The 114,809-nt window shown below is 40.1% G+C and overlaps 3 protein-coding genes and 1 long non-coding RNA gene across 6 annotated transcripts; 3 read left to right on the top strand and 1 right to left on the bottom strand.

The window, feature by feature from the left end:
* Positions 1–23,747: 23,747 nt before the first annotated feature.
* Positions 23,748–34,515, bottom strand: LOC139827848 (uncharacterized). The gene is made up of 3 exons (XR_011738916.1): positions 34,386–34,515; positions 27,547–27,682; positions 23,748–23,897 (listed from the first exon to the last, which is right to left on the bottom strand). It is a non-coding gene; the product is annotated as an uncharacterized lncRNA (long non-coding RNA).
* Positions 34,516–34,538: 23 nt separating this feature from the next.
* On the top strand, positions 34,539–71,608 carry SGMS2 (sphingomyelin synthase 2). Of its 3 annotated transcripts, none has more exons than XM_071808205.1 (6): positions 34,539–34,651; positions 57,642–58,300; positions 59,087–59,204; positions 59,962–60,115; positions 62,817–62,983; positions 63,774–71,608. In XM_071808205.1, exons 2-6 carry the CDS (start codon positions 57,846–57,848, stop codon positions 63,975–63,977), a joined length of 1,098 nt encoding a protein of 365 aa, XP_071664306.1. In that variant the 5' UTR covers positions 34,539–34,651; positions 57,642–57,845; the 3' UTR covers positions 63,978–71,608. The 3 variants fall into 3 exon arrangements, with proteins under 3 accessions (XP_071664306.1, XP_071664308.1, XP_065693998.1); XM_071808207.1 differs by lacking the exon at positions 34,539–34,651 and adding an exon at positions 38,159–38,243; XM_065837926.2 differs by lacking the exon at positions 34,539–34,651 and adding an exon at positions 38,251–38,759.
* A 3,887-nt stretch (positions 71,609–75,495) lies between these two features.
* On the top strand, positions 75,496–90,503 carry CYP2U1 (cytochrome P450 family 2 subfamily U member 1). The gene is made up of 5 exons (XM_065837794.2): positions 75,496–75,980; positions 78,889–79,521; positions 84,366–84,527; positions 85,077–85,244; positions 86,291–90,503. Exons 1-5 carry the CDS (start codon positions 75,557–75,559, stop codon positions 86,467–86,469), a joined length of 1,566 nt encoding a protein of 521 aa, XP_065693866.1. The 5' UTR covers positions 75,496–75,556; the 3' UTR covers positions 86,470–90,503.
* Positions 90,504–90,621: 118 nt separating this feature from the next.
* Positions 90,622–103,786, top strand: HADH (hydroxyacyl-CoA dehydrogenase). Its single transcript, XM_065837512.2, has 8 exons — positions 90,622–90,792; positions 93,513–93,641; positions 94,936–95,093; positions 97,330–97,456; positions 98,080–98,169; positions 99,546–99,618; positions 102,160–102,276; positions 103,304–103,786. Exons 1-8 carry the CDS (start codon positions 90,664–90,666, stop codon positions 103,420–103,422), a joined length of 942 nt encoding a protein of 313 aa, XP_065693584.1. The 5' UTR covers positions 90,622–90,663; the 3' UTR covers positions 103,423–103,786.
* The last annotated feature ends 11,023 nt before the right edge of the window (positions 103,787–114,809 follow it).

Here is a 114,809-nt window from a genome sequence, read left to right as displayed (position 1 = left end):
TTACAGCTCCTATCAGGTGAGCAAAAGATGAAGAAGCAACAGTTCTTACCCGACAGCCCAAGAGGGACCAGCTCAGCTATGATCCTAGTAGGAGAGACAAGCTGAGAAAGTAAGTTAATCTGAGCCAACAGCTTGTTTTATGAGGGATGAGGACGTCCAGAGGACTTTCACACATCAACAATCCCAGGACATAACGTTCCTAGGACTGTTTTTGCCAAATCACAACTGTCCAAAGAGAAGTTCCTTCCAAGAGTAGATGGTTTTCAACTTAAGTAAATCTATTGTACATAAAGATTTATGTCACCATGCTATTGAATTGCTTTCTCACCAGCTATCAGTATTCTACCACTTTCTGTTTGCTACTCACTACATACATCATTTAGCTTAATAATAGCTTTTGTCATTAGAATACAAACAACTTTTCTTTCATGAGGAAAGCCCTTTCTCAGAAGTATTTGTAATACAATTTATTCTTCCGTCATTTGATTTGTTGCAAATGGAAAGCGAACCATTAGAGTGCTTTTCAATAATTCATTGCTCTCAATGTGCAAATCCACCTCCTAAGAATAACATGTTTAGGAGAAAAATATCTATCTTGTCTTGAAAAGACTGCTAAATAGAGGGCTGTATCACAAGCATACCCACCTGTTAGAAGCAACTGTAGCAGCCTGACTGTTTGCCAATGCAACCATGGCACATTTTGAGAATTTAGCCAATGTTTACCTCAGGAATTAGTTATTCTAAAGAAATTTTCAGATAACTTATTTTAGTTGGTTTTGGCAGTTTTGGCAAATACACATAATTCCAAGCTCCATTTTTTTCTAAATGGAACTAGCAAGTTCCAAGATAATTCATAAATAGAATGTTGCCCACGACCACTTTAAAACATGGAAAAAACACTATCTGAAAGTGTTACAAGTGTTGTGCACATGCATACTAAAAGATAGAATACGATTAATAATTTTTTTACTGTAGCTACTTAAATTGAGGAAATTGCTTTGAAACCAAAGACTTTTTATATACCCTAAATATCACTATGTCATATACATGGCAGATACATTAAGTTATTCTACCATGGTGGCATTTACTAATATGGAATTATAAAATGTATTTTGGTGGCCAAAGCTAACAGAGACTCAAAACACATTTCTAGTTCAGTTCATAAGGTGCTTAAATTCAGTGACTCAAAAACAGGGAAAACTCTAACCTAAAATATTTAATCAAAATACAGACATCTTCCTAAAGGTTAAAGATATGGAATTATTTGCCAAGTCTGATGCAGCTTTAACTGAAATATTTTCTTCAAGACATCTCTAAGGAACTAGAATTCATATTTTCGTAGAGTAAATGCTTCGGTCCCCTGTGGGATACATGAACAAGCAGAGTAATGAGCAGAGCTGTGGCAAGCTGTCTTGCTTATACTTCACTCCCTGTGTCCCCTCTTGTGGTTAAAGGTGGCAGCAGCAGAAGTCGGTTGGTGGGTTAGTTAATTAACAGCTAACTTGGTTCCTAAGAAGCAATTTCTCACCTCAGTGTCGTCTCAGCCGGACTTTACTGTGGCTTTGGCCAGAGTGATACAGAAAACAGTCTGCAAAGTGTTTGTAACCGCGTGTATTGCTGAGCTAAGTTAGAACAGATGATTAGTGCACTTAATCAAATCAAAAGGAGCTGAAGGTTTCAGCCCTTTTAAGAGGCTTTCAGCCCAGCAGCTAACAGGATCAACCTCTAAATGCCAGTCATAATTTTTTTCCTTTTATTCCTTTGGATGTCTGAGAACAATACTCTTCACTATGCTGACAAACACAGCAGCTAAATTAAAATAGGGAAAAAAAACAACAACAACAACAAAAATGCAGGCAGTTTAACTGTTCTTTCCTGCGGGCACAGTCAGTTTTGGTCAGATCCATTTATCTAGTCACCTCAACTCCTCTCTGTGTCCTCAAAAATTCTCTCTTTTGACTACAAACAATGTAAAAAATGGGAGAGAGAGTTTTATAAAGTGTCTGAAACACAGACCTTTCAAGCTTTTTCATGTTTGCAATCTCATTGGAGTAATCTTTTGAGTCACTAGAGGTCCCTGAACAAAGAGCTAAACAAGATCACCAGGGTGAAAGATCACCGGGAAAAAGGTCTGGAATTATTGTTACTGTCTGACAAAGACCACGCGATCACTTGGGCAAACTCTTCAGTGAGCAATCCTGTATGGATACATACAGGATTACATCCAGAATCCGACATTCCATTCAGTGACAGCAGATGATGTTTCCAGGCTGGTACCTGTCTGTTCACCAAAGCTTCAATTTTGAACTGGGGGAAGAAATCTTGAAAAACATAGCCCCAAGAATGGTGCTTTGGAGGCCTTCAGAACAGGACATGTTGAGGCAGGAGAAGAATAAAAAGAGCTCCTTTAATCATCATGTGAAGAACAGAGAGAGAAAGGGAAACGAGGAAGCTGGGAGAGGAGCTATACATCTGCTGGGAAAGTTTTGCTGAAATGTCAGCCTATAAAATATCTCAGCATGAGTCATGACTTCATGAGCACTGTATGCACGTGTCCTTATCATGAATCTCTGTTGTAATATCTTTTCTGCCATAAACTCTTCTAATCAGATCAGGTGTTCTCCTCAATATCAAATGGTTCATTTAATATACAATCCAATCAGATAAATCAGATGACTGTTAAACATTGTTATGAATATACTGCGTCCATGTGGAACACATTTGTACTCATGTAACTGTCATAAGGATCTGAGTAATCTGATTACGAACTCTGTTTATCTCAGACCTAAAACATTGATTGTAAACCCACTTGTCATATTTTTACCTGCATTTTGAAACAGAATTCCGATGGAAATTGCCATAAGGTCATAACACATTGGCTGTTATCTTTTGGACAAGGAGATGCTTGTATTACAAAACATGCTTTCTGGTCTGCAGCAGGAGGAAACGATGGGGCATTTAAGCTACAGATCACCTGGTTGCATAAAGTGATGACAACAATAAAGAAGTCTTATGGAAAAGGGGCTGAGATCTTAAAAAATAAGAAGAACAAACCTACGTAGGGATTTTCACCCAAAGCAAGTAGAGCAATTGCAGGAAGGAGTCCTGTCACCTTGAACAAACACACTTCCAGTGACTTGAAAGAAAAAAAAGCACAATGCATTTAGATACCATTTTCCAACCAATAAATCTGCTACCTTGTAAGCAAAGATAGACCTTATTTTCTTTTTTTTGCTGCTCACTAAGTCTTTGCTTTCACATCTATGTATGCCCAAAGAACTAAAACATAGCCCAAAATGTCCATGCACTTCAAATTCTTCTTGAAAGTGTGCTTAAGCAACAAAGAGGCTAAAGATCCAACAACAGGCACAGGAGGCAGTTTGCTGAACTGTATGTTCAGTTTCAGAGGAAGCATTAAAGTTTGCACCTCACAATACAAACACAAATGAAGCACCTGGAGTCTCTTCAGACTCCAGAAGTTTTACACAGACCAGGCCCAAGGGGCTGGGAGCAACCAGCACAATCTGGGAAGTGTCCAAGGGGCAGACTGACCTAGTTCGTGGCAGCATTAACTCACATCGTGTTTCATTTGGTCATGACAGATGTGGCTGCAGTTTGTTTGGTATTTCTAAATCTTTATAAAAGTGGTGTCTGTGTATGGCCTTTAAAATCCATGGTTTAATCTGTATTCACTTACATGTTAATTCACACAAAGGACTCAAGTAATGTTCAGCAGTATGCCTACTAGTAATTAGAGAAATCTTAGGTGATTTATTATTGGGATGAATAATTTTTCATATTAACATTGTTACTCAGAGTTGGAATGTAATGATATAAAATACAGCCACTCAGGAAGGGGAATGTCTCAACAACGTGCTTTTGTTCTCTAGAAAACTGTGCCATGGAATCATCTTCCAAATGTTACAAGGGAACGAAAAATAAAGCTCACAGTAATTTGAAAAAAAAAAAAAAAAAGGAAAAAAAAAAAGGAACATTTGAATAGGAAGGACAAAGAAGCAGAACGGAAGAAATTAAATAAGGTAGAAAACAAAGAAAGCTTTGAGTTTGTAAAGCAAGGTGTACCTCTGCCAGAATTGTCACTGTATTCATATCCAAATTTTCCTTTATACAAAGCCTCCTATTTCAGTCTTCTGTTAGTCTGGAAATTAAAGCAGATGATCAAGATAAAATTACTTGAAATGCAGGCATTCATATACAAGAGTGATCCTTTCAAGGAAATTGTTCTTCCCAAGTAGATTAATTTAGAGACAGACCTCAGTGCTCCATAAACATCATTGCAACACTTCCAGTGTTTACATATTCACTGATGATTTGGGGTAATAAACACCACGGTTGTTTTGGCTAGAAGAATGGTTACATCTAAGTTTAACTTACCACATGTAAACCAAATCAATATACCTCAACTGGCAGCCAATCAATGGAGTGCTACCTAATGTCAATCTATGGTATAGAGGGAAAGAAGCATGAGGATAAGTTGGTTAGGTTCTAGACCAAAATGCTTCTACATAGAGATCTGACTTCAGTAACTTACCTAAATAATTACACTGACTTGCTTCAGGTAAGGCAGCCTTAAACTCCCTCTTGTTGTGGAGCAGAGTGATGAGCATGGTCTTCTTAGTAAAAAAAGGTGGAATATTGCCAAAGGACTATTTTAAACAACTCTTTTTTATTTTTTAATGGGTGGGGAGAAGGTTGTCAAATAGAATTTTGTCATAGAAAGGTAACCTGCAATGATCAGAGAAAGGGTCATGACAGGAAATACAGTTATTTCTTGTCTATGTTACTATTTATGACATTAAAATCTCCAAATTAACCAAAAATACATCTCAGACAGAGATGGAACTTAAATTCCTTCTAAGTGAATAATTTAAATTTTGCTTATTAAGTTCTTCTTTATCCTATAGACCACCTTCTTTGATTTGGGGATAGTATTTTCATAGCAAACTCATTAGACTTTGCTTCAATTCACATTGATTTTAGTCCCTTAGCTCGGTAAAGTTGTTACTTGACTTCATCCAGAACATGGTTTCAAAGCTACGCATGTACAACTGGTTACCTGCTGTGGACGTAGCTCCATGTGATCCTGAGCCTTTGTGCTGAATCCCTTTGATCTGGTTAAACTGACCTGTACCATAAAATTACCTCATTTCTTGCTGCCACTCACACTCACCCTGCCTCACGTGCCTGGAACCATCTCCATTTACTTGCATCCTAAATATTTGTCTATACATACAGTTTTTCAGCAGAGTCATAGTGACCAGTTCCGAATGTGTGGAGACAGGATTTACCAGCAGAAGTTCTTGTTTCTGAGGCTGATTTTAGCTACTGGCTGTTCTCTCCTGATTTTTCCTGTTTTGGTTTGGTAGAGCTAAAAATGAATGCGGGGGGCTTTGTGGAACCTGTCATTATGACACTCAGTGAAAATTGCACCAGATGAAAGCCTAGAGCAACTATTGTGGGAAACCACATCAAGAACCGCTCTGTGTATATTTACACAGCAGCCCATAAAATTTTATTCTGATCTGACATATGATTATGTCCTTCATAATCTTCCCGTGTAATTTGGAATTGTAGAAGTACAGTTTAAAGTTTCTTTTTTAGCTCAGAGAACACATTTTTCTCAGAGAATTTTGTACATTTCTTGGGAAATTTCCCAGAGATGTAACTAAGGAGGGGTGGGATAATTTGTCAAAAACAGAAGAAGAGAAAGCCAAGAAAACAACTCACAAATTTGTCTTTTAAACAATCTCTATGTCTGTGTATATCAGGGAAGTGTAGAACCTGAACCTTTATATTACACCCACAGAACCACAGAATCACAGAATGTCAGGGATTGGAGGGGACCTCAAAAGCTCATCCAGTGCAATCCCCCCGCCGGAGCAGGAACACCCAGATGAGGTTACACAGGAAGGTGTCCAGGCGGGTTTGAATGTCTGCAGAGAAGGAGACTCCACAACCCCCCTGGGCAGCCTGGTCCAGGCTCTGCCACCCTCACTGGGAAGAAGTTTCTTCTCATATTTAAGTGGAACCTCTTGTGTTCCAGTTTGAACCCATTACCCCTTGTCCTATCATTGGTTGTCACCAAGAAGAGCCTGGCTCCATCCTCATGACACTCATCCTTTATATATCTGTAAACATTAATGAGGTCACCCCTCAGTCTCCTCTCCTCCAAGCTAAAGTCTCCTCTCCTCCCAGCTCCCTCAGCCTTTCCTCACAAGGGAGATGCTCCACTCCCTTCAGCATCCTTGTTGCCTGTCCTAACTATAAAACTGTCCCAACAGTTCCCTGTCCCAACTATAAAACTAGTTGTTTCTTCTCTACAGATACTATGTCACAAGAAGGTTCAAGGTACAATGTTTGCTGCCAAATCTTTCATGCAGAAGAACAATTTGTTTGACATGTAGAACACAAACTTCTCACAGACTTTCCCCTTTCCTTCAAACAATGCAAGCTTCTTGTGTTATTTACTCAGAAAAGAAAATGTAATTGAGAGCCAACAGGTGGGTTCTCATTGCTTCATACTGCATAAGATTTGCAGCTTAAAGAAAACAAAAAGAGCAACCATCTTATTCTGAGATGACACAGTGATGCCTTTTCTGACTCAAGGATCGACAGTCCCCATACACAGTAATTCAGGCACACTCCTCCCGACTCATGGTTGTCAGAATCTATATAATTTGGCAGGTTTGGGTAATTTCCTTTGCTCTCCACTTCAGCCTCACCCTTTCCATCTAAGATGGCAATTTTTTGGCCACAGGCTTGAAAGGCTATGTTGTAAACCTAACATTTAGCAACCCTTGTGACATATCTAGACAACACAGGCCTCTCTTCAGCATCTGTAATCTCTCACTGCAGAGCTCATATTTGAAGCCCTTAGTTCACTGCGGATTAAAAAAACCCCTTTGAAACAAAATGCACTCTTTGGCAATAATGAAACCCACAGGCTTCTGGCCCTTTTGATCAGTCTCTCCGATGCGTAGGAAAGCAGAGGCATTCCTCCATCTTAATTGGCATATCCCTGAAATGGTACACGTTGGCTGCCCATTTACATTTCAGGAGGACTTTAACCAAAAAAACCCAGCAACAAGGAGACATTGTTTTCAAAGATGTCAAATAAGCTACCACATCTCCTCGATTACCACTGATGAAAAAGGAAAGGCATCAGACCAGGAGAGCTTTCTTTTCAGATGCTCTGGTTTCAGGAGAAACATCTCTGAAGTATTTGTGACCAATAAGGCTTTGTACTATGAGTGTTAAGAGAGTAAGACAGACAAGAATGGGAGAATCAGAACTTAGTGGGAAATATTAAGGCCTTCCATATTTCCAGATACATGGTCAAACTTTAAGCCCATGCTGTACAGAAATTGTAATTTCAAGTGTTTCTTTACTAAGCAAAAATCAGATTTCTCTGGAGTCATTACTGGGGATGCTAAATGGCTTCATTTACAGCAGATATTGCAAAGAAAATTCCAGTTCCCTATGCAAGGAGCAGGAGTTCAGCTCCTTCCTTGAAATTTTGGCAATTCTCCTTCATGATCCCTTTCTACAGCAGAGGGCAAACAATTAAATTACTTTTTCATCCTGGAATGGTATTTTTAAGTATGTTTGAGAAGGATGTTGTAAGGATCTAAACATCAAGTTTTATTTTTCACGTTAAGATAAAGGATATAAGGATGACGGTTTCAGATGCCATAGAGATTTCAGCTCTGCAGTGCTCTGCCAACAGGGAAAAGTTCAATTTCAAATACCTGTTACACAGTAGGATTTGTACCATTCCTTATGAGAATGATCCTGATCTTTGTTTTGTGCCCTTTGCAAATTCAGACAACATTCTCCAGAATGCCGGTCAGTCAAAATATTATGCAGTCGATGCATCTTTCCTGTTTGGTGTAAACACAGGAAAAAACAGAATGTGTTAATTAGGAAATATATCTGAAAAGGTCAAGATAATATAAACAACTGGAAAAAAGCATCACTTTTTAAGAACATAGCATATGACAGAGAAGAATGATTCAGATCAAACCGATTAGTGATTGTTATGGTAAATCTCAGTGACTTCTAATAACAAAGGGTAGGAAAAACTGGCATTTTGGCAACTAACTTAAATGAGAGATAGTTACAGTGAGGCTCCTCCTTTTACTGCCCAGTTTAGATACAACCCTGTGGATTTTCTGACCATTAGGCAGACAGTCAAATGAGACTTGTATAACTGTTGTGTTAGGCACCTCAGTTCTGCTCCTGATAGCACAGTACTCCTTACCAAGCCTATTTTTGAAATCACAAAAATAACTTTTTTTAAAAAGTTACTTTGCCTTGAATGGCGAACTGGAAAGGAGAGGGTTAGTTAATTAAGTGAATGAGGCAAGTATTGTATCGTATTACTGAAGATTAGCAAATGGAGTATGCGGAGAGAAGAAGTAACCAAGTAAACTACAACCCTATTAAACTGACTTAAACAGTATGTGAAGTTTTAAAACACGCAGCATAGGAAAGAGCAATTAACATATCCGGGTAAATGGAATTTGAAAAACAGTGAAGAGTAAAAAATTATTTTAGGCAAAGCAAAGTATATGAGATCTACCTAGCTGCTTTTTTTCAGATAAAACCAAAACAACTCCTTTTTCGAGTTACAACAAGCCTCATTTTGACGTACCTTATTAAACCATTTATACATTACCCCATCAAAAATTAGCCCACAATGGGAAAAAGCCTTCACTGTGAGAGAAAATAAGAAGAGGTAGGAAATGAACTAGAATCAGATCAAAATAGCAGAGAAATACACAAATTCCTTGGTGCTGGACGGATTGTATTATCTTCACTACCAAGGCAAAACCACAAAGATTCAACCTGTTGCATTAAAAGGGGAAGTGTATGTTTGGAGGAAAGTTACCAGCAGAATTCTCTAGGATTAGCTAGGGGACTAAAAATAGTGGATAGTATCATAGCTAATTTTGGCACAGCGTGTGTGCTTATGACATTTTCTGATGACAAAGTCTGGAGGCAGCGTCGAACTGGAAAAGCCTTGGAATATCATAAAGGTCATTGAACTTGAGTTACTGAAAGGGGATGAGGTTAAAATGTACAAAGTGCAAGGCTGTACACTTTGTAATTAATTATGGGTATTTTCTATTACCAGTTCATAGTTTAGAAAAGACACTTAGGTAAAAAAGCAAGTTTATTCATCTGTTGCAGCAGGACTATGTACTACTGGGGAGATGAAGTTATAAAAACCTCTCCACGCTTTTTCTACAGACAGGCAAGTGTACAACTTATTATATAAGAATTTGTTATGACCTTTTCTGAAATAATGTAAAATGGGTGACAATCCTGATAGAGGAGATGAAAAGGATTTAGCTTATATAGTTTATTACCTTATTTCCTTATTTAAAGAAAATCTGATAAAAGGTTTATTATTGGTCTCCAAACATACTGCGGATAAAAGAGGGTAAGAGAAACACTAAAAGGAAAGATCCTTAAAGCAGAACTCAGTATCAGCATAAGATCACCTGAGGAAATTGCCGTGAAAATTCATCACAGAGATTAGAAAACTTTCCAGCTGTCAGGGCCATAAAGTACTGTAACAGCTTCCCAATAGGAGTAGGAAGGCAAAAAACCCAAACCTGTTTTGAGATGAAAGCTCGATAACTTTACAAATGGGATTATATGATCTGTTTAACTGCTGCAGGAAGGAAATAGACTCCATGGTCCATGAAATATTTTCTGATGCTGTGTTCTATTTAGGAAAAAAAAAAAATGAGAAGGCTTAAGCAATGAAGGAAGCAAAAGGCGACAAGATTTCAGTCCAAATATAAAGAAACACAATTTAAATGAAATGCAGCTGTGATCTGATCACCTGGACCTAGGTTTGCTAGAAATAAGACAAACTCTCTTACTTGAAATTTTGGAAAACATCATTACTATTCTGTTTGTTTTACAGTATACCCAGCTGCTCGTCCAACTATGGTTCTGGGACGTTTCCAAAGCTGCTACAGAAGATAGATTTGTATCTTCTCTGAGCAGTTCTACTTTTGTTTCAGTTGTAGCAAATGAGGGCCTGTTTTCACTATACTGATAATTCAGAGCCAGAACCTCTTTTGGTCATGCTCCTGTATACCCTACAAAAACACCCTTTCTCTCCAGAGATAATCCCTGTGTAGCAACAGCTTTCTAGTCTTGGTCCGAGAGTGTTGGCAGAACAAAAATGAGTTCCTGTAATTTCTGGACCTTTCTACAGCTGCACAGATCTGAAGGTTTTGTTCACCCTAAAGCTTAACTATTTTTGCCAAAAAGAGCAGTTGGTCCAATAAAAAGCAATTCTCTTCATAAACCTTACCTTGAGCATCTTGTAAACAACAAAGGAAACCCCAAACCCAAAAGCAGTTCTTGGACCACCTTATTTACAATGGTAATGATTTTCAAAAGTCTAAGTGTGCTGCTTTGACTGAAAATGAGTTCATTTTCTTTGTGCAGTTAGAAACCTTTCTTTTTCATAGCTAGCACGGTCATTATTTGGACTTAGTTTGAGAACAAGAGATAACACCCCAGCACAGAGTTAATGTTTTTAATCGCTCTGGTCTGAGAGCCAAGGACACTCTGAGGGCTGAGGAAAGGGGGCATGGATGGGGCAGAGCTTGACTGACACCCAGACTGATCAATACAAGTATTCCAGCCGATTAGCGTCATGCTTCGTATCTGCCCTTTTGCCATTTTGCAGAGGCCTCTGGGCCTTTCTGCCTTTTTCCTGGTTTCTGTCTTTGGGTTCAGCTGTTGGGACCGGGTACTGCTTTCTGGGACTGGCTGCTCAGCGTGGATGGAGCTTGTGAGGAATTGCCTTGAGTATCTTTTATTTCTATTTTATATATATTTACTAGTAGTGTATTAGTGTTTTGTTATTTTATTAAACTGTGTTTATCCCAATCCAAGTTTCTCCTTTCCCTTTCGATTCTCTCCCCTGTTGCGGGGGGAGAGGGGAGGGGTGAGTGAGCAGCTATCGTGGTTGTATTGCTAGCTCGGGTTAAACCACAACACTGAGTAAAATGACTCATGGCCAGTTGGGTTCCACATTTTGCTGCCCTTGTGTGCCCGGACACTTGTCTCTGGCTATAACCAACAGCAAGGCCAAAGCGGCTCTGAGGGGGCAGCGCTCACCTCCGGTGACAGATAAAAAAATAATAAAATCAAAACTAACTATAATCCTCTTTGCCAAAGATGCACAATTCTTGCATTTTGTCTGGTTGAGTTTGAAATACCTTCAGATTTGAAATTTAGCCACTGTCAAGTAAATGTTTGTCCCCATTAAATGGTTTGCATCATGATCTGTGTTCTTGTATCCACCAGTCAGAACCATAATATAGGACTGAGTCCTGCTTTGGTTTACAAATATTCCTGACAGTTTGGAAGGGACCTCAAAAGCTCATCTAGCCCAATCCCCCACCAGGGGGTGGGAGGAGATTGGACTATAAACATGACACAAATGCCCAAAACTTCCCTCTTGTTTTCAAGCTCTGCCTGCCGTCTAACAGAGTATCCCCTCTCCCTACAAGCCCTGGGGCAGGCAGGAATCGTGAGAACCCACAAGTGTGGGCCCCGGCGGCCTGTGGGTTAGACCTGGACAGACTGGAGAGCTGGGCAGTGAAAAATGCAATGAAATATAACAAGAGCAAGTGTAGAGTCTTGCATCTGGGCAGCAACAACCCCAGGTTCCAGTATAGGTTGGGGAACAACCTGTTAGAGAGCAGTGTAGGGGAAAGGGACCTGGGGGTCCTGGTGGACGGCAGGATGACCCAGGACGACCATGAGCCAGCTCTGTGCCCTTGTGGCCAGGAAGGCCAATGGTACCTGGGGTGTATTAGAAGGGGGGTGGTCAGTAGGTCAGAGAGGTTCTCCTGCCCCTCTGCTCTGCCCTGGTGAGACCACACCTGGAATATTGTGTCCAGTTCTGGGCCCCTCAGCTCCAGAAGGACAGGGAACTGCTGGAGAGAGTCCAGCGCAGGGCAACAAAGATGCTGAAGGGAGTGGAGCATCTCCTGTGTGAGGAAAGGCTGAGGGAGCTGGGGCTCTGGAGCTTGGAGAAGAGGAGACTGAGGGACGACCTCATTAATGTTTATAAATACATAAAGGGTGAGTGTCACGAGGATGGAGCCAGGCTCTTCTCAGTGACAACCAATGGTAGGACAAGTGGCAATGGATACAAACTGGAACACAGGAGGTTCCACTTGGATTTGAGAAGAAACAACTTCTCAGTGAGGGTGACAGAGCCTGGCCCAGGCTGCCCAGGGGGGTTGTGGAGTCTCCTTCTCTGCAGACATTCAAACCCGCCTGGACACCTTCCTGTGGAACCTCAGCTGGGTGTTCCTGCTCCGGCGGGGGGATTGCACTGGATGAACTTTTGAGGTCCCCTCCAACCCCTGACATTCTGTGACTCTGCGGGCGCCAGCAGGGGGCGCCATGCGCCCCGGCGCGAGCGGCGGCCGTTGGCCGAGGCCGTTGGGGCGGCAGCCGAGGGGCGGCGGCCGGAGCCGCGGAGACCCCGGGCAGCTCACCCCGGGAGGACGGACCTGCGGGCGTCGGGGTCCTGACAGCCCCCGGGGTCCTGACAGCCCCCGGACCGCCTCGGTGCACCGGGGAGCCTGAGTGAGCGGCAATCCCAGCGCCTCGGAAACCACTCTCATCACTCCCACCGTGCTCCCCAGGCAAGAAAATCTCACCCTTTCCCTCTTATTTCTAGTTAAACCCTCCAGTTCAAAACAAAGTAGCCCCTTCTCCCCACACGAATCAGCCAGTTTATCCACGACTCCTCTCTGGATGTTCCCGCAACTTTTCCACAAAGATCTTTTGCTTTTCATAGAATCATAGAAGAGAATCATAGAATCATTTCAGTTGGAAGAGACCCTCAGGATCATTGAGTCCAACCGTAACTGAACTCCAGCACTAACCCATGTTCCTGAGAATCGTCTAAATGCCCTTTAAACCCCTCCAGGGATGGTGACTCCACCACTGCCCTGGGCAGCCTGTCCCAATGCCCAATAACCCTTTCCATGAATAATTTTTCCTTAACATTCAATCTAAACATGCCCTGGTGCAACTTGAGGCCATTTCCTCTTGTCCCATCACTTGTTATTTGGGAGAAAAGACCAACCCCCTCCATGCTCCAACCTCCTTTCTACAAATATATTTTGCTGTAAGGTCGTGACTCGTAAACTCTTGGGGTGGTCTCTTCAGGCAGTGCTTTTATTTTAAGGAGAGATGGGAAGAGCACTTGATTACAAAGGATGCTCAAACAGGCCTCTTTAATTTTGATTTCTTACTGCTCCAAGCTATAAATATAGCTGAAGATTACAAAGGGTTGTTAAGTAAATAGCAAAAAACAACATTTACAATTTTCCACACAGCTACGCCCTAAACCAATAACATAGGGAAATCTGTCCAAAACTTTGAAGTGCTATTATAGTTTGTTATAGGACAAAACACTGGGGTTTCTATGTATTTATTTAGCCACCTACCACTCCCTTACCAAGTTTTTAAATCCATTTGTTTGCTGTACAGAAAAACATAATTTTAAGGGGAGGTGTATTTTGAAGATTTGTATTACAAAAACATCAAATGAAAGCAAATTCATGCTAACAATGTATCTTTGACTAGTACGTGCGTGATAAATCCAAGATCTGCTTTTAATCTGGTGGGGGGGGAGGAAGCCTTTGATCTCATATACCTATTTTCTCCTTAATTATTTTCCTTCCACTGAATGTTTTTCCTATGATTCTTGCAAGAAACTTTTTTTAAAGTAATTTTGACCTTGGGTCCCATTAAATAAACAAAACAAAAAACAAAAAGACAGATTAGTAGTAGTATTTGTGCTCATTTAGGAGTGCACTGAAGGCAGCAGTTGGTACAGATGATCTAATTTAACCAAATGATGTAATAAAGCAATAATGAGGATTAGGAAGATTTCCTTTCCTTATTTAAATTCTCTGACATTTGGATTATAGTGCCTCATGCCTTCCAGAACTAGGTTCTATTATTGCAGCTGATAGAATTATATCTGAAGACCAGATTTTTTTATTTTTGCATTAGGAATCTATCAGGTTGCACTGCTTACTTTGTGTTTTAATATGATTTTTCCAAACCATATCTTGTTTGCAGTTTTCTGTGATGTTCCCAACCTAAGCAAAATTGGACTCTTGCTTCAAATATACATCCTACATTGCGATTTCACTTCAGAGCATTATCAGCATGTTTAGTATGAGTTAGATCTCAGATCTTGTATAGTTTGGTCTGCTGAAGTTTATAGAAATACCTTAAAGGATCTGAATTATCTCAGCAAAGTGCTGGCCAAAGGATCAGGATACTTATTTCTCAGGAAGAAATAGTAAACTTTTCCAGTAGAAATGGCCTTGATAATTATCAACTGTATAATGCAGCTTCTCTTCTTTGCCACATTTATAAGAAAGTGATTTGGTTTATATGGGAAAGCTTGAGTAGAATGCATTGAAGTCATGTGTAGTTTGGCTGCTAAGGATTTGGGGAAAGCTAAAAGAAAACATTTTTAAACACTGGATTGCAGTGGTGTGTTCTTGGAACGAGAACAAAAATATTTTGCCATTAAATGAAAATATTTTTAATTACAGGAGAAACCACACTGAGTCTGTGATGCCTGTTCGAACACTTGTGACTACAGAAATGCATTCAGAGTAAATTTCCAGTGTTTCTGTCAGGTGGTTACCACACATTAGATGGGATTCGTAGTGCAAATAGTTCTACAGTACTATATAATAGGTTCTTCCTAATATTAATAAAAGCTATGTTGCCTCATTTTAAACAGTTCTGACAATTATTCAATTGTCTATGCATGTAAAATTTGTACTATGCATCTAAAAATTAATAAAATCTTAGTGCTATGTGCATAGGTGTGTAGCAGCTTTGATAGATATGTCCTCCAGGCATCCCTGTGAGCCATGAGATAACTGAAGTTGTAAAGTGTAAAGTTTGTGAACATGCTACAACCTTCTTTTAAAGAAGAGTTATATATAGGCAAGCTGTCCTGAAATTTAGTGTTCTGCAATGGAAAGCTGCAGCTAGTAAAGAGCATGCAATTTGTCTCTTCTGTGATTTTAGACAATCATAGAATCATTTTGGTTGGAAGAGACCCTCAATATCATCGAGTCCAACCATTAACCTAACACTGTCACTAAACCATGTCCCTAAGAACCTCATCTAGCATCTTTTAAACCCCTCCAGGGATGGTGACTCCACCACTGCCCTGGGCAGCCTGTTCCAATGCCTGACAACCCTTTCTGTGAAGAAATTTTTCCAGATATCCAATCTGAACCTCCCCTGGTGCAACTTAAGGTCATTTCCTCTTGTCCCATCACTTGTTACTTGGGAGAAGAGTCCAACACCCCCCATGCTACAACCTCGTTTCAGGCAGTTGCTCCAGGCCGAGTGAACAAGGTGTGTACATAGGATTCATTGTGCTGACATGAGTGTGTATCATTTTTCTCCCTACTTGGAATTTCTTTGGTTTGTAACAGTTGGCCTTCCTGGCTAAAATGCTCCAGAAGATTCTTGCCTTTGTTGAAGATATAACAAGGGCCAATCTTATCTGTACTGGCTCTTGACACTTGGTCTCAGATTTATCTAAATCTTTTCAAGAAACACGAAGAAAGATCTCCTGCTTGCCAAGATGTCTGCTTCAAGAGCAAAAGCTGAAGTGAATAAAGAAAGCACTAAAGGGGTTAAGAATTAAGCTAAGTGGTTTAAAAGTTTCAATGGACATTTGAGTATTTCTGTGTGTAAAAAAAAAAAAAATCCCGAAACAACAACAAAGAAACACTCGACTTGTGCATATAAGTGGTATTTAAAATGTCTGTCATGAAATAGCATGTTCCCAGGCCTGGCTTCATGTGAACAAAGCGTGTCTTTTATACAAGTCACGATCACTAGCTGCATTGAAAAATAATCTAAACACTCCTTTTCAGTGTCTATTATATGTGTGTTTATGTTTCCGGCACGGATAACTGCTATAAAGCTCATCACTGTCATCACATAAACTACCAAACGGGAAGCTGATCACTTTAGGCAAGTCCTCGTGCTTATGCATAGCAGTGTACTGTTTTCAGTATGGCATCCTTCCAGCCAACAAGGGTAGTTTAATATGCTTTCTTCAGTTCTGGGGGGAAAAAAAAAGTATGTGCAAAATTCATATTGGTGTCAACGTTAGACCCTTCTCTGCTTACTGATGGGTGGCTGGAGAAGATGCAGGATTCATATGGGCCAGGGACAACCAGATTAGAAGAGGAGATTGGAGACTTGCCTGGGGCCAAAGTGCAGGGTGCATAATGATCTGTGCTGGTGGCGGGACAAGACATACTTGGGTATGGATGTTGGCATGGCTGATAGCTCAAAATAACCTTGAAAAACTTCAGGACTCCAAATCACGAAACTAAATTACTGTATGATATGGGTGAATTTCATGAAGAAAATAATGATGCCACCGAAACGGTAGTCATTCTTCACAGTGTGCCATCTGAACTGCAAAAAAGAGATCTTAAAAGGGGCGGAGGGAAGGGTCTATGTAATACACTCTAGTGCACATTTCATTAAGGATGAGCCATAAGAGAACAGCAGGACATCCTGTAACACTGATCCCCTTTCAGAATGGCAGCAAGGGTGCTAAGAGCTGTTATTTCCATCTCTTACCAGTAGAAGCACTCCTATTCCACAAGTAAGACAATAAACAGGATGACCATCAGCTTCTTGTCTTTTCACCCTAACCAGACTTCTGAAACAACCAAGAAAAATCCTGTCTCTATATGACCAGCCCAGATTTTGCATCACATCCAAATGAATGCAGAGGAGGAAGACTCTGAAGGGATCCTTTGACCAAATTGAGTTATCTCCCAAGTACGAGGGAAAGAGATGCTGTAGGGCACAAGTTCTTCTCTTCTAAAGATGATGCCAAACTGACAGGCCATGCCTATCTCATTCCAATATCTGGAGGGAGACTACAGTGAGTTGCTTATGATAGATGTTTATGCCTTAAATGTCTACAACTGGGTGAGGCAAGCCTTCCTGGGGAATACATGATACACACATAATCGGTGAAGCCTCCTCTCTAATAACAGGATGAAGAGCCCACTAAATATGATTTGGTATATTTACACATGAACACAAAGGTTGGATGGATGCTTCTGTGCACCAAAATGGGTGGAAATAATCCTAATGAGTTCCTAAGAACTTATCGTGTACTTTTTGATTTTAGGCTTCAATGCCTTAATTTTTCAGCTATTTGAGATAAACAATAATTCACACTCCTAAAAATTCAGTGAAAAAATGATGCAGTCATAATGTTCTTCAATCAGGGGGAATGAAAGTAAATGAATTTGTGTTTGTTTGAATGTCCACAATAAATGTTCTAATATCCTATACATAAAGATTTAGTTTAAACTTCATTTTCAGTGCAACAGGGCTTTATCAGCCCCACTCATGCTTCTGACTTAATTTGTGATGATATCTTCCTAGGCACCATAATCTGGATAAATTGACAGAATTTCCCTACCTACCTCAAACCCAAATATTTTTACCTTTTCATTGCAAATTCAGTGCTCTGGAGCATTGCATCCAGATCAAATTAAGGTCCTGGGTTGTAAATCTGACTACCATCTGGTTTGTGCAGCCCATCAATGGGTAGAATCTGGCTGCTAGTACAGAAAATGGGCCTGCAGACTGGCACATCAGATGAAAGCACAGGATTCAAAGCTAATTTGGGATCCAAACATATTAATGAGAAGTAATAGATCGAAACATACGGAGTACATTTCTCTAAGGCTAACATGTGCTCTGATTTGTATCTCGTGCTTATCATTGATCTTAGTGAAGCTTCACAAGCAAGGTATGTGCAAGTACAGAATTCATTGCTTTGTATTTGAAGCTGTACTTTAAATATAGTCGATGAGAAAGTGAGAAAACAAATAAGGAAGCAGTTGTTTGGGCTGGTGAAGAAGAATGAATAAAATTGTGGTGACAAACTAAATGCTTATATATGAGCAAGGACAGATAGTCTCACCTGAATTTTCTTAAAGAGCAGACAGAGATAATTGCAGAGGCATTATCCATCACTTCTGACACCTCGTTAAGAGCAGATGAATTTCCAGTGGACTGAAGGACAGGAAAGCCAAGGCACAACCAATAGTTAAGGTGTTAATAAACAGGAGAGAATGACGTGGATCTTTGAGGCAAGCTTCAATACCCAAAGAAATAATAAAAGGGCTTATCCCCAGACATTATTGCTTCCAAATGCGCAAGTTTTGGGGTCTGTGGAAGGGAATGCTCTCAGGCCCAAGAAAAGACAATCACATGGGCAGGAACATATTGAGCTAGTAGTTTCTGGTTGAGAAGTATGGAGAAGTATGGCAACCCCTACTCTCCACCCCTGATTCCACAGCTGTCCATGCCAAACACAGCATTTTATGTTTAGAATGTATTTTGAGAGAATACTGAAAAAATAACTAGTTCTGATCAATAGAAGAACCCAAGTAAAGGATTAGACAAGTGCTTACTCAGTGATAGTTAATCTAATTTAAGCACTCCCATGGTCCTCTCTTATTAGGGAGTGATTTTTGAATACTACTACTGGATTTTGTTTAGTACATAAAGGCACGTAGAAGGTAGAAGTGCAAGAATGGGCAGGTGTGTCTTGGCAGAGATAAAATAAACCGTGACCCTGAATCATCATTTTTCTTGCAAACAAATCCCAGGCTGAGTTACCAAAGTTGTTTCTGCAGCCCTTGAATACCATTCTGATATTTCTTCCCACTATGAGGTGGGTTGGTTTTGCCCATTGGTTTAAGACGTCTCTTTTGGGGATTTCTTTGTTAGAGTATATATGTGATGTGTGCCCATTAAAAACAAACAAACAAACAAAACAGAACCATTAACATATTGTGGCACCTGCTTCATTAATATAAAGGTAATGATGCTATGCTGATGTATGCAAGCTAAAGCCCTGTCCTTTTGAATATCTAGAGAAGTCACTTGCTGGCCATATTATCTATGCTTCATTGCTTTGTTTTCTGTATGCTGAAAGACATTCAAGGAAAATGAGTTATTTCTAATACCATAGCATCATAGAATGGCCTGAGCTGGAAGGGATTCACAAGGATTATGAAGCAGCATATGGTTTTAGCTGCTGACTGGGGGCCAGGAGCTGGAGCTAAACTACAAGTACAAAAGCAGCAGTGTCAGCCCAGTAAAGTTCTTCCAGTGCTTCACCTACCTCTGGCAATCACGCACCTATCAATGGAGTCCAGCAATAAGGAGTAATCTCATCCTGATGCCTTTCCAAGCCTGGGACTTGAGGCAAGGCTGCAGAAGGGCTCCACCAGAGGCAGCAATGGCTACTTTGACCTCCTTGTGCATGAGGAGTGAGCAAGCAAGTGATGCAGCAGTCTTGCCAGTGAGATTTCAGCTGTTTCTTGTTCAGCTTTGGGATAGAACACTGTTGGCAATTGCAGGTGCAAGTACTTGAATGTACTTGAGAATTGTGGAGGCCTTTCTGAGCGGCATGGACACACCTGCCCTGGCCGAAGTGCTTACGGGTGCAAGAGTGGGTACCAAAGTCAACTGGACAAGTGTTGGACAAGACTCTTGGACAGGCAGGCAAGAATCCTGGGAGCAGGAGCTCACACACCAAAAAACAAACCAGTGGTTGTTAGTTTCTCACAGACTTCACGGAGCATTTAGGCTAAAGAGCCCTGAAAAGTCAGGGGAATAATCCTAGATGTTGTGAAAATGGGTATGATTCCACACACAGAATACTGAACATTTCATTTTACGGGTTTTGCCTGCATCACTCACTGCAAGAGCCAAACAGCCCTTTTCTAGATCAGACTTGCCTGTCAGTCAAGGAGCAAACCTCCCATCATGGCTTCCAGTTTGGTGAGCACAAAAGCACAAGTAAGTGTGCCCAGTGTGCCATAAAACCAGTAACTGATACACGAACCGGGTACCCCTGCAACCTCGTGGAGAGAAAGGGTTATATAATGTTCAACAACTAAAACCAGTCACACATGTAATGGCATTTCAAACTCGTGCTTGTTCTCCTTATAATTTAAAATTTCTATAACTTCCCTCATTACATGCACTGTCACACTACTTTCTCAGACCTGCACAAGCCTTCTCTGTCCTTCCCAACTGGTGATTCTGGACATGATCGTGCTTCACCAGGGCCTCTCAGACTCAACTAGGATCCGTCTTGAGCATCTCCACCTATGTGCTCTGAATCAAGAGCCAGAGAGCAGACAAGGTTGAAATTCAGCAAACTGGTGGGAAATTGTGCAGAGGCAGAGGTTTTTGTTCTTTGACAACATAATTTTGAACAGGGAAGTGCAAGGCTTCCAGGAGGGAATTGGTGGTGGATTATAACATCTAACAGCAAGAGATAAATCTTGACCTTATTGAGAGACATACAGGGTAGGTGCAACAAACACAGGAAAATGAACCCTTGTGATCAGAATCTGCAAAATAGTCTGATGCGCAATTAGAAGGACAAATAAAAGCTTAGGGATCTTATTTCTCATGAGCGTGTTTTTCCCATTCTGCAGCTGAACCTGTTGCAGCTGCTCTCCCAGACATTTCGTAGATTTGTAAAACCCTTGGGCCACCAGGGCCGAACACCCAAATAAATAACTCATTCAATTATATTTCAAAACCAACACCATATATTCTGTGATCTATACTACTCAATGAAATAAAACACACGTAAAAAAGACAAGCTGGTGACACTGTGACTTGGGTGCTCCATTTTTAAACAAGGTTGTTGTGCAGTTTAATACTATGATTGAGGACAAGAGCCCTTTATTGCGTACTGGTTTGTTGAGATAAATCTGAACTTTTCTTCTCTGAAGGAGGAAAAATTGGAAAGAATCAGTCACAGAAAAGAGTATGTTAACCTTGTCAACATACTGCCAGCCCAGGAATGTATTTTGTTTTAATCAAAGAAACACAAATATTGACAGTTGTAGGAACAGACCGAGAGTTCATCAAGTCCTCTTCTTAACTGGGAACATGAAGAGACATTTAGATCTGATTCTCATTTGCTTATACTAGTAATGAAATATTTTGGGGAAATATATTGTCATGGACAGAGTGAGGTGAGAAAGTCTGCTCAAATGAAAAAGCCTTTTTATATTATAAGAGCTCGTGGGTCTATTCCATACAATCTCGTGCATGTGGAAGGTCATTCTAGCTCAGAGAGATATTGCTCCCACCACACTATTTCTACTCAGATGCTGCTGATTTCTGGGTTACAGCCGTGTGCAGTGCAACCGCTGGAAAGAAACATCTGTCCCAAACACGTGTTTGGAATTCACGAGACAGATGATAAACATTGGGAGACTGTGACCCTCACATTACAGCTGCTGGCCCAGAGAATCATAGAATCAAGAAGGGAGTAATACTAAAGCAGTTAAAATCACTCAGACAACTGCAATTACTCAAGTAGTTTACTGAGATTACTCAAGAGCATAAATGTGGGTACTTGTGAATGTGCAATAGGATTTATCATAGCCACAGTTCTCAGCTCGCAGTTTCCAAGGAACGAAGTAGAATTTTCCAATAGTTTTGCTTTCCCTACACCGTTTATATATTAGGTTCAACACTGACTTAATGGAATTATGGCATGCTACTAATAGTGCATACCAGTTCACTACCTAAAATTATTGAGGAATATTTGAACTTTTATAACTGTAGCAATGAAGACAAAAGGAAGAAGATGCTCCATGAAGCAGAAAGAAAGGCTTCAGGAACAATAATGCCCTTATGTCTTTCAATGTTCCTCATTAGAAACCCAAAGAAGATTTTTTTTTGAGATTTCTTAGTTCATGTAACACTCCTCCAAATACTGATCCTGCCTAAAAGCTTCTTGACTCAATCATCCATGCAACCAAAACACGACGTGGTGTGTATGTACAGGCTGCACCAGTTTAAGAGCAGTCAAGAGAAATGCTTTGTGTTGGCTCTTTGAAAGCAATCTAGGTCAAAAGAGTGTCCTCCCAACACCAAAAATTTAGTAGGTGCTACAGACTGTGAGGAAAAAAATGAGACTAAATGTGAAACAAGAGATTGTTTGTTACTGTTCACGAATTTCAGTGTCAGATTATTTTAATTAGCAGTTGTACCTCATGGCCTCTTTCAGGATACAGAAAATAAACTACCTTTAACATGCTCTTCAGAGAGCCCAGATCTGTCTGATAGAGTAAGATCCACCTCATTTAACTTCATCGGGCTATGCATCAGAACTAAGCTAGTCGCCTGCTCTTCTTCTATAGTTATAAGAAAGAGAAGATAAATGATTTATCCAAACTGCTTTTGAATGGGGTGTGTTAATTTGTGTCTTTTTAGGATGGCTAAAAAAAACCTACAGGACTTACAGTAAATACCAAAGTTTTAGGAAGCCAAACCAGACAAGATGAATTTCATAGTCTGCAACTTGACTGTATCTCTTTCGTGTAAAGATTAACAATTTTGGAGCACAGCTTCAATCCTTCAAGAGTTAGCTGCATGAATATGTGTATATGTATATAAATATTTAATAATAAATAATAAATATTTAATGTGTAAATATTTAGGGATTTGTAGTGAAGAACATGTGGAGTCAGACAATCCAGGGAAGGTTACAATAGGACATTTAAGTCAAATGATAAACCACAACTATTTGAGTAAGGCTGATTTATTTTTATCTTTATAAATGTGATCTATCTAAAGCCAAGTTACACAGAGTTTATGGGGCAACTGAAAAATAGCGGGCTTTGTATTGTAATTATTAACATAAATTTTATTGGTCTCCTTTTTTACAGGTGTTTCTTTTTGGACACGCTTCACAAAATGGGCGGTGAGTAAATATATCAAAGAATCTAAGCTGAGCTCCATTTTCCAGCATGTAAACCATTTACCAATTCAACAGTACAGCTTTAATTATAGTAACATGATTTGTAATGCGTTAGAGCAGTTGGAAAGGCCTTGCTAGATCTGGAACAATATATAACAAATTAAAAAAAAAAAAAAAAAGAAAGAACAATGCAGGTTTTACTTGCAGACTCTCACATCCAAAGGACTCTCCGTAGCACAATTTAAAATGCTGGGATGCCTTGAGTGTTTTCTGAGAAGTTCACAGTGTTAAGGCACCTTGAGAAACACCTTTCAATCCAGCTGGTTTTACATACTCTAGAATGTAATCCCTTTAGAGTTGTCACGGAATAATTTTGCTTTATATGTAAGATGTTTTTCTCATTGATATAACTTAACCTAATCCTCCCATGTCTTGTGTGCTATAGAAAGTGAATAGAAAAATTTGTATATTGGTAACTGAAGTAATATACGTTGTAGAGCTGTGGAATTATGTCTGCAGCGTTTTGAAGAGAAACTTGAGCTTGATTCAAATGAACCAGCTCAGCTACTGGGAGCAGTGCAGCCATGGCAGCAAGCAGTTCAGTGTCAGCTGTAAAATCTGCCTGTAAAGGTAAGTAAATATTTGGACAACTTGCTGGCACAAAGTACTTGCTCTCCAACAGTTACACTATTCAGCTATTTTCCATGCCGCTCCGGATGACCTCAGCCTCAGAAGACAGCAGAGCTGTACCTGTTGGCTGCTCAATGCCTTACACAACGGACTTGAAAACGCTCATGAAATGAAAAAGAAATTAAGAACTGTACCTGTTCTTTATGTTTTTGTTTACTTCTGAACTGCTAAACTGAGGAGTCCCAGAAGACTTGTGACTTTGGCCGGTACGGTTTCAGGGTGCTCACTGAAGGCCTGATTCCATTCCTCTTGAAAACTGCAAACCTGGATCATTTCACAAAGTTGCTTTATAGTGCAGCTCCTATTCAGGGGAATATATACATGGTAAACCACTATCCAATGTGTTGAACAGCGTTAGTCTCAAGCCTCTAGGACTGATCATTTAATATCCACGTAGTTTTGTTTCCTAACCCGAAACAATATAAGCAGGCTAGCACTTCTGGGGCAAAGCGATATCCTATTAAGTTGCCTTCTGAGGCCTGTTGTCTAAACTTACTTTGCACTACTCCTTTTATATTCAGTGTGTGAGGGTGGTTTTTACATGGTGATTGACGTATTATTAGCAATCAAATGATTGTTAGAAATCACTACAGCTAAGCCAGCTGACTTTACAGTTCTGCTCCCCCTAAAATGGATTTCAGTAAAGGTTTTTTTTTTCTAGAATCTAATTTGGTTTAGACATGAATAATTTACAGGTTTCTTTTACAAGACACCACACAGGATCAATACAGATATAAAACATACTCACTACCTTATATGCCAGCTATTGCAAAATGTCACACTGTTCTTTTCACAGAACAAACTGCAAACATATGCACCAATTCAATAGAGATTTTTTTTTAATGTCAAACAACCTATCCATTAATTCAGTAACTAATAGTGATTTTTAGTCCTTTTATCTTTCTTCTAATTACAAAGTCAGATACCAAGAACAAAAAAAGTTGCTTTTCAGTGCTCAGATTAGGCAACAATAATGACTATCTGTTTCTTGGGGTTTATTTCTATTTTAGATTTGTGTATATATGCTAATAGTTATAAACCTGTGTTTCCAGAATGGAGGTAGCAAGGTGTTTGATACTATTTTCTCATCTTTATGTTTTTACGTACTTATGCACTAAAGAAAATCAACACCAGGAGTTGCAGTTATTTAGATGGCTCATACGTACTTGGCTCTACAGTTACAAATAGGCAGAAAAAGGCATAGAAATGCCTTTGTCTGTGAACATCGAAGTTCTGCAAAGCACATCGTTCAGTCTTTATGCTGTTATAATTAGGCTTCAAAAATTAATATTGGTGTGAATTATGATAGCTGTCTCTGCCTAGAATGATTTGGATCTGATTTGAAAGTTCTACATTTGAGACATAGGTTTTGAAGCTATTTACATGAACAGAATTCCGGAGAATCTAGAATATAGTGATGCCCTAGTATATCACCTGAAAATTTAATTCACATTAACATCTAACTGGAATCTAGTTGGTTAATCCCAAAATAGTGGACAGAAACCAGTGTAAGTGGTTAGTTGTGGTAAACAGCAACATCTTCCAAAGATAGATGACATTTACCACACACTCAATATTCATGGGTTTTACTGTGAAACCTCAAAGGTTTTTTTTTTCTAGAATGTGTATATGCAGAGCTTACCACCCACCAATACACGACAACATCATGGCCAAGATTTGCCTAGTTCCAAAAATAGCATAAAATATTTATTTTTTACCTTCTTTAAGTTTGGAGAAAATAAATATTTAGAAGTTACGCTTAGTTTATAATCAAAATATAATTTTTGCCAAACCTCCAAGTCTGACAGGTTTTACTAGTTCTTTGTTTGCAAACTTGTTTTTAGTGATGAATCAACACAGGATTTACCCTTGTGGTAAACGGTTTGTATAATGTCCAATATGTGACTACGTGGAATATAATACAAACCCACAGGTCTGGCCATTGTTATGCACCTACACTTTCATTTGACCTTGGCTGCTGTCAGTGTTTTAAACCACATTCCTCTATCTCCTTTGCTCCTGAGAGATTCTCTAGTACATTTTATATTCTGGATTAAAAGTCATGTTAACCAGCTTCCCTTATGGGGGGGGTAGGTATTCTGTGTAATATTGGAATGGCCCAGCACCCCTGGTCAGGGTCTTAAAATGTACGGAGCTACCATCAGGATCTAGTGATGTGTCTAATGTTTACTTTTTCCTTTAAAACTCAAAAATATCCTTCAGAATCATTTGTCATTTTTACCTCTCCCCATCCCCATTATCTATAGCAGAGGGAAAAATTTTAAAAGCCTAACTTCACTTCTTTTCACTTGGAATAGTGTAGTTTCATATGCAATGTTAGCAGAGAAGTGCATGACTTTGGAAGGTATTAATATTAGTCAACTTCCTTTTCAATGTTAGCGGTTCAGAGACACCAGCAGCTGCAGCACCAGCTGCAGTGATAGCAGGGCCACCGCTGGCAGGGACAGCTCTTGTCCCTATGTTAGGTTCCGCAGCATTTTGAAATCACTCGCTGACCAGAGGCAGTGCACAGACCACAAAAATTCCCATTGGAAACTCCTAAGGATGGGCCTTTTGATGTGCCACACCAAAATAAAAAAAATCTTATGTCTTTTTTTCCACTAAAAAGACTATAAATATTTTTTAGTACTAGATATTATAAAACTAGAGAAGTCTTCAATTTACACTACCATAGTCTGGTAGACCTTCGAGAAGTTCCTTACATTTCACTTGAGCTATGATAAAATGTAATAAATATCTCTGCTGCTGCAATGTGCTAAACCACCTTCTACTAGGATAGTTAAATACAATGCATATGAGCTTGTTGAGTATTGTTTCTTGAATAACAGGGGTAAATAATTTCCTACATTTACTAATTTCAGTGGTACATGAAAGAAATACAGGGAAATGTTTTAATCATCATTAGGCAAATAGACAATTCTCCCACAGGCTACCAATACATCTTTTAGTTGTCTTGGATTCTGCTGTGTCTGTTCTGTTCCGAGATTTTAATCTTTGATTTCCTTTCCATGCTTGTACTTAATTATAAATCATTGCCTCATTTTGTTCTAAAATAGTATGCTTTCTGTTTCTATATCAATATAAGCACTGTGGCACAAGTCTCTAATACTTAGCTAACTCCCTCATACTTCAAAGTGCAGAGATAGTGGTAGCTCAGCACAACAGGTGGGCTACAGCATCCTAAACCCTCCTGGGCATACATTTATGGCAGTGTTTCTGTCAGCACAAAAGCATCTGATCACCACTTGGGAGGGTCAGGTGGACAGAAGAGGTCAACACGTCATTTGCCATATACTGGCCAAAAGCAATGGGTGGAAGGAGGTTGATTTGATCACTCATGCTCTTACATTAAAGACTGATGAAGCTGTTAATTTAGAAAGGAAATATGGAAACAGGCATCAGTTCTGCTAATGTTGCTTGTTCTCTACAAATGTGTATCTTCTTTCTATTTACTCAGCTTGAATAGCACAAGAGGTAGTCTCAATTTATTAAAGAAAGGAGCTTCATTCTTGCCTCAATTTACCCATTTTCATCAATCACTCTCACACAAAGAGAACACAACATGAATATAGTATTCTTCTTACACCCAACTCTTAGGGTTTTTCCTAAGAATTTAATCAGTTTAAAAGGGTTTAATCCAGTTTAAAAGGGTTTTTTTAACTTGGATCATTTCAAAGAGCAGACAGAAATAGTTGTGGCTTTTGGGGGAGGTTGTTTGTTTGTTTGTTTTCTCATAGCAAAGGAAGCATTAAATTGTAGCTTATAGATAGGAATGACCATCAGGGGAGGAAAGGTTTGGAGACAGAGGGCAGCAGGAACCTCTTTAGATGGTTTTGCTATTCAAGGAAACTAATGTCATGTTTAGTTGATAGTATAAACCAATTAGTGTTAAAACTGAACAATTTTAAGTGTTAATCACCTTTCCTTACCTGTCCTATCTGTTATCTGCACTTGATGTGTTATACAAAATATACACAAAGTGCACACAGGTGTGCTTTCTGTTTCTTTTTTCCCATGTGTTAACATTTTCTCCTGGTGTTTGGTGTTCACCCACTTCAGGAAAACCTAGAATTCAAACAAATAATTTTAATAAGAAAGCACATCAATTATTAAATGTCAAAATTGTCTACCAGAGCTCTTTTCTCAGCTTTAACTACCTGACAATATTTTTATATCGTCTAACACAAATAATTTTATGATCAAAAGTGATTAACGTTTTGATCAGAAGGTTACCAGAGATTTGACATTGGTTAATGTGGCCTGAGGGGTTATTGCTTGCTCAGCAAGCATCATTCTTGGCGTGCTGTGATGTTTGGTAAAATGTGTTTGCATAAAATACTATGGAAGGTGTTGTAAAAGAATTTTTCCTTCACGCTGTAATTGTCTGGCAATGATTACAAATGGGGATTGTTAGAAGTAGAATAGGGAAATGCCAATAGACAGAAGGAGAAAAATATCTGCTGAAGAGGTTAAGCACTGAAATGTCTTGACCAAAACCCTATGGAATCTACATTCTTGGGGTATCCAGAACGGGACTGGACAGTTGGAAGCAACCAGAGAGATCTTTAAAGGGTTGAACTGCTGACCTCCAGAGGTGCCTTCTAACCTACCCTCTGCTATGATTTACAGCCTGTGCCCTAGCTTACCTTACGTTTCAATCACAGGAAAAGATGGAAATACTGTAGGCCAGGCAATTTATAATAGAAAATGGATACTCAGTATAAATTTATGTTTTTGTTTCCATTTGTACTATTTTAAAACATAGTTTCCAGCCTGACTTGTTTGAAATATATTTTTTAATGTGTTTATAGGCTGAGCTGCTCTGTATTACCTCTAAAAAAAGGCATTTATCATGGAAAGCTTGACCCAGAGTTAATTTTAGAGGTGCTAGCAAATGCTGCTGTTATAAAGCTTCTTTTCCTGTTTATGGTAAGAACAGATCTTCTCTTTTCCTCCTACTTATTATCTTGCCAAAACCAGAGGTCATTAGCAAGGTGAATCTCTGTTTTTCCAGTGCTTCTGTCAATATAATTTCAGGAAATACACACAACTGCTGTACAACACAAGTTTTCAGATGGAAACCTATGAAATTTTCAAACAGTTGAAGAAACAGTGTTTTAGTCCACATTTTACCTATTTCTATTATCAATGTTATTTATATTTGGTATGAGGGATATCAGGACTTTTTTTAGAAACTGTATGGGGTGTTTTGTTGAAACACAAAGAGGTCCCTGCAGTTTCTCTTACACAGTTCATTTCTGTGGACTGAGAAGGGGTTTTCTAAAAGCTGAAACGGTTGCAACTAATACAAGTGTACATCCATTAGGGCTTAGGATGCTATGGCCTGTATCTTAGCTGAGCTAACATTAGCAGTACTTCAACAATACAAGCTATATACCTGTACAAAAGAAACCCAAACCACACTCACACACAAACAAACAAAACAAAAAACCCATGAACAAACAACTCACAACCTATTTAGTATTTAATCATGCAAACCTCTGGGAAGTCAATAAATATGTAATAGAGACAAACTTAACTTTTCACCTATACTTGATAATACAAATGCAGACATACAGTTTTTCAGGTTTTCACTTTAAGTGAGGATCTCAAAAGTATTTTAAAAAATGGACAGATAAAAGGGGAGGAAAAATAGATATTTTTTTGCCAAAAAAGAATATGTATAAACTTATTTGAAAGTTTCAAGATAAAGTCTCAACCCATCAAAATCTTTGACAGAGGAGAGTGGTCACAGCTCCCTGATAACTGGGCTGTCAAAAAACAGTGAACACTCATAACATATAATAAGAAGCAACTTGACGAATATAACCATGCAAAGCTGGAAATCAAATTCCAGTCTTCTCTTTAAAAATCGTAAGATAAGCACCAGATGTACAGTGTTCCCTATCTTCTATACAGTCTGTTGTGGGGTTTTTTTATGTTCGTTATGCTAACGAAGTTTAGCATAACGCTGTGGGCTTATGTCGCCTTCTTCTCCTCTGTAGCCCTCTTGGAACAATGTTATAATATTGTCATGGTAAACTTTTTTTCCCCAGCACTTTCTGATTCTGAAGTTCTTTCTCATATTTTGTGTACCAGAAGCCTGTCTTGCATGTGTGCAAGCACACACACAGCTAATCCCCCTGCCCCCTGTTATTACTATGTTTGAATTGCAGGCTTATTTCAAATTTCCAAGGTGTATTTATTCTAGCCACATTAGATTTCTTATTCAGAAAAAATGGTGTGACGTTGGCTTACAGTATATAGATCAGTGAGCTGCAGTTAGGAATCCTCATCCTGTTTCTGATGTGCAGCTGAACCTTGGAGAAGCCAGTACTGTACATTTTTTTTCGCTAGCTGATAACTGAGCAAATCATACATACATTCCTTTCTAAAAAGCCTGGAGTCATATGGATTAAAAAAACCCTGAATATCATATGAATAATAATAAATACTTAGAAAAATCAACCTAATATCCATTACATATTAATATTTCAAATAGGATTGAAACATTAAAATTATGTAAAACTTACATTAACACTTAAATAAAACACCCTTAAAGTATGTAAAAAATAACCAGATCATTATTTTCTTTCTGTCTTAAGTGTTTAAGTTCTTCAACAGAGTCCTAACTTTTTGTCATCTTCAGAATTATATAAAGAAAAGAAGGCAGGTCATACAAACCTTCAGCGAAAGAGAAAACATAAAGAAAGCACTGCAGCCACCAGAAAATTTGCAGAGCACAGGGAAGGAGTAGCAGAGAAGGATGATAAAAATAATAATGGACAGAGGAAGTTATAGTAAATTTAGGCAGAAGAGAAGCAGTCATAGTGTATATGCCTCAAGACTTTGCGTTTGGTTATTCACGACTGGCTTGGATTCTACCATCAGTAAGAATTAAAGCTTTTTACAACTGAATAGTCAGTGTGAAAATGAAATATTTATAACTCTACCTAACCTTGACAGAGATATTATTCTCATACTACCGCTTCTGTTCTTCCACTGTATTGTGCATTGTGCCATCCCCAGGCTGCACTCGTCCCAGGCCTCAGCAGAAAGGCATAGAAAAAAGAAATCCTAATTAACTAACTCCCACTTGCCACAATATCCAGTTTAGCCACAACTGCCTACTATAGCATAGTTCCCTGTTACTGCAATATTTTCCTGTTATTCTCATGAGCTTTTTCCTCAACATTTTTGTGAAGAAATTAACAAAGTTATAATGTAATGTTTAGAAAATACAAGTGTTGAGCAGAGTAGGAGTAAGACATTTGAGTGAGAGCACATGCTGGATTTTTACAGTGTTTTTTTTTTAATTTGCCTTAGAAAAGACCACAAGTACTGCGGGTTTTCCAGCTGGACTAGAAAAATGCTTGCCTGGAGTTCTTTCTACGAGGTGATGAACAAAGGCTGGTTTTGGTTCAGGGAAGCATGTTAAAAAGCTGCTTCTTTTCATTAATTGTATTTGATTGGTAACTCACTGGGGATATTATTGTCAGGGCTGTGGATACCAGCACTTTCTCCTAGCAGTTACATGATCAGCAGTGTTTCCATGAGCCACTCATTTATTTCTGAGTCAGAAAGGAGCACTACGCTCCAGGCTAAGCATAATATGCTTTGCCTTTCTTCATGAAAGGCAGCTAAAGATCCTCATAGTTCTGCTTCCTGTATTGTTCCTTCTTCAAAGCTTATCACTCTGTAGATCTTTCACGCTTTCATACATTTTAGTCTATCCCTGAACTGGCACAATCCCAGTTCAGCCTAGCGCATAATTAATCAGTATTGATTATATTCGTACTAAATACAAGATTTCCATCAGCTTCAGATTGCAGAATACTCTGCCATTGCCATCTTACTTCTTATTGCCTTCTGTAGTATTTGCAACCTTGGAGACATTTGTCTTTACAAGTCCTTGTGATTTATTTATAAGAGCGGAACAAGAATCTCCACTCTTAAGAATGAAGACAATGCCTACATATAAATATGTAGTACCTAAAGTCAGAATTATGCTATGGTGTTTTCCATTGAGACATTTCATGGAAAACACTCAGCCTCCTCATCTCTTCTGAGATCTGCCCCTCTTCTCAAGCTAGAAGACTCTATCTTTTTTTCTCATCAGATTATAGGAAGAACCATTCTCCCTGTATTATGACTCACCCTTTCTCCATCCTCTTCCAAATCAATTAAAAAATATGAATCAAAGGAAAAGACAGTGTAGAACAGGTTTTTACAACAATACATGTACATTTGGCAGGGCATAATACTAGCCAGATCCCTTTACTTTGGCTTCGTGCCATCAGAAGTCATCTAGTCACATCTGTGTGATGATACATACAAACTGGCATAAAAGACTCATCAGGAAGTGCTTTTTGGTCTAAAAAATCACCCATTAATCAACATTTTCTCAACTAGGGCCTTTGCACCAAACCTCTTGGACATGACTTTCCGTAAGTGGAATCAGGGCATTTTGCTCCCACATAAGAACAAGCCCAAACTTACTTCTGGATACATTTCAAGTACAGTGGAACAAAGGCCTACATGCATCTTTTCACCAAAGTCATTTATCTTTTGAGTCCTCTGAAAAAGAAGACATGTTAAAGCCCTGCTAATACACAGAATATCCAAAGAAGCATGTCATATTTGAAATTCAGAACTTATATGAGTCAGCTCTGTCTTTTTGCTTCTTCATATCTCTGAGATTCATGACTCATTCACTTACTTGAAAGATATCTGTCAGAATCTTTAGCCGTTATTTCACAGTCAGACTTTATTCTATAGTCTTGCACAAAATAATAGTGAGGTTTCATTTAAGACTATCTTGTATACCTTCCAATATTTTTCCACAAACCTTCTTAAACTTTTGGAGAAATAGGCATGGGATTGTATTAAGATCACAGAATCACAGTATCACAGAATGTTAGGGATTGGAAGGGACCTCAAAAGATCATCTAGTCCCAGATCTTACATATTTTAGGAGCATCACACCCTAAGACACACACACAAAGCTCTAAAAGCAGCAGTCTTTCGGTGTTCAGCACATAATTTCATTAAGCCCTACTTGTTGGTTGTCGGTCCTTTTATTTAAACAGAGAAAAAGCATCTCCTGTTATGCTGGCCAGAAAGAAAACAAAAAGTGAGTGCTTTGGAAGGATAAGTAAATAAGCAGCTAGAAGAGAAGGATCCTTTACTCCTTTCTGTCCTTTCCCTCTTTTATTGATATTGTCATTGTGCTGCTTTTGAAGCTTCTTGCACTGCCTGTTGCCAGAGCCAGGACAGCAGATTAGATAGGAGGTTACCCTAGTATGATAGTTCTCTCCATATGTTTCATACTGAATTTACATTCAGATGGTAACAGCAGTCACTTTTTTAAGTAGGCCACCTGTCCTTCATGCAATTGTGTCAGCTGCTTAGGTTAAAAAGCACACACAGAGAGACAAAAAAGAGAGCATCCAGCAACTCCTGTTCAGCTACTGTTAGTTTGTATTACAACTTAGGGGCTTTTTGTTTTGTGTTTGTGGGGAAAAACCCTATAAACTTTTTATTGAAGAGGATGGTTGCTAACAGTCAGAGCTTTAGCACAACTATTTTGCTTCAGATGAGCCTGCTGCAAAAAATCCTAAGGCTGAGAAATGAAAAGGAAGCTGTATGGAAAAGATGAGATCAGAGGAGAAAACTGTTCAGGAGCATGAAAAGATAATAAAGTAGATAAGTCTGAGTAGCAAAGAAAATGGGCTAATTCAGCTGTCAGTTGACTTTGTGATAATTGTTACGGCTAAGCAGTCTTCTCTTAATTTTCACACATTTAATGTCATACCCAGAAATTCTTCTGGTGTTACAGAAAAGCTGTAATAAGCCTTTTCAACTGCCTGCCATCATTCTTGAGATCTACTACTTGTTTCCAAAAATGTTACCTCTTTCCCTAAAGAGGTTGAGAATATTTCCCATACTTCTGCTTGATGCGGTTTCCTAGAATGACCTTGATTTTCAACCTCGCAGATAGAGACAATAAACTGGAATTTATTTTTATTGTTCCCAATCTCCTCTTTCCCCCTACACCCTCTGTCTAGTAGGTATCTGCACTCTTTTCTTCCAAAGCCTTGTTTCATACAAGAAAAGCATCTCTTAAAATGCTTCTGTTGTGTATAGAAAGAACACTGAAGCTGGAGTCAGTGATTTTTGATGTGTATATTTTTAGATAGAAAATCAATTTTTTGCTTCAGTCATAAGGGAAACCGGTTTAAAGAAACTGAACCAGTGATCTTATTTCACAGCTTCTGAAGCATGTCTGATTTCAGATAGGGCATTACCAAAACCAACCAAGCAGCCACCCCCACAGTAGCATCGAAAGCAAAAAAAAAAAGGATAACTTGGTGATACAGCTTTTTCTCCCTATGGAACTAAAACATTGAGCAGAAAGTGCAAAGTTTAAGTTATTGTCTTGTTAAAACAAACAACAACAAAACCAACAACAACACTGTAGCCTAAATGAGTTTTCCTCTTTCCCATGAGCATTAGCAGGGAGTATAAATTCCACAAAACTTCAGCATTTTCTTCTGTAGTTGTCCAAGGACGTTCTCAATTACATGTAAGCCTATGGACAAATAGTTTGGAAAACTTACTATCTCTGCTCAGCTCTTGGTTATGAAAACAGATAATTTTGCATTTTTTGAGGAATGTAAACTGTATAGTGTACTAAGATTAGACAAATGGGAAACAACATTCGCAGGTTTTTAAGTCTCTGAAATGAGTAGCCGGAGGAAGCTCCTACCCCTCAGAGATGCTCGGGCGGTCCCAGCCCAGTCAGGCCCTTCGCCAGCTCGGGGCAGCGGCGGGCGGCTCGTCCCTCCGGCAGCAGGCGGCGTGTCCCCGCCAGAGCCACCGCCGGGCCGGGCTCCTCGGGCCCTGCCACCCACCGGCCGCCATTGGGCTGCCGCCGCTTCCCGCCTCCTTTGAAAGCCCCAGAAGGGCGGGCGGCCGCGGCGCCTCGGCAGTCGGGTCAGGACGGCAGCGGCGGGCCGGAGCGGGAGGCCGCAGGTACCAATTTGCCTCACTCGGTTTTCCCTCATGAGGGCTGAGGGCGGGTTCAGTTGACTGTAGTGAGCGTCACCGAGGTTTCTTTGCTCACGGGTCTTCCTACAGAATGGTAGCATTAATCATAGTCTTCTAAGTTGGCATGCTTAGTGTGGCAGTGCTTGTCTTGACAGCTTAATGGTTTGTAGTAGGTAACTTTTGGGTTTTTTTGCATATTTACTCGGGTTCAGCTTCTTCTGAAGTATCTATTGAAGCAGCTGAAGTTCTGGTTGTGTGAGCTGTGATGATTTACAAAGGTGTTTTGTGAGGTCCTAACTCCTACAACGGTACTTCTGAACTGTGATACTTATGAAGTAGTGATGGAAAAACTTACCTTACAATATCTTTTGTGGATTATCTTTTCACCTACTTGTTCAGTTGCCAAAAAATAGTGATACTACTGGTGAACCTGTAAGGTCAGCTTTTTTTCCTTGTTCTAAAGCTGAACGTCTAAAGATGATGAGAAAGAACTAGTTAATCGATTAAAATAATTAGATGGATATATAGAATTCATATAATCACTGAAATGCCTCTAATTTCAAAATTGCGAAACTTACTTTGGTTCAGTATTTAGGGTGTATACGCTGATAAAGAATCTCTTGATAGTCTATATACATTTGGCTTTAGTGTAGTTTATTCTTTCATAATTGGATGGGAATAATAAATCAATCTGTAGTTACTTCACCTGTTTCAAGGCAGGATTATCAATTAGCACCTTCGTAGATATATGCTGTGAGAAGCAGGGTATAGAATATAATGTTAAGCCTGTATAGAAGTAGCTTGCAGGATTATGCTGATTTATAGGCTACTTGAAGAAAAAGCAAGGAAGAATTATGAGGGACTATATTTATGGGGGATTATGAGACACTTAAGTGTAAAATACCTGTGTGTTTTCATCTGCCCTTAAGGCAGCTGTAATAAAGGCTACAAATATGTGTGAACTCATTAGAACATGTGCTTGTTAGTTTCATATTTCTGCATAGATGTCTGTTATGGCTTGGCTACCCAAGTAGTCTTATTTTTTGTCCTACTGTTTACTCTTGTCTATAAACTGTAAAGTCAGCTTGAACTAGAAATTCCTATATGGTTCTTGCTTCCCCCCCCCACAAACCCCATCTTGCAGCTTTAATTCTGTCCCATGGCAGAAGTGAGCAGGATTCTGGTGGTAGCTGCCTTTGAAAACTGCCTGGGTGTCTCTGTGGAAATAGTCAGAATTTTAATGCACAGGCTGGCTGTGTTCATTTATAGAATTACCGCTTCCAATAATATCCCTGCTGATATCATGAAAGGGGAAAAAAAATAAACAGTAATGAAAAAGATGCTGGGTTTGTTCCAGCTGAAAGGAACAGTATTTTTTTTCCCCTCAAAACTCTTACTTTGTCCTTCCTCTCTCCCATCTGCCTCCCTGGGAGGTGGGAGGGAATGTGACTTGTATGTTGGTCTCCCCATGGAATTCTGTATGTGTGGGAGAAGTTTCTTTTCCTCGTAAGTTCGGCAAGTCTTAAGTTCTCTCTTTCATAATTCCTGCTTGGTAAGCACCTTGTGAAGGTAATCTAGTTTAAAGTAACGATCAAGAGATGTGCTAATTCCTCTGCTAAGTTCTGTGACTTAATAAATATGCCATTTGCTCTCAAAAGTTTGTTGCTGTGCAAGACTTGCAAACAGTAATTACCAATGTAGTTACAGACCATCTCCTGCAAGCTGCTCTTCATAGTTGCACCCCTGAGCTCCATGGGAGCTCTTGTGACCAAGGTCTACGCTTCTTCAGCAGGGCACACCTGTCAGGATGGGCTTGTGGGGTGGATGTGAAGTGTAGCCTTGAACAGAGTGAGCTAATGTACTGTTAATTTTTGCTCTCAAATGCAGTGCTTCAAAGAAAAATTTTTAAAACTAAAGAAAGGACAGTGTTTCAGATGTTATATCTAAATAACTTAGAAAAATGCCATTAACTTTTCCCTTCTTTCCTTTTAACCTTCCTTCCTTAAACAGAGGGGAGCCTCTGTCTTGCATTTGGTATATCTATATGTATGTTTGCCTATAGAAACATTTTTTAAAAATTGTCATTAGTGTTTCTGCTCTTGAATTGTTACTATCAGTCATTATCCTCTTGGTACAACATTCTCAAGCAAAAAATTCTGTGAAGACTTGCATGTAATTGTGTGCAATTAAGCATACGTATATCTTTGTAACCAGCAAACACCCTGCCCATGGTACTTCTATCGTTTACTTCAGATTTGTTTTAAAGGATGCATTACCCAGTTATAGGAATTTGGGGAAATCAGAGCAGGCAGTGGAGAATGCTGTGAGGTTCCAACAGGTTTCCTTTGATTCAGGACTCCGGGTTGTGTATGTGCGTTCACTTCACAACAGGTGTCTAGCTGAGTTGTTTATCTGGTTATAATACAGTATTCGTGTTCAACCTGCAGGGGAGAAGCTTAAAATCCTGGCCTCCTGTCTATACCAGTACTCTGCCTGTCACTATTAGATCAGGGTAGAGTTTCCCTGTCCCACAGAACTCAGTGCACAAAACGTTTCCACCCCGTGCTGGAATAAAGCAGAATTCCCCCTTCCCTCCCCCAGGCTTTTGTGGAAAACAACAACGTGTGAGCAAGCCAAGCAGAATGGCCAGTAGCTGGGTGAAGGGGCTTTCCAGGGTGTGGGGTACAGGCTCAGGTGCTTTCCTTGACCCGGGGCTGTGGTGCTCCCTGCTCCCCAGCGAGCCGTTTGACTTTAAGGCAGGACAGGTGCCTCAGCCAAAGCCAGTTTCGGTGTGGATGAGTTGACACCCCCTCGCTCCCCCCGCCAATCACATGTTTGTTACCCTGGAGGACTCCCAACTAAATCTCGTTGCTACATAATGATGGGGAACTCCTAGAAACAGAAGAGGGAGGTAAAAAAAACCCTACCCCTTCACCCCCTAAGCCAAGTCCGAATACTGGGTTGAAACACATGAGAAGCAGGGTGTTTCAGTGACAGCCATCCTACATTTGAGAACAGAGTTTTGGAAATTAAATCCGCCGGCAAACCCGGGAAGCGTTTCCCTGCCGAGGGCCGCGGCGCTCGGGTCCGGCCTGGCTGGGGGGTGCGCAACAGCTCCCCCGGTGGGGCCCGGGGCGGCCGCACCACCTGCGCCGCTGCCACCGAGCTGGCTCCCGGGGAGGGCAATGTTGATCTCCTAACAAATGTTTTATGGGTGCAGTATAGATGTCGGTGTCCCGCTTTACAAGCTAACTTAACCTTTCCCCCGCTGAGGCGTATGCGGTTCGGAGAAGGCGGGTACGGGCATGGCAGATGGGATCCAGGGAGGGGGAGCACCGGCATCTCCGCATCCGCCAAGAGCTCGGTACCGCGGAGGAGCCGCCGTTCCCCGCGCGGTTCGGTCGTTCGGCCCCGCCGGGCCGGGCCGCGCGGGGCGGCGGGCAGCGTGCGCGCGCGCAGAGCGCGGGTTGGGGGGGTGAGCGGGCGGGGCCGCGCCGCCACCGTTAGCGGCGGGCGGGGGCTTCGAGAGGTCCTGCCGGTTTTTCTAGCCCTGCCTCTGAATAGCAGCAGCGCCGGGGTGAGTCACTGTTTGGAAATGGAGTGGGCGGGTGTGTGCGTGTAACAGAATGAATGATGTCAGGGCGGACGGTGGCTCTCGCGGCGAGCATGAGACTGGCGGTAAACACGGCGGCAGCCCTGGGCGAGCGCTGCCCCCGGCGCCCCCCGCCGCGGAGCCGCCCTCCAGCGGGGGAGCGCGTCCAGCTGCGGCACTGCTGAGGTAGCGCTGCGGGCTGGGAACCTCGCCGGGAAGTGTCGCCTCCGCTGACGCCCTTAAAGCCAGTCCCTTTGGCCAGGAAGGAGAAGAGTCAGAGGCTGCGAGAGGAGCGAATTGCAGGGGAAGGGAGAGATTGTGGCAAACTTTCTAGCTGCTTCTGCGTCCTGCTACCTCAGCGGTGGGAGTGTCTGGCCATAAGGAACTGCAAAGCCCAGACCTAAGAGCCCTGAGGCTCCAAAAAAAAAAAAAAAAAGACTTCCAGGTGCCTTTAGAGGAGGAACTGCCAGCAGTGCCAGCTTTGCATATACGGCTGAGTAGGTAAGTTGGCAGCGGCACAGGTGGATTAAAAGCATGGCATATGAGAGATAGGCACAGATAGAGAACCTCTTTCACAGGAGACCCCTACGTGTGAACTGAACAGACACTGGGAAGAGTAATCTCGCATTTGTGGTCTCTTCCATTTCTAGAGTATGTATGTTTTACCTGTAAAATAGTCTTAATTTTACTCTTAAAAGGGTCCCTCTAATTAGGGAGGGCACCTGCTCTCTTGATTTATCTTGCAAGTATGTAATGCATGGATTATACTTATTTTGCCAGTAAAATTGTGTGTTCTTGATGTGGGCAATGTGTGTACCACATACCCAACTGAACAGGAGGGGTCTTCAAAATGCCCCGTTTCAGCTCAGGAAGATAAGGGCTTACTGTAAGGATCATAATGGGGTTCTAAAGGTGCGTTGCTGTAGGATTGGTTGGATTGTTATTTTTTTGTCGCTGTTTGTCTGCTCTATTGAATCCACTCTTAAACTTCCTGACGTGCAGCTGAACTAAACTTCTTGACTTGGTGGCAGAGTACATTTCTATTAACGTTGTGTGTTGTCTGGCTTGCATGTAGCTTGAAATCCGTGTGAAAAGTAGTTAATGCATAATCTTTTGGCAAGATAATAAAGCTACAATACAGTGCAGACTAGCTCTTTTTCAGTTTAATCCATTTATAATATTTTTATTTGATTTTTTTAAGACCTTAGAAAATCGAATATCTTTCCTCCAACCACTTAACAGCTATTAATTTATACACAGTTAATTATATAGGTGGGTGGTTACATAGAGATATTAGCATAAGCTGAGCAGGTGCATAACATTTTCTGAGTCGGTGAGCTTTAAGGAAGTTTTGGCAAGCTTCACTTTAAGTTGCATTTATTAAATGGTTTGCCTGAAAACAAACTACTTTTGTATTATATTCAATTTAGTTGCTTATGTGTATTATTATTTGACAGGGCAGGCTTTTGGAGACTATATAGCCTTAGATACTTTTTCTCTCTATGAAACCACTAACTTATTATTTATTTTGGCTTAATTTACTAGAAGGGTCAATGTGCTTGCTTCCTTTTTTTGGGGGGAGGTAGGGTTTACTTTGCTTTTCAATAAAAATTTATAATCCATGTCTGATTTGAGAGAAATGTATACATATTTTTCTGTCCTTCAGAAAACGTGCTTCAAATGTACCCTGTGTAGTATGTGCAGTCAGATGAGGTATTTGGACAATCAAAGTGATGTCGGGGGGGAAATTTGAGGTGAAATTATAAGGTGACGACAATAGTATGTAGATAAAGGCTTTAATGAGATTGATTTCTGTTCTGTCCTTGAAGTGAACTTATAAAATGGAAGAACGAGAACTTGAAGAGAGCAAAGATTAATTTTTCTACTCTTAAGTATGCAATCTGAATCTAGAATGACTTCATGTACCCCTAAGTTTGAAGTACTGAACCATGGTGGGCATGTTGATGAGCATCTCTTTTTCTGGATCATTGAAGTGTCTTGTGATTTTAATATTGTAAGATGAAAAAATGATAGGGCTTAACAGTCCTGTTTTTATAAACTAGTCTTCTTTTGAATTCAAAACTTAATGTTCTAGGTAGACATCAGAATTCCTATGTCATGGATGTAGTATTGTGAAAAACTTTTATTTCCTTATCAATTGAAAAAAAAAAAAAAAAACCACAAAAAACCCCTCCACACATACCTTCCTGTTTTGGGGAGACCTGAATAAGAGACTTAATCTCAAATATTTTTCTTTCTAAAAACCAGAATTCTTTATTTACAATGTAGTATACTAGATAAAAGTATGAGGACTGGAAAGTAGCATACTGATTTTTAAGGATTAACACAAATGATGAATTCTAAAAATGAGTAGTTTTTCTTAAGGACTAGGGAATGTAAAGTAAGGTTTTTGAACAAATGACTTATTACAGTTAAGTCTACTGGGGTATAGAATGGACTTTGGAGATGCAGATATTTGTAACAAAATTGCATGCATCTTCTGTTTGGATTTTTCTTCTAATTTTGATGGGCTGTTGGCCTACAGTGTTCTTTGACGCTATTTGTAGGGAGTGGACAATACAGATGCTGTGACATTTTATTTAGTATGGATATGGTATTGCACTAGTCTGAACAGATGCTGGCAAGATTAATATAACACTAGATCCACTGTCTTCAGAGATGTCTGCTGGGAGAATTGTTTGTACCATGGACACCACTGTCCCCAGAGATGCTGCAGATACTAAGAATGTCACCGCTGTCCCAGCAGATGCTGAGGACCTTAAGAGCTGCTGATGGGGAAGTTTTATGTAGCACAGATAATTGTCTTGTCCATTCGCCACCTGTTTGAAAGCCATTTCTTAACTATACTGAACCCAACTGTTCTAGTGAGACTCCAGGACTTTAATAACCACGAGTGTCTCTTATATTAGGACACTTGTTTATATTATCACTGTTTTGCTTCCCCAGAATAGCTCTTGTGTGGACATATGTGTAATACAAAGAATAAAGTGCTTCTTACCAATATGGTTGGTTTTGGAAGCCTACTTCATAGCTGTTGATATGAACTTTCATAGGACTAAACTAGATGCTAAAATAGGCTTCAGGAAAACATGTGGCTTACCCTCTAGCTAACAGATGTTGTATCTGTAGTAAAGGGGACTGCTGTGCCTCGAGGTTGTGCTTGTGGTTGCCGAGTAAAACTTCCTGCCTTATTGTGTGTTAAGTCCCTTTCAAAATATGCAGCATCAAGTGTGGGTCCTCTTTTTATTTGCAGTCTGATGGCGTTAAAAATACTGAGGTCCAGTCTGTTGTGCGGATGAAGAAATTAAAATAGTTCGTCAGCATTTGTGGAGCTGTTGAGTTAATCACTACAAGTAGAATGGTTCTTAATAAAACAGTGTTCAAGTCTAAATCCTCAAATAAAATAATTATTGAGCATGATTACTCAGAAAAACTTCATTGCATTCACTCTGACAAGACAGTTTTATAGTGAAAAAAAAAAAAAACAACCAATATTCAATATTTAACTATTTAATTTTCTGGATAAAATACCTTTTATCAGACCTGTCACCCCAGAAAGGAGAACATCCTGTTTGCTTGAAGGTACCTGACCAAAAAAGCAGGTGTCTTGTTCTCATGTACCTTCCTTGTTAACTTGCAGTTTCCGTGTTTAAGTTTCAAGGATGTCACACTTATGCTTTATAAACTTCACAAACAAAACCAAAGTTGCTGCTGTCGGTGAAATTGTGAGACTTTCAGAGGGCGAGCTTTGCTGCTGCACAGAACAATGTCTTACTATTTCTGGCTTTCAGAGTTCTTGCAGCTCCCTTCTGTAGTCTGTTTTGTTTTCTCTATATATTCAGAATTCTTTAGGCTGAATTTTACTAGAATCCTGTGCAATGCAGTAAGCTTCATGCTAAGCTTCGCAGTGTTTTCATATGTCTCTGGTTACTGATGCAGAGTGGACCAGGATTGTGCACTTGTTCTTCCTTGAGAAAAGATGCTGAGCCTCTTGGGTGCAGCACTGAATGTTGAGGAAAGTTGCATCAGCTTAATACGGCTGATTTAAGCTAAACTGATGCAGAGCACTTGCGGACACTTTCGCTTAACAATGGCTATGTTTAAAAAAAATTAATTCAGGATCATTTTTGATTTTGCGGTAACCTGTAATTGTAAATGGAGTGCATGGAGTTTGGAGTTTAATTCAGTTTTTTAGATAAGATATGAGCGTATCATGGCTGAAACTGAATAGAAAAGGTTGGGGTACAAATAATGATTAACTGTTCCTTTGGTGAAAGCGATGGACATCATGAAAGAAACCAAAGCAAGCAAAACGAAACCAGGCAGCTAAATACATTATAGCTGTTCATTCTAATCCCCCATCTGAGAATTTACAAACCGCCTGCAGCAGTTTGTAATCACTGGTTTTCAGAAACTCCCCAGGCAGTTGGTAATTATTTTAGTGAAATATAATGTTTGAGGCAGGTCGTAAACCAGTACATCCCATGTAAAGTTAATGTAACTTTCATTCATTGGGGACAGAAGCTTTTTTTTCCTAGTGTCTCTGTTCCTATCTTGGGCCCAGATCAGTCTTGCTACTGTTGTAAACTCAAATGTTCGAAGAATGAAGTTTTAAGTACTAATATAGTGGTTAAATCATACTGGTACGGTTATTCAGTTTTCACGTTTATCAAAGTTCTGATGGCAAATGACAGCATGAACTAGCAAAACTTTCTGGAGTTCCCATTTGTAGGGTGTAACTTACAGGAATTTTGTTTAATCACAGATTTCTGGGTTTTGTGCCTCTAATACTAGAACTTAAATTTGATTGTTAGGTTTTTCTTTTTAAATTTTGGTTAACTGTAAAATAAGTGAGAGCTTGTAACCCTATCAGAGTGCAGCAATCTGTCGAGCCTCAAAGAACAAACTTCTCGTAGAGCTTGTCTAGAACCTGGGTCTTGTAAGACTCAGTTTACAGCCTTAAGTAAAAGATGATACCTTTTCTTTATTGAAGTATTATTACAGGTTTTTTTAGTATATGTTACCTCCCCTTTATATATTTAGGAGAACTCTTGCATCTGTGAAAGTCCTTTATTAAGAAGCCACCTGCTCTCACTGTTTTGTTTTGTTTTGTTTTTTTTTTTCTACCTCCTGATGAAATATGTTTGCATTTCTTAGTTTTTCTCTTTTTAAAGCTTTTATTCTGCGCAGCCTCCTAAGATCTGAAACTGCTGTGTGATGAGTGCTGAATGACTTCTCACAATTAGTTTCAGTTATGGGAAATGTACAACAGTGACAAAATATTTACTTATGCACACACCCAAGTTCCTGCTTATGTTGACTCTAGTGCTGGACAGTTGGTTAGTGGAGCAGACCTAAAGGAGACTCTTTATTTAGGCGACATAATTTGCTAAACAGCAATGGAGAAGGTCATGCCTCCTAGTGCTTAATTCTGTCTTTCATATAGAGAATGTGATATAATCCTGTAGCTCATTCATAGTTCTGGTCAATATCTGCAATTATTACAGGTAATCTGATTATTTTTTTGCGCTTCTCCTACATCAGCTTTGTAAATGGGAAACAGCAGTTGCTGTTTGTAGATGCTTTATAAGGGAGGCAAATACCACTGCCCTTGTCTTGTTTGAGACTCAACACAGACTGTATTGAAGCAAATTGTTCCCATCACTGCTGCTGCCTCAAAAGGACATTTTAAAACCTGGAGTGATGTGTTACTGTCTTAACAGTGCTGAAAACATGTTTAATGCAGAATTCTGTCATTTCATCCTCTGCCAGTTATTCTGGTTCAAATTTTTATGTTAAATTTCAGTATAAAACCAGAAGTATGTAAGTGTTCATTTCTGGGTTTTTTGATGCCGAGATAAATTAGTTGCTGAGGATCTACTTGGGATCAGTTTGTACCTTTTTTTTTTTTTTTTTTCTGGCTACTTAACTATTTCAGGAGTGTATAGAAAGTATAGAAACATATGTTACTTGTAGTTCCTATGTATTAGGAGCCTGACAAAATTCCTACCAAAGCTTGTGTTTTTTCCCATATTCATAATACTGAACTAATCTGTAAGGATGCTATATGTGAGTTCTTTACAGTGCCATTCTCAGAAGCGTGACCTTGTCTTCGTTTGATTTCACTCTGACTTTTAGATACCATTTTGAGCGTGTCACTCGGCAAGAGTTCATTCCTGGCCTACCACCTTGGTCTTGTAGAGGCTCATTATGAACACCAAATTTTACTCTTCTTAGTGAGTAACAAGGCCAACTTAAGACACTTGCTCATCTGTACTTATTGAAGAAGTGCAGATGCTCGGTCTGCTGTGTTTTCACAGGACCGTTTTGTTTCACTTTGCACACAGCTATAGGCAGCAATTTTAAATTTTAAAAGACTAAAGCAAACCACCAAGCAAACACACACAAAACCACACCCAAAAAAACCCACATAAACTAATCTATTTGATTTGGAAAATGTGCCAGACATCTAAAGGTGATCCCCCCAAGTAAAGTGTTTCTTTCCACCCTGAGATAAAGAGGATTGACTGAAGTGGTTTGAATCATGTACTGACTATTAGAAGTGATCATGCACTAAAATAGAAAATCAACTCTTTTCAGTGTTTTTGTTTTCCTAGAAATAGGGTAACTTCCATGATGGACTTCAAATCTTGAGAGGAAGGGCTGTGGCATCCTGTTTGGCTTTAAGGCAAGAAGTATTAAAGACATTGTTCCCTTCTAAGGTGCCATAGTGAACTTGGAAGTTAATATGAAGAAAACTTACGGAAGACTTGAGTGTGATGGATTTGAACTTCTGCAGTGATTGCATCCTGAGTTTGCAGACACTATTTGAAATTCATCATCTTAGCAGTACTTACCACCATGAAAGATAATACTACACATGCTGTATAGCTGGGTGGCAAGCCCCCTCCACCGAGAATAGCTTTTTCTTTTCTGTGGTAACCATGGTCATGAGCTTCTGTTGTTCTCTATACAGTTCTTAAGATGGCCAAGCTATTTTCATACACATAAGCAAAGCATAAGTATGGTAAGTTGTCATTTCTCCTGTGTAGAACAACTAGTCTGTGTAAAGTAGAGTGGAATAATGTGTATGTCCATGGTAGGAGTCAGTAACTTGTGTCAAATTTTAAAAGCTAAAAAGATAGATGAAATACATCTCAGCTGACCAACTGTGGGACAAGGCACGATGCCTGTCATACACTAAAATAGTAGGGCTAAAGAAATTTTCAGCTCTAACAATATCTGAATAATTACACATCTTGCTCTAATTCACAGACTGCAGGCAGTTCATACTTTGCTGGGTACACTGCTTTCTAGTCATTGGGCAGTCTGAACAAGACAAGGAGCTCTCTGGCTTATTTTTACTCTGAATGTTCCCATAAACAGGGTGTGGGTTTTTTTTATTTTTTAATTTGGACTTAGAGAAAGTTTAAAATAAACTCTTAAATGTGATAGTGTTTGGACTAAACCTGTTAGCTGTCTTACATTTGAGGAGCTCAGTACTGAATGACCCAAGTTGAAACGGGACACTGTTTGCCTCAGAGGTCTGCAGTGCAGAGATGAGTTGCAGGAAATCAGGAGCTCTCTGTTCTGTTGTGCTACATTAAGGGCAAACACTAGAACTATCTTCTTTTACCACACTCGGGTGTTTTTGAGTGTGCATGTATGTGCACTTTCTTCCTATTCTCCCCCTGCATTCTGTTGTGGTAAAATCAGACACAAAGCTTTTAGCACTGCAAGCCTTTCTAGATCATGTGTTTAAGGCAATGCAGTTTAGTTAAACTTTGACTGTGATGTGTGTAATATGCAGAACAGGTTGTTGGTTGTCAAAGTCTGTATTGCAATTATATGGGCAACTACAAGAGGACGTTGCACTTAGGCCTCATGTAATTTGCTCAGAGAACTATCTGGATTAATCTTCCACAACACTAGTATGAAAATGTGTACTCTGGTTTTAATGGTCTGTGTTACTCAGCAGGTGTTAAACTGATTTTACATACCTTATGGTTTGATCATGCATTACTGAGAGTGCAACATGAAAAATCTACTTACACATGCATTTATAGTGGTATTCTATAGTGTTTTCAGATAGAAGCAGGTTACAAGCCTTTCTCCTTTCATCAAAAAGGCTGGTAAACCGCCGAACACAGTATTTTTGTTGTATATTTGTAATAGTTTGATTCAATGGAGTGAAAGACAGTCTTAGTGGACAGAAAATGTATTGTTATTTAGGATGGCTTTTTGTCTTTTCGCTATTATGACAGTTTTAAACCACTTTTTTCACACCTCTCACCTCCTGTTTTCATGGCTTCTCTAGGTCTAGAACAGGTTGTAGATGGAGTTTAAGACTTCATATCCAGGTCTGGGAGTTGTGTATGTGTGTGTATGTATATATCTATCTATCTATAGATAGATAGATAGATATGTCTATAGTTAAACTGAATAGTAACTTGTTCCCTAGGTGTTTTGTTTGTTTTTTGTGGGTTATTTTGTGCATTTATGCTTTTTTTGTCTTTGTTTTTCATGTTTGTTTTAAATTGCTTGCTGTGAAGTCCTCACTTTAACTCAAATTTTGAGGTTTAGTGGAAACTCAAGTACTTGCTGGAAAATGTCTCAATATGTGTGTATGAATATTCAGTGTACTGCTGTCTGAACATGCTTAAGATATTTTACTGTGAATTTTGAGCCTGGACACTTCAGGAGGCTGCCCTGATTCCTTGCAGAACAAGAGATGGCAGCTTGTGCCCTGTGCTGGCCTGTGTTTAGCTAAGTAGGTACTTGAACAAGTGGCCTGGATTGCTGCAGTGCTGTGTTGATGCAAACTCTTGAAATCCAAGCCACTAGAGTGTCTAACTTTCAAGTTCTACTCTAGACAATAATTCTGTCAGATTATGTCCATTTGCCATAAAGTTAGAAAGTCGCTTCTGAAGGCAGTACCTGAACTGTTGTTGTGGATACATGCAAATCTCTTTTGGCGTCACCGGTATTTTTGAGGAAGATTCGTGCAGGAGCACAGCAGAAATAAAAGTAATCAGATATCCTTCTTCACGAGAAGACACCGATTGGTAGACCAGAATAATTGTTTCTTATAGTGCCCTAATTTTGCTGAGTTCTGCATTCTCCTCTTTTAAAACTGATGACACTGTTTCCAGTTGAACGCTTAGTTCTTTCCTTAGACTTGTGTAACTGATCACATGTAATTAGTTGATTCACCACTTATTTACTGTACACCATGGTTGCTTAGCACACATTCACAACATCACTGGTCTTGGTGAGTCTACAAATGAGACTGACTTTATTCTTTTAAATGGTTTTGTTGTCTGCAGTTCTGACTGCTGCAGTGTGTTTTGGGGATACAGTTTATAGAGTCTGTCACCTTGTAGTTATAGTCTTCCCACATTTCAGCTAGTAGGTATGACACCTTCCTTCTCCCAAATCAGTGTATATATAGATGTCTGACTGGACATGGGATAAGAATGCTTTGAAGTACGTTTTGAATCACTTTTATAAAATGCGTTCTATTTATAAAGATGTTCTAGAGCTCTAGGACATCACACAAAAATGTAACCAGGAACTATAAAACACATTAGCAAATAACTTTTTCCGAAGTCCTTTCTGAAACCTCGTGTTTGATCAGACATTTTCTGCCTGCCCCATGCACCAACCCTCCACCCCCACCCCCCCTCCGTTTCTCATTGACAGTAAGACAAATGTCAGAACTGGACTTGGATTCTTGCTTGTGTTTTTTACTGTGAAAATAGTATCTTGACTCAAAATTTAAAGCAATAGTAGCATTATTGTTCAAGTCATTAAACAAAGAAATGGAAAATGAACAGTATTCAGCTGCAGCACACTGTGCAATTGATACAAATGCCATTTAACAGACAGTTTCATTGGCCAGCTTGTATTTGCAGTTCACATTAACGCTTGATTAGTTTGATCCCTTCCTTTCATGTACTGCTGAAGATAACAGGTTTGATGGTGACTAGAAGCGTCCCTTGGGCATAACAGGTAGCTTAAGGACTGGAAGTTACTACCTGAGGGCTGTGGTACGGTGCATTATAGAAGCATTCCATGTAGACTCTGAGTAGCCTCAGTACTTTCACACCAGATTTTACCAATGGGTAGATTAGTGTAACTCCAGTAATTAAATTATTAATTTAATTTGTACCTTTTTAGTCATGCTGCGTGTGCGTGGACAAGATGTAAATGTTGCAAAACAGTTGTCTGATGCTACAGTGAGGGAATCTAATGATGGCTTTTCTAGGAGCGATGCTGAAGATGGTACTTGTCTGTTTTCTTGTGGGTTTCTTGTTTTAATCTTGCAGTTTTAGTAAATGGGAATTTGGGATGAGCATCACCAACTTTGTTCTTTTACATCCTTTCTGTCTAACTTGGTTCTTTAAATAATTTTTAAAAGCTTTTAAAAAGCAATAAACTTCTCAAACTATTAGGTGAAAAAGGGGAAGGAAAATAAATGAAAGGATTGTTGTGAATGGTAAAAACCTCAATGCTGAGCCTCATGAGCGGCTTGGCATAAAAACATTTTGTTATTGTGGTGATGTTCGATGCAGGGTCATTAAGTGCTAGAGGATAGAAAACACCTCTTACAAGGCAGGAATAATGAAGAGAGGTTTGAATTATTTTGGACATGTTTAGTTAGGTATTGAGGTAAATAGTAGCTCTGCGAGGGGTGATAAAAACACATTAGTAGCATTCTTGGCCTCTTCTTCTGACCTGTAGGGTGAGGCTCAAATGGCAATAGCAAAATGTCTTGGAAAGGTATTACAGAAAGAATTTGGGTGATATTTGTGATTATTTTCTACTGCTGTCCTGCTGTTGACATCCTCTTGAAACTTTATTGAGCAATGGCATGCAGTACTGCGGGGAGATAGTGTGTGAGGCAAGGGAAGGGAGAATTCTGAGGAAGTGTGTGCTTAGTTCATTGGTCTGTGGCAGAAACAAAAATAAACAAGGAAGTGTTGAAGTGTGCAGTATTGAAGTGTTTAGGATTTAAAGCTAAACTGTCTTCTTCACTGACTAATTAAATAATATAAAAGGGAAATGTTTTTTCTTCTCAGCATAATGTGGAAAGTATTTTCTTCTATTAATAGAAAATCTTGAGCTAATGGAATGCCCGAACAAGTTTAAGGAAGAACATGGGACTGCGTTGGAAGCTAAGGTTGTGGTGACTTTTTTTTGAACATATGTAGTGCTTAAACTTGATGGGAAGAATTTCAGTGAAAAACCCAGTCACATGTAGGAAAATTTATATAATTTTGGTTATTGCAGACTAGAAACTCAAATAATATATTATGAAAGGACTCTATGCTGCTGTTCTCATTCCCTTAATAAACGTCTGTATGGATCGGTCTGGGTAGTTAAAGTGCACAGTAGTCTTAACTTCTTGGTGTTAGAGTTAAGCTTACCTGGTTTTAGTTCTGAAAGTGTGGCAAGCTCAAAAAGCAGAGAGAAACAAACGTTCAGTGTGTGTGAGCTGGACATAGATTTGGATGTCTGAGCCTGTGAAGAAACACTGTAACAAGAGGTCTGAGTATTCCTATGTCTGTTCTACTGGGAGCATTGGTTGTGATGCGAGGGCCTTACACTGTTGCTGCGATGGTAGGTGGGGTTGAGAACTGGTGGTTGTGGCAAGAAGGGAGAGGGGAAGACCCGAAAGGGCAGATTGTGTTTCATGATCAGTTTTGGCCAGCCTGGGTGTTTACCGTCCATGCCTTATGTCTATGTCATTCCTCTTTACTAATATTCATGAAGCTTTCCAGGTAGCTACATCAGAGTTGAGCAAGCTGAAAACCATCTAGGAGATTTGGAGGGGAAGAGAGGAGAAGGCATTCAGTGACTCTTTCCTGATTTGTTTGACAGTGTATAGTGTGCTAGATTTTTAGTGTTGGCACAGAGGGTAAGATGAGGAGGGGGAGATACTGGTGTTTCCAAAAAGGGATGTTTTCATTGCTTGAACCTCTGAACACAGCAAGTGTTGCTCTTGCATAGAAATCCATAATTTGTAATGTACCAGTCAAACTGAGCGATATGTGAAACTTGCTTATAGTATGATACAAATTAGTTTTAAATATGCCCTATCCTAAGAATTCATGTGGTGTATTTCTACTCTCACTAGATGAGGATTACAGTGAAAGGTTCTCTTTTTAGTGTAATATACCTTGCAGGACCTAATGTCTATATTAGATTTCTGTTAAATGTGAGTTACGAGATAAGAACTTCTGGGTGTACTTCAGTGCTAAAGTAGCTTTTATGTGGGTTGTTCAACTTGTTAATCTATTCCTTAGTTTTTACCCGCTAATGTTGTAAAATACTTTGCAGATTTAAGCGATTATTGTCTTCTAAATTTCTAGGAAAAGGGTTCTTATTGCTGCAGGAAATATTCCAAAATGTTCTCATAAATGTGACCTCTTATTTTGGAGTTGGCACTGTTGCTTTTTGGGACTAGCACAGGGAAAAAAATTGACATACATTATCTTTTTAATAATTACCCAAATATTTCTAGAGTGTATCACTGATTAAGTATGTGAATTCCTCTTCTAGCTGCCCGATGACTGATAAGCTGTAGCAGCGTCACTTTAAAGCACACATTAGTCACTGTGATTCCTCACGGCCCTCTGCTGAAAGTGGTGACTAATCTCTGGGTCTGACTTTCCGTCACGAAGTGCAACCTTTGCTCTCGGTAACTAGGTGGAAAATTTCACAAAACAGTCTAAAACACTCCTGCCTTCTGTGTCAGGCCCCCCAGCCAGCAATCCACAGCTTTTGTGTGAGCTAGAAAGGATGTGGGGCATTAGATGTGCTGCTCAGCTCTTAACACATCCTTAAACCTTACTGTCTCTTTGCGAAGTGGTTCTTCAACAGTGTCTGCAAAGCTACAGCAGAATGAAAGCAATTAGCAGCGAGGAGCTTGAGACGGTCAGACAGCAAAGCACTTAAACGCTGATGATGATGATCCAGAGGTTTCTTTTGGCACTCTTCTGGAGTTATTTTGCCTGATAAGACTGAGGTAGTAAAGTGAATTCTACTCTTTTTGAAGTGTTTATAATAGTCCTTTTTAATGAATGGAAAAAAGGACGTAAGCTCAACATTTCTTTGCAATGTTACAAAACATGCAGTATGGAGCACCTTTTTTTGCCTTTGTTCAAAGGCAGCTGATTCAGAAATTAAGTATCAATTCAGGGTAGCAGACTTTTCTGTCCAGATCTGAAATATTGAAACAGACTTGTTTTGGAGAAGGTAGATTAAGTAGGAAGAAGATTTATTCTTAATCTTTTTTTCTGGAGTGAGAAAGTTATGAGGGAGTCTTTAGCGTTTTGGAAAAAGGTCAATATTTCTTTGAGGTCTGTTGGAAAGGCATTTAGCAATGTGCATTGGCAGTGAAGGCAGCTGACACTATCCTGAGCTGAATTTAATAAGAGCATCGCCAGTATTTGTAGGGAAGTGATTATTCCTCTCTGCTCAGTACTTTGTAGCTGTATCTAGAATACTGTGTCTGGTTTTGGGTCCTTGATCGAGGAAAAAACATATTTTGTGATTCTGTGAAAGGGACTGGCAGGGTGGTCAGAGGGCTGGAGCACAGGCCCTGCGGGGGAGCCTGGGGAACCAGTCCCGTCATCAGCCCCATCATACCTACAAGGACATCATCAGGAACATCAGGGCCATGGGAGGATGAGACACAAGGGGCATAATTTGTAATAAGAAGTAGATATAAAAAGTAGATTAAAACCAAGCAACAGCAAAAACAACAACAAAGCAAAACACAAAACAAAACCAACCAACCAAAACAAAACCCCAAACCGCGTTTACTGTGAGAACACCGGTGTAGTGGAACAGGCTGCCTGGAGAGGTTGTACCTAAAGCACTGAGCAACTTGATGTCATAGCTGATCCTGGCTGAGCCTTGGGACCTCCTGAAGTTTCTTCTAACCTGAATTATCCTGTTAACACTTCTGATCCTACAGATAAGACTCTGACCATTCTCAAAACCTTTGTTTTAGGAAAGACTGTTAACCTGTAAATAAAACTGTCTTTGTTTATGCCATATGCATGTGAATTACTGCTAGAATTAGTTACTCTAGCACTAAAAGATAACAAATAATTGCCATTTTACAAATATTGTGACTGTGGTTCTTAAAATATAAGGGTAAATAATGGAGAGGAAGAAAATCTAAGCCTGTCTCAGCGTCAGGATACTAAACATGTTCAGAGGGCATCAGGCTCTTAGTTACCAAAAATGATCCTCTGGAGTCTGGGGACCAAACAGTTGAAGAGTTTGGAGATGTGTTCATACAATTAAGGCAAACCTACTCGGCAGTGTTCAGAATGGTGACTGCTCTTAAGGAAAAATTACCGTTATGTTTTATTTATAATTACATATTTACACATACATGTGTATGAATGGTTTTCTATGTTTTTGGGGACATACTGTTTCAGAAACCTGGCACTGTTTTGGAACACACTGAACACTAAGTGCCAGGAAAATGGAAACTAATATCCTTCTTACTAGTAAGAGGTGTGAAGAAACAGAATTCCACAAAACTGGTAAAACTTGGGTTGTAGAAATAGATAACCAGTAACCTTGGAGCTTTTCCCCTCCCTCTATTTGGGTAAATGTGGATATTTAGTCCTTAAAAGACAGCTTCTGTTGGTACATTAGTAATCCTAAATGAGAGAATTGCAAAATCCTTCTCCCAAGGGGTAGAGGGACTATCTGGTCTATTAGTACTACTGAAAAGAATTTTATACAGGGTAAGTAGTTAATGCTTTTTATAAAAGTTGAAATTCATTGCTAGTGACAATATGATGATAGTCTCAGTTCTGAGAGCATTTGAATGGATGGTACTTCTGTAACACAGCTTTATCTTGTGCTTGTTTAGCCTCACATGAGCAAGAAATGTGTTGGCAGCCTGTTAGAGAATGTAGATGAACTTGTGACTTAAATAAACTGCAGTTCGTGTTGTGCATGTATTTATATATTCTAAGCATAAACATTGTACAACTGAAAGATAAACACAGCTCTGAAAATATTTTTACTGTAGGGAAATAGAAATAAGCAAACCTATTAAATTCAGTCTGGTTTCTGCATGTTTAAATGTATTTTGCTCGGATCTGGTTTAGCATTTTGGGTTTTGTGGTGGATTTGGTTTTTCCCCGCTAATGGTCTACATGCTGTGAGGCATACATATTGCATGGAAGAAGGGATACTATAAAAACACACTGAGACGTGGAATACTTTAATAAATAGAAAGAGAATGCTCCCCAAAGCCAGTTTTTATTCATTGCTGTCAAGATAGCAGAGGCTGCACATCCTCTTTGCTAATTCTGGTCCCACAAGTAGCCCTAAAAACTTGCCTGAAGAAAATACAAGCTAGCTATCATCTGTTTCTTGCTAATCACAATATTAATAACAATATACTGTAACTTTCTCTCATGTTATCTCCAGTTGTGTATTTATTTTCTGCAGTATTTTATTTACATACCCTTTTTCTGCAGCTACCAAATGCAAAATGATATTGCAGCTGTATCAAATGTTTCAGCCAACCTTAACAGAAGTGAATGAGGTTTTAAGAGACTGCCTAGAAACTTTTTCCAACTTGTATATGACTGTGTAGCTTTCCTTAATGTAGATTAGATTGGTCATACTGTTTGGATGCATTTGTTACAATAGTGTTGCTCATATTTGGAACAGCAGGTTAAGAACTACTTATGTGGAAGACCTGTGCAAATTGTGGCTATTGGGTCTTTGATAAATTACAGAAGTTAAAATATTTTGAGAAATCTTACTGGAGTTTCAAATACCAGATGAGAAATGCCAATTGTGAGCTAACTTTCTGTGAAAATGACCTTGATGTGAAAATCGGATGACTAACCAGCTAAATAAAACTGCTTGTTATTCTGAAGTTCTTGTGTAAAGAGCCAAATGCAGACGTGCTTTCTTACACTTGTTTCAGAGCTGTGCTCCCATCAGCTATTTTCTTTTGAATGATGGTGAAATGGGGATGCTGAAGGAGCTATTTGCTTGGGAGCAAGTAGAAGCTCAGGATAAACAGTTAGGACCCCTGGGTTTTTTGTGTCTTTTTTGCTCTTAATATTTTCCTTATATGTTGTTCCTGATGGCAATTATGACTTTTGCTGTAACATTGCTGGTTAAGAAGCTCTGTTCCTTGATGAGGCTATATGTCTGTTTTCAGAAGGTATTGAAGTGGTTCCAAGAAGAAAACTTGTTCCTAAAACCTGGGTGTATCCCTTGCAGGAATTTTATTTATCCTTCTGGGTTACTTGGTTAATTTTGTGTGTGCCTTTGAGATTCCCCCAGTGGATGCTCCATAGCTTAAAGCAATGGGGTTTGATTTTTCAGACCCTAAACGTTGGCAAGATGTCCAGGTCTGAGCATTGCTGCCTGGTTACTGAAGTTGTCTAAGGCCCACTGCTAGGTAGTTTATGGCATCTCCTGGTTTTGAAATGAGGGCATTCCAGGTTTGACAAAAGAAGGAATAGGATATTTTATCTATAATAACATAAGGAGAACCTGGAAGCCAAAAGGAACACACTCCTCATGGGGACTTGGATGCATGTGTGAGCAGGGGATGGGATGCTGGCAGAAAAACCTGTTTACTTCTGAGGAGTTCCTTCTACAGCTTGTAGCAGAGGATGGTGAGGCTGTTAGTGCTTTATAGCTGTCACTTCTCTGGGGGTCAGGTTGGCAGCGAGGGACTGACAGCTTCAAGCAAAGTGGTTTTGTCCCTTTCATCAATAGTTGCTTCTTGCTTTTCAAATATGGGAGAAATATGTTGACAAGGTACTATGAAGGAAAGCCTTTATGTTATCACAGATCACTGATCAGATAGTGCATAGCACCTTGAACTATCAATGTAAACAGAGGTTTGACCGCAGTATGGACTCTGCTTGAAATAATCTTGATGAGTCAACAGAAGTGGTAGATCAATATGCCTTAACAATCCAATTGAAAGTACCAGAAAGGAACACAACCTTTTCCTGTAAGCTGTAGGTATAATTGCATTGCTTCATAAGTTAATATAAAAACCTGAGTGCCACTTTACTTTTAGGTTGTTAAGTTATTGTTCATCTGTAGTTCAGATACTCTTTGATCTTTAAGGCTTACTTGGATGTCATTAAATATCTGAAAAGAAAATACATTCTTCCTTATATTATTAGTGGTGTTAGGTATTCGTGGGGAAGAGAATAACTAAGGTTGCTACTTGCTGTGATGTTCTTTGTTCTTCAGTAAATGAGTAATTCTAAAAGTGTTTCAGCTGCATATTGATAAAATGTATCAATTGGTGATCTCTATATCAGTGACTGCATAACATCCTGTTGAAGGGTCTTCACTTAGTAGATGAGCACTGTGTAGACTTGCGTTCCAAAACTTAATCAATTAGGTTTAGGGTTTTTTTTCTGTACTGTCACTTGTGTTATGTCCTATGCTTATCTTCAGTAGCCAGAGGGAACAGAAGAATGTGTGTTGAGGAAGGGACTTGTGAAAGTTGAGATGCTGTTCTACTACAGTTTTAAGTAAAGCTCTTGCTTTCACAGCTGCTTTGAAAGAGCATTCTGAGTTGTAGGAAGCATCGGGGAGTGTTGCCTGGCTGTTGGGTTAGACATCCTTTTTTTCCTAGGGAAGCAGTTCACAGCCTGATTTAGTAAGAGAGAAAAAGCATCTGAAGGCGCCACTCATTTTCTTAGGTGTTGCTTTTGGGGGGTGATGGAGAGTTGTTTGTTTGGGTGTGTTGTGCCTGTTTTTGTACACTTGTTGATTAGGGAGTTAGGAAAAGTTAACGGATAGCAGTGGGTTTCAGAAACACTGCTGAGAGGTTAATTTAGAAATGCATTGTGACTATTTCATGCTGTTTGTATGAATCTCACATATTTGTGATCTGAAGCTTTACCTCTTCTCTTTCAGCAGTAAGAGCAGCAGCAAGGAAGCCAGTGGGATTCTCTATTTGCGGGGGCTGCGGAGGGAGGGACCAAAACATAAATGCCTTGCCAGGCTGTTTGGGTTTTACGTTGTCCTTATTATGGAGAGATCAGTTTCTGGACAGGTTTTTGCAGGTTGTCTTCTCTGAAGCCAAGTTCTGTGATGCACAGTTAGGGACACCGGCAGCTCTAGTTTCCATCATGGTGTTGTTGTACAGATAGCATGGCAAACTGTGGCAGCATGTGTTGGTGTGCAGAGACTTGAGGTGCTGGTAGTGTTGAACTTCACTTAAAGGAGCAATTAAGAAAATAATTATAATCTGCTGGTAGATAGTGAGCGCTTAGTATATGATAAAACTACTTTTACCATAGCTGAACAGAGTAACAAAAATAGGCACATCACAACTACGATGAGTAGGTGGTTTTGCAGAACTTAAAAGACGTAGGGGAGAAATGGCCTTTGTTTCAACTAGAGCAATTCCAGTTCTGTAGAGATGAACTGCATTCTTCTCTTTGTAGAAAAAAATATGAAATAAATGCATTTATCTAATATTTTTTGTCTAATGAGATTTTGCTGCATTGATAAATGCAGCCTGAAACAAATCCTGTGTGATAATGAATCTTGCTGCTTGTTCCTGTTTTTTAAAAAAATAAATCTATTTAGACACATTTTTAACTGAAGGACTAACACAAGTCCACTTATAGTCTGTTCTATATATAGGTTACCATCACTAGGAATCTAAGCCAGAGATGTATTTCTCAGTTCTCTGAAATTTCAGGCATTATTTAGTGGATACTACAGTAGCTATATGGGACTGTTTCTTAATATAAACCTGTTCTGATTTAAATACTCATTTACATCCCAGAAAATGTAATGGAGCTATCCACTGAGCAGATTTTTATGAGACTCGCAATTACGTTATACCTTACAAAATCATATCCTGTATTGCCATTCTGTTTTCAGTCTTATCCCCTGGTCTGACAAGATTACCTGCTCTATGTAGACAAACCACACTAATATCTGTAGGAACCCCAGGATCAAAAAGGAGATATTTTGCATAGAGTGCCCCTAAGCAATAGAATTCAGTATTGCTGCAAACATGGCTTAGTCTTAATTCTGACAACTGATTAAGCAAGTACTGTCACGATCATTAGAGTCTGTGGATCTCGTCATAAAAAAAAAGCCTAAATTTCTACTAGTACCTAAGCTGATCAGAGATTTATCAAGTTACTCAGTAGGGACTGGCTTGAATTATTTCCCAGTAACCACCAGTCTCTAGGTTGCCTTTAGCCTGCATATGTAAGGAGACTTGAATGGAACTTAAAATAAGCGTTTTTGAGATATTTGTTCAGTGTCACACAGATAGGTCTGAAATTTCTCAGTATCTGTTGTGTTTTTTTGCAGATGATACAGCTCTAGATGAAAGAAGGATTTGTCTTCACAACTCCCTTTACAGTATCTGAATAGTGAAAGCACAATGGACACTTTTTAGAATTTTACAGGAATCAAAAATCATCTAGGAACAAAACGTTGGACTTTAAAGGAATAACAGACTCCAGAGAGCCCAAGATTGGTCACTGAAACGGAATTTGGCCATACAGCTTGGGAATGAATACCATTGAGACAGCGAAGCTTGAAGAGCATATGGAGGTTCAAAACAATGACACTTCTAGTGGCTACTCACGACCTACTCTCTCAGTCAGTGAAGAGAACAAAAATGGCACTAGCAAACCAAAGGGCTTGTCTAATGGCTTGCGAAAAACAGCAAAGAAATATCCTGATTACATCCAGATTGCCATGCCTGCTGAGGCTAGGAACAAATTCCCTCTGGAGTGGTGGAAAACAGGCATCGCCTTTGTCTATGCTCTCTTCAACTTGATTCTAACAACTGTCATGATCACTGTGGTCCATGAGAGAGTACCTCCAAAGGAGCTGAGCCCTCCCTTGCCTGACAAATTTTTTGATTACATTGATCGTGTGAAATGGGCTTTTTCTGTATCAGAAATAAATGGAATGATACTAGTTGGATTATGGATATTCCAGTGGTTGTTTCTTAGATACAAGTAAGTAGCCTTTTTTTTCTCTGCTGGATATTTTCAGAATGTTGGTTTCCCATGTTTACTCTGGGTAGCAGAAATCTTATGGTAGCATCTGTAGCAATATTGTACAGTAGGGATTGAAGGAAAATGAAAAAGGGATGACTTCTTTAGAAAATGTTCCAGTGTCCATGTTGGATATGGAAACACAGGTTTATCCTGGTTATTGAATGATGCTTTTAAATCCGAATTTCTAACACCTGTGTTGTACTAGTCAAACTTATTTTGGGATTGGGCTTTTCAAAGTGTGTTTACTGACTTGGCAATATTTAAACAGAGGAAACGATGATGATGATGATGTAAAAAATCTCATCCAAATTTGAGAAGAAACCCAATGTCCTCTACAGCTAGACTACAAGCTTTTTCCTTTGGCTTGATTTGCTTAAACTAGACATATTTAAGTCAAGTACATGTTTATAATAAGGGACTAAAATGAGAAGGTCACTGAGTTGAGGAAAGCTATGCCCACCTGCACACCTAAGTTAGAGTAAGGCCATGTTAAACTGATTAGATAGCTTTGGTGCGAGCTTTGTGGTAGTTATGTACTGTTATGAGTTAGCAAGACTGAAACCTGAAGACAGACTTACTAGTGTTTGATTTAGAGAAACGTGTTGTGAAGAGCAGGGGTTGGAGCTGTTCTTTAATTCTAGGGATTTAGTGCTATATTATAATAAAGCTAGAGCTCCATACCTGTTGTATGTATATCCTGCATGTGAACTTTGTAGTCATTTTTTTCCCCCACTTCTCTTTCAGATCAATAGTGGGACGCAGGTTCTTTTTTATAATGGGAACTTTGTATCTGTACCGCTGTATTACTATGTACGTTACCACCTTACCTGTGCCTGGAATGCATTTTCAGTGTGCGCCAAAGGTAAGAGCCTTTGCTTCCTAATTTTTGCGTTGGTCTCTGTGCGAGTCTTTATGGCTCATTAGAGCAAATAGAATATAATATTCTAGGTGTTATTTAATAACACAAATTACTTTCAGCTGATGTCTTCAGAAACATAGTGATAAACCGGAAGTTGTTTGATACATAGAGAGCCTCAAGCCGTTGCTGCAGTTAGAATGCTTTAAAGGAGAGTACCTATGTTGAAATAATGGTGCTACCAAATTAGTAAACTTGCTTCTGAGGCTTAAGCTAATCACTCTAATACTGCAGCAATATTTTTTTTCTATGTAGTGGGATACCAAAGGTTAATATTGTAATTCCTAGGCTCATACACAAGCTTGTGTTGCAGTATCCCTTTAAAAAACCCCACAGTGTTATCATGTGCTTTGTCCTGTTTCTCACACTATTTTGTCAGGAGGTGTCACTATACCTTAAGTCAGCTGCCTATCCCTGCTTCCAACCTGCAAAATGCTTATAAATGTGACTAACACAAGTTCAGCTGTTTCAAACGAGCTTATACATATAGAAACATGTAGATGCTAATATTTCTACAAGTGTAGTTAGGTGGTGACACAAAGGAATTCTGCTACTGCCATAAAAAGTTGTAGACAAATAATTGCCTTGGAATAAACTGAATTGTGTTGGCTGCGCTGAAGGAGCAGTGCACTTGAGAGAGTAAGAAACACTTATGGTGTATCTTTAAACATATTTTTTTGTACTTTTTTTCCTGGTGTTCTAGTTGAACGGAGATTCTCAGGCAAAGGTTCAGAGGATCCTGCGGCTGATTTCTGGTGGTGGTCTGTCCATAACTGGATCACACATCTTGTGCGGAGACTTCCTGTTTAGTGGTCACACTGTGATATTAACGCTGACCTACCTGTTCATCAAAGAGTGTAAGTGATGGTATTTCAAGGCACTTCTCTTGCTCCAATCTGTTGTATTGGGAAAGCACATGTTAAAGTTCATTTAAAACCAAAAGTCACTGGTCAGCTGTATACACACTGTACATGTGCAGGTTCAAAATACAAATCAAAGTCATGATTGCTGAGCGAAAGTGGAATGTGGGGGAAGTAGAAGTAGTGTGGGCTTTAATTAAGGGCTTAATAGTCTAGATCTGTCACTTCTGCCCTTATAGAAAGTGTTTACTGGTTGATTGAAGCAAGCTAGCTTTTCATTGTTCATTGACAGGTTATTCAAATTTTGGGTAAAACATACTGTAGTTAATTATACAAATGAGCTCTGTGCAGGTTGGCTGATATACCTTAGATTTTAAGGAATTTTTGTGGCTTGAGCACAGTGCCATTGCACACTTCTACTATGGCCAGAACCAACATCATTTTTTTTCAAGTGTGCTGTATGTTTGTTACTCCAAACAATAGAAAGTTGATTCATGCTCCTTGGAGGTCTTCTGCTACTTACGCTTCTGGAAGTTGATAAGAATTTGGCAAGCACACAGAAGATATAGGTGGGGTTATTGTTTCTGCTTTTGCTTTACATTGTTATGGGGCATGTGGGGAAAAATATCTATCTGTACTGCACACATGGCATTGATTGAAGCTCTGGAGAACTGAGCACCAACTTCTAAATCTGAAATATGGTAAGCAATACTCTACCCTGGGAACTTGGCTGCTCATGAATGCATGGTGGGGAGTTCCCTTTTCCAATTCACATGTTTGGAATTGGAATCTTCTCTCCCGTTGTGTCCCAAACTATGCAAATGCTAGCTTGGCTCATGGGAATGTGTAATTCTCACTGAAACAAAAATAAGACTAGCCAGAATCAGTTGAATGCCTTCCTTTTATGAAAATGTTGAGGGAAGGAAGTGTTACAGTGCTACATTCTGCCCTAAACAAAAAGCACGATATAAAAATGCCTCTCTAATACTGCAGACTTCAAATCTGCAGATGCAAAACCTTCTTCTTCCAGCAGTGATTTGAGGTGCTGATTACAGTCTGCTGATTCTTAGGCCGAGGTTGTTCCTGTAAAGTGAACATTACTGGGGGAAAGGCATGTGTAACTCATCAAAATTACCAGAGCAATATTAGGAAAATAGCCTAGTAATAGACTTGGGTTTTGCCTTAATGCCGGTCACATACTCTTTTAATATTTTTAGTAGCGGGAAAAATACAGATAATCCAATATTTTCAGGGCTAGTATAACTCATGTGCTTTTATTATAAGGGGCTGGAGGAATTGTATCACACAGGCTCTTGTAATAAGCCCTTTGACTGCTGCCGAATTGTTAGGCATCTCTTTCAGTGGAGTTGTGCTCTATAAATGACAAATGCATAGCTTTCATTTTTCTGCCTCCCATATAATTAGCAAAATGTTATCTGAGCAAGGGCTTAAGCCCTATAATTGTTCTGAATTAGAGGTTGCTTACGGTATCCTTTTCTGCTCTTGGGATATGACATGTCTTCAGTATAAGACGCATTCTGAGGTTGTTATTATTTCTGGCTTAGTGGATTTTTTTCTTTTCCCTCTTCTCTTCCTTTCATCCTTTGCCGTTTCTTCATTTATTCCCCCAAACTCCACTTTTTTATGCCCAGAATAGTTATTTACATTTTTAGCCTTGGTATGTCTTTCCTGCTTGGGGCTGTTTTCATCAGCTTCTTGAGATGACTTGACTTCTTACCATTTTAGTCTTTTTTTTCAATCAGTACATACAGATTTATCCACGATGTTTTGTGGAGAGCTGAGGGAACTCACTGTTTTGACACTTGCATGAAAATTTAAGTCCTCTTACAGGAACTATAATACCCAGGCTTCTCAAACCGCTATGGGTAGACTTGTTGAGATCAGTAACTTTTCTGCCAGTATTGTGTGAAAGCAAAGGCTGACCATTGCCCCACGAGGCAAGGGGTGCCAAAACCTCCCACTGTGACTAAAACGAAGCCTGTTGGCCTGTCAGGAGTTATGAATGGTCATTGTGACACCCAAGGCATTTTCCAACAGGGAGAGAAGGGCAGGGGAACTTTGCCACTGTAGTGGCTTAAATGCATTTTGAAGAAGAGCTTCACTGCCATTTGTTAATCTTTAATGAAAGGGTATAAATACACATACTGTACTTCCCTGTACAGTGAATTCTGTTTTACAGAACAGAGGTTTCATGCGAAGTAGTTAAAACCTAGGAATTAAAATAAGAGTGTCTTGTTTATTCTCTGATCTCTGCTTGGGTTATGCTTTACTTGTATGTAACTTGACTTGAACAGAGATTTGATACATGCAAGTAAAATAAAGTGTATGTCTTGCCTCAATTCTCTCTTCCCCCTGCATGCCATACCCTGTAAGTGATTTAACTGAAAAGCTAACAATTTGACTAGAAAATAGGTGACGGTGCTGTCTACCTCTAGCCGCTCACTTTGGATTTATTTTACAAAGAACACCTCAGTGAGTTTGCCAAATTCTTTAGTCTTGTTTTCTGTGTCAAAACAGGGGTTTTGTACCAGAGTAGTATAAATGAGTTATGTTTTAAAATTTAGTAGCCTTAATTAAATAATCTTTTTAATCTTTTCCCCTTCCCTTTGTGGATTCCTATAATAATGTACCTGGCTTTTTTGTGTGTTTTTTTTCCCATTACTTCCCTATTTCACAGATTCACCACGTCATTTCTGGTGGTATCACTTAATCTGCTGGCTAATGAGCGCTGCTGGCATCATTTGTATCCTCGTTGCTCATGAACACTATACCGTAGACGTCATCATTGCTTACTACATCACCACCCGGCTTTTCTGGTGGTACCACTCCATGGCTAGTGAAAAGGTGAGTGGCAAATACCTTTACCATCCATGTATGGGTTGCATTTGTTAATACTGCTCAAAGGTCAAAATTGGTTTTTAATTTCATAATAAAAGTAGAGGTTCCATATTGAAGTTTAAACCAATTTGGCAAGGAGTTTCACTCTACTGTGGTTTATGTAAATATTTAATGCATTTGGAAGTTATTTTTTGATCTGCACCTATTATTAAGTTATTTTTAAAATTTCTGATATTTTGGCTTTAAAACTTTTTTTGAACTTCAAGGCTTTATTGCTGTAGTGGATGTATAGACTGCCATTGTTTGTCTAAGCTTATGAATAAAGAGTAGTTTAGTAATAAAATTTCTGACCAAACCGAATTCCCTAGATCATGCTAAAATTCTAGTGACAGTTCTTCTGTAGATGTCACTAAAATTACATGTTTTCAGAAGGCATCTGCTGCACTTCCAAATAGGAGCACAGCTGTCCAGCCATACTAATCTAGTTTTCAACTATTAGTCATCAATGGAAACATGACATGCCTAAAAACACTTGAGTGCTTCATCTCCTGAATTTTGTACGGCAGCAAAGCATCCCTTTGTGTTAAAGATGCTCAGTTTAATATACCTTCAGACTATAATTATGCTATCTCAAGACTCCTGGTTTTTTTTTTTAGGCTAAATGCACCACACCTTTGCAGAAATGCATGCAGATATATTGCATTTTTGTAGTTGTCTTGACACAACGTAATTGATGATAATGCTTTAAACTGATTGTCTGTTTCCTTTTCCTCTTTACCTGCTTGTGCCAATACAGACTCTAAAGGTCTCTTCGCAGACAAACTTTCTCTCTCGAGCATGGTGGTTTCCAATATTTTATTTCTTTGAGAAGAATGTGCAAGGCTCTGTTCCTTGCAGCTTTTCCTGGCCGATATCTTGGCCTCCCAGCTGCTTCAAATCTTCATGCAAAAAGTATTCACGGGTTCAGAAGACGGGAGAGGACAATGAGAAATCTACCTGAAGATGGAAAAGCATCTGCTCTGTTTTTTACCAAAACATTAATGCTGTAACCAAAGTTCTTAAGAGGACTACACTGTAACTGAAGAAGTGGACCAAGCTTCTGTGCAATTGATTGGAAAGACAATTGTAGACACATATTGCCATTTCGTATGTTTTCCTATCTCCAGGCTGTACAGACCTATTCTACTCTTCAGTGCTAATAGAATGCGCCACTTGTGGGATTTTTTTATTACAGAAAAAATGGAGCAGGACTTTGCTTTACTAATGAGATAGAGGTGCCAAAGACCACACTAACACTTTTGTTACTAACTATCTCTCATCCACAGAAGCACCCAAAAAAATCTCATCTTCAGAGTTCTGGAGTGCATAAGGGCAAAAATATGCTAAAATGTAAAGGCACAATATCAGCATATTGAGGTATATAAAAAAACCCAAACAACACAATTGTGGGAAGTGGTTTGTTGCATTATTCTTGCTAATGAAGGTAAGGCCTTTGTGTGACTGCTACAGCTGGAAGCGAGTCTTGACTTTTTTACACTCTGTGGGTATGGCTATCTTAGGACCCTAAAATACTACTTGCCACCGTTATCTGCCATATATTCTGCTATATACCAATTTTTACATTTTTATTAGTAATTTTATATTTAAACTTGTGCTACCTGATGACCTTGCAAATTAGGAACAGCTGCTAACATCAGAGCTCAAGGAGCCTAAAGTTTTATTTTTAAAAAAGGACACAGTTTCAAAGTCTAAATCTTTAATTCCAGTTTGGCCTTGTGTATATAGCTATACAGTGCCTATTAGTGTATGTACATGCATATACACAAGAAAAGCACACACTGCTGTGTAGTTAAACACGTACTAAACAAAACTACTTATGGGGAAGAGTGATCATATAGTTCTTTATTCAGGCAAAAGTCCTGCAGATCCCACCTGCTTGAGGAATGCAAGGCCATGTCTTTAAAGTAAACTTTTTAATTTTAGGAGCTATCTCTTGCTGAAACTATGTAGCAAGTTTGCTTGGGAGCCATAGTTCTGCATTGAATTTCTTTTTTACCTGTTGGCACTAATTTCTGTGAGTGACTTTAAAAAACCAAACAAGTGCCAAGGTGGACACCTACAACAGTAGCATTTCTTCAGTTATTACCTAAACCCATTTCATGTTAAATGACACTGTGGTGGAACTTACATCAATTCTTTTTTTCCAGGCTTTCAGTCCAACTAAAACAGCCAATTAAGCAAATTGGCTGATAATGTGGGAAATTACCATGGCTTAAACAAGTAACCTGGTTCTTGTTTTTTGTTGTTTTGTGTTGTTGAGAAAGTAGAAGATTAGCATACCATGTTTAACCATTTGTGTTCTGTATTAATTTCTGCAGCTCATCTTATTTTCAAATTTCCAGTAAAACCTGATAGCAAAGATAAAGCTGCTTTAAGTGTTGAAGCGATACTAATATGAAGGAAATGCTGCTTATTTTAAGAATGTCTTGAACTGAGTGACGAGCGTGAAAACAGTTTAAATAATGACAACTTGTTTTTAAAAAGTGCAGTTATAAAAATTATAAAATGCAAGTATTTTTTTTTTTGAGTTAAGGGGATCAATTGCTGAGTTGTACATGAGAATATTATTGATGTGCATTTCAAATATTTTTGTGCATTATCAAAGTAATACAATAAACAACGTTCCTTACAATATGTCCTTGGTAAAACTTAGCAAAGAAAGAAATTCAGCTGATGTTTGGTTTTGTTATTTAAAATAAGCTTCTTAAAATCTTACAACATGGCCCTGGAAGTTGTGTGTGTCTGAGCATACCCATGTTTTCATTCGCTTGCTCCTCTCCTGGCAGACCGTGTGCAGCTAAAAAGCCAGTATCAAAACATCCATATGAAAGTCCTCTTTCTGTACCATATAAATGAATCTGTTCAATGTCAGGCTGTAAATCTCCCAAGATACTTGTTATATCAATATAAGTTTGAAGTTATATCAGTTTGAAGCTGAATTCTGAGCTTTGCGACATCTTAAATATGGTCATCTTCAGCCACTTGTAGCAATAATATCTTTCAGAAATCACAAATGAATTTCAGTAGTGGTGACCATGCCTTGAAAACGACACCATGGAGAGCATTCCAGTAAGGAGCTTCAACAGTGGTTTTCATCTGGTGGCTGAATAATAAGTATAGTTTAGATAGCTAATTGCATAACCACCACCATTTATCTGATATATCTTCTTCATACAGGATGATGAGGTGTTTGTTTTTTACTCTTATTCCTATTTCTGGGAAGAAAAAAGATGAAAGTGATGAAATAGAACCAAGTAAAGATTCTGCCTTTGTTGGGCAGTGTGAGCTTTCATCCTCCTGCTGGATTAGATTGAAGCTTCTATTGTAATACAAAAGGAAAGTTTAAATAGCAGCCCTAGCTCAAAATACTTGATTCCTGTTCTGGCTTGGCCCCACCTTAAGTGCTTAAATTGTCTCCATTGTATCAAAGTGCTGAAAAGGGCTTGTGTGTGTTTAACTAGCAGAAAACCCCAGTTCTCTGTTCTCTCCATAACTTTAAATTGCTTTTGCAAACTTGAGTGGTATAGATGTATTTGAGGACTTTAGGCTTATGTGTAAGGTGACAAAATGGGTTAAGTAATGGTATATGCTAGTGCTTACTGCTCTTCATCCAATACCAACCACAGCTGGGATATAAAAAATATTAATTTTAAGAACTTAGTGATCATTGTATAAAAACACCATAAAGCTGAAAACATGATTTGATCCTAAGACTAAAAAGGATTGCAGTAGGTAGAAAGAAGAGGAGAAACTTAGATTCCACCTAATGTGCCAGCCACTTGATAGCAGGTTTATTTGGGCTGTATATGCACGTCACTGCATTTTTTTTTCCCCCAAAGTTACAATAATATTCTTTTTTACAAATGTCACAAGCTGCACCTGTATTGTGCCTAGAAATAAAATGCTCCTTCTCTCCACTGAAGAGCATTTACATGCTGAACCTCCCAGATGCTTTTTCTTTTAGAAAGGCACTATTGTATACCTGGTGTATCAGTTTTACCTAGATGTTATCCAGTGCTTTCCATTTATGAAACAAGCTTTCTAAAATGCCTAACCCCAATTTAAACCTGGATTTAAAACGTTAACTCGAGCAGTTAAAGAATTATGCTGTTACGTGGTCATGCTACATATGCTTATTTGCAATGCCAGAAATGATTAACATATACTTGAAACCATTGTAAACTGACTTTTACAGTATATGCTTAGCACTCCCATGTGGATGGAAATGGTACTAAATGTTAATCATTCTTCATTGCTGTTTGCTTGGAAGGATAGCTACAGGTGGGGAACAGCAAAAAGAGCTGTGCTAAATGTTACTATAATCTAGCACTGGATTTGCTTCCCTCCTTAAAAAAAGGGGGGGGGGGGGCAGTGAAGAAAAGGAAGGGGAAAAAAGTAAGACTGTATTTATATGTTAAGATACACTACCTTCATGTAATAGAGAAATAAAGCTCAGTGTCAGAGACAGAACTGGGAAGCATTTTGAGGGATGAGAGAGAACTCTCTTAATTAGATTATTACAAATCCACTTATCTGTATCTTAAATCAGAATCTGTTCAAACTCTGGCCTTCTCCCATCACTAGTATCTGGCTGGACAATTCAGCCTAAGTTGTTTGGTGCTAACACATTCTTCTTCTCGTTTCATTAGATATGAAGTATGATTTACAGTTCTAGACACCAGATCCAGTAATTTCAGTGCAAGGTGAAGTCCTTCCATTACTTTAAGAAAACCTATCTTACAGATTCATGGGGTAATTCTGAAAATATGTCCAATCTATCAGATGCACTGGAATCGTTTCTCCTTACTGGCAGGCTTACCAACTCTAAAGCTCCATTGTCATCGTGATGCTTTTACAATATGTGTTTTGGACTTTCCTAGAAGTCTTCTCAAGGCATACAAAACTTGAGTGATAGTGTAATACCAAACACTTCTGAATGTCGGTGTTCTATACCAGGCAGTGGAAAATCAATGTCCTGAATGCAGTTACTGAAAAAAGGGGTCTTAAAAAGAAATACTTCTGTTGGATACCATTCAGATGAGAATTGCTGCTTAAGTGCACATAAGAAAAATATCCTAGTGTGCTATTGAAGTAACTTTGCATGTAAGTCAGCCTTCATATGCTACTCCGTGATGCTTCCCAGGGTCTTAAAAAAAAAGAAATAGTGCCAAGAAACTGCAAATAAAGGCTTTTGTTTTGGTATTTACAAGGAAAAGGAAAGAAGATGAAAACTTTGAAGTAGATGGTGATCATATATTGCTTTTTACGCAAAATTGAGATACAACTACATCTAATTTATAAGTAATGTAGAATTAAATTATGTGTAGTAGTGCTAAAAAAGCAAACAACCCAAACTACCAACCTCTAAGGCAATAGTGCAGCATGAAGCACTTTATTCTACAGCACAAGTGTGTCTTGTGCTATGGATTGTGCTGATTCTCACCTGTAACTTACAATATAAAGATAGAACTCAGAGATCCTTGGAGATTTTAAAATATTTAAATATGATTAGCAATATTTTATAAGCTGTTACTCCAAAGTGTCACTAATAGCTTCTAAAACAAGGAAGCACTGCAATGCTTGAAACATACTGAAGCATTTTTCAATTGGCTCAAGTTTCCATGGAATTAACCATTTGTCTAAATCTTATTAACTTAGGAATATCAGGCTAGGTACAGGTAACTTAAATATTGTAGGAAAAAGTTCTGATTCTGAACTTATCTCTTACTTTGGTAGCTACTCCTTCCTAACAAAACACTTGGAATTCCTGAACGATGCTTTAAGATGAAGTAACAATGTTGTGCAGTTTCTAGTATCTATCCAAAATACTGGTGGTGAGGATCCTTTCTCTCCTGCTGAAAATAAGTGCTTAAAAACTCAGGAAGATTTAATTTGTTTTCAATGAAAATATTTTAGTTCCTGAGGCCTTGGAGTTTAGCAAACACTAAGAGAAGTTGTGTGGCTTAACCTTCAGCTCAAAGATGCGATCCAGGTAGGCAGAGAGCACTTTTTGAATTCAAATTATATTGGCTGCATGCTATATGCTATCCATACTATAATGAAAAAAAAAGCTGTATTATACCATTATATTTAGTGTTGACTTTTTTTCCAAATGGTTCTGTATTAGTTGGCCCAGTCGCTCCCCTAGATGAAGAGTGTTTTTGTCCTTTATTTGCTGTGTAGTTAGTCATAACTGGGTTTAGTTTTGGTAAATTTCAATGGGAAGAATGTAGATCCATTGTATGCAGGGTCTGAGGTGGTTCTTAAAGTCTTTGCATGCGGGTTTCTTCTAGCAGAAATACTGTTCTTTCAAGCTATGCCTGTATAATATTAATTTCAGCTCTTGTATTTGCCCTCTACATAGTAAGGCCCTTGGAAGGGTTAGCATTTGTGAAACTGCAAAGACTTACTACAGAAACATTTCCTTTGTGCCAATTGAAATTAATTTTCACAAAACAACTTTGCTGGAATGTGTTTGAAGGTGACTTTCCCTTTTTGTTTGGTGGGTGGTGGTGGGTTTTTTTGTTTAATTAAAATAAAAAGCGGTCAGAAACTAGTCTGAAGTAAAGGCATCTTGAGCAGTCGGGGACTCACGTGGGTATGCGGAGCAGGGTCTCTGCAGCATTCGCAATGTTGGATGGAGCACACAAAGGCTTCTCTGGGAAGATAAACCAGGTTATACCTACACAGTAGGCTCTGAGTCATCTTTGCTTCTCCATTTGAGCTCCTTTCTGACTGAGGGCACAGTACTAAAGGTGGCAATCGCTTAAAAAGTACAGTGAAGATCGCTTACACACCAAAAAACTATGAAAGGGCTGAAAAGGCAGGCTGCTGTAAAACCAGTCACCAGAAGGCTGTGTTGTAATTGAGTATGTAATCTGGTGTTACTTCAGGTGTGTGAGTTGCATGTAAAATGAGTGAGTCTGTTTTCTTTTTAAATTACTGTTGTCATTTATTTAATTAGAGATTACAAGAGTGCTGAGAATATCAAGAGGGAATTTCTCTCCCTGCTTACTTACTTTCACCTCTCCTAGTGAGGTGTTTATATATGGATCTAAATCAGTATTGCTAAACTCCAACTCCTCTTCTGAGGAACTTGTTATCAGTGCTTTGTTACTGCTGTAAAAACTGAGTTTGCATTCCACTTTTTTGATAGCTTGTTGGCATTCAAATTGGTGCTTAGACTTTAGCCTTCGGCTGCTTTGGGCTGCTGCCTTACTTTACCTGCTTCTATTAACTACCTTTTCTAAATGGCTCAACACAGAAGAGAAGGATTTACTTTTGAGAAGGCTCCAAAATGGAAGCCAAAAGGTCTTCTCGTCAGACACATCTTTGCACAATTTGAAACTTGAAATTATTTTCAAGTACAAAACCTAACATCCTAGGGCATACTTTTAATCTCAGGAATCAATTCTTGCTTTTTAAAATGTTTAGTACATTCATTTGTTTGTTTTCCTCACTCAGGAGAACACATGAGACGTGAAAAAGAAATCCTGGGCGTTTTGTGAGGTCAGGGCCACACCAAGGAACCCGAAAGAGGAAATAATGGTTTGGCTGTGGTTCTGGTGCTTTCCTTGTGACTTTGGGGAGAACTCTAACTTCTGTACAAACAGTACAGGAGGTCACTTTTCATTGCAACATGGCTTCATCCTCCTTGGGTGACAGCTGTTTGTGCGTGATTTCAGCTGAATCTGCAGCTCTGTACATTAGTCGGAGCTGTGCATCCAACCTGTGAAAAACCAGGCAAGACAAAGCCTTTGGCTGCTGAGGAACCCTAGATGGTAATATAGGAATGCTGGAATGCCTGCATGATAAGGAGCTAATATATAACTTTTTTTTATAGCTTTAGGGTCCAGTTCTGCAAACACTGTACAGTATAATGCTACAATAACAAATAATACTAAATTACCTTTTGTGCTGTCGTTTCTATTAATGTTTGCAAACTGGGCCTCAATGTTACATAAATTGTTCTTAATTAGCAAGTTCATAATTGGCTTTTATGTTGCAAAACTTTGGGGATGACACTTTGTAGCACATCAGCTATTTTAGTTAAGCGGGTGATAACTCCGCGTTGTGGTTTGCTGTTCACCATGAGACAGAGTTGTGATTTGTAAGATGTTGCAATCGTATATTCACTGTGTTTAAAAATAAAAAGAGGACAAAAATAACAACAACAAACGCACCCCAAACTATTGCACTAGCTGTACTTCAAAAAAAAAATAGCAATAATGTGAGCATCTTGTAGCTTTTATCTCCAGAGGTGCTATCTCTCATGAGCACTTGCACTACTGACCATGAATGTGGTAAGAACATGTTAAGGAAATTGTCTTATGTGGTTTACTCAGCACATACAAGTTGAAACTTTTTATGGTCAGCCTGTGTACTAACAAATGCAATACTTTGTTGGACTACTTACATGACCACACGCATCTTTAAAAAATCCAAAAACTATGTCCGTTTATGGTGCTAATGATCTCTGAATTATCAAGAGCTGGCATTCTCTCCTTACCCATGAACATTAAGGAAAGCTGTGACACCTTTTCAATAAAGCAAAATTCCTCTACATTTTAAGTCTGTTCCAAATGCTTTTTATGTACATATGACCCGTTTCTATTTGTTTTATATAAAAAACTCAAAATATTATAGGAAATATTTTTAATGCAGGAAAACCTTGGGAGTGTATATGGCTGTAGGCTACATGTACAAGATTAAATTTTCATACATGCTTATGATAGCTAATCTTCTGAAACATGGTCTAAAATATAAGAGTTGTATTGGCTAGGATTAAGGCATAGACTAATAGTTAACAAAAAAATCTGGCTTCCATCATTGTTGAAGCCTTGGAGACAGAATGAAATGAACCAAACTGCGTTAGGAGAACACTGACTATGCCGGGTAGGCTCATCTTTTGCTGGAACTTCTGAAAAACAAACTCGTGAAGGAGCATGACTGTGTAACCACATCCAAAGAACAGAAGTGAAACTTGATGTAATTATCAAGGCAACTGATAGCAGGACATCATAAAAACACATGAATGACCCTTAAACTAGGATTGTTTAGATTGTGGAACAGCAAAGTCATTTTCCAACTTTAAAACTTCACAAGCAACCTTCTCTTAAGATGAAAAGTGTCTTGTGCCTTCTGTTGCAGAAGGTATTGGGTTTTTTTCTCCTGTAGTTATGATTTTATGTTGCATGTAACGAAGGACAGTGCATTTCCAACTCTTTTCAAGAGGCATCTTTGGGCGCTTTCTCTCCATGGAGAACACAAAGCCTTTAGTTCTTGTTAAAGGCTCCTTCTCATCTTGCAGTTGTAAAAGTGCCTGTAACACATTTGGAAATGCTGCCGTAGTCCCCTCTGATACAAGTGTGATGCTCTTGATTGCTGTGGACACAAGAACCTGCAGAGCGGGTGCTGTGTCCAGTACAGCACCTGACACCCTCCTCTGCTCCGAAATTGTCCCACCCTGAGGTTTTGGTCACTAAAGTGCTTTCTTTCATATGCTGGAGTGAGTTCTCTTGAATCACACCTAGTACAGGCTTCTCTGTTTTACAAATCTTCTGTGTTTGTGCAAAGAATATTCCAGGTCTAGAGTAACCTCATTTAAAGCAGAAACAACCCCACTATCTGGGATAACAGCAGGACTGGCTGTTGTTTTGTTGTGGGGTTTTTTGAGTGAAGATGGACAGCCTGGTGACAATAGTCTGTATTGTGTCTTCTCTCAGTGCTTGCTTTAATAGTAGGAAGAGGCAAAAAGAGAGCAAGGTCAGCCCTAGCAGTTCTCAACCACATTGAAATATAACTTTTCTATCTTTACATTGCTAGATGCTTCAAAGAAAACCGGTTGTCCTTTTCAATTTACACAAAAAAAGAAAAGTGCAATAGTTATAGAAATATTAAGGGATAAATTAGCTGCGTGTTTAATTCCCCTGCGAAAATGAAACCTTTGCGAGCATGTGACGTACTGGATTGCGCAGATTTTTAGCATTAGCATCCGCTGTGAGTTACAGAAACGTGGTTGTCAGTGCACTGGTTTAACTCAGAACTTTCAAATATTTTCAGTGTTCTTATGACAAGGAAAGTGTTGTGGGGGTTGTTTTTGTGAATTAAGTGCCTGTGGAAATAAAAATCCCAAAGTTGCCTGCAAGCTTAAAGCATATAAAAGCACAGCCCATACTTGAAGATAATGGGTGCTAACCCAACAACTGTATAGGATAACTGGTCAACAGAAGCCTTGTTAGGATTTAAAAGCCAAGATAAAGCTTGAGAAAGGAATATTATATTGCTTTTGAGAGTTTACTGTGTTACTTCATCTTCCAATGTTTCTGCTTGGGCCTTAACTCTATAACTTGGTTTTCTTTAAATAAAAATAAGTTCATTTGAAATATATATATATTTATATATTTAACACTCATTTTAATGTCAGACTTCAATCTGGTGGAGATTTTTCTTTTTAACCTGTTAAAAGTACAGTTGCCAAATGCTTCGATGACTCAATTCAGGGCACAACAGTTTGAGGAACGGATTTTTAAGTCCAGAATTAAATGGGAGTCATTGTTATTACCCCAGTATTAGGACTGAGGAGGAATGATTTCCAAGTGTCAACGTTTAAAGCATTATAGTGCTAAAACTTGTATATGTAGTTATTTGGGGTATTAGTAAAGTACTTGGCTATACTTTGCTGTTAATTTTATGTTTTAAAAAGAGGTTATTTGGTTCTAATTTTAATTAGAAAAACTGACAGATGTTGCAATAATTTCTGTTATGGTGAAGTAGAAACATCTATTTAATGATACTTCATCGCAAAGTTTACATTAGATCAGTAAATTTACTTAAAACTATGAAAGTAGCTTTATTTTTATGAAAATTAATGTGAAATTTAATCTCTGGGCAACTTAGACTTGGCCATGTGCCACTGAACCCAATTGTTAAACTGCATATGGAGGCAAGGAGAGAATTTCTTTATCTCGTGCTACTTTTCAACTAGACTAGAAGAAAGTGAGGCTGGATTACTGGTTTTGCCTATTTTCTTTGTAGAAGAACAACATGTTTCAGCTGTACTGAATAGTTTAGCGGCTTCTTTTCAGTCAACTTAAACTTTCCCTGAGACTCAGATTTAAAGTATCTTTGGTTCAGATACATTTTCACCTGTTTGTTTTTTCCCCCTGTATTTTTCTAATATATGCATTTTATTTGTGTACATTATTATTTTATTGCAATTTATTGGTGTACCAAAAAAGCTGCATTCTGTTCTGCTAATTGAAATCTCTGATCTTAGTTTTTCTACTTTTCATCCATGGCTAGTAAAATATGCATTTGCTGTTTATATTAGATTAATGAGAGAGTGCATCCAGTTGCCTTAATTGCTTGGAGGAAAACCGACCTTGACCATTTGAAGCTTTCTGTATTTCTAAAATTCCTGTAACTTCTGTATAATTGCAATAAAACCTTTTTAATATACTCCAGCCGCTATTTTAAGAGCCACTTGTCACTATCTTTACTGAATGTTCAACTATTACAAAAAAACCCACAAAACCAAAGCACCTTTTTAATGGGTAAGCACTGTTTGGTTTTTCAGCTGGAGAAAGTGCACTAAGGTGGATTTCACAAGGGGGGGAAGTTACCCTGAAGATGGGCTGGGGCTTGTTTGGTGGGTTGTGGATTTTTTTTCCTGTTTTGTTGTTGTTTTGGGGTTGTGTGGGTGGGTTTTGGGTGTTGGGGGATGTGTGCGGTTGGTTTTTGTTGGTGTGTGGTGCTGTATTTGTGTATGTGTGTGGTTGGGTTTTTTTTATAGGGAAGGATAAGGACTAAACCATATTTTCCTCCAAAATTTAGGTCCAGCTCTGAGGCACCTCTCTGCTGTTCCGCATTTACCAAGCACACACTTACCCTAGAACTGGGACATAGTTCCAGGTTAGTCCTTGCTTATGAAAACAGAAAATGTTGGTGTGTTACCTAGAAGTGCCAGCTTTTGTATTTGGGAAGAAGGGTCATCTGTATTTCCTTCTAAGCCTCAACAGTGTTTTGTGTGTGTGTTGTCTTGCACATGAGGCATTTAGAAGTAAATCCTATGGGGCTATGAAGAGCAGTCACTTTTTGTATTAGATGGACATATTAATATATGTACGTATGTTTAATGAAATATTTGAACTTGGATTAAGTCCAAGTGCACAGTCAGCTTTTGATCCCACTTTCCCCAAAAAGCAAAGTCACCCCCCTGCGGGAACTAATTCTCCGCGTCCCTGTTTGCGCAGGTCCTGTCCGGCTGCCCCGGGGCTGGTCCCGCACTGCACCTGCTCCCCTGCGGATCCCCGCTGAGCCCCTCTCCCGCTCCTGCCCGCCCGCCCGCCCGCTCCAGGCGCTGCGCCGCCGCTAACGGGCTCGGCCGCGGGGCGGACCCGTTACCCGCCCACAGCCCCGGGGTCAGGGCTGCAGGCCTCGCCTCCCGCCCGCCCCCGCCATCTTAAGCCGCTAGGCGCTGGCAGGGGGCGAGTGCGGGGCGGGGACAGCGGCGGCGGGATGGCCGGCTGGACGTGGCTGCTGCGGGCCCCCACCGCCACCGAGCTGCTGCTGGCGGCCGTGTGCTGGCTGGGCTGCTACTGGCTGCTGCGGCGGCCGCGGGCGCTGCCGGGGCTGCCGCCGGGCCCGGCGCCCTGGCCGCTGGTGGGGAACTTCGGCTTCGCGCTGCTGCCGCCGCCGCTGCTGCGGAGGTGGGCGGTGCAGGTGCGGGGCGGCGGCCGCGGCCACCTCGCCTTCTCCCCGCACGTCTTCCTCACCCGCCTCACCAAGATGTACGGCGGCGTCTTCCGGCTCTTCGTGGGCAGCCGCCCCTTCATCGTCCTCAACACGTTCGGGGCGGTGCGGGAGGCGCTGGTGCAGAAGGCGGAGGTGTTCAGCGACCGGCCCTCCGTCCCCATCGTCCTCATGATCACCCGCAAGAAGGGTAAGGAGCAGGGTGAGCCCCCGGGGTGCCGCTGCTGAGGCACCGCTCGCTGCGCCGTGCTGAGCGGCAGCTGCGCGGTTTCGCGGCTGCTGCGCCGAAATTGGCCGATAACTCTTGGGAATTACAGGCTGAGCCAGCTACTTGGTCTCTGCTCATCGCGTGTGCCCCTTGCCCCGCTGGTGACAGAAAGCACGTAGAGAGACACCCACCCTGCACTGAGGGGAACGGCAGCATCCCTGTGGATGTGACAGCGCTCCGGTGTGCACAGCAGCGTCGTGACGACTGAAATGTGCGATTCCTTCACCAGCCTTCGCAGGAACGATCATGGCGTTTGTGCAGGGACCTAAGGAACAGCTAGGCTGTCACTTTCTGAGTTTAGCTACATCAGGAGGAGAAATTTCAGATGCTTTAGCAGCAGCATGAAGTGATTTTGTGCTTGCCCTGTTCTTAGCAAGGTAACGATGGCTAAGAACAGGCTCTGAAGTCCCATAGCTGCCCGGTCTCTGCTGTGTGTGTGCGAGCTGCTGTTGCTGGGATGGTTGCAGGTGTGTTATTCTGCTTGCCAAAACTTACTGAGCATTAATAAGTCAAAGGAGAGTTTACTAGCTTTCTCAAAAAAAAAAGGCTTGGGGTGTTTAAACACATGATGGCAATACTGCAGTTAGAATTTCTTCATGTTTAGTCTTTAAGTTCATTACAGATCTCAGCATTTGTGGAAAACTGCATTTCCTTTGTCAGTTTAGGAGGGGTGGCCTGGGAGGCTTGTTAATGTGCTAATTGTATTGTAAAACTTACTTTCAATTTCTGTGATCAAGGAAAGCTATTGGTTAAGTGCCTGAAACTTTAATAGGAATTAGACATCTGTAAGGAGCATGAAGTCCTGGTTGTTCTGGGCTCTTGTTGCTTCAGAATTTAGTATTGTATTTTCTTCAGGTTTTTTGTTTTGTGGTTTTTTGGTTTTTTTTAAGAATGCAATTGTCTGTGCTGCGTATGTTGACTTTTCACATCATGTAGAGATTTATCATTGAAAGTGAAGCACTATTGCACTATTATTGCCTTGCGGTGATCCAGTTTCTCTCACCTCTGTTATTCCGGCTTTATGCTCTTCCTCCTTAATCTGCCTTTTATGTTATTCTTTCCTGGCTTGCAAATCAATTATTAGTGTTGTGCAGCAGCACACAGTGAGCACTGGGAGGTTTATTGTGGCTAGGAGAGTCTTCTCTACATTCAAGACAATAGGTCTGTTTTCTTTTATGGAGGTATTTGGATCCTAAAGCTAATTTTCCTATTGACAGAGAAGGGAGGAGATGCTGGATGTATAGTCTGTTTTGGAGATATTTGTTGTGGGATAGAAGTAGTGATAACATACTGTTTCATTCCAAGAAACCCATGGTGGTTCTGCACGTCAGCCACAAACCCTGAAAAACAAAGTTGGTTCTTGACCAAATTCAGCCCCAAAGAGGCCTGTTTTTTCACCTTCCGGTGCTACTGAGGAAACATTACTTGAGAAAGGGGATCTGAAAAGGTTTTGGTTCTCTATTAAAGTGCTAGGGGATAGATATTTGAATGGATTTCCTAAGGAATGTCTTTGTGGAGAGACGATATCAAGTTCAGCTGATCCTCAGCTTGTTCTGACTCTCTGTAATGTCCTGTTCTTTTTGTTTAGGCCTCTTGAGACTAGGTCATGTGTTTGTATTCTTCAGTCCGTCATTACCACTATGAATAGATAATGTAATCGGAAAATGTGGCTGGATAGATTAACAGCTTTATGTTACACTCGAACTATTTATACCTTTGGGATTGCAGACCCTTCTGAATACAGCTATCTTGTTTGCATATCTACAGATTTCTGTTTCTAGCTATAGATTTCTTGTTTATGCTCCTTTTTGCAATAGAACCTATGAACATTATGTAGTAATAGAAAAGTAGGTAACATTAAGTTCTGGAACATAGTGCATCTTTCTATTGCTAATTTCCTATGACCTCTTAACATTAAGATTTGCAGCTGGCAGAATTGATGTTGCCTTTATCAAGTAACCTCTTATTTCCAGAAACAAACATATTTAGTGTCACTTTACTAGAAGAACAAAAGCAGAACCAGCCTTGTGTTTTGATGACTCTAAACTTTCTCAGGTTAACTGTGGAGTACATTAGAAACAGCAGGTTGTGTGTTTTGTTACGCTGCGCTATGTCTGGTGTGGTCTGTTAATTCAATAAATAGGTGTTTGTAAGTGAGCAGGATTTATATTTGAAGCTGAGGCATTGCATTTAATGACGCAATGGTGCAGAATGTGTGCCTGGAGGCATCAAAGCTGTTGAGATGCAAATCAAGTAGGTTTTTGCCAAGTGGCTCCAAACTTACCTTCCCAGTTTGTTTGCAGCACGTGTGTCCTGCATTGGTTATAGTTTAAGAAAACCCTTGTTGTATTAGAAATGTGTACACACACAAACAGTATTGAGAGGTTTGCATAACATGAAGGGGGAAAGAAATGCAAACCGGTTTGTGTTTTAATATTTTCTGTTCTGCCTCGCTGAAGGAATTTGTGTCTCAGGGCAGTGAGCAGAAAAGGGTATAGTTAACCTGTGTCCCAGAGTTAATAATTCCTGTGAAATTGGTGTCATCTGTAATAAGCACCTACAGTACCTTTTCTCCATCTATTAGTGTCTCGCAAAGACTAATAAACCTATTGGTGTAGTTATGTTCATATAACTGAGAGGGAAAAGGAGGGACAGGATTTCCCAAGGCTGTTATAAAGCAGCTTGTTTTCTTGCTTTAGCATCAACTCCAGAGCTTGGGATGGATTTGCTATGCATTGTTTCCCTCTCTTCTGGCTCTTGGGTTGCAGGCCTGGCTATTTCTTCTTCAAGACACAGCATTTTGGTTTCAGACTCCCCCTTTCTCTTCCAGGTGTTATTTTTGCGCCTTATGGCCCTGTCTGGAAGCAACAGAGGAAATTTTCTCTCTCAACACTGCGTCATTTTGGAGTAGGAAGACACAGCTTAGAGCCTAAAATCATTGAGGAGCTGAAGTACATAAAAGAGGAAATGCTGAAGCATGGGAAGGATTCATTTAATCCCTTTCCGATCATTCGCAACGCAGTGTCCAACGTTATCTGTTCCATGGCCTTTGGTAAGCGTTTTGGCTACCAAGATGTTGAGTTCAAGACAATGCTGAAGAACATGGCCCGTGCACTAGAGCTCAGCGTGAACAGCTACATGATCCTGGTCAATATTTGCCCTTGGCTGTACTACCTTCCCTTTGGGCCTTTCCGGGAACTTAGGAAAACAGAATTAGATATGACTGCTTTTCTGAAGAAAATAATTGCACAGCACAGGGATACACTGGATGTGGCAAATCCCAGGGACTTCATTGACATGTACTTGATCCATGCAGAAGAAGAGAAGAACAACAAGGAGAGCAGTTTTAATGAGGACTACCTGTTTTTTATCATTGGTGACCTTTTCATCGCAGGCACAGACACGACTTCCAACACAATACTGTGGTGCCTGCTCTACATGTCTCTCTACCCCGAAGTACAAGGTAAGACTATTTTTATTCTAGGTATTTGATTGCAAACCGTAAAGCTTCGGTACACCAGTCATTTGGAGTGCAAATAGTACATGTGTATGTATAATTTGAAAGACTGATATGTGGTTAGACATCTGTCCTGCTCTGCTATGATGATCTCTAGGTTAGTGCTATATATTAATATACATATTAATATATATTATGTATGGTTTGGGACAACTTGCTATTTCCCAAGCAATTCCAGGGAACCTTGTCATGTTTCAAAAGCTGTGGCAATTGTGGCATTCCAGGCCTATACTTGTGATACATGTGAAATATGTAGTGATAAGCTCTACTTTTATGCCTCGCTGAGCAGAGTTGTTCTTGAGCCTTGCGTCAGAGTTTGGGGAAGTGAAACACTGCTCGCTGTAGAGGAAGGTGAAGTTAGAGACAGCTTAAGCAAATTGGACTTAAGCAAGTCCACGGTGCCAGCTGGTCAGTGTCACTGCGAGGCCTCTCGCCATGGGTGCGGAATGACCATGGCAGTTGGGTAGTTTGCTGATGATGGGGAGGGGAAAGAGACATGTGGAGCACGTGGGCCCAAAGGACAAGCAGAAGGAACTGGGCTTGTTCAGTGGTAGGGAAAGATGACTGAGAGGGGTGATCTTATGCTGTTTGCAGATCAGAAGATGCTAAGAAGATGGGGGCAGTCTCCTCTGAGGTGTGCGGTGGAGGGAAGAGAAGCAGCAGAGACAGTCTACAATGAGATAATTCTGATCAGATAGTAGGAGAAAAATGGCCTATGAAGATAGCGAAGAGTGCAACAGATTGCCTTGAGAGTTAACAGAAATATTGGGAAGTATTCAAAACTCACGGGGGTGTGATCCCGAGTAGTCTGATCTACTCTCAGAGTTGGATCTAACTTGGAAGGTGACTTTGCTTTGAGTTAGGGCCTAGATCAGATGACCGCCATAGGTTCCCTGCAACCCAGGTTGTTTGATGATGCTATGATCTGGTTACTGTTTGTAACAGAGATCTAGAAAATTACTTGTAGATTTTTATGTAAAAAATACCGGTGGTGTGGGAGAGGTTACAATATTACAATAAAATAGTACTTGATAGACTTGTAGTTCAAGACTTGTTAGGATAAATTTCCATGACTAAAGACTTAAAATTAATTTTGCTTCAGTATTTTTGTATAGTGAGGCTTTTACAGTACACGTGGTTGCAAAGCCTGCATTTTCTTTAGTACTATTTGGCAAATTTAGATGGTTGAATTTAAGAAAAATAAGGCAATTGATTTATTAATGTATTAGCAGCTTCTCCCAAAGTCCTACATAGCAACTGATTTCTGCTGGAAAGATTGTTGGGTAAATGCAGCCTTGAAACCCTGGCAGGATGGGCAGATTCTACTTGGGTAACTCTACCTCAGTTTATAGCAGCAGAACATTTCCCCTGCTTTGCCCAGACTTCTTTTTAACTTGGAGTGAAGAAGAGTAAACCTCAAGTTATCTAAGACCAATATAAGCCTGGAATACTTTTATCAAGTATTTGGGATTTTGAGCTTTCCAGGTGCTGCAGCTGCTTTGCAGATGAGCAAATAGATACTTGTTTACAGCACCTCTGTCTGAAATAATCTCTTTAAATAGGTCAAGATCGTAGTTCGTTGCACAAAGTTAACCAAATTGTTGACAAGGATTGCAAAATAGGGCATCAGTTCAGTATGTGGGAGAGAGTCCACCAGGGCCAAATGTAAAATTAAAATTTATTGCATGGACTTATTATTCTGTTTTTAATGGTTGTGTGTTATTACTGCTTGAGTTGACACACAGTTACATGGACTAGATACGGTTTAAATTACACAAATGAGATCTACAGGAGTTTTGTGAGGATAAAAAACCCCTTTCCTGATCCCTGGTATGGTACATGTATGTGCCAGTCAATTTTCTCTCTTCTACTGATCTGTAACCATTTTATTGCCCCTCTCTGATTTCCCCTTATGCTGTAGCTGTTGTCAAACACTATGAATAAGCTCAGTAGTCCGGAGTGTATCACTTAGCTATAGAATGTGATTCTCTGACTTCTGGTATCCTCCTGGAAGCTACACTAAGGTGCATGCAAAATAAGGAGGTGACTGGTGACAGCCAGAATGGCTTCACTAAGGGCAAATCGTGCCTGACAAATTTGGTGGCCTTCTACAACAGGCTTTCAGTGTTGATGATAAGGGAAGAGGAACTGATGTCGTGTACCTGGACTTGTGCGAATCATTTGACGCTATCTTGCATGACATCCTTGTCCCTAAACTAAAGAGAGATGGATTTGATGGATGGACCGCTCAGTGGATAAGGAATTGACTGGCTGGTCGCACTCAGAGAGTTGCAGTCAACAGCTTCAAGTGGAGACCAGTGACAAGTGGCATTCATCAGGGGTTGGTATTGGGACCAGTACTGTTTAACATTTTTGTTGGTGACATGGACGGTGGGATTGCCCATGACACCGAGCTGTGTGGTGCTGTTGGCACGCTGGAGGGAATGGATGCCATCCAGAGGGACCGTGACAGGCTGGAGAGGTGGGCCTGTGTGAACCTCATGAAGTTCAACAAGGCCAATGCAAGGTCCGGCACATGGGTCAGGGCACAAATCCAGGCTGGGGAGAGAATACGCTGAGAGCAGCCCTGAGGACAAGAACTGGTGGTGTTGGTTGATGAGAAGCTCAGCGTGACTCGGTGACATGTGCTCGCAGCCCAGAAAGCCAATGGTGTCCTGGGCTGCATCAGTAGAAGCGCGACCAGCAGGTTGAGGGAGGTGATTCTCCCCCTCTGCTCTGCTCTGGTGAGACCCAGCCTGAAGTGCCATGTTCAGCTTTGGGGCCCAAACATGAGAGGGAGATGGACATGTTGGAGTGAGTCCAGAGGAGGCCACCAAGATGATCAGGGGGCTGGGGCACCTCTCCTGTGAAAACAGGCTGAGAGAGTTGTGGTTGTTCAGCCTGGAGAAGGCTCCAGGGACACCTTATAGCACCTTCCAGTGCCTAAAGGGGATGTATGAGAAAACTGGAGAGGGACATTTTACATGGGCATGTAGTGACAGGATGTGGGGTAATGGCTTTAATAAGGAATAAATTAATCACCACGAGGGTGGTGAGGCACGGGACCAGGCTGCCTGGAGAAGCTGTGGATGCCCCATCTTGGAGATGTTCCAGGCCAGGCTTTGAGCAACCTGGTCTAGTGGAAGATGTCCCTGCCCATGGCAGCGGGTTGGAACTAGATGATCTTTAACGTCCCTTCCAACCCAAGCATTCTATCCCATTCTTATTTTTCCTGTTCCGCTAAAGGAAATATCTGAATTGTACAACTTTAAGCGGTAGCAGATGTTGCAGTCTTTGGAAGGCAAATGAAGGACCATCAGGGTAAAAAAAGAGAAAGAACGTATTGGTTTGTGGAAGCCAGTTTTGCTTTTTATATGGAAAAGACAAGGGGGTGTGTTTGTGTGTGCGTGAATATAGTGAACATAGTGAGGAGTATTTGATTTGCTGTTCCCTGACTTGGTTTTGGTCCTTGACTTCTGAAGATCTGTGAGATTTTTAAATAAATTAAATGTAGTGGAGCAGTTCAAATAACCTGCTGTTAGCAATGGACTCTTGAGATCTGTGTTTTTGTAGCTGGTAACGTGAGCAGCAGTTTGACCGCTTTCTGTATAGTTCCGCGTATATTTACAAACCCTGAAGGAATGTTTGATGGGCTAAGATGCTGGTGTGACATTTGGCATGAGACAATCTCCTTTATTTTCTTTTCCATATTGAAAACTTGTTTATTTTATTGTGGACATGCATACCTGAATATAGGGCTATAATGTGTCTTTTAAAGAAAATAGCAAAACCCCACAAAGCAGGTACCCGAGAGCCACACCATCAGCAAATCTCTTGCTGTCGCTATTTTTTACTGTGTTCCTCATATGAGAACTTGTTTTCTTACCAAAGCCAGCAGGTGGCAGCAACTGTTCACTGAATGCAGTTTGTACAGTGTTTCTCAATGCTGATCTGAAAACTCAGAGACTCTTTTTCATTGAGCTCTTATTTAATCTTGAATCAGAGATAAAAGAGCAAAAACTTAAGAGTATCAGCAACCTGGATTCTGAATCTTGGAAAAGCAGGAGAACCACAAAATGTTCAGGATATCAAGGGTGAAGAATGAAAACTCACTTTTATTATCATTGATTAAAGGTTAATTTTGAGGTCTCCTCTTTCAAGTTTATCTTTTGCTGTGTAACCGGTTTCCAAGTTCCCTGGCAGAAAAGGTGCATCACCCTGCACATGGCTGAGGCAAACCTTGCATCTTGGAAACCTGTATGAAGAGAATTACTTGTGCACCGAGCTGTTAGCGAGATGAAAGGGACAAACAAACGTTTTGATGCTTTGTGCCCCACATGAATGAGAAGGGAGATAAGGTTGTTAACTTCTGTTTTTCCTTTGCACTGCATGCATTCGCTTTTTCTTCATTTTTTTAAATGCAGGCTAGAAGCTTGGTTTTTTCACCATTCAAATTACGGTATAGTTAAACTAAGATTATGAATACATTTGGAACTGGAACAGAACTTTTCCTGGTCTTTTCCAATACAGAAGTGCTGGCAATGTCTGTTTTCTCAGTAGCTTTACTCTTGACAGTTGTCGAGATTGAGCTTGGTTGTTTATTCTGAACTGAGTTCGTTCTTAAGGGTTATGTTGGCATAATTATTGCAGCGAGACATCATGTCTTACATAGATTTGTCAAAAATTGCTATAAAGAGTGAAACATAGGAAAATGAAACTGAGAGGATGTCTTCTCACATATTGTGCGTATTTTTTTCTTTTTATTTTTGTTTCTCACTCCATTTGAATAGAGAAGGTTCATGCAGAAGTCGAAGCGGTTCTAGGACGTGACAAAGTTCCCTCTCTTGCCCACAAGGCTCAAATGCCCTTCACAGAGGCAACCATTATGGAAGTGCAGAGGATGACTGCGGTTGTTCCCCTTTCTATACCTCGAATGGCCTCAGAAAATGCTGGTAAGACTTCTTAATACAGCGTTTCTTTTGTGCGTTAAGATCCGGTGGGACATCTAGTGATAACTTACAAAGACCTCAATTATGTATTAGACATGTAACTCAGGTCTGTAACATGGCATTTATAGAGAGTAGATTGAGATGCTCCTGTTTAAGTACCACGTCTGATCTGATGTCCAGAAATTTTCTGATTTAGAGGGATTTCTGGGAGTCAGCTTGTGTGGAATGATATGCTTAGTGGTAGTTGGCAGCTGAGACTCCACCTTTGTACCTGGAACAGCAGAGTTATTTTTGGCCATCTGACACAGAGCTCTGGAAATACCAATGTGGAGCAGCTGGTTTGCTAAAGCTTGAAAGGCTTATACCACTGAGCTCTGCATCTACGGAAAACAGTAATCAATATCCTTTTTCAAGTGATCTTGCTGGCTATATATTTTCATAAACATAGCTGAACACCAGCTAAAGTGATCTTCTAGTTGTGTTTTTAATGTGTCTCCCACATTTACTTTTAGCAGCTTGTCACACCCTCTGTCTCTGTGCTTGTGTTTAAAGTTCTGCAGGGATATACTATCCCTAAGGGCAGCGTCATCGTGCCCAACTTGTGGTCAGTACACAGAGATCCTAACATTTGGGAGAAACCTGATGAATTTCAGCCATCAAGATTTCTGGATGAAAATGGCCAGCTAATTAAGAAAGAGGCATTCATTCCTTTTGGAATGGGTAAGACACCCACCTGCAGTCTGTAGCCGGTTGGGGGTGGTGGTGCTGTCTCAAGTGTTGGGCCTTGGAGGCGTGAGATGGGACCATGTAGGACCAACTACAGAATTATTGTTACAGTTGGTGGCTTGCAAAATGGGTCGGGTTCCTAAAAGCTCCAGTTGCCAGGCAAAAATGAGAAATGGTAAATAGATAACCATGAGCCAGCACTGGGCCCTTGTGGCCAGGAAGGCCAATGGTACCTGGGCTGTATTAGAAGGGGGGTGCTTAGTAGATCGAGAGAGGTTCTCCTTCCCCTCTCCTCTGCCCTGGTGAGACCCCATCCGGAGTATTGTGTCCAGTTCTGGGCCCCTCAGTTCCAGAAGGACAGGGAACTGCTGGAGAGAGTCCAGCGCAGGGCAACAAAGATGGAGGGAGTGGAGCATCTCCTGTGTGAGGAAAGGCTGAGGGAGCTGGGGCTCTTGAGCTTGGAGGAGACTGAGGGGTGACCTCATTTATGTTTACAAATATATAAAGGGAGAGTGTCAGGAGGATGGAGCCAGGCTCTTCTCGGTGACAACCAATGATAGGACAAGGGGTAATGGGTTCAAACCGGAACACAAAAGGTTCCACTTAAATTCGAGAAGAAACTTCTTCTCAGTGAGGGCGGCAGAGCCTGGCCCAGGCTGCCCAGGGAGGCTGTGGAGTCTCCTTCTCTGCAGACATTCAAACCCGCCTGGACACCTTCCTGTGGAACCTCAGCTGGGTGTTCCTGCTCCGGCGGGGGGATTGCACTGGATGAGCTTTCAGGGTCCCTTCCAATCTCTAACATTCTGTGATTCTGTCCTTTGATAGTACTTTTGCTACAGATGCAAATGCTGTTAATATGAAGCAATACAGCTGAGCAAGGCTTAGACTCAGATGAGGGAGAGCAAAGCTTCCGAGTTCATAGCTTAAGAAAAGCTTGAGCCCTTCTGTGTTTGGGCTCTGCTGGCGCAGGAATTGCATGTGTGTTAACAAATGGTCAACAAGATTAAAGCAGTAATACATCTCTTCTGACTGTTCTTTAGGTAAACGTGTGTGCATGGGAGAGCAGTTGGCAAAAATGGAGCTGTTCTTAATTTTTGCAAGTCTAATGCAAAGTTTTACCTTTTTGTATCCTGAAAATGCTGCAAAACCATCTATGGACGGAAGGTTTGGTCTGACATTAGCTCCGTGTCCTTTCAATATAATAGCTTTGAAGAAATAACATCAAAAAGATTACACAGAGAAACAGTGCACTTTAAAAATCCAGCTTTGTTTCCAGCATTCTCTTACTTTCCAGAAAAACAGCAACTGTATAGGCTTTCCTCGTTGGTGAGAGTGACCCATTTACACTTCTGGAAAGAGAAAACCTTTTTGTCAGCTGTTGCATTCCACAAATGAGCTGGCAGCATAGTTTGCAATTTGATATAAAAACTTGCTGGGCTCAATCCCTCTGTCTATAAGCTATTACTGTCAGTTGGTCAAATATTAAATATGGGAGAATGGTCCAAAACATCTCTTAATGCTTTAGCAAATGGTAATCGTTATTTTGATAAGAGTAGTACGTAAACATTTAATTTACCAATTGAATGAAGGACATCATTTAATACAAAAAGGATTAATGAAAGACAGCGTATTAGCATTTTCTGTGTAAAAAAACTTCATAACTGAGCTTAAATAATGACAAATACTTTTTGGAAATAACTAAATGACACTACTTTTAACCTTGGAGGATGCTTTCTTGCAAGTTACTCATAGGTGTCAATCAGATTGAATCGAGTTCCTGGATCCAAACAGTCTTGACTGTCGTGGCTCACTATAAACAAGCAGGTACCAGCTCAGGCTTGGAGGCCACATGAATCCTTGAATATACCATGTCCTTAACATGAAAGGAGTATGCAGCATCTGGATGCAGATGTTTTATCTCAGAATATAAACAAGAGCAGATTTCTCCAAGAAGAAACAGGAGTCTGTTCTGTCTGGTGCCAAGCAGATATTCATGGCAACATCTGTGCTGCCACTTTCCGCTTGCCGTTTTCCCCATGTCTGCAGCCTGGACAGACCAACACCCTGCTCACAGGGGAAAACTACACGTGTAATCCTCAACTTGGGGCTTTCACTCAGGTTTTTCATGTGCAAACAGCGTGGGCAGTGCCCCCACAACCTGTTTGGCTTTGGGAACTGGACTGTTACTTCAAATATGCCAAATATACAGCACTACAGATGTAGGTCTTACACATTTAGGCATGGAACATGAGGAATCTGACAAACTTGAGGTTTGAGTATAAAGGCTTTCTCTTTGTTATGTTACACATGGAGTAAAAAGATCTGTAGTTCACACAATATTAGTGTATCAGTACCTTTTCAAATTTTAGTGGTGTTTACCACTATCAAACCAATTGCCAAGGAAACCTGTTGTTGGGTCTTTCAGTCTTGCCTGTTATTTGAAAGATCTCTCAAACATCGAAAGCGTTCTTTTGGGGGACATGTAGCAATTAACCCTTAAATAATTGTTTTTGATCATCCCTAAATGTCTCGATACATCATATCAGATGAAATAAGTACATAGGTACTCTTTTAAGGAAATACTTTTTTTCCCGCCTCATTGGAGATGTGGCCAATACTGGAAGTCCTCCTAACCTCGGGTTTATAACACTGGAATGTGAAGTTGACTCTAAAGTGGAATTGAGTATTTCTTAGCAGAGACTAAACCTAAATAGTAAAAGAACATTCAGTTCTTGAGCTTGAAATTGACCTTTATGTCATTTGCTAACTTGAACTTTTAAAAGCCAGGTAGTGCCTAGCAAAGACTGGAAGATAGTTATTTTGGATTTAAATTAAGGTTTGCTGTTAGAGTGGCTTAATTTCTGAATGGTGTATTTGTTTGGTCAGGTACCCCGCTGTTTGTACGAGAACTTCCACTTCTCATATAGTCTAATTCTGGAATGTATAGGTTGTATCACGCTTGTGTTAGGTTTTTTTTCCTTTGTGTGGAATATTTGAAAACCCCATAGCACAAGAAAATGAGTTTGGCACCAATCCTAGTAAACTTGGACTAAAAGCTGACAGTATGGGAGTAATAAGCACTTATTTCTTTAACTTCATTTTTTTCCAATGAATAAATAGACTCTGTACAGTTGGGATTTTTGTCTGGAAATCCTTAAAGTGGTATATGCTTAATTGCAAAGCTGAAATTAAATGCTGATAATATTTATCTTTATGTTGAAATGGCTCTTTAAGCAACATAATGATGTTGGTGTACAACTGATTGCTTCTATAAAATACGTGTCCTTTTAATCAATGAGGACACATTTGAAAAGCACTTTAGTATATATATTTATATATTTTTACAGATTCCAAAGAAGACGCAATTCACGTAATTCCCTAGTATGTGGAATTGTACATATTTGTGCTTGTTTTGCCTGCTGGGTTTGGTTTAAAACGTCACCTTTAAAAACTATCCTTCCACAAACAGTACGTTGAGAATGCGGTTTTTGGTGATGCCTATAATCAAATGCTGCACAGTGCAACAAGCTAAAAATACTGATGTGAAGGTGCAGCCATGTCAGTGCCTGCCAGAATGCAAGATGCTGTTGGAAATGACAATAAACCCTGCCTTTCATGCCTTCAGATGCACTGAAATCTTCACAGGATGCCATGAAAGTAGCTGAACAATAGCATAAAAGCAACAAAGTGTGGGTTTATAAATGTGTTGCAATCTTTGGTAAACTGTAAGTGAAGTGGTACCAAAATCGGTTTGTATTTGTAAATATATCTCTCTCTTTTTTTAGCAGAGGAAGCATCTTAAATGCCTTATTGAAAAATGTGTTTTATATAAGTGGATGGCTATTTCTGAATGCTGAAAATGTCCTTATTTCTAAAAATGAATTCAGACTTTGCCTCAGTGTAATTTTATTTATAATAAAGTAATTCTCAAGTAAGTGTTTGACAGCTTTGCATAGTCATTTTAATGAGTTCGAGTTGTCGACCTAAGCTCGCGGTGTTTTACATCTTACAAGGGAAGCTTTTGAATGAGAAGATGTTACAAAATGTTTTGGATAAGGGGGAATAAAGCAAAACACGGAGAACACAATGCCAGGCCTGTTATGACCAAATGGTAGAAAGAGTATGTTTTAAAAACAGTTTCTCGGAATGAAAGGAGAGGGAAGAGCAGAGATGAAGACTTACTGCTCCTGGCTGATTTGTTGTCAGATGAGCCTGAGCGAGGAAAGGGTGAATTTTTTTGGATTGCGCTTTTGGTACAAAGTGCAGAGATACGAGAATACTCCTTTTGCTTGAAGAAAACAAATTGCTTAATGTTTACGCCCATGCTGACTCAAGTGGGACAGGCAGGAATTGCCGCGTTGTCAGCTGTTGCTGACTTGAACATCTGGTTGTTCTGGTGGTGATTAGATGGAAAATGGTGGTGGTCTGCAGCTGATACGGTTCAGCCATTCGTGCTTAGAAAGGAATGATTTTTGTTGTTGTTCACTAGATTGTTTGTGCCAGCCTGAAAATGAAATCCCCTTATTACCGAATGCTGCAATCATTGAGAAAACGAGCTGGCGCAACAGGAGTGTCGAGGTTTGGAAGGCAACACAGTGACCTCTGCTGCCAAGGGCGGACATTGGAGCGGCCTCTGCACAGAACCTGCCCTTGGCCAAGGGCCAGCAGGGCCGGGCAGCAGCTCCTCCGGTGCTGACCTTGCTGTTGATTCCTGAGGAATTCTACAACTGCCTGGAAGGAGGTTGGAGCATGGAGAGCGTTGGTCTCTTCTCCCAAGTAGCAAGTGACGGGACAAGAGGAAATGGCCTCAAGTTGCACCAGGGCAGGTTTAGACTGGATATTATGGAAGATTCTTCACGGGAAGGGCTGTCGGGCATTGGAACAGGCTGCCCAGGGTGGAGCCACCATCCCTGGAGGGGTTTAAAAGGCGTTTAGACGAGGTTCTTGGTTGGACTCGATGATCCTGAAGGATGAATCACAAAATATTATTCAGAGTAAATACGCCAACTTACTAGCCTAGAAACAGTTCCACCACTTACACCCTTCAGAAGTATCAACTAATTTCGAAGAGTGGGCTGCTGTTAAAATAATAATGAATCCAGGCTTTTCCTTTCTGCTTGGTCTCACCCAGGCTTTCTCTGGTGGGGTTTTTGGTGTCTTTTTTTTGTCTAATTCAGTAAAGCACTAGGCAAATTTTAATCTTAAACACAAGCTTAAATCCCTCTTGGTTCAGAACACGTTTCAACACGAGTCAGCAGTAGCGAAGGTGAGGGAGTCACAGCGCTTCTCCCCGCGGTGCTCAGCCGGGCCCGGCTGCAGCCCCGGCCGCGGGGCGGAGCGCAGCGCTGGCCCCGCCCGGCCCGGCCCGGCCCCGCCGCCTTCCCCCACTCGCTCCGCGCCGCGGGCCTTCGCGATGGCCTTCGCCACCCGCAGCTTCGTGCGCGCCGCCTCCTCCACCGCCACCACGGCGGCCGCCAAGAAGCTGATCGTCAAGCATGTGACGGTGATCGGCGGCGGCCTCATGGGCGCCGGCATCGCCCAGGTGAGCGCGGCGCGGCCCGGCCGAGGGGACGGGGACGGGGAAGGGGAAGCGGAGGCGACGCCGCCATGGCGGCCGTTGGGCGGCCGTTACTCGGGCGGGCCCCTCCGCGTCCCGTCGGGCGGGTGAGGCGGGGGTGGTGCTGGGGCAGCGGCCGCGGTTCGCGCTGAGGCGGCGGGGGAGCCCCCGGTTCCCGCCGGGGGTGTTTGCCCCCAGCCGGGGGTGTTTGCCCCCAGCCGAGCCCGCTCCGGTGCGGCGCTCCAGCGAGAGCGGGCGGGAACCACCAAGGTCAATCTTTTAACTTGTTTAAGGTGGTTCTTAAGACAATATGTGGACTACTTATAAACCAGGCAGCGTGTAATGCTGTTTGGAAAACGCTAGTCCAAGAAAGAAGCTCCTAACTTTGCCAAGGGAGCAGATCAAGTGACATTGTACAAGTTATTGAAGTAGAATACAGTGAACATGTAGCTGTCAGTCATCTGCACATTTATGAAGTGGTTAATATTTAAGTAGGAGTTACTTTCCCAGTGTTTAGTCTCAGGCCTTTGGCTTTCAAGTTCGGCTTTAACCTGTTAGCGTTGAGACAGAGGATTGAACGGCCCTGTCAGTGATTTAAGATTCAGATATTTACTTAATTTACAGAAAAAGTCTGTTGCCCAAGGTAAGGAGGCTGGTTCACAAACTTCGAAAAGGGTAACTGGAGCATGCAGGTATCCCCGGGCGGAAACTGACGGAAAGCTGGGGTTCATAATTAGCAGTTCTCCATTTTAATGAATTTCCTTCTCAGAACTGAAGATTTCTCGCATTCCTGGCAGATCTGTGGCAGGAAGAGTATAGAGGCTATTTTTTTTTTTTTTAATAAGGATTTAGCTAGTTGTTTATTAATCGACCTGGTAGAAACACTCCTCTGTACCTTGATACTTGAGGTTTCCACCGGAGGTACCGTGAAAGAACTTTGAAGGAAATTAATCTCATGTTTGCAAACGATGCACACTATGCAACGGTTGTAATTCTGCAGGGAAAGTGAACTCATCTGCATATTCCATTAGACTGCACATTTTCAGAGAGCAGCTTGTCAAGAGAAACACGTCTGGCATTTGGCAGCAGCGGGTTGCAGTCTCGTGCCGCTGTTAAGGACCAAGGATTGTTTTGCTGACCATCTGCCTCTGCTTTATCAATCCAAAATTATCTCAAAGCAGAGACTATTATTATAGTGTGTGTGGGGGTGTCTCCTGTGCACCCTATTAATAAAGATTTTCCTCTTTAGAACACTTAAGACATTATCCCTTCTCTTTCCTTGCTGTCTCATACTGTTAGGAGCAGCTAACCTCTGGTAAAATGTACAGCTTAAAGCCAAGAACTTATACTTTCTGATTCTGCCATGTGAAAATGACTTCTGTATGAAAACAGCACCAGTTGAGTCCCCAGCACTCTTGTGCTGTTAATTTAATATTCAGAAAGATCATTGATAGAAGAGTCTGTGTGAGCTTGTGTTTGAATTGCAAGGAGATGGTACAACCTCCTACCCTATTGCTCTCCTGTCCATGCAAATATGATAAGAATGAGCAGGAAAAGGGAGATGTTTTTCGTTCTATGATTATTTTGCCAACTGGTCAGTGATAGTGTCACTCTAAATGGATTATCAGTGAGGCATCGCTTATAAAAGTGCTTGCTATTGATTGTTCTCTCAAGAGTGGAGGGTCTTGGTTTGCCGTTGCAAATGATCAACAGCAGATAACATGTTGGGAGCGCAAGCCCAAGCTTGGTTTAAATGTTTCTTGTGCAGTTTATTGTATTAAATGATGGCCATGGTGAAATTAAAATAAATAGATAAAGAAATGTCCAGCTGCAGACTGACACCTTGTTAAAGCTGTGCTGCTGTCAAGCTGTACTAATGTCAGGAAGTCTGGCATTTCTTTATTTGCTGGATTACTGAAGCAACTTGGATGAGAATAGCACCATGTTTTTCTTCAGGAGATATTTCTGTGTTTTTCATATCAGCCAGTAGGTCTTGTGGGCAAAGGAGAATCTTTAGTCTAAATGTGCAAGGTAAATGTAGAGTAAGAGTTTGCAGAAGGTAAGCTCCAAAGTTGTGTGACTTTAAAAGCAGACTGTGGAACTATGATTTAACACCCGTTTTCCACAATTATTATATTACAACTTGTTAGTTCAGGAATTCTGAAAGTTAGGCTGTTGCTAACTAACAAGAGAAACATAAATTAATGAATAGTGAAGTAACAGGTAACAGACAGGTGATTTTTAATAGACTGTTGCAATGTGAGAAAATGACATTATATGTTTGAAATCAACACTGACCAAAAAGCCAGCCCAGTAGTGCTGTCTGTAGCCGAGCCGATGTTTATAGCAAGTACATAATAAGAAGGAGTTTGTGGGCCGTTCAGGTCCATGCAGAGCGTGTGTGTGGTGAACATTTCACTTCTCCCGGCTCCACTGTCACGTTCCTGTTGTTGCAGGGACACTAATGGCCTGACAGCAGAGTTGTGTTACATTATGACCTGGGAACATGGGGCAGCCATCCCTTACGCCACCTGCTCACCCTGCCGCTTTTGGTGTCCGCAGCCCTTTTTCTAGTAAAGTGCATAAGTCTTCATTCAATGTTCTTCTCTTGTTGCCTCATTCATTGCCTAGTGTACTGTCTGCCTCAACACAAATTAATGTGGTTGGTTGTTTTGTGATATTGATATTGGATTTTTTTTCCGCAGGTTGCAGCAGCCAGTGGTCACACTGTGGTGTTAGTAGACCAGTCAGATGAAATCCTTAAGAAGTCTACAAAAGGAATTGAAGAGAGTTTGAAGAGAGTGACAAAGAAGAAGTTTGCGGACAAACCTGAGGTTGATATCTTCTTTATACCTCTAGGAAAACTTAGGAGAATAAAACTCCCGTACCGAAGTTCTGATGTTCTGTACAGCCATGCATAATAGAGCATGTTAATATACTGGCATAGAAAGAAAACTTTTCTAGTGTGCTGAAGAACTTGGAATTTTTGTTTTGGTTCAGGGAGACCAAAAGCTGTCTTACCTTATTTTCTTTCCTTCATAGACTTCAGTCTTGAGATAAAGATGTAAAACAACTTAGTGACCTTTTAAAGCAGATGCTAAATGTGAAATGGTGCCAGATTATTAATCCTAAATTAATACCAAGCTGTCTTTGAGTGCTTGCCTGGGAATGTACCCATTTCGTCCACAAGCCAATAGTAACAAAATTGTCTTAATACCTTTGTAAGGACTCTTGTTTAAGACTTGGGCACAGCATTACTGCAAAGGAAATGAAAGTGCAAGTTTAACTACCCTGAAATAATGTGAATTAGGTTTATAAGATACTTTGCATTTACATTACTGAGTAATACTTACTTACAGCAAGTCACTGTGGAGCAGTTGATGCATCTAAATTTGTATCCTGAGTATCCTAAGGGTTATTTTTTGCAATGCCTGTTTCTCTAAATTCCACAGCAGATTCAGTTCTTCTCTTGATGCATATCAACATATATACTGGTATTGATGATTACCAGCATGAATGATGCAGCAGACAAAGGAAATGAAAAAGGGCTTGTTTGTGTGAGGGAGTACAGAATAAAAAATATAGTAATACCAGGATAACCAGAGCAGTATAATTTCCTATACAAAATTATGGGGAGTCTTTTAATCCAAAAGAAAATTGCCCACATGATGCTTGTACTTTATATTTGACATGATACACTAGCATGTGGGTATGTTTTTACTTGTGCTGTGTCTCCATTTATCCTTGGTTCAAAGTCTTGCAGTTCTGTTTGATTTCTGTCCTCACAAACTATGTCAGTGATTGACAGATTCACTAGTCAGAAAACAGAATGATTTTTCCTCACATTTGCACTAAAATTATAGTGGGTGTAAGCCATTTAATTTCCTGAAGCATTTGTGAACAAGCACATGTCTGAATTCAAAGATCTCCTGTTTGCTTCAAAGCAGATTTGATTGGCTAGGAAATTCTTGGCAATGGAAGTATCATATGTGTATATACTTGGAACTTGCTCACTGATTGGAAATGTGGCAGACCACGTTTTTCAAGGGCTCAAAATAAGGGGATTTTCATATAAAAATAAATTAAATCTTTGTAAATAGGCATTGCAACTTCTTGGAAATGTTTCAGGCTGGTGCTGAGTTCATTGAGAAGACCTTGAAGAACCTCACAACAAGCACAGATGCGGTAGCAGTGGTCCACAGCACGGATCTGGTGATAGAAGCCATTGTGGAGAACCAGGAAATTAAAAATGAGCTCTTCAAGAGGCTGGATAAGTTTGCTCCCGAGTACGTGTATTTTTCCTGGTACCTTTTGCAGCTTAGACTTTTTTATCTCCTGTTTTTGTTCTTACACCATTAGTTCTGCATTGCCTTAGCTGCTTTTTTAAAAAACAGGAGTTTTTCTCCCTTAAACTAACTGCAGACTGTCATGTGGTATGGAATTGTTGTTGTGCCAGGTGCATACGCTACAAACACTTCCAGGTGTATCCAACCAGGTTTCCTTACTCCCTGCACTGCTTCATTTGATGTACTTCTGGGTATGTGTAGTCATAAGGTTTGTCAATCTACTCAACAGGTTCACATGCACACCAGTAGAATAAGCTTGTCCTGTTATGCATGGGCTTTGGTTAACATAGGTGTTCCCATATATAAATAGAGAATTGGGATGATAAAATATTTGTTCTCAGCACATGAACAAGTTCTAAGAAGTCTCAATCTCTTAGCTGCAAGTTACAACACAATAGTGGGTTAAGTGAACTAAGTTTACTTTGTATTACAAGAATTTGGAAATAGCTCATTTCTCCTCATTGTGTGTGAGGTAAAAGTGTAAATAATTTCATAGCATGCACTCAGTTGCTTACAGTCCCTGGAACTTTCTTTGAACTGCATTTTGTAACTGTTAGAAGTTACTGTTGGATCATTTCCAAACCCAAAAATGCTGTTGAGTGTGCAGCCCGAGAAGCTTGGTCCTTGTCATGGATGACTCAGAATCACAAGACCATGACTGTTTGCAGGTTGAGATTTTAACTAGTACAGCTAAATCTGGGGGTATTGGCTAAGAGGTGTTCTAGGCTAACTAAAGAGCTAGGCAAGCTGGGGCTTGAGTATAATGTCAAGGGAGAAGAGATGTTATTATTAGTTGGCTTCAGCCTGGCGAGATTTTCAGGCTGTCTTGTATGGTCTGTAATCAAAATTACCTGGTACTTCTAAAACCAATAAATGATCACAAACAGCAGTGCACTGGGCGCAGGGTAACTTGTTATTACCCTTAGTCTGACAGACAAAAGTAAGTAGGTGCCTTTGACAATTATCAGGATACCTTGTCAGGATTAGATTTTGTGAAAACAGGCCATTGGTTGCCCGAGTCTTTGTTCATAGTCAGCAGAGAAAGCTAATGAGCAAATCAGAGTGTATTAAGTGGCAAACTGTCTAGAACCACTCAGCAAGGAAAAGTGGGCACAGTGACTTGAAGCCTCATTTAATAATATATGGTTTTGGAACACCTGAGGCTATTTTTTTGTAAGACTTGCTGTTTATAAGCATAGTTGCCTTAAAACATAAAATTCTGCATTTCAGAGTGTTAAAAAATATTGGTAATTGTTCAGATATGGTCATTTCTGTAGCAAAAGGTGTGATTTTGCAGCATTGGGAAAAATGACATAATTTTTAAGAAAAATTATGATAAACATACAGATATCTTATATGTAGGGTAAAGAGAAGTGAATGGTGAAGAATATGGGTTGCCATGTAGGAAGCCTAGGTGAAAAGAAAAAAGCTAGTAAAATAGTGAAACTTAGTAGCCAAGTGTTTAAAATATTAGCTATTAGATACAAGTGGTAATTTGTAATTCGGTGAGGAATATAGAGTTGCAGATCGTGTGAGCAGCATGGGGAAAGGCACAAATGTCTGTGAGTGTTTTGCTGTGTTAGGAGGAAGCAGGAGGCTTTATTCACCCCCAAGATTGATTAATTCAGATCTCAAGATTTACTGCGGGGGTGGCTGATAGCTGATCGAAACGAGAGAGGCTGTGTATGACAGTCACTCAGACAAGGTGAACAATTACGCCTTTGGAAGTTAAGCTGAGTGAAACCTGGCGTTTTTCTTCTTTGTACTGTATCCTGTGTCTCGTGTTTCCTCAGCTGCAACAGCCACATGTTTGTCTCCCGTATCTGCACTGTGATGACCTCTCCAATGATGATAAATCAGGTGACAGCACAGAAACAGAGCATTGCATTAAAAAAAACCCCAAAACACAATTAACTTACTTCCACTTCCTTTTTCTCTATAAAAGAACTACGGTTCCTCTCAAAGCAGATCTATAAATTGAGGGGGGTGGGAAAGCTATGCCTTATTGAGAGAAGTTTTTTTTATGGGTGGGAAATGAAGGATAATCTGCAGGAGTGTTTCTGAGAATTCTGTGCATGGTTAGATGATGGGGGTCTATTTATGTTTAGTGCGCCAGTCTCCTACTGTCAGAAGAATAGCTGTCATTTATGCATTCCCTGTATTTCTTTTTTTCCAGGCATACGATATTTGCAAGCAACACTTCGTCCTTGCAAATCACGCAGCTGGCCAACTCCACCACCAGGCAGGACCGATTCGGTGGGCTCCATTTCTTTAATCCTGTGCCTATGATGAAGCTTGTGGAGGTCAGTGTCTCATAACATCATCGGTGCGACTGTCATCACTAAGAATTCAGGCAGATTAAAGAGTTTGAAGCTCTTCTGGTATGGAATAAGCTGCCTGTAGTGACCAAAGGGTCTCTGTTGATGGGTGGGTTGACCAGAGGTAAATCCTCCAAGTTCTCTGAACTGCCAACATCGGTGCCATTTATAGCGATGGTTTTAGGCAAGCTGGTTAATAAGAACTACTGACAGCTTGAACAAAGTCGTGCGATGACTGACAGAGGAATTGGATTGTTATAGGTTTAGAAATCAATAGAAAATGATGTGCAGGTGAAATCTTACTGCCTTGTGACTTTTGAAACCAAGTCAGTCATGTTTGTTTCAGTGTTCCTAATGAGTTGTCTGGGAATATTTCAATATCTCCCAATCTTTAAGGAAGGATAAAAAGAAGTTTTTACATAACTCTTCAGATGTCTCTTTTTAAACATACTCTCTTTGACTACATCATACAGTTTCTAATAATACTGCTGTTTTGTGAATTTATGGAATAGTGTTCTGGATTACAGTTTAATCATTGCTGTACTGGGAAATGAGAGAGATTCTGCTTGTAAATTTGCTTATGCTCTCCCCACCTTCCCTCTCTTTAGGTCATCAAGACTCCAATGACCAGCCAAAAGACTTTTGAATCACTTATGGATTTCAGTAAAGCAGTAGGAAAGAGTCCTGTCAGTTGTAAAGTGAGTACACTTTGGTTGTATAGGGTTCAGAAGGTCTGTTCTTGAAAACTGTTAATTTTTAAGGTGGTAGGTTTAAGTCGATGTAAGAGCACTTCAAGAATAGCCAGGCTGCTTTTTGTCCAGTTTCTTCTCACTATTAAAATCATTTTGACAGAGAAACACCCACATTTACCACAAATTCCTCAAAATAGAGTGACTCTAGACGTCCTGCAGAAGCTGGCACTGGAATGCTTAAGCAAGAGCTCATCTTTAGCCATGCTAGAGACAACACTACTACCTATTGAACCGTGAGGCAGCTGGATTGATCCTCCAGGGTGTGTGCTCAGTGCAAGTTTTGCTTAAGACAGCAGTAACTACACCAATATCAATCTTTATTGCTTCACAGCTTTGTTTTTTGTTTGGTTTGGTTTGGTTTTCCTCTCGAGGAACACCCGACTTCTAAGCACACTTTTCCCAAACCGTCAAGTTGTGGTCTGGGTAGCTTTATGCAAACTGTTGCCTTGAGTTTCACAGCCCCCAGGAGATACTTGGTCATAAAAAGAAGGGCCTGCAATCCAGTAGTTACCAGTAATTCAGCATCTGGATGCTGGACTCTAATTCTGGCTGTACTGCTAAATTGCTCTGTGGCCTTAGTTGACTTCTGTTTCTGTCACAGTTTTGTAGTATGTAAGATGCAGAATATATGGTGAATTATTGTTGTAATTTAGCTTGGGTAGAGGGTAATACACTCTCCTTATTTGAACCTTCCCAGAAGGAAAGTTGCTTTTAATTCTCTGGATTAAATATTGAGATAAAATGGCATGAACATTAAACATCTGAGACAGTAGTAGTATACAAAATAATACTATATTTGCAAGGGTCTTTCTCTTTTCTTTGTATTCTTTAATTTAGATTAAAACTTGTGGGAAGGAAGTTCTGTATCAGTTTATCTTCTTCTGACAGTGTGTATCTTATCTTTTAAGTGATCCTAACTTTCAATAGCATGGTTTACCAGTGAGCAGTGGGGGAGAAGAGCACTGTTTAGTGTTTCTAGTAGTGACTGTTAGGGAAGAGCTGCTCTTCTTGTATCCTTCAGGAAATTGTATCAGCAAAATTTCGCTAAAGAAAAGAGGTTTGCCAGCTGGCCACTTTAAATTGTTTTGAGATTACTTAAGTTCGGGCTTGTAGTAGTCTTATTGTTCTAAGTCATGATGAATGTTTGTGCCATTCCTTGTTTGGGAAATCAGTCGTTTTTGTTTTAATACTGAGCAGATAGATGAAAAATACAGTTTAGAGAGTACCAGAAGTTGATGATTTGATAAGTGTATTCATCCACTTTATTTATTTGTTTATTCATCCACATGTTTATTTAGAATCCATTTTCTTTCTTTTCATAGGATACTCCAGGGTTTATTGTAAACCGTCTCTTGGTGCCATATATGCTGGAAGCTGTTCGACTTTTTGAGAGAGGTACTAGTTGGGATATTGACTTCAGGGGATGTTGGTGTATAATGCTGCTAGATGTTATATCCCCTCAGAAAAGTCTTGTGATTCCCTCAGAACTTTCAGACCTTAAAGGCTGGAAGTGAATAGTGAACATGAAATATGAGCCAATATGGGCAGCTGGGAAGACTTTGTCTTCACTTTGAGATGTCAGTGTGTGCAGAATTGGAAGCTACTAGTTACATGTGGGGGAAATTTCTGGTGTTTCTGGTTTGGAGATGACAAGATGAGCGTAGTGCCGTTGTAAAAATATCCTCTACCAACTAATCAGGAACCTCACTCTCTCCATCCTGAGAGACGTTAATGAATGTGGTTGAAAATCCCATAATGAAACCATTATCAGAGTTCTCCTGAATTCACTTACGATGGGCTTGTGAAATAAACCACCACTTTTCATGTGAGGTAGGTAGTATAATACTCAGTACCACACTACAGTACCAGCATACAAGTGATTTGGACTCCACTATTTCCCCATAAAACCTCCTGTTTCTCTTCTCTGTCTTTTTTTTTTTAGACATAGGTTCTTTAGGAACTCCCATCTCACTGCTGGTCTCTTTTACATTAATGCTGAGTGAGGGTGGGTAGAAATAATCATGAATCACCAAAGAATCACTAAATTTTTCAAAGCATTGATAATTGTTTTGAAAGGGAAACAGCCAGTAATGTAGTTGATAAAGAGGAAATTATGGAGTATAATTGCTTTTGTTTCAACTGCTCTGCTCATAGCTCCATGCCACTAAGATTTATTTGAAACATTTTGGTTTTGAAATCTGTTTTTGTACAGATCCATTATCAGGATCCCCCCCAATATACTTAAAATATTAAAAATCTCTTTTATAGCACATGGAAGAGATGGTTTGATCTCCATAAAAAATACATAAGCCAACACTACTTGTTTATACATCAACAGATGTACCTAATTACATCTCCAAGGGAGAAAAGAGCAAATTCAGTGACTTGAAAGGCAAAGGCATGGATGCAAGGGGGCACTATTCTCTTAGAAAAATCACAATTTTAAATAAAGTGTATGGGTGCCCTGTTGTGTGTGAATGAGGCGCTTTTGTTGGCACGTATCATCATGCATATTTCAGGAGAGAACAGAACTTTTAATTAGATATAAAAGAAGACAGTCACTGAGATTGTGTGTTAAAATCGACTGCTTTCTACCTAAGCAAAACAATATTTTGATTTCATCTTTATTCTGTTTGTATTTTGTTCAACAGTAGGATATTTCCAAACTCGTTAATCTATTAATTTTTAACTCTAATGGAATCTATTTGAAAAGCTGGCTAATGTTTTGAAAAGCCTGATGGCTGTCCTCTAATTCATATTTTCCAGTGAATCAGGTTAAATTTTAATCATATTCTTTGTGTTAATTCTCAGAGTAGACACTTGAGCCAGATGTCGTCCACATTAGTATGAAATCAGGTCTCTTTTCTGGCAACCCCAAGCACTGAAATGCCCTTTTATTGGCCAGTCCTTGAGTCTGTAGTCATACAACATCTCCTTGGATTAAATGTGTGCTTTTGCATTGGTAAAGTACCTTTGGCATATTACCAGTGATTTAATGGGCCAAACTATGAATATTAATGTATGGTCATCTGTACTGCAATATTTGTAGTGGAAAGCTAAAAAAGCAGACGGTCAACTTTCTGAGTAAGTCTGCTTTAAACTAGGAGACTTGCATGAACTAGGAGTACAACCCTTGTGTGTCCTTTTACTATATTTAATTGTATTTTAACACTGTGTACAGTCAGGTGGCCAAGTTTCAAGTTTGACAAACAAAGTGGCGCAAATCCGTTGATGAAAAAGCATGTACATCTGCATCAACTTCAAATGAGTTCAGGATTTACGTGCGTTTGAATTCGGGGAACTGAAATCACGTTAGAATTAGGTTAGGCTAATTTTCCCAGTTTCTCAGAAATAAAACGTGATTTAAAAAAACAAATTGTCCGTTTTAAAGAGTAAAAGGAGATGTATTAAAATTATTACATGATACAGAACTTTCACTGAAGTGTTGCATTTACAAGAGATTTTGAAAGTTTATTTTTAAGATTCTCTGATCTGAGGTGTATAAATTGCACGGGCTATGTCTGCCAGGCTTTGGGACACTCTGAATGTCTGTACGTATTGAGCTTGGACTGGGGCTTGTTTAACTTCATCCTGCACAATCTCTTCAGGTCACTCCTACCTGCCCTCTGGTCTTTCTGATAGGTTGAGCACAGTGGCTCCATCAATAGCATAGTGATCTCTATTGAAATGCAAGAAGAAGCTGGAAAAATGGAAAGCAGGTTGTAGGGTGCTTTTTTTTTTTGGTGTGTGTGTGAGAGATTCAGCTTTATACTCCAGCAAGTGTATGCTGACTCCAGTTTTTGTGGTTCAGAAACGTGTAGAGATTTCTGTGAAGAGCTGCACCAGGGTGAAATAACACCTTGTTAATTATTTATAAGTGGTGCCGAGTAGATGCAGAATCTTCTCTGTTCATCAAACTGTCAATCTTTTCTCTAGGAGATGCATCAAAGGAAGATATCGATGTTGCTATGAAGCTTGGGGCTGGCTATCCCATGGGTCCGTTTGAACTGCTGGACTACGTTGGGTTGGATACCAGCAAATACATTATAGATGGTACTGCACGCTTATTTTCTTCTATTTTTCCCCTTTTTAACTAAATTGTAGATGAATGTTCTGATGAAAATCTGCTTCTTAATTAGTTAAACTAAATGTTTGTGGCATAGCTTTTTAACTCTTGAGGAGAAAGGCAAGAGAATTAAGCTCAGACTACTGCATGAGCACAGCATTTGTACTGTGTGCCCGTGGCCTCTCTGCATGGGGACAGAACAGCGTGGATTCACTGACTTCATCAGGTTCCAGTGGAAAATGATAATAGCATTAGTGGAACCTTATATAGCTAAAAAGAATGAGTGGGCAGAGAGACAGGTATTGGAGGTAAGAAATTCTGACTTAAAGAAACCCCAAATGTTGAGACTACCTTTTCTTTTTCTGCAAGCCATGTTTTCATTCTCAAATAATAGGAAACCAAATAAATTCCTTAAAAGATGCAAGTATACCATCTCCCTTTCATTTCAGATGATAAGTGGATGAATGTCTCTACAATAACAAAAAAAAGACGTAATTGGTGATGGCCTGTTGATGGTTGTATTATTTTGAATGAGCAGCCTAAATATTCTCTGAGGCAGAATGACACTTTCAAAATGGCATCTTCAATGAATCCTCTTTTGCTTTTAGCCGGTACTGTGGAGTAGTGTTATATTGTTCTGACTGACCATGTCTTTCACAGGTAGAAATTCAGCTTGAAATTCCTTCCCACTTGAATTTCTTTTCAGCATAGCCTTTGTTTTATTTCCTCGTACTTAACTATATTTTAAAAGTTCTCCTTTAAAGTATTAAAAATGGAGATGATAAGGTGCTCAGAGTAGGCTGCACCTAAAGACTAATTGCTAGATTTGCTTATAATCAATACTGAGCTGTGCTTTATGAAGCTGTATTGAAGGGTTGCGGAGAGTCTAGAATAAGTTCCAAACCTCCTTCATTTTTGGAACACTTAGTATTTTTTGAAGGAAATGCAGACCTCTGTTATCTTTGCATAGAAACAGAACTCTTGCTGATCCATCCACTTCTTTTCTTTCACCAGGATGGCATCAATTAGAGCCCAACAATCCTCTTTTTGCGCCCAGTCCGCTCCTGACTAAACTGGTAGAAGAGAAGAAGCTGGGTAAGAAGACTGGAGAAGGATTTTACAAATACAAATGAACTCCAGACCTCGAGAGGTGTTAAACTCTCTGTGTATGCTATTCAGCATTGCCATATTACAGGTGAATTCTGTTTCAGCCTTCCCAAGGATGGCACAAGCTGCATTTAGAACATAACCCACCTCTGAACTGAGTGATCGCACTAGTTAACTCTTTCTCTGCTGAACGCTTGATTTGGTAGATAATTTTTTGTAAGTAATTCTGAAAAACTTTATATGTACAGTGCCTTCATCCAGATATTGATTTTTTCAGGTGCAGAACAGAATGACAAGTGAAATTATGTATTTGGAACATTACTATATTAACGGGAAGAATCCTAAAAATAGCCGCACTTTCTGAAAAATAAAAGTTTCAACAATTCTGTATTGAGTATCGTGGCTTGAAGTTGATGTACTTGGTTGTAGTCCACTGGGTGGCAGTGTCTTCTCATGCTGGAAAACGTAGCAACCGAAAAGCAGTGTTGTTTTGTTAGGGATTTACTTGAACGCAGTGCTGATCTGTAGGTGTAAATTACAGTGCCTTGAACAATCATTATTTGAATGCCATGTTGTTTAAAAGTAAAAATCTGGCAATGGCAGGCTGTCACCTGGACAGAAGGTTCCCAATACAGCATTTAAAAGCAGAAATCATTATTTGTGCTGGGATTTTCCGGCATTTTCAATTACAGGTTGAGGGGCTCCTTTTGCTAGGTGGTGTAGAAACGTAACCAAGAGGTGGTTTGTATTCTGAAGGGCCTAAAACATAGATTTGAATTTTTTTAACTAATCCAGGACACTAGTGAAAGCTTTGAGATGCTTTCTAGAGTCCTGTAAATTTGCTCTGTTTACTGGCTCTTCATTTTAAGTGTCGTTTTTATACACTACACTACTACTGTAGTAGTGCTGTAGTACTTCAGGGGACTGAAATTGTAATCTGCACTGTGGAAACAGGTTGGTGTGTCTTCTGGTTTGCAACTTTATTTCTTTGGGACTTAGCAGAGTCCGGATTTGTTCATGACGGGAGTGCTGCAGATCCTGCCTTTTCTCCAAATACTGCAGAGCAAGTGGGTGTGAGGGTCGGAGTTCAGTTCAACTGAGTAGTTGCCTTCTTTCACTTTGTTTATTTTGGATCTGCAAACTGAGTGCTTATATATATATATATTTTAATTAAAGGAATTATGAATAATTATTTAGCTCTTAAGTTGCCTTTTCCTCCCTCTACGAACATCTAATGCAGATTGCATATAAAGAAACTGAGGCTGGCAGATGTTAATTCCTTTGCACACAATCGCACAAGAAGTCTCTGAGTAGAGAATAAAAATTGTCGGTTTGTTGGATCCTGGTTCCAAATTACAGATGTGATTTTGGATCACTTGTCTTGAAAGAAGAGGGCTAAAGGAAAGAAATGGTACTGTAGAAAGTCTCTTTCTTTTACTAAGATATTGTTATATGGAATTGGTTTTCCTAAAATACAGTCCACTTCTGGCATCTGAAGATCTGTTTCACGTGAAGGTTCTTAGTGCCTGTAATTCAGTTCAGTGACTTTTAAGTTCTGCAGGGTGAAGTTTATTTCAGAACTCCTGTTTTCAGTAGTAATTAAAAATGGGAACATGTGTATTACTCATGTCTCTTAAAAAATGCTATTCATTTTTTTACAAAAACATTTGGGCAGGATTAACTTGAGACTTCTCCCATTACTTGGAAGATTATCTTTAATTTAGAAATGCTTATGTTTATAACAAGGCATAGGCTATTTAATAATAAATGCAAAATATTTTTCGCTATTTAATGCGATATTTTAGAAAAACAAACTTTCTCTACAACAGTGTTTTTCTTTCAGGAGCTCTAACAGGTATGGTATGTATATATGTAATACATACAAGAAACCTGAAAGAAGCATTTGTAAATTTGGCTTGCTGTTTCAGAAGAGACTTCTTTTTCTAAGTAGCGAATCGGCCATGTAGAAGTACTTTACTGATGGGTGGGGATGATTTACTTTATCAGCATGTGGAGTACTGTGCCAGGATGTGCAAAGATGAGGTAAAGGGCCAAAGCTTCAGATACTCTGCCTTAAAGTCTAGATCAAAATGCATAGTAGCAATTGAATGACTGGTGCCACTGGATCAAGGTAAGTCTTTTCTTTAGCCCCTCAGTGAGGTGGCATGGACAATGTAGAAGTCCCTTTTGCGGTTCAAGATCATGATAAAATTAATCAGAAGCAGGATATTAAATAGTTGCTCCTGAGTTGTACAAGAATTTCTGCAGCTTTGACAGTTTAAAGATGTCTAGGAGGCTTAACAGATGAGGAATAAAGGAATTGTCTGTCTCCATCTTCCCTCAATAAAGATTATTTCCCAGCCCCTGCTGTGCCTGTGGCTTGGTGTGGGGGTACATGAGCCACCTTCCACTTCATGTCGTGTTGACGAGTGAAGGGGAATCTCCTGCTGCTCAGTACCTCACACTAGGACCTGCTCTCACCAGTCAGCTCCTCCTGATTTTTTATTAATAAGAAAAAAGAGATTGTGGGAAAAAATGGGGACTAGGAGAGAAAGGAGGGAAGGGTGTTTGGTTTCACTCACTGCCTACTTGTAGAGCCTTAAGTCTTCGTTATCATTTCTGTCAGCAGGCCTCACAGATTTAGAGCATTTGCCCCGCTTTGGTCACAGCTTAGAGATGTCCGCTTGGCACAGCCTGGGGACAGCTTGACAGCCAACAGCTGAGAGGAGTCGGACGGGAGCCCAGCTCCTGCAGCTGGTCAGATGGCTCCAGGTTCAGCATCTGGGTCGTTTTGGCTGCCAAACCTGCTCCATCTATGGTCATCCTGGCTGCCGACACGCCTGGGGAGAAGACGGGAACACAGCAAACTTGACAGAGGGAGTTGAAAGCAGAATCTTAATGGGACTGAAGGAGGATGCTCTGCATGAGTGGCTTATGGAGTGTAAAGTGCAAGACGTGGCAATGAAGGTTGATCCAAAGTGGAATTAACAGTCTAGAAGTTAAAATTTGGCTTTACTCTTGCAAATGAAATATTTTCCATTAATGGAAATGAGCACAATGATGCCTGTATGTGGGTCAGTAGTAACAGCTGCCTGTTTGTTGAGTGCAGATGTCCTGAAGTTCTAAATCTACATCTGTGTTTGCAGAAGTCATTGAGCTTTTCCATTATATTACTGTAGGAGAATAATTTCCTTAGAAGATATCAATGTCAATTTGCGGTACGGATTTGAATCTGGAGTGGAAAGTAGAGTTTGTTACTTTCTTCTTTCCTCCTCCTTTCATTGTGAGGACTTGCAAGAACATCACCTTGGTAGGAATTTAATTGGGAAAACAGCATTGCCAGAGAATTAAATGTATGTTAATTGCCTGTTGAAGAAGTTTAGCCCTGGAAATGAGTAGCTGCCTTGAAGTGAATAGCCCAGCTCTGTCCAGATGGGAGTTTTGTGAACCTATGCCTTATTTTATGCAGTAGGAAGAAGGGTTGACCGAGCAACTGTGTAAAACAACTTGAAAAAAATATCTTTTCTCTTAGACAAGTTGTATTTTTCCCTGAAACCATCTGACCCAAGGGTTTTGAAGTGACAACACAAACATCCTCCATATCCCAGTTGTTGTGAACAGCAGCCTCTTGACAAGACAGGAGTCAACTCCAGCATCTATTGTGGGTTCTTCAGAACCATGGGATCCAGTGCTGCCAGCCCAGTGTTCCAGCAGTGAAACAGGCCTCCAAAAAGCGTGACAGTGGCTTCAAAATGAGATTCAGAGTTCTGTTTTGGTTTTGTTTTCTTAATGCCATATGTTTGGTGCTTCTTCTCCTGATGTTTGTTATGTGGATAAGGCGCTTATCACACTTTCAGATACCTGTGAAACTTTTGAGGTTTGCCAGTCAATCCCTTTTGTAGATCCACTCATTATAAACCAGCGAATGTTTATCAGGTTAGGGAAGAAAATAAACCTGCTGTGTGAAGCGAAGTGCAGCAAGATGTGATCGCCTGGTTAAATCTGTACTTGTTACTAGAATGGCATCTGAAAAAGAGGTGTTTCCAGTTTGCCTGCCCAAACAGTTGTCTTGGTGTGAAAAGGTCTTGTGTGTTCCTGACTTTGTGCCAGGCCTTGGCTGGTAAAGTCCGCAAATGAGTGAGATGTAACGTATCCCTGTGGTCAGAAAGGAAGGGTGCCAGAGGATGTAGGGACCAGCAAACCATCCGCAGTGTAGTAGCATTAAGGTGATGGAATTACACTGTTCCATGGTGGAAAAAAGAGTATGATCAACCATCAGAAAGTAAGTGCTGGTTTTGCGGTTGCTTTGGGAAAGCACTTCTGACTTCTTTTATTTCATGAAAAATTCTTCTTGTAGAGAGACTGGAGAAGTTTTGTGGAACTACAGGTGGTGAACTCTGTGTGAGCATCCACTGTGTAGCATCAGGAGGTACAAAATGTTTTCCATGTCTCAGGGTATTGCTCTTCAAGCCTGTATCTGTTTTGATAGATATATAGCTGAATGGTTATTGCAACTGTTTCATAATAATATTTTTATTAAGCCATCAACACATAATTGCCAAAGTTTAATGCATGCTTGTTATTCTTACTTCAAGAGAAAGCCACTTTACAGAACCCAGTGGCTTTAAAGATGTAGGCAAACCAGAAGCAGTTTTTGTAGTGACCAACTTTCCATAATAATTTCCTACTAACAGTTTGGGAGCTATTTTTCCAAGAGGGGCAGTAGTCGTCTTGCACCTGTGGCTACGGTGCTATGTTCTTACTTTTCTAATTAATACCACAGCAGTGAGCCCCATTTCAGTAGTTTTATTCACTAGTTTCCAACCACGTGAGCAATTATGAAACTGACCTGAATGATACCTCTTTTCCTGTGCTTTCTGGAAGACCTGAGACTAAGAGCAAAAGCAGATGCTATCATTCTTTTGAGAACTAGATCTTTCCATGTTCCATGTTCCTTCAGTAGCTTTTCCTGTTGTTCACAGCCAGAGGAAAGTGGTTTCTGCTGGATTCTGTTGGAAAAGGGTTAAGTAGAGCCACAGTCTGGTAACTGTAAAGATGATTTGTAGAATGATCTGTCTTGCATTTTATGATCTTCTCAAAAGCTCATGTTAAAACTGAACTCCCTTTTCATGTGCCATTTGCTATCTTGTGTATGTTACAATTTTGTAAATGCAGTGCAATGCAGAGTCTTAAATATATATGGTCACAGAACAGTATGTAATGAGGTCTGGGGTTACTGATATTAGTCAGACTTAGGTTTTTATGCCCATAAAGCAGCTTTGCACTTGTTCAGTTCACTCTTTTATTCCCTTTGAGGTTTTCTGTTTGGTTTTCTGTAAACGGTAAGGAACTCGCAGCAATGCATTCTTTGTAGAGAAACCAGCACCATAAAACTCTAATGCTGGCTGCGCTTTGGTTGCTTCTGGGGTAGGAATAATACAAAGCACCAAACCTAGTTATTCAAGGAGCCATTTCTTTTGTCATGTGGTGGCATGAGGCATCACAAAAGGCCAAGTTATGTTTCCAGCCTTGGTCAGATGCTGTAAGTTGGTCAGGGCACAGGAGGATATTTTAGTATGAGACGTTTGCTTGGAGGCCACAGGGGAACTTGTTGCTTGCTTTGACTGTTCCGTGCTGCCAGATAACAGGATATTTTCCTAGCCTGTTGTTCAGTGCTGCTTTGCCTGGTGCATCCTGGTCCTGCCTGGTAACAGCTTCTTCTATTCTGGTCCCATTTTGCTGCCAGCAACCACTTCTGGAGTGGTTTTCTGTAAATGGGCAAACCCTTACAGTATTTGCTAGTTAAAGAATGGGAAATTTTTGTCGTTAGTAATCTGAACCCCCTATTTGGAGTCTTGGCTTCAGCAACAAAAATCTTGTGGATTAACCACGTTGACCAGCGAGAGGGCTGTGGGAAGAAGCGTATGCTTGGCGGTAGGTCTGCAGTGAACAGCTGGAATTTGCATGTGGTGAATTAGCACCAAATAAAATCCCCCACCCCTTTATTTTTTTGCTTCATTATCCATCCATACTCAAATGGATCCATTAAACATTTGTGCAATAGACACTGGTAAAACCACATGTTTAAAGTAAGTGGGTTTTGATTGTGCACAGACTGAGGTTTGTGTGCTGTGCTGGTGGCAGGGCCTGTGTGGGTAACGTGACGGTCCCTTCACATCAACTTTGAGACCTGTTGTTTGAATCCTGCAAAGCTACAAGTGTAAGATACACCACATTTATATTTCACAGGCTTATTGGTGGTGGTTTTCTCTAAAGAGGTTATACAGGGTAAAATGTTTCTGACAACTACTTGACGTCCGTATTTCTCTGAAGTCGACAAGAGGGCTGATGGGCTCCTTACAGCTGATCTTGCAGTCGTTCTTTTTTTTGCAATTTAGGGTGAGGTTTCTAAAAGCCTTTTGTTTCAATTGGAAGCCTAGTGATGTTTTCCAGAATGTCTAAGCAGGTGAGGTATCTAGCTTCCAATGATCTCTTTTCAGCAGTAAAATGCCTCTCAGAACTTAAAGAAGATGATTTTATGGAAGAACCTGAGTTTGGGAGTCTTGGTTTTATTTAAATCTTGAACTTAATTTTCAAAAGAACCGGCAATCTTAGAAGAGAAGTGGCATCTTTTTAAATGACAAATTCCTCCATCCCTCTCCAGTTCTTGAGAAAATGTGAAAGAAAACAGCAATTTTCAGCCTTTGCCTCGTCTGTTTGCTGTTTATCGACTTTCTTGAACAGAATCAGTTGCAGGAACAAACTCAGCTCCTGCTGCTACGTAGTAATTTCAGACAGCAGCAATCAGCCTGTGCTTCCAACAGTCAGACTAAGTGCCACCTCCTGATTTCTTCACCCTCCCACCTCACTTTCTTTGGAGCCAGAGGGTGATCACAACTGCTTACGGGTTCATTTCTGGGTGCTATTGTGACATTAGTGTCGGAGCGAGCAGTGAAAGTTAAGCACCCAAATAATGTTTTAAATGCCTAAAAAAACTTAGACGAGTCCTTTGAGGAATGAGTGTGGGTGAAATAAGTGATGGGGAAGTACTTCATTGAGAGAACTGGTTTGAATGAGGCTGTAGATTCTAGAACCCAGTCAGGGCAGCATCTGTGAAGAGTGAGATCTATAAGCATTTGGTTACTTACTTTAGGAGACAGAAGATACTCAGAGAATTTAGTTTATTCAATATTAGAGAGATGAGGTTTTTTAAGTGGTAAATTTTTGTTTTAAAAAGGAGAAAGAATATGGGGTGGGGGGAAGATGCTGTTAATTTCACGTAAGTGGTTTTCCTGATACCATCTTTTTATTTCTTTAAACAAAAGCATTAATTGGAACTGAGGAAGAAGTATTTCTCTTTCTTAGAGACTTAGCATTTTATTTTTGGCTAAGACTGAAAGCTATTGTTGCCTAAGTTGACACTAAACTGTCAAATCTATGAACTGAAGCCAGTATTGTTACTTGGATCTAAATTTGCAAGGACATTTGATTGTCTTGGAATAAAAGTTGAGCATATAGTTTTCCTCAAGGGCAGAGTTATACTCTGAAGATTATTTGCACAGGTTTACAGCTGAATATGTTGTTTAGCTTATTGACACATGGCATTTAAAGTAGCATGTTGGCGGAAGGGCTAAATAGCAGTAAATGAGGATGAATATGTCAAATGGTTACACAATAGACTCGATCTTCACCCGCAGGCTCACTGCTTTTTGGCAAAGGGCATTGCTTTTCCACAGTGGCCGCTCACAGTACAAAGAGAAAAATTTCCAGTGAAGACTGATTTTTAAAAATTGCTTTTATTGTGATTTTAGGTAATGAACTGTTTCGGTGACAGGTAAGACTGGTCTTAGCTATAGCTGGTATCAGTTTGATTTAGACTTTGATTTTAGGTCCCATTATGAGAGTAGTGTAAACCCGCAGGCACCCAGCTCGACTTACAACTGATTTATATTGAAGTGGGGAAGTAAAATCTAAAATTCAATATAAATACTTAAATCAGTCTAAACGACGGCAGTGCCCCTACAGCAGGCTGTCCTGGTACAGCACTTCCCTAAGGCTTGCTTGCCCACAAACCTTACTTGCTTTTAACTAATATCCATGTAAATTTTTGGCTGTTGGAAGGGAAGGAGAGCATCCAGCATGTGTTAAATGATTTTAGATACTTTTGAATAGAATTGATTTCAAGGTGTGAATTAGCAAGGGCATCCTTCAGCTCCAGCTAGTGTATGCTCTAAAGAACTGCGCCTTCCTGTCCTGTTTAGGAGTTGTCATGTCTCTAAATTACCCAATTTAACTAACACTTCCATTTTGTCGTTTTTGTGAGCTGCTAGTTCTGCTTGCCTGGGATCATGGATGGGTGATGCTGCCACAGTGCACCATAGCAAAGAGTTGGGTTGAAACACTTAAATCCGTGCCCATCAACTTACTCTGTTCTCTTACTATTCCCTGAGTTGATCCCGTTGCCTCTGGAATTGAGGTAACTCCCCAACAAAAATGACAAGGGGTTGAGCTAGCGAGACAGCTGTTGGAGTAAGGTGATGTGAAGACTTATTTGAATGTTAGTTGATAAATACAATATATTCCATATTTATATAATGGTGTGGTAGAGGCTATGGTAACTATTCCCATAGTGTAGCTGTATGCATCTCATTTAACATATCTCTCCATTCTTCTGTCTGTGGTTTATACTAGTTATATATAATTATATCTGATCCTCACAATGTATCTGTGAGCTAAGGAAGTACCATCCTTGGAATGTGTTTGGCGAGCAGATATACAGGGAAATTCTTCCTTAAATTGACTTGAAAATAGTCTTCTTCCCTATTCTTTCTTCAAATTGCATTTATTTCCAAACTGGACTAAATGAAGATGTAGCGTAGGTGTTGCACCAGTCACACACAAAGAGAAACTTTTAGGCCGTATGTCAAAGTCTTCCTTCTAATACCTAGATTTTCAAACACTGACTAAAACATTCATTGTTAAATTTGTTGGGGAGCCTTAGATGAAGGTGTTTTGATCGTGAATTCTGTCAGGACATTGTAGTAAAAAGTCGGGTGGAGTCCGAGCTAGCAGGAAAAAAGCAGTGGCTGTTCTGTGATTCCTCACACATGGTTTGTTGGTGGATATGATTACTGCCCATCTAACTTAGGATTGAGTGGAGAGGAAGACGTTGTTTCTCATGATGTTGTGACAAAATAAGAGATTTCATAGAACAGTAAGAAGGAAGGTGTGAGACAACCCAACCTGCTTTGTCGAGAGCTGTCTCTTTTTTCCTATGGCTTGTTCTCTTTGAAGAGAAGCCACAGAGATGGTCCTACCTCAGCCTCATCAATAATCCGCAGGGTTTTTTAGCCAGTTTTCTTGGCTGTAGGAAATTAGTCCAAATCCATAGAGTTGCCTCTTAAAGTTGTGGAGTACGTTATTTTTCTTATTCTGCTGCAGGTTTTATTTTGTCACAGTTACCTTTCCTCAGCACAGCGAACAGGACAGACCAGTGCTTGGATGAGTTGCACTTTTGGTATAAGGCAGGTAGAAATTTCTCCTAGCTCTGCTGGTTTTCCATAGCTGAGAGGGATGAACAAACCTGTCACTTATTTGTATGTGTTGGGTTTCTGGTAGCTGGGGTGGGTGAGTTTATTGAAATGTATTTTGTGGAACATCATTCACAGAAAGCAAACCGTAGTATCCCAGACCAGGTAAGCAGGGACTATTATCTCAGCCAAGCAGATGCTACTTCTGTGGCTCGGTGAAGTTACGGTTGTTGCAGGAGGAGTGTGCCAGCCAGAGAGGAGACATCATCTAAAGCCCACAGCCTGAGGGTACGAGGACCTGGGAGGATGTGGAGCAGAATTTGAGGCCTTGCTCTGACCCACTTTGAAAGCTTTCCAAAGCTGATATTTGCATCTGTGAGGAGACTTGCACAGTGAATTCATACATTAATCCAGAGGTTCTCTTCCTGTCCTGTCGTGGAAAAATGAATATGTTCGGGCACACTTTCTAGGTTTTTGGCTTCGTCTCAGAAGGTCTGTGTTTGCAGCAGCCCATTTTCCTGCGATGGCTGCTCTCCTTTTGGCTAACTCCCTTCCTAGCCCAGTAGTTTTATCACTGACTCAACTTGGGAGAAATGTGTTCGTAGCCGAAAGGCTTCTGCCTATTTGTGGAGTCGCTTCTTTTTCCCTGTGGTGTTAGATCCTGTGCTGGAGGAGAGGCTGCCTGACACGTTAGCCCTCTCGTGAGCGCAAGGGAACAAACTCCCATTCTGTTATTGGGGAGGTTACTGGGTATTGCTTGATCTCTGTGCTGTCCTTCATTTTCTGCCGGTGTTGCTTTAGCAGGAGGCTGTCAGGAAACGGGGAACGCTTGCTTCAAAGCCTTGTGCACTGTGGTGGTTTCAAAGGAGTGCACATGACTGACACTCCAGATTCTGCTGTCCTACAGCCTGGAGCAAGGATTGGGTCCTCAGGGTCCCAGCTTTGCTGCAAATCAGCCTAACCATTGAGCTACCACTGGTATAACTAATTTACTGCCTTGTCTGTTAGCTAATCCAAAGCGGAAACTACGACAGAAGATAATTCTCTAGAGCTGGTGAGAGCCTATAAGCATAACTAGTGAATCTGTCACCACTCGCCGTGTAAGAAACCAAAGTTAGCCCGGGGCATTGTTCTTTTATGTAAAGGAGGGGAAGTGGCTCTGGGCCAGGTGACCCAGAAGCCTGAGGAGTCAGACCATCCTGTGATGTTGGCCTGGTTTGGCTGTAAATAATCCTGGCTCAACTGCCCTGTTCTGCGCCTTTGCCCTTTGCTGTTTTCTCAGGGAAGGACGTGTGTTTCCAGGGTATCTCCTGTGTTGGTGAATGGGGCTACCTGTGCCACCGTCTGTGCAGAACTGGTTTTGGTTCATCCATGGAATGAAAGCACGGAGGGAGAGACTGGGTTCAGGAATGCTTGTACAGAAGCATCTGGATAATTAGGTAGAGCCATTTATATCCTTAAAGACATTTTCTTTGGGAAATACAGGGTCATCACCTCCTCAGGCACCCAAGAGAGACATGGTTACATGCTCACTTCTGCCTACGTTGCACATCAGGAATTTAGGTGTCGTTTTTGAGTCTCACCTGGAATAATTTATTTGGCATCACGAGGATTTAAACCTAGTCTTACTGCCAGGGAAACACCATCATCACTGGGCCATTTTTACTAGCTCATCAGTCTCCATGGACAAGCTGGCGTGGTACAGCGAGGGCCCAGGTGAATTTGCTGTTTCAGCACCACAAGGACAAATGCTGATGAGTAGCAGGGGCAGGAGTGGACACTGACCCAAGTCACAGAGGAAATTCCAGGTTTCTGTTTCAGGTACTCTCATAGGAGCATCCTAAGCCTTGTGTATTCGCCAGCCTTTCCCATAGCTGCTGTAT

This window comes from Patagioenas fasciata, chromosome 4 (assembly GCF_037038585.1).
Source record: "Patagioenas fasciata isolate bPatFas1 chromosome 4, bPatFas1.hap1, whole genome shotgun sequence".
Taxonomy (NCBI): Eukaryota; Metazoa; Chordata; class Aves; order Columbiformes; family Columbidae; genus Patagioenas; species Patagioenas fasciata.
Note: the sequence above shows the minus strand (reverse complement) of the source record. Positions and strands in the feature narration are given on the sequence as shown.

Excerpts from the sequence above, each read along its gene's own strand:
- SGMS2 (XM_071808205.1), top strand. The coding sequence starts at position 57,846 with ATGAATACCATTGAGACAGCGAAGCTTGAAGAGCATATGGAGGTTCAA. Across the intron at positions 58,301-59,086 it reads TGGTTGTTTCTTAGATACAA|ATCAATAGTGGGACGCAGGT; the intron begins GTAAGTAGCCTT and ends CTTCTCTTTCAG. Across the intron at positions 62,984-63,773 it reads ACTCCATGGCTAGTGAAAAG|ACTCTAAAGGTCTCTTCGCA; the intron begins GTGAGTGGCAAA and ends GTGCCAATACAG.
- CYP2U1 (XM_065837794.2), top strand. The coding sequence starts at position 75,557 with ATGGCCGGCTGGACGTGGCTGCTGCGGGCCCCCACCGCCACCGAGCTG. Across the intron at positions 75,981-78,888 it reads CATGATCACCCGCAAGAAGG|GTGTTATTTTTGCGCCTTAT; the intron begins GTAAGGAGCAGG and ends TTTCTCTTCCAG. Across the intron at positions 79,522-84,365 it reads TCTCTACCCCGAAGTACAAG|AGAAGGTTCATGCAGAAGTC; the intron begins GTAAGACTATTT and ends CCATTTGAATAG.
- HADH (XM_065837512.2), top strand. The coding sequence starts at position 90,664 with ATGGCCTTCGCCACCCGCAGCTTCGTGCGCGCCGCCTCCTCCACCGCC. Across the intron at positions 93,642-94,935 it reads AGTTTGCGGACAAACCTGAG|GCTGGTGCTGAGTTCATTGA; the intron begins GTTGATATCTTC and ends GAAATGTTTCAG. Across the intron at positions 98,170-99,545 it reads AGAGTCCTGTCAGTTGTAAA|GATACTCCAGGGTTTATTGT; the intron begins GTGAGTACACTT and ends TTCTTTTCATAG.